General features: G+C 42.5%; 1 protein-coding gene across 4 annotated transcripts; it reads right to left on the bottom strand.

Moving 5' to 3' along the window:
- Positions 1 to 18,695: 18,695 nt before the first annotated feature.
- ap2a1 (adaptor related protein complex 2 subunit alpha 1) lies at positions 18,696 to 131,039 on the bottom strand. 4 transcript variants are annotated; one of them, XM_033644780.2, is made up of 22 exons: positions 130,213 to 131,039; positions 104,665 to 104,876; positions 89,248 to 89,441; positions 88,948 to 89,077; positions 88,704 to 88,805; positions 87,895 to 88,154; positions 74,116 to 74,284; positions 73,692 to 73,829; positions 72,089 to 72,271; positions 67,810 to 67,907; positions 67,498 to 67,729; positions 67,059 to 67,247; positions 46,085 to 46,239; positions 42,988 to 43,050; positions 39,950 to 40,012; positions 39,229 to 39,311; positions 33,400 to 33,489; positions 29,101 to 29,224; positions 23,983 to 24,099; positions 23,824 to 23,893; positions 23,170 to 23,304; positions 18,696 to 20,121 (listed from the first exon to the last, which is right to left on the bottom strand). In XM_033644780.2, exons 1-22 carry the CDS (start codon positions 130,277 to 130,279, stop codon positions 20,044 to 20,046), a joined length of 2,952 nt encoding a protein of 983 aa, XP_033500671.1. In that variant the 5' UTR covers positions 130,280 to 131,039; the 3' UTR covers positions 18,696 to 20,043. The 4 variants fall into 4 exon arrangements, with proteins under 4 accessions (XP_033500671.1, XP_078017543.1, XP_078017541.1 ...); XM_078161417.1 differs by lacking the exons at positions 39,950 to 40,012; positions 42,988 to 43,050 and having other exon boundaries at positions 29,101 to 29,222; positions 33,389 to 33,489; XM_078161415.1 differs by lacking the exons at positions 18,696 to 20,121; positions 23,170 to 23,304; positions 23,824 to 23,893; ... (1 more) ...; positions 29,101 to 29,224; positions 42,988 to 43,050 and having other exon boundaries at positions 33,245 to 33,489.
- Positions 131,040 to 135,846: the final 4,807 nt, after the last annotated feature.

Below are 135,846 nucleotides of genomic sequence, written 5' to 3'. Positions count from 1 at the left end.
GAGAGAAAGAGAGAAGAGAAAGATAAAGGCCGGTGTGGTGATCAAAGAGCCCTTTGGTCTACAAAACAAAATGGCTAATAACAGGGAACTACAAGATGGCTGAATCAAAGCTGGCTTCAGGTCGGGGGAGGTATTTGTCTGACCGTGTGGTCAGGACAAAGACAAAGGAAAAGAATCAGGAACTTTGAGATGCCTGTTTGGGTGTAGCTCTGTTGAAAGCCTATTTGTTAATGAGTCTATGTCAATGTGCTTTGTGCTGCAAACGGTCTGGAATAGTGCAGAGATTGTTTAGTTGTGTGCAAGAATCTGTTTGTGAAGAGTATTAGCAAACTAAACACTTAGCTTTGGCAAAGCCAACTAACCAATGACCTAACTGCAAACAATCACAACAATAACTCAATGACAGCATTAAATCACATACAACAAGTTAGACAGTCTTGCTTAGCTTGTAAAGCTGTGATAAAGCTATGCCCAGTTGTTACATTACTGATCCTTGAGTGGATGGGAGAAAGAGTCACTTGGTGGTGTACTGCTTTGTTAGCCGGCAAAAGAAGGCTGGGAAGGTGGTTCCAGCTACAGTCTTTGTTGTGTCCTTTGTTCCAAAGTTGAAACTCAGAGGAAGCTGGTCGCTCAGGGTTTAGCAGAGTTAGACGCTGGGTGCTAACTCACTTGGTTCTCTTTGTTGCTGAAAAGCTAGTTGCAAACATTGTGCTTGCAAGAGAGTCTATGATCAATTGCCCTCCCTTTAGTGGTTTGGGGCTATGGAGCAAGGGTCTGGGCCTCTGGGCTGTTCCAGGCCCAGCCGGAAAGAAGTGTGGACTGCTCCGCAGTTCCTGAGTAAGAGTGGGATCTGTTGGAAGGGAGGGGACTTTCTACAGATGCCTGTGACATCAGAGTCACATGTCACTGTAAAGGTCCTGTCCTATCAAGTTTTGGGACTTGAGTCTCACTGAGGTGTGAGGTGAGACCTCCTGTGGAGATGGGTGTCACATAGCTCTCTTTGTTTGAAGACAAAGAGCATGCAGAGAAAGAAGCCTTTAAATGTCCAGTGTAGATTTTACCAAATGACAAAACATCTGTGGTCCTGTGAATCCCAACACTTTCCATCAGACAGCTCGTTCCTACGAGGAACCCATTAACAGCTTCAGTTCCACATCTAAGCTCTCATCAAAGCCAACACACTTCATTGACAAAAATAGTTAATTTTAGCTCACTAGACACAGGAGCTGCTGGTCTATTGCTGCTTCAGTCAGTTAGTTAATTAGTGTTATTGTGTGACTTTGGGTGAATCTGAACTAGAGCTTATAAACACCAAAGTCACACAATAACACAAACTAACTGCTGGGGGCAGTGGTAGACCAGCAGCTCCTATGTTCAGCAATGTTAAACCACTGTTTTTCTCAGTAAAGTCTGGCTTTGAAGAGAGCAATATAATTTATTCTTTTTCCATAAAGACTTTTTTGCCTTTCATGGATAGGATGGTATTGGCATGACCGGGGGAGGGAGGAGGCATGGCATGCAGCAAGGGGCTATGGGATGGAATTGAACTCCTAGCCACTGTGGCAAGGACAAAGCCTTTGTACATGGGGTTCGGGTTCTACCAGGTGAGCTACTGAGCGCCCTGTGTATTTATTTTCCAGTTGGAAATCACATTTGCATTTACGTACACGACAGTAGAGAAAATCAATTAATGGTATTAGTCTGACTAAAACAGAACTTTTAAAGTACACGTGAACATGTTAGTCCTAGTTAATGTGATTGGGAGTTGAATTCCTTCTGCATGTACATAGTCAATCGGATCCATACTGGCCTAGGTGCTCTGCGCATGCTTCACAGTTTCCACCCTGGACTTTGACCTGGAAGTCAAATAGCATTAAATGCGTAACAGAAGAAGAAGCTGGTAACAACATGGAGAAATCTACACCCCCCGTACATTTTTGGACAAACAAGAAGACACAGTTCATGCTGTGTCAGCTGAGTTAAATATTTCAAAATACACAGATGGCATGCAGCTAGCTAACCGTAGCTAATTTGTTTGTTGATTGTTTGGTCTGTGACGTAATAGGTCAACTGGGAAAAGGTCCAATACTAACAAGCTGAAAGGAGGCTCACCACCTATCATATTGGAGTTAGACATACTTCGGTCAATAAATTGATTCCCCTCCCATGCTTGTATACTGGGACAAGGACAGTAGTCCAATAAAATGACCTGGTCGAGCTGTAACCGTACTTAACTGTGCATGTAAACATGCTGACTGTCTGACATTAAGGTAAAGCAGTGAGAACTTTTCAATACAGTGTACACTTAAACTGATATTGATTTCATAAGGTGGTACTTTTTTTAGGTTGCTAAAATACATTTTGTTGCTGACCCCTCCACATAACAGCAACACATTGCTTAGCTTCTATGTCCAACTCCAACCAGTGGGGGCGTACTGACTGACATCTACTGTAGGTAATATACAGGGGTTAAATACCCCATACAACCCCACTTCCAAAAATGTGAACTATCCCTTTAAGTACTAATCGCAAATGAAGTTTTAATATCAGAATGACAATTTACATCAACCAGTCTGTGATAACTGCCATTAGATTTGCTCTGAGCAGCAGCATACAGACTGATCTGAAGGAACATTATCAAACACATTTGCCAGGGGGCCATAAGATGGCATCACACCTTGCTCACTTCTTTTTAATAAGATAAGATAAGATAAGATACACCTTTATTGATCCCATAATTGAGAAATTCCAGTGTTACAGCAGTCAAGAAGAAAGAGTCAGATTAAAGATTTCAAATTTAAACTTAAAAACTTAAATAACTAGGCATGCAAATAAGTACAAAAATACAAGACAAGACGGCGATAAATAATAATAACAATAACAATAAAAATAATAATGGGAAGTGGATAATAAGGAGCAGCAGTGAATGAAAATGGCCAGTGGATAAGGTGCAAGTGATTGTATGTGCAAAAACAGCAGACTGCTGTGGTGTCCATAAAGTGTCCATAGTGTCAATAAAGTGTCCATGGTGCAGTCTACTGTGAGCAGTCCTGGTTATGTAGCCTGACAACAGCATTCCTTAGCGTTAGCGTTCCTTCACACACTTTGGGTGAATCAGTCTATCGCTGAAGGAGCTCTCCAGAGCTTTTATCTCCTCCTGCAGAGGATGGGAGTCATTAGTCCTCAGAGATGACAGCTTGGCTGTCATCCTCCTGGCTGTCATCCTCCTTTCTCCCACCACCTGCACAGAGTCCAGAGAGCATCCCAGGACAGAGCTGGCCTTCTTGATCAGCTTGTCCAGTCTCTTCCTATCTGCAGCCGAGACGCTGCTGCCCCAGCAGACTATTCCGTAGAAGATGGCTGATGCCACCACAGTGTCAAAGAAGGTCTTCAGGAGCGCCCCCTGCACTCCAAAAGACCTGAGCCGCCTCAGCAGGTAAAGTCTGCTTTGGCCCTTCCTGTATAGTGCTGTTACGTGATTAGTCCAGTCCAGTTTATTGTTAAGATGAACACCCAGGTACTTATAAGATGTCACCATCTCAATGTCCTTTCCCTGGATGTTCACCGGTGTTGGGGGGAGGAGTCTGCACCTGCGGAAATCCACCATCAGCTCTTTGGTTTTTCCCGCGTTGATCTGAAGGTGGTTCCTCAGGCACCAGTCCATAAAGTCCTGGTTCAGTTCTCTGTACTTCCTGTCGTCCCCATCTGTGATGAGGCCGACTATGGCAGAGTCGTCAGAGAACTTCTGCAGATGACAGGTGGGGGTGTGGTATGAAAAGTCTGCAGTGTAGAGGGTGAAGAGGAACGGTGCCAGCACCGTCCCCTGCGGGGCCCCCGTACTGCAGACAACCAAGTCCGATACACAATCCTGGGTCCTGACATACTGCGGCCGGTCCTTGAGGTAGTCCAGGATCCAGGATGTGAGGTGATAAGCCACCCCTATGTGCTCCAGTTTGTCCCTCAGAAGTGCAGGCTGTACGGTGTTGAAAGCGCTGGAGAAATCAAAGAACATGATTCTCACAGAGCTTCCAGGCTTCTCCAGGTGGGAAAGAGCTCTATGCAGGAGGAAGATGACGGCGTCATCCACCCCAATGCCAATCATAAATGTAATTCAGGGTTGCTTACCTTCTTTAGTATTAAGTTCAAGAACTTTTCACAGACTTTCCAGGCCCAGTTCAAGGACCCAACATGGCATAGTTTAAGACAGATAAAGGTTAATTACTGTTATATCACTGAGAATTTTTTAATGAGCAGTAGCAGCTTTACAAAAGCTCACAGACAACAGATCAACAGAGAGAGAGGCCTGAGCGTGTGTACATTTCTCAGCTGTGCTGTTACAGTTATGGTATACACAATATCAGAACCTCAGTTTCTATTGTTGTAAAAAGAACATAAATCCAAGCACCTTCAATGACTTGGCTAAGCCTAGTAAGTCTAGAAGCATCTTGATACGTAGAGGGAAGTTAAGTGATAGAAAGTTTGTCATAGATGATGAGGAAATCCCAACAATTAGGGAAAAGTCAGTAAAGAGCTTAGGTAGGTGGTACAATGTAGAGTTGAATGATGAGGAACAGGTAGTGAAATTTAGAAAAGATGTGGTGGAAGGATGGGATAAATAAATCAGAACTTCCAGGAAAGTTGAAGTTGTGGTGTTTGCAATTTGGGCTATATCCTAGGTTAATGTGGACACTGTCAATTTATGAAATTCCAATATCTCTTGTGGAGAGAATTGAAAGGTCGGTTAGCTCCTATATTAGGAAGTGGTTGGGGGCTCCTAGGTACCTAAGTAGTGTTGCATTGTATGGAAAAGGGATACTTCAGCTGCCAGTATCTAGTTTAACAGAGGAATTTAAATGTACCAAGGTCAGGACAGAGCTCTTGTTATCTGGGAGTAAGGATGTGGTAGTTAGGAGTGTGATTCCAAATCCAACCAAGGGGAGGAAGTGGAACCCAAGGCAGGCAGTTCAGGAGGCAGAGACAGCTCTTAGGCATGCAGAGATTGTAGGTAATGTTCAGTTTGGCTGGGGAGGCCCGGGGCTTGGCTCAGGCAAACCGGTATGGAATAAAGCAGGTCTCAAAGATAAAAGAAAGCTGGTCGTGGAACAGATACGTAGACAGGAGGAGATATTAAGGGGTGCAAAGTAGAGCTGGGTTGAAAAAAATCGATTTAATCGATTTGAATTGATTTTCCTTTAATCTTTTACTGATCTTTTACTATAACTATTTTCCTCCGTGGACGTGTTGTACAGCCAGTAGCAGACTGCAGCAGCCTGCAGTACTATCAACCCAGGTAGTCTCACGAGATCAGCATTTAGCACCTGAGGTCATGGCGAGAGATCTCACGAGATGGCTGGACACTGAATGAAGACAGAGCAGCAAACAATGGTGGGAGTGCGTCCACTGAAGGCATGGGTCTACGGTGCGAGTATTTTCACTCGCATTTTCCCCTAAAAATATAACACTAATAATGTACGAATGTTTATTAAATGCACATTAGTTTCACAGAAAAGATTAAGAAATACCACTAAGCATCAGCACACTGCTAACTGTAGCCTCAGTTTGCATAGACATATATATATATACGCTGCATCGACTGCCTGAGCGCGTCCTCGCCGGTCGCCATCTTGGATGGGTCTCGCTTCGCCTCCACAGTGCATTCACTTCTATTGAGGAAGGAGCTATATGCACAAGTAAAATAGGATAACTCACTGAATTTTCAACTGATTTTCACGAGGTTTGGTTTGTTACAAACGGCACACATGTAGTTATGATACAGGATGCGTTCGTACATTAAAAATGCGGGATTTCATGCTTTAATACTTTCTGCAGATAGCAACAGCATGTATATATATATATATATATATATATATATATATATATATTAGCTAGATAGATAGATAGATAGATAGATATAGATATACACACATATACTGTGCTGCTGCCGTGGTCCTGCCAGATGCCTCCTGCTGCTGCTGCCATCATTAGTCATTAGTCATACTTCTGTTATTACGCACATATGATTATTGTCACACATGTATACTGCCAGATATTAATATATACTTTAAACATATTGTACCACAGTAGCCAGAACCATAATATTATTACTTTCATCAATGTTGTTGTAAGCTACTGTCATTACCATCTGTCCTGCATCTCTCTCTCTCTCTCTCTCTCTCTCTGTCTCATTGTGTCATACGGATTACTGTTAATTTATTATGCTGATCTGTTCTGTACGACATCTATTGCACATCTGTCCGTCCTGGAAGAGGGATCCTTCCTCAGTTGCTCTTCCTGAGGTTTCTACCGTTTTTTTCCCATTAAAGGGGTGTTTTTTGGGGAGTTTTTCCTTATCTGCTGTGAGGGTCCAAAGGACAGAGGGATGATGTATGCTGTAAAGCCCTGTGAGGCAAACTGTGATTTGTGATATTGGGCTTTATAAATAAAATTGATTGAATTGATTGATATACACACACACACACACACACACACACACATATATATATATATATATATATATATATATATATATATATATATAGTATAAACACAATATACACAATACAAAACACAGTATAAATGTATTAATATATTTTAATAAAGAAAACGCTTGATTGTTGATTGAGTTTATTTCTCACACACACTCTCTTTTATACCCACAGCCATCAGACTTAATAATTCTTTGTTAAATAGATGATCTTACAGACTTCTTTTCAGGGATTAATAAAGTTCTTCTTATTCTTATTACACTGACTGCTGTGATCCCTCAAAAGTAGTAAAAAACATTTTCAGTATTTACATTAACACTGAAATTAATTTTGGTATTGGTATTATAACTATGAAAATGGGACTGTGGTCAAGATAATTTGAAAAAAAGATACAGAAGGAGTGAATATGTGCACAAAGGTGTGCTATACATAATATGCTATACTGTGTTTTGTATTGTGTATTTATACAGTATATAAATACTGTATATATATATATATATATATATATATATATATATATATATATATCCCACTCTGAGGTTGAGGTGAATAAAATAACTGTGTTGTGACCTAAATAACATGCTGTTGCTATCTGCAGAAAGTATTAAAGCATGAAATCCCGCATTTTTAATGTACGAAAGCATCCTGTATCATAACTACATACGTGCCGTTTGTAACAAACCAAACTGCGTGAAAATCAGTTGAAAATTCAGTGAGTTATGCTATTTTACTTGTGCATACAGCTCCTTCCTCAATAGAAGTAAATGTGGAGGCGAAGCGAGACCCATCCAAGATGGCGACCGGCGAGGACGTCGGCTCTGATAGGCAGCGGCAGTCAATGCGGCGTCTATGTATATATGTCTATGCTCAGTTTGTACCTCATACAGATCTGCGGGTAAAGTTAACGTAGCGTTAGCAAGCGTGATAAAAGACGGCAGAGAGGCGACGTTGTGCAAATAAATCAAAAATTTATTATTTTTCTGTAGCAGTAAACACATGGGCCGATAACAAATGTGTTAACTAACTATGCTAAAGCTTTACAAGCTATTAAGGGCTGCCGACGATAACGTTTACATGACAAACAGCAAGGCTAACGTTACGGCTAACAAGCTAACGTACTGACTCTCCTCAGACACTCAGACACACACACACACATATACCGGACAGCCTCTCAGTCCTTACCCGCTAACGTTAGCTTATGTACAACACAGGTACCACACAGAAACTTTTACAGAGGGTCATAATGTGCTTCTAGTGACTGTAAAATTGCCAGCGAACGTTGTTTGCACAGACACGGAGAACAGCGTGCCTGCTCATGGGACAAAGATCCTCTGAGAAGAAAGACGCTTCACTCTGCTCTGCCGCCAGGAACAAACTGGGAGGCAAAGATCCTCTCTGAGGAAGAGGGTTCACTTTGCTGCAGGGTTCACCTACATATATTGTTTCTCTTCTGATACAGTCAATGTGTGCATCACAACCACTGTAGTGTATTGCACAAAAGCTTTATAAGACAGTTACAGGCAGCAAACTTGTGGATGTCCTTTGTTTACATTTTTTGTAGCCACTTCATTTAAATTGTCTGCCTTGTGATTAGATTTAATTTAAAATATTTATTTTGTATGTGTTGGTTAGGTAATGTTAAATAAAAGTACATGATGACTAATGTACTGCTTTGGGGTCAATTCTTAATGTAAACAGTATTTTTAATAGTAATGCATCAGGTCAGAGGGTTTCTTGTTAAATATACCTCGTTAGTTCTCAGAAAATATCTTAATATCCAAGCAAATTTTGTATCATAATTGAAATATACTTGACTGAATCGATATTGAACTGAATTGAATTGAATCTAATCGAATCATGAATCGGATTGAACTGAGTCCTTGAAAATCGAATTGAATCGATCTGGAAAATCTGAATCGATACCCAGCCCTAGTGCAAAGGTAGTGGCCCAGGCTAAACAGGGACAGTGGTTGAATTGGGAAAGTGTAGAGAAGAGGAAGCTTAGTTGGAGGGACCTGTGGAGTATGGAGGAGAATCGTATTGGATTCCTGGTAGGGGCTACATACGATGTGTTACCAACCCCCCAGAACATAAACAGTAGCTTACAACAACACTATTGAAAGTAATAATATTATAGTTATAGTTCTGGCTACTGTGGTACAATATGTTGAAAGTATGTATTAATATCTGGCAGTATACATGTATGACAATAGCCATATGTGTATAATAACAGTAGAAGTATGACTAATGACTAATGATGGCAGCAGCAGCAGGAGGCCTCTGGCAGGACCATGGCAGCAGCACAACCACACATGTCACGCTGTCCAGGCACCGCTGCGATATGAGTTAATCTGAGAGACAGTGGAGCACAAAGGCTCCGGAGAAGAAGCCGAGTTAGTGACATCCAGAATGGCTGAGTTAGCAAGATGCAGTAATAGAATACGAGAGCGAGAGAGAGAGAGAGAAAGAGAGAAAGAGAGAGAGAGAGAGAGAGAGAGAGAGAGAGAGAAGGTGCCCGGTGTATTATAGGGGGGTCCTCCGGCAGACTAGGCCTAAGTCAGCCTAACTAGGGGCTGGTACAGGGCAAGCCTGAGCCAGCCCTAACTATAAGCTTTATCAAAGAGGAAAGTCTTAAGTCTAGTCTTAAATGTGGAGACGGTGTCTGCCTCCCGGACCATAACAAGAAGATGATTCCACAGGAGAGGAGCCTGATAGCTGAAGGCTCTGGCTCCTGATCTACTTTTGGAGACTTTAGGGACCACGAGTAACCGTGCGTTCTCAGAGCGCAGTGTTCTGGTGGGATAATATGGCACTATGAGCTCTCTAAGATATGACGGAGCTTGACCATTTAGAGCTTTATAAGTTAACAGTAGGATTTTAAATTCAATTCTGGATTTTACAGGGAGCCAGTGCAGCGAAGCTAAAATAGCAGAAATATGATCTCAATATACATGGCGACATAACCAGGTGTTGAAATGTTTAGTTGCTGGCATCGAAGGGAAACGAAGACAGGTGAATTCAAAAGGTTTTAAGAATAGGAGTTTAGCAATTCAGTTTGTCCGTGAGGGGGAGAAATACAGAAGGGATAAGTTAGTAAGGAGGCAAGGGTATGGCTGCCTAGAAGGTGCTTGTGATTGGGAAATGCAAGTAGATTTAGGGGGAAAGCTTGTTGTTCCCCAGGAAATAGTTTGTACCAGGCAGAGGCCTGACATAGTGTTGTGGTCAGTGAGTCAATGGACAGTTTATTTCATTGAGCAGACAGTTCCTTGGGAAGATTCAGTGGAAGAAGCCTATGAAAGAAAAAAGCTTAGATAGGCAGACTTAGGAGCAGAAGCTGAGCAGCAAGGATGGAAAACTAGGATTTGTCCAGTGGAAGTGGGGTGTAGGGGATTCATAGCAAGCTCAGCTGTCTCGCTCCTGGGGGAACTTGGAGTGCAGGGACAGAATTTGAGGAAGACAGTGAAGAAATTGTCAGATGAAGCAGGTAGAGCAAGCCAATGGATCTGGGTGAGAAGAAATAATGTCAGTTGGGGGCCAGCAGGGGGAACTACTAAGCAGAATACATAACTCCTTGAGATCAGGTGGAGAGATCCACTTCCTCTCAGGTGGAAAGCCAGGAAGAGGAAGGTTATTTAAGTGTGGGAGTGGCCTATTTGAATCCCTTTTGTTTGAGACCATGCTGCAAGGTGAGTGTGTTTGGTGATCCTGTGAGTTATCTCCTTTAACTTTAGCTTATATTGGAGTTATGCTATGTAGCGTGTGAAACAGAGTATGGTGAATGTGCTAGGAAAAGTAGTATCAGCACTGTTTCTACCTGGAGCTCGCATATACGGAGCCTGGGTTTGGTTGAAGGTGGCAGTGCTGTTTGGGCTGAGAAAGCCATGCGTAAGTAAGGTAAAGGAGGTTATTGGGTTGGTGTGGGGAGCAGTGAGACCTGGCATTAGGGGAGTGTCTCTGGGACGCCAGAGATCACTGTCTAGCCTCCTGGAGGTGTCGTGGGACCAACTAGACGAAACACTGGTGAAAGGAGGTTCCCACCCGATGACCCCAAAGACATGTTAGTTATCACTGCTCACTGGTCTGTATAGTTAAGCCTTGCCATAATAGCTAATCATAGGGCTTAGGAGGTTTTTCACTGAGTGCTGATCCTTTCTCTAGAGCACAAACTTCTTATGTTTATTTAAATTAAATGTCTATTTTAAAAAAACTTTCAAGGCATTTGTTTTTTCCTTAAATTTCTTTCTTTCAAGGATTTCTGGGACCCATAGTAACCCTGTAAATTTATTTTTACTGATTTAGAGCACTTACTGCTGTTTTCTGTACAGTAGGTAACATTTTTCTAAAAGGATTTGTACGGAAGCGCATTATATGGAAGCGCATTGCATTCACTGGATAAAAAAAAATTAGACACCTTATCTCGTAATTATGAGATCCTGATCTCATAATTATGAGAAAAGATCTCATAATTACGAGATCAGGATCTCATAATTACGAGATAAGGATCTTGTAATGATGAGATCAGGAAAGGTGTCACACATTAGCCACTGCTTCGCTCAGAACCACATACTGTACATCCACAAAGGGGGGTCAGAACTACTGCAACTGGCTGCCACTCGGTGCCATCTTGACTATATCCCATATCTTTATTATAATGTGTATATATTGGAAATTACGATGGGTATTACACTAAGCAAGGACAACAGTGCGCACCGTATATATTTTGATCTATTTTATACTTCAGATTTATATTGTTTGGTGTTAATTGGTGACAGAAAAGAACGAATTTCATTCTGCAGGGAAATTAAGTAGGCTGTGTGTGAATTATGCGCTGATGAAGTTGTGGGTGATCAATGTGCCTGACATTGATTGATTTAGTTTAAGCACCACGGTAGTGGCCAGCTCCTGTTAAGATATAAACAGAATGAAAGCGGACAAGGTAATTACAGAACTTGAGAAATAGCTTTCAATTCAGGGCTCAACAATAACGATTGCCCGATTGCCTGGGGCAAGTAAAACTCAAGGTCGGGCATGTAAACTAACAACTCACTTGCCCGATCGGGCAAGTTGCTAAAAATAGTAAAAGTTAATAACTAATTGATAAAATAAATGTATTTTAAAATGTGCTCCTTCGGCTCTGATGTAGCGGCCTCTCTGCCTGAAGTCACAGGCACACGCTGTGTAACAATGTCCTGCCCACAGCCCCCATTGATATTATTTTGCGCGATGGACGCTTCATATAATAACAGAACAATATACTATTTATGGTGTTATGTCATCGTGTCATTTCTGTCTCTACATGGTCACACGTTAACAATTCTCCTCTGCTCTCTGTATCGCACACAGCGGAGTTCCGCCACACACAGGTGAGCACGCTAGAGTGTGGCTTGGGCTGCATTTTCCTGACCAAACCTGACCCTGAACCCGGTGCAGTTTGTCAGCTGACAAAGTTATTGAAATGGACAGTATGTAAATAACCATCAACAGACTGCTGTTACACACAGACAAACACAGCACTCATGCTGAGCTTGTGTTGCTTTCAGGCGTTGTCACGTAAATAACAACTTCTAGCACTTAAATAGGTCATAAAACAGCAGCATGTCAAGTGACTTTTTACTTTTATTATATTCAGTACAATTGTATGTTCCTAAATCTTGAGATACCTCATATGTAAGCTAGACAGACATTTCACCTGCTCATACTGTGCACACATGTACTGTATGTACTTAGTCCTAAAGAGCCCTTCTGGTACCAGTAGATACATAGAAACATCCCAGCAGGCTGTGCTTTCCAAGCATACAAAAAAGTTTCACGCATGTGAAAATTATTTTTCATGCGTGTGCTTCACCTCCACTGCTACAACTCCATCCTAGGGGAAACACTGTTGTGTGCATTTTGTGCAACAGGTGGATGTGGTAGTCTACTGGCAGAGTAGAAAGAGAGCTAAGTAGCGTTGAAGTAGAGTAGAGCAGGGCAGAGAGATGGAAGCAAAATATATTAAACCCAGTGTTAATACAGCAGAACCGGAGAGAGGGGTGAAAAATAAATAGAGGTGGGCATGGGCACAAAATTATAGACGGAGAATGATTGACAAATTTTTCACTTTAAGCCCTGACACTGTCATATTTGTGTAGGAATTAAGCTACATTACATGACGTATGTTGTTTTAATTAATAAATACAGTGTGAATAAAGATTAGGCTACATAACATAAAAATAACTGCAGTATTTGTTAATTGATAGCTGCTTAAATTAAACAATTTTTATAGGGCAAGTAAAAACTGACTTCGGGCAAGTAGATCTCTGACCAACTTGCTCGACCGGGCAAGTGAAAAAAAAACCTTAGCATTGAACCCTGAAATTGAATCAGAGATTAAATGCATTTTCAACAGAGGCAACTTTTTAAATTAGGCTATTGCTTTCTTTTCACTGTCTGCATCCATTTAAGATTTTACTTGAGATTGCTCTTTAAGAAACTCTTAACAGGAGCTGGCCACTACCGCGGTGCTGAACTAAATCGATCGATGTCAGGCACATCGATCACTCACCACTTCATCAGCGCATAGGCTAGTCACACTCAGCCTACTTATTTTTCGTCTTATTATTATTTTTCTTCCGCCAGATTTCAGCGCATAACTTGTGCCACAGCTCTGAGCGCACACAGGGTCTTCATAAAACATAGATTCAAGATTCAATATACACAGTAAGGACACACGTTTCCCTGCAGAATGAAATTCGTTCTTTTCTGTCACCAATTAATGCCAAACAATTTAAATCTGAAGTATAAAATAGATCAAAATATATACGGAGCACACTGTTTTAATATCTCCTTGCTCAGTGTAATATTAATGTGCCTGCCGTGGCTGGATCTGTGAACGTTTGGTCGCTAAGAAGACTGTTAAGAGTGGGTCAGCTCAATCTTACAACTCCTTCTTAGTGAAAGATCTTCTTAAGCTAAGAGCGATCTGGGAAATGCGGCCATTATCATGCCAACATATAGGGAAAATTTGTCCAGAGTTTTTGACATTTACCGGGAGAGCTAGAGCCATTTGACTAAAGCTGACGTTATCACTGCTGTAGCATGATGTTATTAAGCTAAATAATACATTTCTAACAGTGTCTGAGCTGATTTATTGACACAGTGTGCTTGTAGGCTGCTGTAACGTTAAGTTTACAGAGGAAATAACGGGATGTGACTTAATCGTGTGAAAATATCGTTAGTGAATCAGAAACAAGCGTTAGTTAGGGGACAAGAGTCAAGAGTCACAAAGACTCACGTAGGCTATGTTAAAAGTTACTTACAACCGGTGTATTTACTGTAGGTTATGTGTCCGGGGTCCTTCGCCTGTGGAACAAGTAACGTGACCACTAACTTGTCCCCAGACGAACGCATGTTTCTGTTAGGCCTATGTGTTTCACTAACATTCTTTATGTATTATGAAGAATGTCAGACTGGCCAATCAGTGGCAGAGCTGGGCCCGGAGTCACAAACAGCGCATTTCGACTGACACAGAACCAAATCGTCAGAACACCGGCACGGTGCCGGTTCCCAAACCTAATTAAGTAGGCTACTTACAATGGCATGAAAGACAATCTGACATTCTGTTTGTTGTTGGTTATTTCCTTAAAAAACTACGACTTTATTCTCGTAATATTATGACTTCAATCTCATTAAATAACGACTTTAATCTCATAATTCGACTTTATTCTTGTAGCCTAATATTATGACTTTTTCTCAGTTATGACTTTATTCTCGAAATCTCCGATTTTTTCTTCAATGTGGCCCTAATACTCCGTCGTACCTTAATACTCTGTCGTAATTTCCAAATACACATTATAATTAAAGCTGCAAGCAGCATTGGGCGGGACTTCGCACTCACGCACGTTTCGGCTCCCAGCTTATGTCGTCATTGTGAATTATTTAGAAATATCAAACATATTGCCACAAACATCAGAAAATCCTTACAGAGCTGAACGTTTTGATGTCTGAATGCTTTCTGTAGCTGCAGGTATGTATAAGTGATGTCACAATATGCAGATTAGATGAGTCAATTTATTCCCATCAGATTCCTCTTCCTTTATTTTGAGTAAGAGACAAAAACAGCACAAAACAAAATAAATCTACTTTTTAAATATGTTCAAAATGCTGTTTCACTGATATTTATGAAATCCAATATGGCTGCCGCCTAGTGATGCCACAATATGCAAATTAGATGAGTTAATTTACTCCCATCAGATTCCCCTCCCTTTTTTTGAGGATGAGATGACAAAAACAACACAAAACAAAATAAATCTGTAAATATGTTCAAAATGTTGTTTTACTGAGATTTATGAAATCCAATATGGCCGCCGCCTAATGATGCCACAATATGCAAATTAAATGAGTTAATTTACTCCCATGACAAACTTTGGGTCATGATGAATAGTTTTCTCATTTACAGTATGCCTTTATCTCTCACCACTTTCAAGCCACAGTCTTTTGAAATGTTGAAATAAAAATGGAATATTTTCCTCAATTAACTCTGGCACCTAAAGGGTTAAAATGGAGATTCTGCCCCTGTCATGTCTGCACGTAAGATGTAGACACGCACACACATCATGTTTCTGTGAGTTTGTGTGTGACAGCGGTTGCCATGGTGAGAGAGACAGACAGAACACAGAGAGACCTGTTTTAGTGGAGATTTAACTCCTTGAACAAGTTCTTCCCATTCCCAAAGTGTTGGTCCAATCATCAAAATAATGTGATGATGAGAGAGATAAAGTTATACAGAAGATCTGTTTAGCAGCAGTTGAGGTGGCATGTGTGCGTCTTTAAAGCAAATAAAATAAACGGTGTAGGAGGAGATGTGTTTTTTTAAGAGCATGTTTGAGGCAAAATCTTACTTTGAAAGGTCAAATAGCTCACTTCCTTTTGGAATTAGGTCATGGGTGTCAGCGCGTGATTTGTAAGTCAAACACACCAGTTTTGGTTTGATATTTCTACGACATTCCTACAGGCTGCAGTGGCCAGTTTAGTGCACCTAGGGGGCGCTAGAGGGCCCATTTTGGCACTTTAGGGGTTAATAATGTGTATTTGCTGTTTCAAATGAAGATTCTGCTGCTGTAATCTGTCCTTTAAAGATTGTGAGACACACAGACAAAGAGAGCCCTGTGTGTCTGTGTGTGCAGCCGTTGTCATGGCGATTAATGACTTGCCTGCACTTGAGGGGCACACAGAGAGCTCATGAGAGAGCAGATCAGCAAAGGCTGTTTATAATGGGTGTGAACTCCTCGAACAAGTTCTTCCCATACCCAAACCGTTGGTCCAATGAAGAAAATAAAGTGATGGTGAGAGAGAGCCACTTCTCGTGAACGCACGTGTCGTGTTTTATATTTCTAGAGTCAAAAATGTGATCAGAGGAGCGAGTTTAAAATGTGTTGCACCTCAGCTGTTTGCAGAAATTTCTCCTCTCCTTCGGCCAAGGTCCCTAATAAACCTTACAGGAACAAGTGGGACTTCGTCCTTTGGCCAAGGTCCCTAAAAAACGCAGCAAAAACAATTGGGTCCTCACCTTCGGCCTGCCTTCGGGCTCGGTCCCTAATAATAAACACAGCAAAAACAGGGGCGAGGACTGCTCTCTGATCAGTCCTCTGCCTTCGGGCTCAGTCCCTAATAAAGATGTGGGATATAGTCAAGATGGCACCACCCGAGTGGCAGCTGGTTACAGTAGTTCTGACCCCCCTTCGTGGATGTGCAGTATGTGGTTCTGAGCGAAGCAGTGTGTGGCACCTTTCCTGATCTCATAATTATGAGATCCTTATCTCGTAATTAGCCTATGAGATCCTTATCTCGTAATTACGAGATAAGGATCTCATAGGCTAATTACGAGATAAGGTGTCTTAATTTTTTTTATCCAGTGAATGCAATGCGCTTCCATAGATTTGATATGCAGTCAGTCCATATTGTTGTTTTCACTTTCCTCTCTATTCTGGCTGCATTGTTAAGTTCCTACAGTGTTTTCTGTTTAAAACCCCTTGACTGTGGTTTGGCTTGGCCGTCTTGGTAGACTTGTTAAATCAATCTTTGAAATTCTGTTTTAAAACACTTTATCAGCCGAGCAGTTAAAGGCCTTGTTTGTCCTGCCGATGAGGATGTAAACCTCCTGAAAGCCATTGGATCTCAATAACCCTCTACTGATGTGTCCCACAAGCTGTGTGCATCTCTCACACACTTTTAAAAACTCTTAAAATAAATCTCTTTCCCGACTGTGTTTCAGACATTGAAGAGTTGTTTCATATTTCCATCTATCCTGTTAAATCCCACTGATCACTTACTGTACATGTGCTGTATAGTCATCATCTATCAGTGTGATACAGTGAGACACAGAAAGACAGGAGGCGTCAAGTCGGATATATGGCATAGTTTTACTTTCACATTTCTTCATTACAGAGTAAATCTTAATTCTAACACAGGTATTGGACAGGTTCTTAACACCGATACATGAGGCTGCATTAGCTAGTGGATACTGCATACACACACACACACTCACAGAATGACAAAATGACTACATTTTCCACTACAAAGTTCAATGTCCTGTGATTGCCGTGCAGCCACAGAATGTAATGTGACGATGTATAAGAAATGCCTTTAAGCTTTTTTTTTTAACCTGCTTACAGCCACACTCACATTCACACACACATATACACTGAGTCCCCTGTAGTTGTAATGGACATCTGGGTGTCTTACATCCTGTCCTCTCCCACAATATCATTGCTTGTGCGTGAGAGGAAACCCGGAAAGCATGAGAGGAAACCCGGAAAGCATGAGAAAGCTGTGGATGCACAAATCCAAACATTTTGAGGTTACTGAACATCTCTGTGTTCTCTAAATATTTACTGTAGTGGTTGTGTACACATTTGATTTGTTGGCATTGATCTACTCTTTAAATGCTTGGCTGTAGAAGCAGGAACAAGACCGTATACATACATATATTAGACTGATGTGTGTCCAGACTGGGATGGAACTAGCTCTGATATATGTTGGTTCTGGATTTAGCTGCTGCAGCACCATCTGTTCAGAGCATAACTGCCTGACTACAAAACAGTTATATCCTTCAAGTGATTATGGTGCATCTATCAGTGCTATGTTCTAATCATAGATCAGGCAGTGCGCTTCTTCATCAAGAAAATCAATTTGACACATACAGACAGCAAAGCAGCAGCCCAAACCAGTCCCAGGGTCCTGTGGAGCCATGATGGCTCTGAGATACAGTCATCCACAGTCAAAGCAGCTGAACATTGCTCTTTATCAGAGGTGGGCAACTTAAAGGGATAGTTTGGATTTCTTAAAAGTGGGGATGCATGAGTCAGTCACTAACCCATATATTACATACAGCAGATGTCTGTCAGTATGCCCCCAGTTTGGAAAAGCAGGCTGGAGTCTGACATGGAAGCTCAGCAATGTACAGCTGTGGAGGGGCCAGCAACAAAACATATTTTAGCCACATAGAAAAATCGATATCAGATTTAGCGACACTATATTTAGAATTTTCACCTATTTACCTTTCCATCAGACAGGCTGTTCTGATAGGTAAGCCATTAACAGCTTCAGTTCCTCATCTATACTCTTGTGAAAGCTACCAGACTCCACTGAGAAAACAGTAATTTACTGTTTTAAGTGTTACTGTGTGACTTTGGTGAATCTGAAGTAACTCTTTAAAACACCAAATGCACACAGTATCACAAAGAAAATAACAGTCTGAGGCAGTGGTAGACCAGCAGCTCCTGTGTTCAGCAATGTTAATCCCTCTTTTTTTATCCAATGGAGTCTGGCTTTGAAGAGAGCAATATATTCTCTTCATTTTCCCGTGGGAAATCCCTCCCTGACATAGAGGAAAAACAGTAAAATTATTCTAGATAAAGCATACACTCAAACTGATATTGCTTGTGATTCACCAAAGTCACACAGTAACACTTAAAACAGTTACTGTTACTGTTTTCTCAGTGGAGTCTGGTAGCTTTCACAAGAGTATAGATGAGGAACTGAAACTGTTAATGGCTTCCCTATCAGAACAGCCTGTCTGATGGAAAGGTAAATAGGTGAAAATTCTAAATATAGTGTCGCTAAATCTGATATTGATTTTTCTATGTGGCTAAAATATGTTTTGTTGCTGAACCCTCCGCAGCAGTACACTGCTTAGCTTTGGTGTTGGACTTCAGCCTTCTTCTCCAAACTGGGGGCAAAATCTGAACTATCCCTTTGACCCTTTGGCCAAATAACCAGTGAGTCATCAGCAGTGAATTCTTCTCTCTTGTCAAACTAAAGCATGCTGCTTGAAAACATTTACAATAAAAAAACAGATTCCACCGTTGAACATGATGAACTTGTAAACTTCCTCAGATGGGCCGCACAAAGATTAGATTTATGTTTTATCAGATGTGTTTTCAAAAAGAGTTTTACATGAGAAGACCACAGTGATGAAGAACTATGCGGTTGGCTTGCAAAGAGTACATCTGATAAACTTCCTCACCTCCAATAAAGAGCATCTAACAGACACTGCCTTAAGCTTTTCAATGACAAGCACCTGGAAACGTCTCCCAGGCACTGGATGAGACCGACTCCAAGATCTAAAAGACTGTTTTAACACTGTAAGTCTCATCCCTGTACCCATCACCTACATAGTGTCCATTCTGTGCTATCCCTCTACTTGAATGGCTTGGGTTAGTCATGGGCGCTCTACACAAGCATGATGGGAATGTCTCAGAAAGCAATAAAGAATACACTGGCACATGTTTACATACACATCAAAATATAAACGAGTGGACTAGCTGTTTGAGATGAAAGGCTACTCCTTACAGGGCTTCAGGAGAGGAATCAGGTCATTCAGGGGGGAACGTAAGGTGGCTCATGCTGGAGGGTCTCAAAGAAGATCCAAGGGCCTTAAGTGCATTTTGACTGGGAATGGTAGACGGAAATGAGCAGGCAGAAGAGGCAGAGATCAGAGTTCTGGACCCTCAGGTCTCACTTCATTTGTGGATCCCACCAGAACCACAAAAAATCACAGAGGCCTTATACCAATGTATGTATGTGTGTGTATCAGGGTATGTCTGTAATAAACAGTGTCACCCATTGCTATTCCAATCCAAAATAAGCCTCTCTCTCCCTCCCTCTCTATCTCTCTCACACACACACCAACAGTACTATGGAACAGTCAGGATGGAGCAGAATGGGACCCCAGCACAACCATGGGACTGGGACACACACACACACACACACACACACACACACACACACACCAGGCCATGCAGGCACCAGCTACACAGGTAAACACCAACAAAAACAAGAATGTAGCATCATGTTAATAAACACGTAGAAGATGAATTGGAATCTGAATCTGGGACAATAAGAATGACAAGAATATCACCGCTGCTGTTCGCAGTGGCTGCTTTTTCCCTTATGTAGATTACACCTTTTTTTACTCAAAGATTCTCTGTTGGAGGGAGGAGAGGTGTGGCAGAAGGGCTTGAGGGAGAGGTCGCTGGTGGGGATGGTGGGAGTTCTGGTTATGGTAGAGGTCTGGACTCTAGAACTGTTGGGCCAGCAACTCGCAGAGACGCCTGGACACAGAGTCCTTGCTGCAGCGGAGAGTCAGCCGGTACATCTGCACGCACGTACACACACACACACACACACACACACGCGCACACACACACACACACACACACACACACACACATACACACACACACACACACACACACACACACAAAGTTACAAGTGCCATTATTTACTCAAGGACAAAAAAAAAACAAAAAACTTTTTTTAAGCCTTGAGTTGTGCACATTCCCTGCTAATAAAACAATAAACTGAACTATTTAAATAGGCCTGTCATGATAACTGCTTTTGTTGTAGGATATACAGTCAAAGACATAACTGCGATAAATAATATTCTTGTCATTTTGGGATTATTTTATGACACTGGTTAGGGCTGCACAATATATGAAAAATTTACCTTCACTGCGATATCAACATGTGTGATAAAGTTATGCAAAAGATGGCTTGAGCTGTGAGAAATAGTATATTAACATGTGCCATGCATTCGCTGCGTGTCAATATACTGGGCCAATCAAATGGAGCCTACTGTCCTAAATGCCCAGATGTAGATGCTAGGGAGTGATGAGTGTTGCAACAGTAGCTTGGGTGACTGTACTAGTTTTGAAAGTATATCTCACGTCACAGAAACCACTGAGGGTTAAACTTGTGTTTTGAACGTTATCATAGTGTCCGTGATGTGTCGTGTTTTTGTTCTGTTGTTCTGCACAAATCTGACAACTCTCCTAGCAGCCACCTGATCTCATCTCCACAACTCTGAAGCTGCCGGCGTTTCCTGGAAGATGGTGGGGCGGCACGGAGGTCCCTGTGGACCACGGGTAGACAATAACCTTATATTTCTAAGTGTGTAGAATTTAGGGGAATATATTGGCAGAAATTGAAAATAATAATAATGATTTTTTTAGTGTATAATCACCTGAAAATAAGAACTGTTGTGTTTTTGTTACCTTAGAATGATATAGGGAGCAGGTCTTTGTTTATGAAGATCACCATGTTGCACCGCCATGTTTCCACAGTAGCCCAGAACAGACAAACCAAACACTGTCTCCAGATAGGGACATTCACATGTTCATGTTTCTACGTTTTTGTGTCAGCCACCATAGTCAGAAGCCCAACTGCAATATGCAGCACCGGAGTTACATTAAGATGCAATGTGAAACTGCTTTATTGAGTGTTTCTAGGGGTTTAAATCATCCAGTTTGTTTGTTTGAGAGAGGAAGGGACCTCTGTGGATAATTCAGCTTCTGGTGAAAACCTTCTGAATGTCTGGATCTTATGTTCTCGGAGAAATACGGTGAGCACACATTAGCACGTATTGGACTAGTTGCCCGCAGCGCTACGCAGAATTGCATTAGAAAAACATGGATTTGTAACATGAAACTGCAATTTTCAATGTTTTACCGGTTTAATTCACCAGGTCTACTTGTTTTGGAGAGGAAGTGACCTCAATGCACCAATTTGTAACATGAAACTGTTCTTTTCAGTGTTACTAATCATCTGAATCATGAACACTGAAGGAATTCTGACTGCAGGAGTTTTTAGCTGGTTGCAATCTGCAATTCAACACCAGAAGCCACCACATCCCCCTAAATCTTGCACACTTCACTTTTAAGATTCATAAAATACATCCGAAAACCTGATGAGAATAAACATAATTTGGACCTAGTCTTACTCTGGTCCTGGGTCAGGTCTCAGTTTAACAGCCGTGTTGTTTAGGTTTGTTTAAAGACCAAAACTGGTCTACTTGATTTCAAAATTGGAGCATGTGTAAAAATAGTACTGAACCAACCAAGGGTTTTTGTTCATAGCTGATATACATACAGTGATAGGATCAGAAAACTGTTCACACATCAGCTAAGCTATACAGCAGAATTATACAATTTCCTCCGAATCTACATTCTCACATGTAGTGATGAACATGGAAAACACTTGGTCAGGGCTTGATGCTAACTTTTTTCCCAAGGAGCACATGTGCTCCCAAGTTGAAAAAGTAAGGAGCGCACAAAGAACTTTAGGGGCACAATGTAAATTGATCAAATAATGTGTTTTCCGTAATAAACTTGATGCAAATAGACATTTACAAGCAAAATTATTTAATGAATTTGTATACAAAATGTACAGACAGGTAAAATCATCAAGTTTTGAAAAAATGTTGCAATTTAATTTTTTCTTTAATATTATTATCTTATACATATTATCTTTGCAATATGATTATCTCATATGATGTTATTACTATCCTAAAACATTCTCCAGGTCCTCTGAAACTCTGCAGGACTTAATTCCACCCTGCCCAGCAGTGGTACCGTGGCAAACGGTCCCTAACTGCGGGGAGAACGGAGCAGGCTTCCCCGGAATTCCGCCGCTTTTCCCGGTCCCTCTTCTCCGCCACACTTTGACTAATTCCCACCCAGCCGACAGCCTGGCTGGGACAACGGAGCAGGCTTCCTCGGAGTTCCGTCGCTTTTCCCGGTCCCTCTTCTCCGCCACACTTTGACTTATTCCCACCCAGCCGACAGCCTGGCCGTGGAGAACGGTCCCTAACTGCGGGGAGAACGGAGCAGGCTTCCCCGGAGGTCCGCTGCTTTTCCTGGTCCCTCGTCTCCACCACACTTTGTCTTATTTCCACCCAGCTGACGGCCTGGCCGTGGAGAACGGTCCCTAACTGCGGGGAGAACGGAGCAGGCTTCCCCAGAGTTCCGCCGCTTAACCTGGTCTATCTCCTCCACACTTTGACTTATTTCCACACTGCCGACAGCGGGACTTATATTCATTGTGCCGACAGTGGCTTGGAAAACCGCCCATAACCGTGTCACACGGGGAAGAGGGAAGGCGGCTGGAGTTCCTCCAACATTTGCGGTTAGATTATCATATTTTTTTATTGACAAAAAATATAGACTGCTTCGGCTGATTTTTTTATGCGCACATGTGCCCGTAAATATTTTTTACAGTTATATTTTTAGTCGCAAATACGAGTGAAACGCTCGCACTGTCGAGCGCTGTTGGTTCTGGTTGCCTGGCAGCTGTTTGATTAAGAAGAATATTTAGTTAAAACTCTGAAGTCGCGCAAAGAAAAGTTAGAGTATTTGCTGTGTTGTACCTGTGCCTGGGCATTTGGCTCCAGTCTTAGCAGACAGCCGACCTGCTGGCCTTTAGTCTGGATCACTCCAGCACACACGTAGTTCTCTGGGTTTGGATCGACGTTGTCCAGCAGGGCCGTTCCTAGTCCCAGTAGCTGCGCACAAACATATCAGCACACATGCATCAGAAAGGATGAAGGAGACCGTAGAAAGATAATAATATCATCATATAGGACATTACTGACAAAACGGCAGTATTCCTTATGAAAAAAGTTGTTTAGACTTATAAATATGGATTTTCATACACTTTGAACACCAATTAAACTTAGGTATCTACTACAACATGAGAGCCCAGATAAGTTTTTTGTTACTTTACTTTGAACTGTAAATGAAAATGAAGCATAATCAGCACAATTTATATAATTTAACACCCTTTCTCTTTGGCTGATTGGTAAAGATGCGGTATGTACAAACAATGTATGTAAAATTGTCAATTACAAACAAATCCTTGGTTGTAAGCAAGAATACTGAAGTGTTGGGTGGTGTACATTCAGAAGCACACAGCCAGGTCCCCACACAGCCTTTCTTATGGAGACAGATGTGGCTGGTAAGCTCTGTGATGATAAAAAGCAGGAGAAGCAAACAAAAGAATGAGTAGTTTAATGTGTGTGTACCTTAGCCTTAAGTACTTCAGTGTCCATGCTGTGGTTAGCCTTGAATATCTTTTGTGCTTCTTGCTGAGGCCTGAGGAGAGTTGACACAGGAAAGGTCAGCAGCTTTACCAGGGAAATTCTATGCCCCCCCCCAACACACACACACACACACACACTTACTGGCTAAGCTGTTTCCAGCGCTGGAAGAAGTCATGTGAGGACATCTCAGTTGGCTGGAAGAACTTGTTGATAGTGACAGGCAGCTTCAGGGTCAGATTCTGCAGCGCTCCACCGTATCTGATCATAACACATACACACTGCAGGTCTACATATCCATCTGTATGTTTCTGCCTAAAGTTCCATGTAGACAGGATTGATTTATCTTGTCCAGAGCACATAACTTTAGTTTTTTTCCTCTCCCTATACTCCAGTGATAGCTGTTACTAGTTAGTCTTAATCATTTCAAGTGTATCAGCAGAAAAGAATGTGCTTTCAAAGTGTGTTTCTGAGTTAAGGACTTTGAACACCAAGTCCATATTTTCAGATGCATTTTTTAAATCTGTCATCTGCCAAAAAATCTTAACGCACAGAAACCTTGCACCGTGGGACCCAATGCATTGTACTGCTCAATTAGTTGTGAAACTTTGTAATACACTGAACAAATATATAAACGCAACACTTTTGTTTTTGCTCCCATTTTTCATGAGCTGAACTCAAAGATCTAAAACATTTTCTATATACACAAAAGACCATTTCCCTCAAATATTGTTCACAAATCTGTCTAAGTCTGTCTCTGTGTTAGTGAGCACTTCACCTTTGCCGAGATAATCCATCCCACCTCACAGGTGTGGCATATCAAGATGTTGATAGACAGCATGAATATTGCACAGGTGTGCCTTAGGCTGGCCACAATAAAAGGCCACTCTGAAATGTGCAGTTTTGCTTTATTGGGGGGGTCTGGGGGGGTCAGAAAACCAGTCAGTATCTGGTGTGACCACCATTTGCCTCACGCAGTGCAACACATCTCCTTCACATAGAGTTGATCAGGTTGTTGATTGTGGCCTGTGGAATGTTGGTCCACTCCTCTTCAATGGGTGTGCGAAGTTGCTGGATATTGGCAGGAACTGGAACACGCTGTCGTATACGCTGATCCAGAGCATCCCAAACATGCTCAATGGGTGACATGTCTGGTGAGTATGCTGTCCATGCAAGAACTGAGATGTTTTCAGCTTCTAGGAATTGTGTACAGATCCTTGCAACATGGGGCCGTGCATTATCATGCTGCAACATGAGGTGATGGTTGTCCTCGTGCTCCCCGGGCCTGGGGCGGCGTGGCCGGTCCCCCCTGGGGGGCTGTTTCCGCCCCTGGTGGTGCGGGGTGGGTGGGCTCCCCCCTCGCTCCACTCCTGCCCTTCCCCCTCCCTCCTCCCTCCCCCCTCTCCCCGTCTCTCCCTGCTCCTCTCTCCTGGCCTCGGGCGGGCCCGGGGTCCTCCCCCGGGTTGGGGGGCCTGGTGTGGGGGCTGGGTGCTGCCTGCGGGGGGTGTTCTGGTGCTGCGCAGTGTGGGCCTGCCCGTTGGTGTGCGGCCGGCGGTAGGGGGCAGGTCGGATGGGCTGGGAGTCCGACTTTGGGTCTGTGGCGGTCTGGGGGGGTACTGGCGGGGTTGCAGGTTGGCCTGTGCTCCTGCGCGTCGGGGTTCGGGGGGGCTGGGTGGGGCCTGTCGTCCGTGCACCCTGGTGGCGCGCCTCGTCCTTCTGCTGGGGGTCGATTTGCTGCAGACGGTGTGGCCCAGGTCGGGACCATTGCGGGGGCCTGACGCTGCAGTTGCTTGGGGGGCGGGGTTGGGTGGGGGCCCGTTGGGTTTCCTTGGGGCCCGCCTGGCCCGCTGTCCATGGGCGCTGGGGGCCTCGCGGCGCCGGGGTCTGGTTGGCGCCACCTTCTAGCCCCTCCCATCCATCCCTCCAGCCCTCGGGCCGGGCCTACACTGGCCTGGCCTCCTAAACCACATTTAGTTCACTCACCCCACATTCCACAGTTTCAATGCACCACATACACTCACTCTTCGAGGTGCAGACCACTGATGGATTGGGGGGCTTCATGATGGGGCAGGCTATGGGACAGTGGTGTCCGGTAGCCCTCTATGCTGTCCCCCGGCCCATCCTTATCTGTTCTCCAATTTTAAAAGCACCACATACACCTACATCTTGTGGGACAGTTGGGAACAGGTTCCAGGTGCCTATGGCTGCACGGGCTGCAGGACAGCAGTGTGCTGTAGCCATCAGCCTTGCCCCCACCTGTCTCCTACTTCCCTCAATTTTAATGCACCACATCACACTTATGGGCACTCACATTCACATTCACGGTGTAGGGTTAATGTTTCTCCGTCAGGGATCGGAGAATCATAGTAAGAGGGTGGGTGGTGGGTTTACACACACTGTAGATACGCATGGCGTGGCTCGTGGGGCCCGGCCCTCCTGGGCTGAGGGTTGGAGCCAGGGAGCCCATTTACATCATGGTGGTGTGGCTGGGTTCCCGGTGTCTGGGGGGGTCCGCGTCGGGCGGTGGGTGGGCGGGCCCTCCTGCCCCGCCTGTCTGGGGTGTGTCTCTGGCTCTCTGGGGGTGCCGGCCATTGCCGCCCTGGGTCCTTGGGCCTGCGTGGTGTCCTGCAGCCTCTGCGGCTCCCTGGTCTTGGGGTCTGGGCGCTCCTGCGGTCTTGGGGTGCCATACCGCCCCCCTTCCCCCGCAGGGCTGGCCCTGGACCCTGGTGATGGTTTTCATAAACACATTGGGAGGGTTCAAATACACGCATGCATGTTCGATACTTCAGCTCCGTGACGCATCGCAAAGAACCGATGGGATCACTCCAAAGGGGCCCACTTGCTTCTCAAACCTACCACACCACGCTGGCAACTCTTCTCTGCAATCGGGCTTTCCCCCTCCACCAAACTCTCACATTTTTGGTGTTCAGTATAGACTTCTCTTTTGTTTTTGTTTTTCAGTACAGTATAGTAGACATGTTTATGTTTATTTTTGATAATCTGCATGGAGCACAACCACCTCAAGGCCACAATACATCAGCTACACTGCCTGTTTCTCCCCTGTTTTTTTTTGTTTGTTTGTTTGTTTATTTGTTTGTTTGTTTTTCCTCCTTCTTCTCCGCATGCACTGTCACTATATAACTCAGGACTTAAGCACCTGCCCCCTCCCCCTTGCTTGTTTCCTTACTTTCCCCTTGACACACTTTGGTGTATCACGGCCCTCTCTGACTCATATTAGGAAGTTTTTCCAATAAAGGCTGTTAGGCTAGTCTCCAGGGAGGGTGGGTGACGGTCACAACCACGCATTATGGGTATAAAATACTTGACTGCAAGATTAACAGTGCATCAATCTTCACAAGAAGCTTACACCCTTTAGTGGCGCTAAGCTATGAAGACCAATGCAGACAAGTAGGAAAAAAAAAAAAATATAAAAAAAATGAGGTGATGGTTGTGGATGAATGGCACAACAATGGGCCTCAGGATCTCGTCACGGTATCTCTATGCATTCAAAATGCCATCAATAAAATGCACCTGTGTTCGTTGTCCCTAACATACGCCTGCCCATACCATAACCCCACCGCCACCATGGGTTTCTGACAGTTTGTGCAGAAATTCTTTGGTTATGCAAACCGATTGTTGCAGCAGCTGTCCGGGTGGCTGGTCTCAGACGATCTTGGAGGTGAACATGCTGGATGTGGAGGTCCTGGGCTGGTGTGGTTACACGTGGTCTGCGGTTGTGAGGCCGGTTGGATGTACTGCCAAATTGTCTGAAAAGCCTTTGGAGACGGCTTATGGTAGAGAAATGAACATTCAATTCACAGGCAACAGCTCTGGTGGACATTCCTGCAGTCAGCATGCCAATTGCACGCTCCCTCAAAACTTGCGTCATCTGTGGCATTGTGCTGTGTGATAAAACTGAACATTTTAGAGTGGCCTTTTATTGTGGCCAGCCTAAGGCACACCTGTGCAATAATCATGCTGTCTAATCAGCATCTTGATATGCCACACCTGTGAGGTGGGATGGATTATCTTGGCAAAGGAGAAGTGCTCACTAACACAGATTTAGGCAGATTTGTGAACAATATTTGAGGGAAATGGTCTTTTGTGTGTGTGGAAAATGTTTCAGATCTTTCAGCTCATGAAAAATGGGAGCAAAAACAAAAGTGTTGCGTTTATATTTTTGCTCAGTGTATGAGACAAAATTAAAAAACACATTTGCTCCCTTTCTTCTCTTCACTGGAGATATCTCCCTGGCACCATCCCTCTCAGTCTGTCTGTGTGCTCTCTTCGTCCTGTATTAAATCCTCCTCATCATCATTCTCCACCTGAATATTACGATCTGACCTGCTGAAAGTGAGCTATCTGAGTAAGGAAATTATACTGTGGTCCCCGTTCCTCTCTCTTGCTGCACATGTATGCCTCCTGTAAGTTATGCCACAGACAGATGCAAAACACCCAGAAAAACGAACCTTTTAAACGTGCGACGATTTCAAAAAGCAGAGCTGCTATCTACTGTCCACCTAATATCATCTCATCACACGCTAAACAGTGCAGGTTACAACATTAAGTGAGGAAAAGGTTCGTAATGTGACATGATTTATAACTAATATCACAAATGTTTGTCTCAGAGCACATTATCAGACTTTAAAACTGATGTTGCTCAGGGCCTGTTTCTCTTCACTGATCTGTCTGTTTTCTGCTGGTAAAGAGGAGCATCATCACCACTATCACACTAAAATCAGCTCCTGTTTCAGTGACTACCATGATCACACGACAAGCCACTGCAGCAAACTAAAGAAGATTAACCATCACAAACTTTGACAAAGAACTGCTTATCCAATTTCAACATCTTACTGGCCCCGACCTTAATGTCGGCAGCGCTGCAAATCAAAATCTCCAAAGTCCTGAAAGTTGGCATGAAATAGATGAGAGATTTTGCTTTTTGTTAGTTCTTGATTGTAATCACAATTTGGCCAAATATACTGCATCTGGACAAGCTGCTTGTATTTGGACACTGTTTAACAACTTGAGTTTTTGTGGTTTATGAACCTCAAAGTAAAGCATATAATGAAAAAGTGTTGAAACCCATAGAAAGAATTGAAAATGTTCCGTAGCTGCCTTCCTTAGCAGTCCTGTTTGATAATTCATACAGTGAAGGAAAAGGGCTAATTTTTCAGGTCCATCAAACCCATTCTGACCAACTTTCAATGTGTAGTTTTTCATTGCTTAACATCATGACTGGGGTTGGTTTTATGTGCTTACCTGAATTTGATGTTAAGCAGCGGGGCATCAGAGAAGTCAGTCAGACACTCTATGTTGAGGACCTGTTGGATTTGGGCTCCACCCTCTACCAGTGGTTCCACTGGTTTGGTCTGAACGTTGAGCTGTGGCGGGTTGTCAAGGAGCATCAAGACATCACACAGACTAACTTTTTCACACCTCAGACTGTGGACAGTGTTCACACTGCCTCATAAAGTCAGTGAAAGTTTTGTCAATCAGGCAGCATTATGAAGTCTCCATTATTATATTAATTTTTCACTTACATAGCAACAACTGTAATGCCTCCTAGAGACTGTGAGATTTTAGCAATCTTGTAAGTTTAGTGCAGCTACACTGTGTGGCATGGGTCTAATAAACTTGGGTACGATATCAAGTTTGATGTATAGGGATGCACCGAAATGAAAATTTGTGGCCGAAGCCGAATATTATTAAACGCTTGGCCAAATACAGAGTACCGAATACCATTGTTTAGTTTTTCATTAGTTTTTGCAGATGAACTCCTTCCAGATTAGTGTTGTCACGGTACCAAAATTGGGACCCACTGTGTGATACCAGTGAAAGTATCATGGTTCTGAGTAGTATCACAATACCACAGCGAAAATGAGGCAGATGTGCCTTTTGTCATTTATAAAAAGATAAATCACTTTTCTATAATACATCAATGATATTTTAATGGAATAAATTACTTATTGACCTTTTCATACTTCAAAAACAGCATCAATAAGTGATTAACATAGGGGGGATCAAAATAAAATAAATAAATAAAATAAAAATCAACCAGCCACCCTCCTCCCCTGACAAGTCCCTTCATAAGTAATGAACAGTCCCTTAAGTGCGGTGAGGTTTGTGGGCCGTTACTGACACAAAGACAGAAATGTGAAAGGCTCGTTTCTCCTCTGACACGTCACATACCTGTGTTCGGCTGGCTCGGCTGTTCAGGTACTTTTGGGCAGTCATGACACCAAGAAGAGGATATTATTGGAACTGACTTCTCCGTCGCGGTAAGCCGATGGCCGCCGTATTTGACAGGAATACATTTACGTCTGTGTCTGTGACCCCCGTTCAACCCACAATCGGTGGGATTCGCCTTTCGTTTCTGCTGGTGGTTGAAATCTGTACTCACACAGCGTGCTGAATGATTTAAGCCTATTTTGCTCGCTCAAAACTATTTTTAGTTGCAAATGCGAGTGCCGTGACGGGCGAATCGCCACACTGCCAACATTTTATTCCACCCGTCACGGCACGCTGTTTGATTGTGTTATCAAAACACGCCGCTATTATTCGGCCTTGCTTTTAACTTATTCCACCGAATACCGAATGTGTGTTTTTTTGCAATATTCGGCCGAATATATTCGGTTACCGAATATTCGGTGCATCCCTATTGATGTATGCAGACTGTGCGATGTACGCCTACTGAATCGCAGGCTGCAACATACAATGCAATAGCTTCCCATACTGAGTGCACAAGGATGCTGCATGGGTTATTACCTCTCCAACTGTAAAGCGCAACATAGAGGGTCACATTAAAAAACCTTAAAAAAGTTTAGTGGGCACTATATACTGCAGTGTGTTTGTGTGTGTTTGCTAGCTGCTAGGTTGCTCACTTGGCAGCTGCAACTCCGCTACTGTTCCCTTCTTCCCTTTCTGTTGGTTGGTTGGTAGTCATAAGTCGTAACAGCAGTCGCACAGTAAGATGGTCATCCCACAACGGCCAACCTTGAACCTCTCTCACTGTATGACGTAAGTCCACCCTTTTATGCCTGGTACACACTACATGACATTTCTGTCCATTCTGACAGTCACTATGTAACATTACGCGAGGAGACATAAAATCGTGCCATGACTTGGCCAACAGACATGACGCACTACACGATGGTCCACACCAATCATACCTGGTATTCTTTCAAAACTTGTATGATGTCATCGGATTATTCTTGTCCTATTTTTTGTTACTTTTACTATTATTTTAGTCACTGTGTCTGTTTATGTGCCAGCTGAAATGTTGTTGTAGTAATGTAAAAAAGCGTCATCAGATGGCAGGAGCTACATATGAAGTACCATATGCAAACATGCAAGTCACTGATAGGGCTGTCAAAATTGCTCAAAAATGACGTTCGAATATTCCTTCTAAAAATAACTCATAGGTTCGAACCATTCGAATATTTTTTTTCCCCGCATTATGTCCACAAGAGGGCAAACTAATACAAGGAAACATACATGTATATGTATTAATACAAGGAAACGTAACTAGTTGTAGCTATTTTTATTTCAACATAAACGTCTTTGAAAACATTTACATACCTACACATTAAAACACATAAAACAATTATCTATAACATTACGTTATAAATGACCGCGGACCTCTCGCTCGCCCCCCCTCTCTGACCCGTGGCCAAACCGCGCGCGGAAGCGCTGCGTATAGCCTCGAAGCACCGGACCGTGACCGGCTCGTGCCCTGCAGTGATCGTTTCGGCGTCTGATCTATTTTCTGCGCGAGCCGTGAGCGAATGTGTCAAGCCGAGTGACGGAGACAACAGCTGGGAGCAGAACCGCTTGTCGACCAGGCTGGAGAAATGCGCGTCTGATGCCAACGCCTACTCGCAAAGAGGACAGCTGCAGTGGTGTTTTTTTTTTTCTCTCCACAATCGAATATCAATTTTCACATTCGAAGGTCCATTTTTTTTTCAAATTCGAATTTAAATTCGAATTTAGAATATTCGTTGACAGCCCTAGTCACTGAATCCTCCACAACAACTTCCTGCAAATGTTTCACAATAAAAGCTTCTTTAGAAAATGAATGGATTCTCTCAACCGAAGTTACCAGGGGCTCTTAATTTGAAACACATACAGGAAGTGTTGAGTTTGAAATTATGGCGCAATGCATTAACTTTATCAAGGCAAACGGGAGCGGATATAAAGTAAAAATATAAAAATACAGAGGGAATAATAAATAACAGCCCGTTTATAATGTAGTCTGTTTCAAATGAAGCTGGCAGCCTTTGCAGTTGTGTTAAGTAAAAGCCCCACCACTATTTTTTAATTTTCTTACTCTATGTCCGTCTCGATTATAAAGAAATAACATTCTTTGCTAGCTTGATGCTAATTGCAGTACTCACCAGGTTGATAAAGTGCCTCTGCTGTTTCACACCGGCATCCCTAGAGAAAATATCAAAAAGGCTGGGGTGTTGTTGTCATACAGTTGTCCACAGCAGCAGATTGCTCTGTGTTTCTATTGGTCAAAGTGATGGGAGCAGTTGTGAACGACACAAAGAAAATCAAACATGCTAGACTTTCTGTCGGAACGTCGTGAGGTGTCAGTTGTCATTAACTATGACACACTACACAAGATGAAATGATGGATTATTGTGTATGACACTCATTGTCGTTCACGATCCATGACAAACACATACGTACGTCGCTGCATCGGGCTATAATCGGTATATCGCCACATTTCTTTCATGTTGGTCACCTTTTTTCTGGGACAACCCAAAATTGCACAGTGTATACCAGGCTTAAGGCACAGAGTTACAATCATCAGTATTAGATACGCAGCATGTTCTTTCTATTGTTTTCTGTCACTGATGATTTATATCATAGATTTCTCTATTTCAATTTAATGAAATAAATTTAAGTCAAAGCACAAAGTGTCAATTAAGCAAGACTTTACTGTTAAGATTTACTTTTCTCACGCAGCTGTCAGAAGAAAGAACTGGACATAAAACTTCTGGGTCTGTAGCGCTCATTTCATTTCCGTAAAGTTTTTCAGAATAAAAATAACAAGACAGACACACAGCACACACAAATACAAATGCTTCTTTGTCCCCCTGTAGACTGTTGGCAAGAGATGGTTTGTTTACAATGTTGCGCTGGTTCATTTTTTTATGGAGATGGTAAACTTTTGTTTCTGACATCAAGTTTGTATCTCGTCAATGGAAACAACCTACCATTTAGCAGCATGAATCCTAAAACTAGTTTCGCCATTTCCCTCAGTGTGTATTTCAGTTTAGGAAGACTAAAGTTCAGCTTTACATGTACTGTTTTCATGCAGTGGTGGCTGGACCAGAAGTCTAAGTGGAACAACAGTGTCGTTTCCTAGCAGCCGAAGGACACCTTGAAAACGGTCTGTACCTGCAGTGAGCTATTATCGACTGAGGTGGGCTGGGCTTTTCTTTGAATCCAGAGATTGCTTTGAAGTGGCTGAAAACCACGCTGAGTCCCAGTTATCCCATTGAAGCTTTTGTGGTTTGTTCACATACTGAAACATGTATACAGAAAGGATATGAGTCTGCAGCTCTCCAGGACAGCTGACTGTGGTGGTGAAGCTGGCAAACTGCACTGACGTCTTGTTACCGTAAAATAAGTACATTCTCCCTGAAAGAGACATGATTGTTACAAGGTCATTCTGCTTATTTATATGGCTGATAGTTTATGGAGTACTGAGTACAAAGTAGTAAAAGTATCAAATACAGTAGGCACAGTCAAAACACCAGGGGCCTCATGTACAAAGACTTGCGTGGATTTCCTACTGAAACATGGCGTACGCTTAAATCCAGAAAACGTCGTAAACACAAAAACATCCAGATGTATGAATCTGTGCATATGCATGAATCCAAGCACATTTCCTTGAGAATTGAGTGCACATATTGGAGTACACGACCCCTCCCTGTCCACTCCCCCATTTAAATATGCAAATCATATTTAAATGGGCCCTGCACCTGAGATTCTCCTCTCTGAACGATCAGAAAACTAAAACAAAAGAATGAGTAAGACAGGAAAAACTTCACAGAATGCGAATTGGAGATGCTACTCACTGAAGTGGAGGTGCGCAAAAATGTACGTACTGGCACGCTGTCCTCTGGCATCAATACTAAGCGCAAGAAGAGTGAGTGGGAGAGGGTGTATGAGGCTGTCAATGCTGTGGGGTCAGAAAAGCGTACACACGCAGAATTAAAAAAAGAAATGGTCCGATATTAAGGTGGACGTGAAGCCGAGGATGACTGTCCACTGGCAAAGTGTGGCCAAACAGGCAGGGGACAGGAGAGGAGGAGCTCACCCCGTTTGAACAGAGAGTCGCCACAATTGTGATTGACACTGCTCTCTCAGGGGTGGTGGGAGCACATGTGGGCGACTCGGATTACCCCCAAGGTAAATACCTATAAATTTGTGAAACTTACAACAAATGTGTTCATACGGGTCATACAATAGCCCGCTAACAGCCCTATACGATTCATGCGTAAATGTTCATAAATGAATGCAGAAGTACACTGGGGGAAAAGGTTAAGCTGATTAAGAAATTTCACACTTTACGCACGGGTTTATTGACATGAGTACTTTACACACAGAGACAATCAGGGACTTGTTAGAAAGCTCTGAAGCTGTAGTTTAACCAGCAAAAAACAGCAAGTCACTAACTTTAACCACTGACTAGTACTGATGCTGTGAAGACAGGATAATATTTGGGGGCGCACATGCTCAATGTGCATCAGGGGGATTAATATTAGGACAATTAAACAAATAAATTATTTACTCACCAAGAAGCTACCCATCACGAACAGTGCCAGCTAGTAGTCTGTTCCCAACCATGCTGTTACTCAGAATGTATGAATAATGCGTTCAGGGTTCCTACACATTTGGAATTTCAAAATTCCATACTTTTCCATACCATAATTTCCAGACTTCTCTGCGACAAACAAATTCATCCTGTGATGGCTGGGGACTAATTGTTTTCACATTTATTTATTATAACAGTTTCCCAGCATCACCTCTAAGTGTCGCCAAAGGATCAACAGCTGTAGAATACGCCAGCCATATTTCTAGAACATGCGCTTCAACTAGTAGCAGCAAAGTCCGGTAGCTCTGCAATTTACTTAGTTTTACTGAATGTTTATTATATTTTTCTCAACTACTAATGGATACTTCTGTGAAGAGAAGAGTTTATTCAAGAGAGGAGCTTTTTTCATTGAAACGGAGCAAGTCTGGAGGACACCATCCTATTCCAGCCGAGATGAAGAGGTGTTTTTGTGGCTGCCGTGCTGGTGCAAAGGTGAAGGCTTGGAAATGGAGATATAAGCCCTTTCTGCCATCAGTCATCATGGGAAATGTCAACTCTCTGCCCAACAAGAGTGATGAACTGGAGATATTGGTGAAAACTCAGAAAGTATACGGTGAGTGCAGTCTCATGTGTTTTACGGAAACGTGGTTGAATCAAAACATCTCAGACTCCAACATGGATCTACCTGGCTTCACTCTCATACGATTGGACAGAGACTCTAAAGCTAGTGGCAAGAAAAAAAGGTGGGGGTCTGGCTATATTACTGTCAAGGAGAAGATGTGTTGTCCAGATATTGAACTTTTAGCAGTTGGTATGAGGCCATATTATGTACCAAGAGAATTCAGTCATATCATAACAATACTTGTGTACATTATTTTTTAGTTCTGGGTTTGGTAATGCCTTTTTTGATAATGAAAAACTTGATATTAATTTGTTTAGAGAATCTTTGTTCACTGAGGAAAAAGTACAGTGGACAGAGGATATATAGACTAAACCAAAACTGCGTACTTTTACAAGTATAAAAACTGAATATGGTACAGAGAATTATGTTGTATATAATTTGTCAAAAAAGCAGAGATCTTTATGTGCCCAGCTGAGATCTGGCATTTTACCTCTGGCTGTGGAAACTGGACGGTATGTTAATTTAGAAGAAGAAAGACGGATTTGTCCAATATGTTCTTTAAATGATATAGAAAATGAGTTTCATTTTGTTTTCTACTGTCCTTTATATTGTGAACTGCGTGAAGTGTTGTTTAGTAAGACAAGAATGGATGCTGATTTTGTAAATATGAAGGACGCACAAAGACTGAGTTGGCTGTTTACACATGAAACATAAATTAGCCAGGTATCTGGAGAAAGCTTGAGAGAAGAGGAAAAAAGCTCTTTATACATTCATAGATATATAACAGTTCTTTTATATTTATTTATATTGTTTGTGTTTCTTTTCTTTTCCCACATGTTTTGTATATGTAAGACCGGAAGATGTATATTTTGTAAATAATGTGTCTTGTAATCCCATGTGGGATGGGCCAAATATATGGCATGACACGGAAATAAAATATAATGAATGAATGAATGAATGTGTACATCCCACCCAAGGCAACTGCTGAAGTTCCATGTGAAGTTCTCCATGAACTCGTTGCTAAGATACAGACTAAACATCCTGAGGCACTATTGATTATATCAGGAGACTTCAACCATGTTTCCCTCTCCTCTCACCTGACTGGATTTACACAGTTTGTTAACTGTCCAACCAGAGAAAATAAAACCCTTGATCTGCTGTATGCCAATGTCAAAGAAGCTTATAGAGCCATTGCCTTACCACCACTGGGCAGGTCCGATCACAGCTTGGTTCTTCTGCAGACAATAACAAACCTTGGATTACCAGTGACATAAAGGCAATCTTCAATGAGAAGAAGGCAGCTTTTAGAGATGGTGACAAAGCACGGCTCAAACAAGTGCAACATGAGTTGAAGAAGAGACTTAAGATGGCAAGGGTGGAATACAAAAAGAAACAAGAGAGGAATCTACAACACAGCAACATCTGTGAAATGTGGAGAGGAGTCAACACCATCTCTGGTTACAACAACAAGAAAAGACAGCCAGTGGTGGGTGATGCAGAAAGAGCTGATGAACTCAATCAGTTCTTCAATAGATTCAATATGGCAGCCACTCCCACTTCCAATGCTGCTTCTCCTCCTCCTCCTCCTCCTCCTCCTCCTCCTCCACCTCCATCACCTCCACCTCCACAACTTGTGTACAACTCCAGTGTGGCAGCCACCCCCTCTCTTACGCCTGTGCCTCCACCCTTGTCTGTCACAGAGATGGGGATGAGGTTGGAGCTGGGAAGACTGCTCTGGGAAGGCTGCTGGCCCAGATGGTGTGTGTCCAAGGCTCCTTAAAGACTGTGCTGCCCAACTGTGTCAACCTCTCCACAAGATCTTCAACCTCAGTCTACAGTTGGGGCGGATGCCGGCACTGTGGAAGACTTCCTGTGTCGTGCTGGTACCAAAAATTAAATGTCCAGCTTAACTTAATGACGTCAGACCAGCATCCCTCACTTTGCACATCATGAAGACCTTGGAGCGGCTGATTCTACGCCTACTGAGACTCGAGATCAAAGACAAACTCGACCCCCTGTAGTTTGCATACAAACAACACATTGGAGTGAACGATGCTGTCCTCTACATGCTTCACTGCCTAGCTCATCTGGAGGAACCTGGCGCTTATGTGAGAATCATGTTCTTTGATTTTTCAAGCACATTCAACACCATCCAACCCAACATACTCAAAGACAAGCTCACAGAGATGGCAGTGGATCCTTCCTTTATCTCCAGGATCACAGATTACTTCACAGGAAGGCCACAGTATGTCAGGTTGGGGAACTGTGTGTCTGGGACATTAATGAGCAGCACTGCGGCTCCACAAGGGACTGGCCTGGCTCCATTCCTGTTCACACTGTACACGGCGGACTTCAAATACAACTCTGTGTCCTGCCACATCCAGAAATACTCGGACGACACTGCTATTGTGGCGTGTATCAGGAATGGACAGGAGTCTGAATATAGGGACCTGATAAAAGCCTTCAGTGACTGGAGTCACAAGAACTGTCTCCTCCTGAACACCTCAAAGACCAAGGAAATGAGCCAAGCCCCCTCTTCAGCCACTGAATACCTGTGGGGAGGACATTGAGGTGGTGCCAAGCTATAAGTAATCTAGGTGTACACCAGGATAATAAGTTGGACTGGTCCCTAAACACAGACGCTCTCTACAAAAAGGGGCAGAGTCACCTCTTTTTCTTGAGGAAGCTCAGATCTCTCGACATCTGTAGTAAGATGCTGCAGATGTTTTATCAGTCTGTGGTGGCAAGTGTGTTGTTTTATGCTGCAGTCTCTGCTGGGGAGGAAGCATCAGACACAAAGATGCAAGGTGGCTGGACAAACTAGTCAAAAGAGTTGGCTCTGTGATTGGAGTCAGGTTGGACACAATGGAGTAGGTGGTGGAGAGATACACACTGAAGATGTTCGAGGCCATCATGAACAACCCAGATCATCCACTCCACAACACCCTGATGGACCAAAAAACTGTGGTGGACGGCTCCTCTCTCTTCGATGCAGGACAGAGAGATACAGAAGATCCTATATACCAACAGCCACCAGGCTTTATAATTATTTGACATATAATAGATGAGCTGACAGATAATTGAATTTCCCCTTGGGAATGAATAAAGTTATTCTTATTCTTATTATGAAGTTGGCGTGAGGCACCGCACATTTCCACGGTCATTTCACTCTTGATACATCTGAACTTTGCCATGGAAAAAGACATATGCCACGTTTTTGTGCATATGCACCCTTTGTACATGAGGCCCCAGGTCACATCCACTTAGTAACAAACTGAAACAAACCACGCCCACTTATGAATGGCTGCACTCCATTTGATCCTGGCAGCATGCTGCTTGTTATATAGAGGCGAGGGTGGGGCAATCTGGTTAACTGGATTTTCTCAAAGCACAGCCATTAGTCCACTTAAACTCAGGTCACACCCACTTAGTACAGTCATCTGTATCATCTGTGTGATGTAAATGCTGTCATCCACCCATCTCTGCAAGAGTCCACACGGACGCTTGTGCCTATGTCTGTGTGCAGCACATTTTTTGTAACAGCACAGACTGTAGGCACAGCAATTGCACCGACTGTGCATACTCAATCTTTTGCTCCACACTCCTGTCCAGTCCAAAACACTGCAGTCAACACAGCTGCAGCCGCCTCACCATAGTGAAGGTAGTTTAGGTTGGATATTTGACAGACATTCACTCCAGACCTATTAGCCTTGTTTAGTGTCAGTTTTATCTGATCTCGGCAGCCCATCTCCAGCTGGGGACTGACACAGAACATCAACTGTACTGTGAATAGAACAGCTTCGCGTGACCGCAGCTATTCACGGACGTTCAATGCAGAAATAATGTCCGAGCCTTAACAAAATGCATTAGGCTACGGCCACTTACCAAACTAACAAAAAAAAAAAAAAGGTCTGACCTGCTTTCTGTGACAACTCACCCAGATTCTGACGATACTCTGACTTGATGCCAATCTGCAGCAGCTGATTCTCAAACAGAACCCCGTTGTTCTTGCACACAAACCTGTAGCATGAAGGCATTTAAAGGTTTAGTCAGCACTAAAATATAGCTTTGACAAAAAGAATAACTAAAGTCAAGAATATAACATTTGATATCAATAATTCACCAGTGCAAAATAAACAGTGTTTGTTGTTGTCTGTACAGGTCTTTGTTGCTCCTGGTGGAACTGGTGTCAGATTGTCTGTAACTTTTAGAAAGTGACTTCTTGTATTCAAGACTCACTTTGTTTTCCAGTGTGAACAATAATTAGGCATAAATAGGTAAGTAGCCCCAGTCAAACAGTACAAATGTATTTTCTGGTAAAAAAAAACAGAGTGAACCACAGAGTGTATAGAAAAACATTTCATTATTTCAGAGTATTAAGTCCAACTTGAAAAACAGCATGGCAAACAGATTAGGCAAAGTGGTGGATCTTGCACTGGCTTTCTTTAAAACAGGAACCTATTAGCAATCAGTACTGATCATCACCCAATTCATCACAGCACTATGTTGGTCAGATGGCTGCACTATAACAAAACTCAAAGCAGTAAATGTAATGGCTTATCCAAGTGCTTATCAAGTCAAACCCTTCCTACAGAAATCAAGCAGGGCTGCAGCTAAGCAAACACATGACAAAGCTTACACACAGAGAAAGACCTTACTTGTTAAGAAGTTCGTCTGCCTCAGACAGGGGAGGAGCAGGATCCTCAGAGGGAGGAGCAGAGCTAGGAGACCACAGGACAGCCCAGAGGACAGGGGAGGGATGGATACAGATAGACAACAGGACAGATGGGGAATGAATGGATAGAGCAGAAATGAGAGGTGAAAAAAGCCATCCATTCACCACAGCGTACAGTGACAGTGTGATCAACATTAGTCCAGAGAAACATGACAGAAGAAGAAAGAAGGATAAAATGCAGAGACGGTTAGTAAAAGCAGTTTGTACAAAGATGATACAATTACAAAATGAAAGGTTTCTGTTGGGTAGTTACACTGTGTAACTAATACTCATCTGGTGCAGTCAGTATGAATCTGGACAGTTTCTGTTGTTTTGGTGCTACACTCAAGTACACTGTATCACAAATTAAAAACAACAGCTATTGAGTGTGAAGTGCAGACTTTCATCTGACAGTGTTTATATCCAGACTTCCAAAACTGGGGGACCAACATCCAAAATGGGCCACGATTCATACCGTTTACATGCAGCAAGGTTTCTATCAACCTTATAGACACTTTCATTTGAAATCCTATGTTCTTTGAGCCAAAAAAATGATTCAGAGTCCAAATGTGTTCAGACTGTACTCTATATCAAACACTGTTGACATGTTTAAAAACACATCCATAATCTACACATAAAGCTTGATGCCAGGAACATTTTTTTGTGAGAAAAAGTTTGGGGATTTAAGTTTGCAACTTGGTTTTCCATTTGTGGAGTGGTTACCATGTACTTGCGTGATGCCTAGGCCTGTCGCGATACGCGATAAGTCAGTTAATTGCACGGTAAATGAAAAGGGAGACGGTAACTTTCCGGCCGCGATTAATTGCCATATTCATGCGTATTTGTTTTCCTCGTCTCTCTCCACCAAAGAGACTGGACAACCAGAGCGTTCACTGCCATGCATCATCTGGCAGCCAGGTGAGTTGGTTCATTAGCGTAATGAACGGAGGGAAAGCTCTTGTCATCGAGTGTCTTTGTCTCTGTGGGGGAGGCGGGGCTATGGGCTACACACGCACACACACACAATGCGATCTTCATGAGGGGGAGACGAGGCGGAGAAAAAAAAAAGAGAGTTGAGCGTAAGAGAAAGACATGGAACTTGTTCCCAAACCAAATACCACAACCCCTGTGTGGGAGTGTTTTGGATTTAAACCAAATGACAGAGGGGAGCCCAGTAATCTGGACAAGATGGTAAGCCGGGTTTGTTCTGAAACCATCTCAACAAAAAGAGTGAATATGACCAACTTAACTGCACACCTGAGAGTGAGAGACTGAGAGTCTATTTTTTTGTATGTATTTATTTATTTATTTTGATATTTTTTCTTGTTATTTCGGATATTTAAATTTTCTTTTTTGCATTCCTAAATACTCTTGTTAAATAAATGTTTATTTCTCTTTACAAGGGTGTACTTGCATCATTATGCATTTATTATCATTATATAAGCTTAAAAAATGGTCTAAAAACATCAAAATTACAACAATATCAAAAATGGTCTTAAAAGCACAATATTACGCAATATTATCGCTTATCGCAACAATTTCTGACGCAATTAATCGGCCAGCAAAATTTGTTATCGTGACAGGCCTAGTGATGCCCATGTGTAATGTCCTTTCATAAGTCCATAGTAGTCTAGTTCATAAGTCCTTTCTAGTAAGCACCATTTTTATGTGCATCTTTAATTTCTGAATAAAAAAAAAAGCTGAGTAGAAATGCTACAATTCTCAAAACTTAAAATATCGCAAAAAAAACAAAAACAAAAACATTTTTAAGCTTGGCTGAGGTGGTGAAAAATGGTAAAAAGTTAGGAGACACTTAAACAGTGTCAGAGGGATGAGGAGACTGTTACCTCTCTAAATGAATACATGAGACTAACAAAAATGTCACATTTCCATCTGTATTCTACATTGTACTTTATTATTTAAGGTTTGACTGGTGCTCTTTTAACTGTGCTATCTCATTCACTGTTTTCTTCTGCAATGGTTAACTGGTACTGACTGGAAAATAAGCACCACCAGCTGTTTATGTCAATGGACTCAACTTTTTATATTTGCATAACAGCAGTGGATAGAAATGCACATTATTCTGCATTTTCTTTTGCTGGTTTTTTCAAAATTCTGTTCAAATTTGCACTTATGGAAGCCTGGCTTGTGACCCAGGAAATTAAGTTTGCATGGTAGTTTTTCTTTTTGTATAATTTGCCTAAACCCTCTAGTGGCAGCAGAGCCTGAGTGCATTCTCCTACGTTTTCTGATCATTAGGTCATACCTCTCAAGTGCTGTCTGTCTGCTTTTTATTCAAATGTGCATTGTTTTAGAGCAAAAAAAAAAGAGCATATACTCAGTGGTCAGCATACGTTAAGTTGTGAGTCGTTGAGCTTTTCTTCTCCCCATTCATCTGTATCTTCTGTTATCCCACAACAAGCCTCTGTTTCACACAGGTAACTATGCACTGGTGCTTAGCTATCATGACAGACTGTGTTGCTAGTACACACAAACTATCCTACAATACAACTGAAATCAATCTTAGACCATCAGGTCTCAGGTTTAGTTTCCTGGTCAGCAAAGGGGTTCTCACAAAACCAAATACATCCATTTTTTTATTTGAATACAACTGCAAAGCGCCCTTTATGAACATGGCCAACTTTTTTTTTTTTTTAACAGAGAACAGCTGCCTGCTTTAACTCAAAATGGGGCTGGTGACAGCAAGAGTTGTAAGCAATACAACCTACATGACAGAGCTGCTGAGTTTGGTGATAGTTTTATTTATCTGATGATAAGCTTATCAGTTCTAAAAATGTTGAAAGGCATCAACATAAATGTAGAGCAAGTCAGGTGCTTTTATGTAAATCGAAATGGCTCGTGCACTAAGCTATCCATTCAGTGTAGAATTAACACGTTCATTTCAACATTAATAGCCTGTCCTTGGATGTGCCATATTTGTATTGTTGTAGTTAATTCTGTAGGGTACTACTGGGCTCTTACTCCGAGTCACCAGAACCCTCCACCAATAGGGAGTCAGAGGTCTCGGTGGGCTGTTCCAGCTCTCTGTCAATGTCCAATCACGGTAGAGGACAGGAGACAGACAGTCAGACACACGCGCATGCGCGCGAGCACACACACACACACACACACACACACACACACACACACACACACACACACACAGAGGGAAATGGAGAGAAGGGAAGGAGAGAAAAAGACGAAAGACAGTCACATACACAGCAAGATAAAAAAACAGACAAGTGTAGCAGACCTGCCAACCATGAAGATAAGTCTACACTTTTTCCTGCATGTTTCACATACATCTTCTCCCTGGCAGCACAGAAGATCTATACAATCAACATAGTTTCAAGGTGGACACCTAAGATGAGTGTCGCCAATTCAGTATCTGACCAAATGTCTCCTCATCTGTTCCTGAGTTATGATGTCAAGTAATGGCCAGAAAAGTGTTTTTGAAAAATATTACGATGTCACAGTGAAGCTGACCTTTGACTTTTTGGATATAAAATGTCATCACTTCATCATTTTATTCTATTAATTATTTGTGTCAAATTTTGTCTTAATTAGTATATGAGTTATGGCAAAAAACAAGTTTTGTGAGGTCATGGTGACCTTGACCTTCCACCACCAAATTCTAAGCAGTTCATTCTTGAGGGCAAGTGGATGTTTGTGCCAAATTTAAGAAAATTCCCTTAAGGCCTTTTTGAGATATTACATTCATAAAATGAGACAGAGACAAGGTCATATGGATCTTGAGTACTGACCACCAAAATCTAAACAGTTTATCCTTAAGTCCAAAGGCCTGTTTCCACCGCAGGAACTTCGGGGTAATTTTACGGGGCTGGGGCCGTTGGTGTGTGTCTCCACCGCAGGAACCACCCCCGAAGGACAGAGTTCCGTAACTTTTACGGGGGCTAAACAAGTCCCTGCCTCGCGGTAGGTACTCAGAACGGCCCCGAAAGACTCCTGGCTGGGGCTTGGGGATTACTTGGTGCTGATTGGATATACTCAAGGAGGGATGTGACGTCAACAGAAAGCAACAAAATACCCGGCATTTTTAAAACTCAGCAGACGAGGGTTAGCTCGTTCATATAGCTTTTGCCGCCATGTAAAAAAAAACTCACTAAATGGCCCATGAAAAAAATATTCTTTCCAGCAGATATCTTAGTTACAACATGTTTGAGCTAGCAAAGCAGTTTTGTGTTGATATGTGTGGTATTTATTCAGTTTTGGGAAATCACGATGTCTAGAAAGCATCAGCTAACAGCAGCAGCAAAGCTAACATCAGGATGTCATCTGTTAAGCCTCCCGTTGTCGGATATGACATGAAACTACTCTAGTTATTACAGACACCGCTATCGGCTAACGGCGTCCCTACGTCCCCCCGGTCAAAATGGTCGCGCAACGATTACGTCACATCCAGAGGCAGCCCGTAACTTTACAAGAACCTTCCTCGTACTCCACTCTGTGGAGACACGGCGGTTGAGAGGGCTGAACGAGAGGACGTTCCTGTAGTAGTTCCTGCCACCCAAATAGTACCAGGAACTTCTTCAGTGGAAACGGGCCTCAAGTAGATGTTTGTGCCAAATTTGAAGAAATTCATTTAAGGTGTTCATAAGATACCACATTCACAAGAATACAACAGAAGAGGTTACAGTGACCATGACTTTTGACCTTTGACCACCAAATTCTGATCAGTTCATCCTTGACCTAAAGTGGATGTTTGTGCTAAATTTGAAGAAATTCCCTCAAGGTGCTCTTTTGATAATACATCCACAAAAATGGGATGGATGGACAACCTGAAAACATAATGTCTCTGGCCAAGACTATCACTGGTGAAGAGACATAACAATGATTACTGAGTTTCCACAGCTGTGAAATCAAAGAAAAGGCAAAGTCAAAGGTCAAATCCCATTTCATGGCTTTTACTTGCATGTTTTTCTTGTTTTCTTTCTTTGCTTTCAAACCACTCTAGTTAGCTTCGGCCCAGCATTGTCTGATAAAGACAAAACGGCCGACAGCAAAGAGAGGAGGGAGGGCAGGGCAAGGGACAGATTTAACTAGGAGCACTGATTGAAGTCTTCGTTATCTTCTATCATATTTATAAAAAAATAACATCAGCATCTGAATACAAATATCTCTAGGTTGACAGGTCCATATTAGACAAAGGTAGAGCAAAGAAAGATAGAGCCAACAGAATGACAACCAGCATGGACACAATAAAACTAGTTGCATAGTAGTCTAACAGCACAAACACACCACAAACATCACAGCTACTTAGGCTACATTAACAGATTAAAACAGGAAACAACAGTATATGACAGATTCGTATAGTCATCCCCATTAGGGTCCAAGACCTGTTTAGCCTGTCCACTTTTTTAACAGTCAATGTGTTAACATGCACTTAATTAACCAGGTTACAGTTGTTTTTTTCCCCCCAGGAAGGTGATTTCTTGAACATCAGGTAACTGGCCAATGTGAACTGTGATCTGGGTTTCTCGTCAGTTTTCAACAAGTATGCATTTACATGACGAAAGACTGCAGATCAGGAAATTAACAGTGGAATTAGTGGAAAAAAGGAGAGATGATTAGATTTGCAGTGACTGCGCTACTACATGTAACCTGGTTTCTCTAAGTAACCTGGTTACTTACGTGGATAAAAACACATTGAGTAAAGGCAGCAGTACAGTAGAAGGCAGAGATGTCCCAAACAGATCTTAAGGATCAGTATCAGCTAAAATAAAGCCAATCAAAATAATTTACTGAACTCTCCTGTTTAATTCTCCTCAGCCTGGTGTTGGACTGCAGCAGTCATTTACTACAGTAAAAGTGCAGCATTAAAGTGCAGCATTCTGCAGAATCAGATACAAGTTAAATCAACAGGTAGATAACAGTACAGGATCTGACTCAGTACCAGCAGATCACTGATGATAAAAGACTCGGATCGGGATCATTTCTACAGTACTACTGTCTCTTTGGCAGCTAGTTAGCATTATAAGCAAGCTGTATTGTAGCCAGCCATACTACACTTTGGCTAATGGTAGATTCTACATCTGCACATCAAGTGATGACCTTTTACCTTAGGAAGCCGTCGTCGTTCACAGCAGCAGAAGGAGCGGCAGGACCTGCCTCAGAGAACACATCCACCAATAGGCTGCCAGCACTGGTTGGGGCGGCACTGGCGGGAGCAGCAGAACGAATCCCGAGAAGGTCTGCTGATGGTGATGGGGTGGACTGAAAAAACAAACAAAAGGAAACTTGACTAAGGCAATAAAATGTAGTATATTGTTACAGCTGCTGGTATGCATACAGGCAACTGAAAGCAACCAAGAAACGAAAGTTACGAATTTAACTACTGTTCTATGAATACCAAATGAGCTTTAAGCTTTAAGCACTGAATATTCCCCTTTGCGCATGTGCAGTTCGAGTACGTATACCAATAATGTCACCTGTGACCCTGGATGACCCGAAAGAGACTATATCTTCCGGTGACATCAGAGGATAATTTCCTACAGAATCTTGTCGCAAGAACACCAGGATTCTGAGTGACAGAGTGCTCTGGCGGTCATTCGGGATTCATAGAACCGTAGTTACATCTGCAACTTTCATTCTATTTCATGCCTGCTGACCGCCAGAGGCGGTGTTTTAAGCACTGAATGACTTATACCAGCAAAGTCACAAGGAATCCAGATTACAAACCTCAATGAGTAGAATCAGAGGATTCTGGTAAGAGGACCACACCAAGTGGATGGGGAGTGGCAACATTAACCCTGTAGAACGTCGTCCACAGACCACTGTCCTGCTCTGCCACACTGCACCCCATCCCAAGGGGCAGGCATCTGTAGTGACAGTCTCCCTGCGAAATGGAATGGAGCCCACAGGGGTACCCCTTGTCATGTAGGCCCTGTCCCTCAATGGGCCCTGAGCTTCCTGTGCCTGTGCCACCTGGCATCCAAGTGGAAGCTGTTCCACCACCTCTGCAGGGGTGCAGCGATAGCAAGCCCAGTGGAACAACAGCTGAAACCGATGTTAGTTTGCCCAAAAGAGGAAAAAACATGACCATGGGCAACAGACGTCCCCTTTGGAATAGGGGAAGAAGGTGCAGGATGTCGGCCACACGGTGGGGGGACGGACAAGCTGTCATAGTTACAGTGTTCAATTCTACACCAATGAAAATTGTAGTCTGAGATGTTTCCAGACACCTCTCCATATTTACCTCGAGTCCTAGGTGGGCCACGTGGGACAGGAGACGGTCTGTATCTTGGGACACCTGAGTCTGGGATGGTGCACAGATCAACCAATTGTCTAGGTACGGGAGAACCTTCATGCCCTGAGACTGCAGAGGCGCAAGGACCGTTGCAACACATCTTGTGAACACCCTTGGGGAGAGGGAGAGCCCAAATGGTAGCACCCTGAACTGCCAGTGGCAGCCTCGATAGGCAAAATGCAGAAACTGCTGGTGTTGATGGGCAATGGGAACATGAAAATAAGCGTCCTTCAGGTCTATGGACGTAAACCATTCTCCCTGGGCAACGGTTCGCAGAACATCTGCCGTGGTCAACATGTGGAATGGCATGACCTTCATAAACCCTTTTCAGTCCCCTCAGAACTAAGACTGGACGAAATCCGCTGGTCTATTTTGACACGAGGAAGTAGTAGAACCCCCTGGGGTGTGACAGGGGGTCTACAGCCTCGATGGCGCCCTTGGCCAGGAGGGCGGATAACTCCTGGTCCAATGCTAGGGCTTTTGCCAGGTCGCTGATAATGGTCATTCTGACCCGGCTGGATGTAGGGGGCCGGCGTCGGAATTGAAGCTTGTACCCGTGGGTTAAGGTGGCAACCACCCACGGGTCTGAAGTGTGAGTAGCCCAGTAATTGAGCTGCTGATAGGAGAAATACCCGACAGCCGGCCCCGAGGCCTCAGTTCCTGGCACCTGGGGGTCCCTTGTGAGATGGTCGTCCCTGATCCGACACTGCGGTCGAGGGCACCTAGCATCCCGTCGCAGAGCCTCATCAGGGAAAACAATGAGGGATGCAATGGTAGGCTCGATAGCTGGCAGGCGATCAGGCCCACTCTTGCGTCGTACATAGCTGCCAGGGTTCGACCATCAGCAGAGAGATGGGCGCAAGCTCTAGTGTCTCTCCAACAGGCCTGTAATTCCTTCAGGTAGTCCTCAGAGTGGGGAACAGCAAAGGCAGTGGAGGCTGGCCTGCGCCTGAAGAAGGCACTTGCAGGAGCTGAGTCCGCCTGCTGTGGTACGTCCGTATGTAGGTGATTTAGGGCCATGCGCATGATATCATGCATGGAGCTGTCTTCCTTCTTGGCCAATGAACGCTGCGCTGAGGAGTGGGAGCCCTGGCTCTGAGGCCTGGGAGACCCCATCCCCTGTATCTTCCTCATAATCATGGAAGTGAGTAGCCAAAGCTGCCAGGGAGAGCGCATCATCCTCTGGAACCAGTTCTGGCATTGGAGGAATGAGCACCTCATCCTCCTCCGAAGGGACAGCAGGCTTGCGGGCCCTGAGCATGGACCTCATCTGAACCAAATCAGCAGACAGCTGATCCACCTTTGCTGAAAGTCTGCCGTGGCCAGACTTTGTCTTTTTTCTGGAGGGCGCAGCTGCAGTGGCCTCAGCCCGGAACTTAGTGTGTCGATGTTGGGGTAGAGACAATTGGCCTGATGGGGGAGGTCACATTCATCCTCTGGGTGTTCCAGCTCTGCCAGTCTGGCAGCCCTCACTGCCCGGGGCATATAGCTGCAGTTCATACAAGGATTTTCAGAGAGTGCCTCCTTCAGGTGCTCCGGTCTAAGGCAGAAGAGCCCCACAGGAAGTGCAGTAATGGGAGCTATCCATCATGGTGACACTGGAGGAACACTGCCACACTGGTTAATGCGCACCTATCCAAGCTGCAGATAACCTGAGCACGAATGCTGCGGTTAGCTGGAGCACAGAAACTGTATGCTGGAGGGAGGGAGCGTGTACGCTGCCTATACCAGCAGAGGCGAAATCCCAAGAGAGTGTAAAGAAAAAACACTGCAGATAATCTGAGCGCAAACGCTGCAGTTAGCTAGTAATCTTAAGTACAGAGACCGTATGCTGGAGGGAGGAACACAACCACAGAAAATCGGCTGCTGTAAATGGTTATATATATACAGTACAGGCCAAAAGTTTGGACACACCTTCTCATTCAATGCGTTTTCTTTATTTTCATGACTATTTACATTGTAGATTCTCACTGAAGGCATCAAAACTATGAATGAACACATGTGGAGTTATGTACTTAACAAAAAAAGGTGAAATAACTGAAAACATGTTTTATATTCTAGTTTCTTCAAAATGGCCACCCTTTGCTCTGATTACTGCTTTGCACACTCTTGGCATTCTCTCGATGAGCTTCAAGAGGTACTATATATATATAAAGATATGGATATAGGTATATAGATATATAAATATATTCACGTTCACCCATTCACACACACATTCATACACTGGTGGCCGAGGCTACCATACAAGGTGCCACCTGCTACTCAGTTTTAACACTCACACACCGATGGAACAGCCATCTGGAGCAATTTGGGGTTCAGTATCTTGCTCAAGGATACAGGACATGCAGCCTGGAGGAGGCCGGGATCGAACCGCTGATCTTTCGATTGGTGGACGTCCCACTCTACCTCTGAGCCACAGCCACCGGGAACAAGGACCACTAACTTTAACTTTCACCAGCAAAGACTTGTCAAATGCAAAAGCACTACTTGCAAGAAACAATACAGTTAACCCAAGCACAGACACTAGTGTTAACCAAAAAACAAAAAAAAATGCTTCCGGGGGTGCTAGAGAGCCAGCGATGTAGTAGGTTCTGTTTTTTATCAGCTCCTCCACCCTAACTTGATATAAATATTTAACACTCATTTTTTGCACTTTTTGATGGTGAAACTCGTTTATAAAACTCCAAACGATGGTCAAGCCTAAGAAACTGACCCAGAAAGCCCACAAGTCTCCTTCTAAGATCAAAGATAACCCGCTGACCGAGTCAGCTAACGCTAGCTCACCTGGCTCGACTAGCCCTGGGCATGCCCAAACAGACACACCGGAGGAGGATGCCTGCCTGCGCCCATCCTGGAGGCCATTAGACGGATGGGGAAACTCCATGAACGCGAGGTTTGACAACTTGGAGACAACTCTCGCTGGGGTTAAAAATGCTGTCGCCGCCAATACCTCCCGCATTATCAACCTGGAAGAATGGCACGGAGAGTTTGATAGACGCCTGGTTGAGCTGGAAAAAAGTTACGGTGAGCTGTGTGCATAAAATAAACTCTTGAAAGCCAAAGTGAACGATTTGGAGGGCTGCTCGAGGAGACAAAATATTAAAATTGTGGGTCTCCCTGAGAAAACTGAAAGAAGCTCTCCAACTGCATTTGTGTCTGACTTGCTACCCAAACTCCTGGGAGTTGAGCATTTCCCCCGGGGAATTAAAGTCGACTGCGCACACCGCATCCGCCCACCAAGCAACAGGCCACGAACCATGATTGCCAGGATACACCACAACACCGTGAAAGAGGAGATAATCCGGGTAGCTTGCAACAAGGGCCCGCTAAACTATGATAGGCAGCGCATCAGCATCTTTCCGGACATCACAGCAGAGGTGATGAAGGACCGCAAGAAGTTTGACGCCGTTCGACTGAAACTTCGGTCGGTATCCGGCATGGGATTCTGTTTCCTGCGCGTTTGATTTTCACTAATGCTGGACATACCAAAACATTTGAATCACCAAAGGAGGCAGCCACCTATGTTGATGAACACATGCAGCCTGCAGCAGCTGGAAGCACCAAGTGACCCAGACACCACCAACACTACGGATGTGGTACTATGACTTATGTATGCACTTAGGCTGCACAGGCCTGCCTGCATCGGTGTGTACATTTTTTTCTACTTTATGGACAAATGGACTAAATGAACGGTGAGGCAAAATCGACATGCTTCTGCAATAATTATAATGTTCAGAGTTTATTTGCAGTTATGTTGCCATAACATTATGACGTATTGTCACTTAGGATTACTGTCACTGTGATTGGCTCATATGTTACAAAGACATTACCTGCTCTTTAAAAAAACCCTGCATGAGCCGCAAGCAGACTTTAGCACACGTTTTGCTGCTTTACTTTTCATGTTCCTTTATTGATCCCTTTGGAGGTTTAAAATTAGGTTCTGAAATGCTTATTATGTGATTCAAAAGGAGTGTTAACAATTTGCCCACAGGAGGGTGGTAAGGGGCTGAGACAGAGGATAAGGTAATTGCTTTGTTAGATGTTTCTTTACTGCATGTATAGGGTCCTTTCTCAGCAGCTCCGCTGCCATGGGGGGTTTACATTCCCCCTTTTCTTTAGGGAGGGCAAAGCAGGGAGTTTGGGGGGTACTTTCTTTCATTTTGGTTTAGGCTGTACTCATCATACTTTGTGTAATGGCATCTTGCATTTCTATGTTGTAGGGGTGTCATGAGTGGTCCCAAGAATGATCATAATATGAATAACATTATCAACCTAACTTCTTGGAATGTCAGAGGTTTAAACAACCCATCCAAAAGAGCCAAGACATTCTCTCACTTGCATGACTTGCATGCTGATATCTTGTTTTTACGAGACGCATATTAAACACACGGAGGCCTTAAAATTTAGGTGTAGCTGGATAGGACTTAATTTTTCAGTCAACTTTTGCAACTAAAGCACGTGGTGTGGCAATTTTAATTAAAAAGAATATTCCCCTTAGTGGTAGAGCAGGCGCCCCATATACAAGGCTGTTGCCGCAGCGGACCAGGTTCAAATCCAGCCTGTGGCCCTTTGCTGCATGTCATCCCCCCTCTCTCTCTCCCCCTTCACGCTTACCTGTCCTGTCCATTAAAGGCAAAATATCTTAAAAAAAAAAAAAAAAAGAATATCCCCTTGCAACATATTTCAACTAAAACGGACCCAAATGGTTGTTTTATAATTGTGACTGGCACTATTTTGACTGTTCACGTTACCTTCCTTAATTTATATGCACCAAATTTTGACAATCCTGGTTTCTTCCGGGGGGTCTTGCGTTTAATACCCGACCAAACAACCAACTTGATTGCAGGCGGTGATTTTAATTGTGTTTTAATTACTTTTTTGGACAGGTCTTCATCACGCCCAGTTAGTCCTTGAGACTCCACAAACGTACTAAATAATCTGATGAAGTCACTCAATTTGACTGATACCTGGAGGATTCACAATCCTACAGAGAAAGAATATTCTTTCTTCTCACAAGTTCACAATACATACACAAGGACTGACTATTTTCTAATTGATTCTAAGCCAACAGCAATTACCAAATCATCTAAATATCACAACATCCTAATCTCAGACCACAGCCCTGTTACTATAGGTATGGACTATGGATGGAAAAAAACCCACTTTAATTGCCCATTTAACCCAAGTCTTCTCAATGACAAAATATTTTTGGAGAAATGCTCACTCTCGATAAAGGACTATTTAGCTTTTAACGATACAGGCGATGTCTCAGACTCAACTTTATGGGAAGCTTTCAAGGTTGTAATAAGAGGTTTTGTTTTATCCTATGAAGCAGCACAAAAAAAAACAGAGGAGACAAGGGTTATCAGTTATAGATCCCCAACTTTCTCTACTTGAAAAACAGTATCGAGAGGCTCCATCTTCATTGTTATTGAAGGGGATTGTTAATTTAAAACATGAATACAACAGTATTCTCTCTCAACAAATTAATACTTTACTGTTGAAAATAAGGCATAAACAATTTGAATTGGGGGATAAACCTGGCCCTCTGCTCTCACGGCAGCTACGAGGTGTGCAGGCTAGCAGAGCTATCCATGAAATTAAAAATCATATGAGCTCTCTTGTTACAGACCCTGCTGAAATTAAAGAAGAGCTTCAGGAATTATTATGAAAATTTATATAAATCCATAAGTTCTGCGGCAGAAGAGGATATTCTTCAATTTTTGCATTCTCTCCCGCTTCCTAAAATAGATTGCAATGCGCAAAATGAACTTAACGCTGAAATTACATTACAGGAGGTTATTACGACCATAAAGAAATTTCCAAGTGGAAAGTCACCTGGCCCTGACGGCTTTGGCATTGATTTTTACAAAGCATTTATTGACGATGTGGCCCCTCTATTGCTGAGAATGTTTTAAGAATCAATAAAAAATAAAAAAAATACCAGATTTATTATATGCTGCAAACATTTCTTTAATTTTGAAAAAGTTAAAGATCAGACTGACCCATCATCTTATCGGCCTATCACCCTTCTCAGTAGTGATCTCAAAGTGTTTACCAAAATTTTAGCAAAGAGATTGAATAAACATATAGCAACTGTAATACACCCAGACCAGGTGGGGTTTATTCCCAGGAGATTTTCCTTTTTTAATGTCCGTAGATTATTAAATATTGTATACAGTAAACAAAATAAGTCAAAATCTGCAATACTTAGGCTTGATGTGCACAAGGCATTTGATCAAGTTGATTGGAAATACATGCTGTTAACCATCAGAGAATTTGGCCTGGGCGAAAATTTTGGTTCATGGGTAGAAATGCTTTATGCGCACCCGACTGCATCAGTCCTCTCTAATTCAGACAGATCTCACCCTTTCAATCTGTTCCGTGGTGTTCGGCAAGGCTGCCCTTTGAGCCCTCTGTTGTTTGCTTTGTGTATTGAGCCCTTTGCAGTAAGCATCAATTCAATCAATCAATCAATCAATTTTATTTATAAAGCCCAATATCACAAATCACAATTTGCCTCACAGGGCTTTACAGCATACGACATCCCTCTGTCCTTAGGACCCTCGCAGCGGATAAGGAAAAACTCCCCCAAAAAAAACCTTTAACAGGGCTAAAAAAACGGTAGAAACCTCAGGAAGAGCAACTGAGGAGGGATCCCTCTTCCAGGACGGACAGATGTGCAATAGATGTCGTACAGAACAGATCAACATAATAAATTAACAGTAATCTGTATGACACAATGAGACAGAAAGAGAGACAGAGACGGAGAGAGAGAGAGAGAGAGAGAGAGAGAGAGAGACAGAGACAGAGAGAGATGCAGGACAGACGGTAATGACAGTAGCCTACAACAACATTAATGAAACTAATGATATAATATTATAATTATAATTCTGGCTATTGTGGTAATATGTTGAAAGTATATGTCTGATAGTATACATATGTGACAATAATCATATGTGTATAATAACAGTATAAGTATGACTAATGATAACAGCAGCAGCAGGAGGCATCTGGCAGGACCACAGCAGCAGCACAACCACACACGTCACACTATCCAGGCACCGCTGCGATATACACTTAACAAAAATATAAACGCAACACTTTTGTTTTTGCTCCCATTTTTCATGAGCTGAACTCAAAGATCTAAAACATTTTCTATACACACAAAAGACCATTTCCCTCAAATATTGTTCACAAATCTGTCTAAATCTGTGTTAGTGAGCACTTCTCCTTTGCCGAGATAATCCATCCCACCTCACAGGTGTGGCATATCAAGATGCTGATTAGACAGCATGAATATTGCACAGGTGTGCCTTAGGCTGGCCACAATAAAAGGCCACTCTGAAATGTGCAGTTTTGCTTTATTGGGGGGGTCAGAAAACCAGTCAGTATCTGGTGTGACCACCATTTGCCTCACGCAGTGCAACACATCTCCTTTGCACAGAGTTGATCAGGTTGTTGATTGTGGCCTGTGGAATGTTGGTCAACTCCTCTTCAATGGCTGTGCAAAGTTGCTGGATATTGGCAGTAACTGGAACACGCTGTCATATACGCCGATCCAGAGCATCCCAAACATGCTCAATGGGTGACATGTCCGGTGAGTATGCTGTCCATGCAAGAACTGGGATGTTTTCAGCTTCCAGGAATTGTATACAGGTCCTTGCAACATGGGGCCGTGCATTATCATGCTGCAACATGAGGTGATGGTCGTGGATGAATGGCACAACAATGGGCCTCAGGATCTCGTCACGGTATCTCTGTGCATTCAAAATGCCATCAATAAAATGCACCTGTGTTCGTTGTCCGTACCACATGCCTGCCCATACCATAACCCCACCGCCACCATGGGCCACTCGATCCACAGCGTTGACATCAGCAAACCGCTCACCCACAGGACGCCACACACGCTGTCTGCCATCTGCCCTGAACAGTGAAAACCGGGATTCATCCGTGAAGAGAACACCTCTCCAACGTGCCAGACGCCATCGAATGTGAGCATTTGCCCACTCAAGTCGGTTACGACGACGAACTGCAGTCAGGTCGAGACCCCGATGAGGATGACGAGCATGCAGATGAGCTTCCCTGAGACGGTTTCTGACAGTTTGTGCAGAAATTCTTTGGTTATGCAAACCGATTGTTGCAGCAGCTGTCCAGGTGGCTGTTCTCAGACGATCTTGGAGGTGAACATGCTGGATGTGGAGGTCCTGGGCTGGTGTGGTTACACGTGGTCTGCGGTTGTGAGGCCGGTTGGATGTACTGCCAAACTGTGTGAAACGCCTTTGGAGACGGCTTATGGTAGAGAAATGAACATTCAATTCACGGGCAACAGCTCTGGTGGACATTTCTGCAGTCAGCATGCCAAATGCACGCTCCCTCAAAACCTGCGACATCTGTGACATTGTGCTGTGTGATAAAACTGAATATTTTAGAGTGGCCTTTTATTGTGGCCAGCCTATGGCACACCTGTGTAATAATCATGCTGTCTAATCAGCATCTTGATATGCCACACCTGTGAGGTGGGATGGATTATCTCGGCAAAGGAGAAGTGCTCACTAACACAGATTTAGACAGATTTGTGAACAATATTTGAGGGAAATGGTCTTTTGTGTATATAGAAAATGTTTTAGATCTTTGAGTTCAGCTCATGAAAAATGGGGGCAAAAACAAAAGTGTTGCGTTTATATTTTTGTTCAGTGTAAGTTAACCTGCGAGACAGTGAAGCACAAAGGCTCCGGAGAAGAAGCTGAGTTAGTGACATGCAGTTCGGCCGAGTTAGCAAGATGTAGTAACAGGACATATATGGGGGAGAGAGAGAGAGAGAGAGAGAGAGAGAGAGAGAGAGAGAGAGAAGGAGAGAAGGTGCCCGGTGTATTATGGGGGGTCCTCCGGCAGACTAGGCCTAAGTCAGCCTAACTAGGGGCTGGTACAGGGCAAGCCTGAGCCAGCCCTAACTATAAGCTTTATCAAAGAGGAAAGTCTTAAGTCTAGTCTTAAATGTGGAGACAGTGTCTGCCTCCTGGACCGTAACAGGAAGATGATTCCACAGGAGAGGAGCCTGATAGCTGAAGGCTCTGGCTCCTAATCTACTTTTGGAGACTTTAGGGACCACGAGTAACCCTGCATTCTCAGAGCGCAGTGTTCTGGTGGGATAATATGGCACTATGAGCTCTCTAAGATATGACGGAGCTTGACCATTTAGAGCTTTATAAGTTAACAGTAGGATTTTAAATTCAATTCTGGATTTTACAGGGAGCCAGTGCAGAGAAGCCAAAACAGGAGAAATATGATCTTGTTTCTTAGTTCCTGTTAGTACACGTGCTGCTGCATTATGAATTAGCTAGAGAGTTTTTAAGGACTTACTAAAGCTACCTGATAATAGAGAGTTACAGTAATCCAGCCTCTATAGTTGGCTAACACCTCTGGATCCAGGGTGGGCTTCTTTAGGAGAAGTTTAATTACAGCTACCTTAAAAGACTGTGGTACATAGCCTGTTATTAAAGATATATTGATCATGTCTAATAAGTGAGTGTTAAAGGGATAGTTCGACATTTTGGCAATTTCGCCTATTGCCGTAATCCCTATAGTCATATGGGTAGGTACATTACCTTTAATTATCAGTGCCTGTTGTTCTGAGATCGGTGGGGCAGAGCTGCCTGCTGCTCAGCGCACAAAATGGAGGTGAACGGTACAGCCCCCTCTCTCCCTCAAAACTAATCAAATACACCATCAAATGACTCCAAAACGCTCTTGTGGACAATTTGTAGCTTACACATTCATCACGCTATGAAATAATAATGTAATGTTACGAGACAGAGTTGTTTTGAAGCCAAATGCACAGCCGGAACTACATTCCAGACATACAGTACTTGCTGGGCGGAGTGATTTCAAACAGCGTATGTTTAGTGCAGTTACTCCTGTCATCACAACAAGTTTGTTGAGAAGAAGCCAACTGCTGACCATGGCGGACTTTCTGGTGGATGACTATGATGATTTCTTTTATATTAACCAAGACCCAGAACCTTATTTATTTGAGCCAGAATATACAGAGGAAGAGTTACAGATTTTGGAAGGGCCACTTTATTAGGTACACCTGTGCAATCTAATACAATCCAATACAACAGCTCTGCCACACATTCTACGTTTACAAAGCTTTTACATTTTCAGTTTTTGTTGACATTGTCAGAAAGGTGATTATTCTACTTTATTATTGAGGTCGTAGTGGGTGGTGCTGGTGTACTGGAGTGCAATATATTGTAAAGTGTTCCTAATATTTTGTCCCCCTCAATTAGACAAAATTAGGAGGCCACCCCAGTACACCACCACCATTCACTATGACCTCAATAATAAATAAAGCAGAATAATCACTTTCTAGACAATGTCAACAATAACCGAAAATTTATAAGCTTCGGGGAAAAAAAATCATGGTATTGCTGTTCTACTGGATTGCATTAGATTACACAGATGTACCTAACAAAGTGGCCAGTGACTGTATGTTACATACATATGTTGATGGTGGGATGGGACGAGAGTACGCCTCAAAATAATCACTGGAACACGGGGAGAACATGCTAACTCCACACTCATAAATCACCTCAACTCCTGAGGGAACAACAACATAAAATGTTCCCTAGCAGTCTGTTTATTCCCAACAATGAGAAGTAATGCCAGTCACTTCACTATATGCTCTGGGCAAGCACTTATTCATAACATAACCACAACAACATTTGCATTTTAGCCTTATTTACTATGCTTGGGTTGTAGGCTAATGTTACTCAACATGGAGGTAACGTTACAGCAGAGAGATTGCTGAGCAAAATACACAACGATCACTTACTACTAGGGGTGTAAATCACCAGCTTCATCACGATACAATACTATATCGATTTGTTTGGATGACAATACGATGTTTGCCGATATCACAAAGTCTGTCACGATACGATTTTGATTCGATTCGATTCAGGAGCCTGCGATCGATATGACGTGATATCATATGCCCATCTAACACAATCATTTACATCAACTCACAAAAACAACTAGAATACGATTTGACCATTTTATTTCTGAGCTCTGGAGGCACAGGCAAATGGTGACACAGACGCGCTATGCGAATTTCAAAATAAATGTGTATCTTTAAGATGACAATATGGATGAATGTTTTCATTTTGCATCGATAAAATCAGATCATTAATCAACGAATCGATGTGAATCGATGTATCGATGTGGATCGATGTATCGTTACACCCCTACTTACCACGTCTGCTTGTTTTGTGATGGCGACAGATGGTATGGCAGTATCTTTCAAGAAAAGCATTTGAACCATTCCTGAGCTTCTGCGCTCCATCCTTTCACTGTAGTCCTCCGGTAAAAAATGGCTGGAGCAAACAAACATTTTCCGGACCATTTCCACAGGCGTATTGGGGTTCATGTCCAGCACAAATAGCCATTGTTTCATGCTGTCCGTATTTTTGGTTGGAACTGCGTGAAACTTCACTCTGCTCCATGTCTTCGGCTTGTTAATGCAACCTTTAACAATACATGTGTAAACCATGATTTACAACAACACTCTCAAACTTGCTGGCGCGTCCAGCTGACGATACTGCAAATGCCAGCCAGGCTGGCTGGTAAGTGAAATTTTTTATCAGCCCGGCAGATATTTTACCAGCCAACCAAATAAAAATTGCTTTTAAGTATTGTAATTTGCTATCAGTATTATTTAGCATGTCATTTGGGTCTTGTATGCGATTCTCAATTAATATTTTAATAGTGTGCACTAATATTAGTAATAATGTAGGCGGCAGTAGCTTAGTCCATAGGGACTTGGGTTGGGAACCGGAGGGTCGCCTGTTCAAGTCCCCGTCCGGACCAAAAATATGGAGTGTGGACTGGTAGCTGGAGAGGTGCCAGTTCACCTCCTGGGCACTGCTGAGGTGCCCCTGAGCAAGGCACTGAACCCCCCAACCGCTCAGAGCGCCTGTCATGGGCAGCCCACTCTGACATCTCTCCACTTAGTGCATGTATAGGTCCAGTTTGTGCATGTGTGTGTTCGGACCTGTGTGTAATTGACAACAGAGTGAAAAATTGAATTTCCCCTCGGGGATTAATAAAGTATATAAAATTAAAAAAAAAAAAAAAAAAATTAAAATACGAATAACTTTCAACAGTTAAGTGTAATATTTGGGTTAATAAATTCTGTAGTATTCTTACTACAGTGCAAAAAGAATCTTTCATTAAGGAATTTTACATGAATCACTGACTTCAGTCCCCTTTGGACAGTTGAGACATAAGATTTTAGCTCGACCAGACTGCAAGAGCAGGGCCTGCCCTATAAACATGAATGTCTGACCAGTGGTGGACAAAGTATTCAACGACATGACTTGAGTGAAAGTACAGATACTCTTGGTCAAATATTACTCCAATACAAGTGAAAGTTGTTCAGTCATTTTTTTACTTAAGTGAAACTGCACCAACTGATTAACATACAAGTAAAGAACTATTCTCTTCTCTCTTTCTCTCTCTCTCTCTCTCTCGTATTCTATTACTGCATCTTGCTAACTCGGCCATTCTGGATGTCACTAACTCAGCTTCTTCTCCGGAGCCTTTGTGCTCCACTGTCTCTCAGATAACTCATATCGCTGCGGTGCCTGGATAGCATGACGTGTGTGGTTGTGCTGCTGCCATGGTCCTGCCAGATGCCTCCTGCTGCTGCTGCCATCATTAGTCATACTTCTACTGTTATTATACACATATGACTATTGTCACACATGTATACTGCCAGATATTAATACATACTTTCAACATATTGTACCACAGTAGCCAGAACTATAACTATAATATTATTACTTTCAATAATGTTGTTGCAAGCTACTGTCATTACCTGCATATCTCTCTCTCTCTCTCTCTCTCTCTGTCTCATTGTGTCATGCGGATTACTGTTAATTTATTATGCTGATCTGTTCTGTACGACATCTATTGCACGTCTGTCCGTCCTGGAAGAGGGATCCCTCCTCAGTTGCTCTTCCTGAGGTTTCTACCGTTTTTTTTCCCGTTAAAGGTTTTTTTTTTGGGGGGGAGTTTTTCCTTATCCGCTGCGAGGGTCCAAAGGACAGAGGGATGTCGTATGCTGTAAAGCCCTGTGAGGCAAACTGTGATTTGTGATATTGGGCTTTATAAATAAAATTGATTGATTGATTGATTGATTGATTGAACTAGTCTCGCCACCAGACAATCAGAGATCTCCGCCTTCTGATAGTCTGGGGACACTCCTTTCTAAAGTGTGTTTAACACACCGGCAAAAACGTCCGGCAACAAAGCAATGCCTCTTGCATTTTTGAAAAGGACACGCCTTCTCAGAAATGGGCGCTCCCCCTTTTCTCGTCTGCAAGGAAGCAAACACACAGCTTGAAAATGGATGCCGAGAGATTATACTCCGTTTTATCAAACGTGTGCTCATCCGTGAAGAAAATATTTTTTCCAGCGGATGTCTTAGTTACAACATGATTGAGCTAACTGGAGTAGTTTCATGTCGTATCCGACAGTGGGAGGCTTTTAACAGATGACGTCCTGATGTTAGCTGTCCCTGTCAGCTGCAGCCACTGATGCTTTCTAGACATTGTGATTTCCCAAAACTGAATAAATACCACACACAGCAACACAAAACTGCTTTGCTAGCTCAATCATGTTGTAACTAAGATATCTGCTGGATAAGATATTTTTTTCACGGACCGTTTAATGAGTTATTACCTATTACAAACACCACTAACGGCTAACAGGGCTAACAGCTAACGGTTAGCCCAGCTAAAGTAAACATGCACACAGAAATAGTAATGTTTGTTCAATCATTGTGTTTATAGACTTTACAAACATCGGATTAGTCTAAACGGTGATACAGTGATGTGAAAAAAAATGTGATATATATACACATATGTACACATATATATATGTATATATATATATATATATATATATATATATATATATATAGCTAAAAGCTCTGCTGGTTTTCTACCCGGAAGTATTTGTAAACAACAAGGCGATTCCCTCTATAGTCCGGCCGGATGAGTCATGGCCTTGTAAAGGATTATGTTTGTTTCTTTTAGTTGGCGAGAATGTGTCGCCGCAAACGCGACAAACATCCACTAACTTTGATGGCGTTTTCTGCGAGCACGGCTGAGCTATTTTGTACCGCTACACGTGTTTCTAGTGGGACTATGTTTACAAGCACAAGAGTTCAGCGAGCCACCGAAGGACCACCCTGCGGATTTACTATTGGTTCTGCAACGTAGGGAGTTTTTTTAAACTCTGAAATTGTATCTGCCCATCTAAACACAAAATCAGGGAGAAAGTCATCAGTCTTTAGTTAAGCAAAGTGTCTGAAGACTGACTTGTGAGTCTAGTAAAGAACAGTCCCTTCATAAGTAAAGAACAGTCCCTAAAGTGCGGTGAGGTTTGTGGATGGTTACCTGCCACAAAGAGAGAAATGTGAATGGCTCGTTTCTCCCCTGACACAACACATACCTGTGTGCTCGGCTGTTCAGGTACATTTGGACAGCGATTGCAGTGCACCGAGCCGGAGCACTTCCGTTCACATCAGACACGCATTTCTCCACGCCTGTCGACAAGCGGTTCCGCTCCCAGCTTTTGTCTCCGTCACATTTGGGGCTGTTTTTACATCATGGGTAACTGCCCGGCTTGACACACTCGCTCCCAGCTCGCGCAGAAAATAGACCAGATGCCGAAACGATCACTGCAGGGCAGCTCCGCGGCCGGTGTGGATGACACAATCGGTTAAAATGGGCGCCGAAAGGAAACTGGCTTCGCTTCGAGGCTATTCACAGCGCTTCCGCGGGCGGTGTGGCCCTGGCGTTACGTGACAAAAGATCGTCTCTGCCTGAAATACATATTACTCTGCCAGGAAACCAGCCGATACCAGCGCCGTTCTACAGTAACAAAAAATGCATTTTTCGCAGTGCTGGTTCGGGGCCAGTGCTTAACTTGGAACCGGTTTTCCTGTTTCGACAGACAAAAGAACTGGCTCTGGGCCAGAAAAAATGGTTCCAGAGTGTCACCAGTTAGCTGGCCTAGAAGAACGAACCACATACATCATGGGGATGGGGGAGGGGTTATTGAGCCACTCAGCCACTGCAATGCTGGAGGCGATGGTGGACGAAAGCGTAACGCTGCCGCAAACGGAACCTGGTAAGTTTCTTTTTCGCCTTGCACATAGTTGTTTAATGTTACCAGTTTCTTCAGATAACAGCGGTGTCCCAGTTTAGGGCCCGCGTCCCTCGGAGGATGCGGCCCTAAATTGGGACACAGCTATTGTTTGTGACGTCTGCTTGGCTTAATGTTAACTGATCAACAGGTTAGCCTTGCTAACATTAGCTAACATTAGCAAGTTACTTAGCCATGGGCTCAACTAACAGCCCCACTTTCAGTTGGCTAAACATTGTATAATGTGTAGTGGACAAGTCACTGTTTAAAGCGCTGTTTTTCATGTGGTCTACAGAGTTATCTGCCATCGAACAAGACGATGCTAACTTGGAGCTAATGTCGCCACTCCACTGCAGCTCACCAACACCATCCAGCAGCTCAGGTCAAAGCCACCACACCAGGTAAGAGATGCTGTGTTGTTTATCCAGTAGTTTGTCTCACCAGACACTATGCAGACATGGAGATATACCTAAAAGTATGACTTGATAATATAAATATGTGCTGTGATAAATGAACAATCATTCATACACAATCCCCTACCACTCATGACTGCTGCCATTGAACCAGGGCAGCTACATAGTCCAATCAGCAATACTATGCACAATTGCCACTGTTACTTTTATACCCACATCCTCATTTCCATATGGTGTGAGGTCTATATACTGTGTCGTAAGACTAGTGCTGATTGCTGAGCTGACATGTTTGTTACACTGTACTGCTGAACCTGTGTTTATCTACTTATGACTTTAAAAAAAAACTTTCAAACTGATTCTTCTATTCTTGTACACCCGGGAAGAGGAAGAGAGACAGCAACACAGGGCTGCTGGAATACCTGGAGAGGGCAGACGAGAGGTTCTTGCAACACAGCAAGAACCTGAATGATGCCCTGCTGCAGAAGCTGGAGACTGACACCAGTGTGTTTCTTGGACTGATGGGGCACATGGTATCTGTGATGGAGACCCAAGCCCAGAAATGAGCAGTTCTGTTTCATGGGAAGTTTTAGTTTTGCACATTCAATGCAAACTTGTCACTTTTATCATTAGCTCGTTTTTTGTATTTAAATAAATTCCTTTCTAAAGAGACATGTCTGCTTCAGTATGTTTTCACTTAATGATGTACAATTTAACTGTGTAATAAGTCCAAGTAAAGCTAGTAAAAACAAGTCAAGAACTCAACAGGTTACCCATTTATGAAGATGCTTTTCACGGATGTCTTCAGTCACTGTGTTTATAAAGAAATGAGAACATGACAGCCATAATCATTTCTATGAATTTATTGAACTGAAGGATGAAACAATATTGGTGACATGAAGTAGTCCAGCAAACACAGGTAAAAGTAGTCAGGTAAGCAGCAACAAAACAGCAAAAACAATGGAGAGTAGCAGCCAAAACATGTGTATCATACACAGCCAGAACTAAATAAAACAAACATTTGAATGGCAGGTTTTTAGGAGGCACCTCCACCGTCTTTTCAATCTCCCAAAAGCCATTTCCACAAGTGACTGTGCACTGCTTAATCTGTAGTTATATGTGTGTTGCTCAGGGCTCAATCTGCCAGTGTTCGCAAAGGGCTTCATGATCCAGCTCTGCATGGGGTAGGACAAAAATGTAGAGGTAAATAAGCATGTTGAGTGGAGAGTGATCAATACTAAAATGAATATCCATCATGCTATTTAACCCTTATGCCTCAAATAAATGTGTATGCACATGAGTGTCTGTATATAAATGTGTGTATGTGCAGATACATACAGGGTCTTGCAGATCTGCATTCAAAGCATGCGAATGTGCTGTACATTTAACGTATGAGGAAATGTACAGCACATTTGAAGTGTAATATATCATTCTATTGAGTTTATTACGTTCTATTGATGCCATATATGAACACAACCAAAATTATCAAGAAAATTAAGTGACAAACCAAGAATGTTCTTAGTGAGGCACATGGGTTAAGAAAATGAGGTTAAACATAAATCACTGACTTGTATTTTCATAGTTTGTTTACATGCATTTCAAATAGTAGAGTTCATTTCACAGAGCTAAGCATCCTCTTTTGTCCAGCTGAAACGACAATAAGCCCTCAGTTGTCTAAATAAGTACACATACACATTTGCGTTGTGAATTAGCTGTGCTCTGCCAGCTAACGTTAGCTTACAACAAAGGCTAACATAACAATCTCACATTCAGTGTTAGTGAGAGACAAACCGTGTTAGGTTATTACCTGTCTTCGGGAGCATAATTGCCGTCCATACGAATCTTGTCAAGCAGCACAAATACGATGTATCTGCCGTGTTTGGAACGCCGATGAAGCCTCGTAGAGCCAGGAGTAACAGCTGCACAAGTACGTGGTCCGCCGTCGTTGTTGTTGTTGTTCGACGTATCTGACGTATACAGTGACACAATGACGTGGCACCCTAACCACCTCAAGCCGTGGAAAAGCAAATTGGTTCTCAGCTGGTGCGCAAGTTGAACCAACTGAGAACCAGCACCAGCTTTGGTGGAAAAGGGGTAACAGAGAAGCCCTGGACCATTTAAAGGGATTGGATTTATAGTAGAAAACTCATTAAGGGTGTGGTGCCAAATTAAAAAAAATATTTAAACTAACAAACACTTCTATTTTTGTCCCCATTTGTCACAATCATACATTTCATCCTTCTTAATTGGATCCTGTTTTCTCTGTCTGGAAAGGGAAAGGCCTGGTCACTGTGAAAGACTTGTATATTGACAATGCTTTTTCCTCATTTGATCAACTTTAAGACAAATTTGAGTCAGGAACTATGCTAGAGTAAGCATTTCAAAGTTTGAAATTTATAATTCCCCTGACGAAGTCTATTCTCTTCTAACAAAAGAACCTGAGTCCAAAAGGCTAGTGTCTATGTTTGTAAATGTGTTTGTGGCTCAAACTGCTCCAAGTACACAACACCTGAGAGAGTGCTGGGAGAGGGAAATAGGCACCGTCATCTCAGAAGATGCATGGTGTGAATGTCTTCGTAGCATACACACATGTTCAATTAATTCAAGACACCAGCTAATTCAATATAAGGTTATACATAGACGCCATTATTCACGTGTTAAACTGCATTCATTTTTTTCATCCTCTTCACCACTATGAGTAAAATGCAAACAGTCCAAGGGCACACTGGCACATATGTTTTGGTTCTGCACTAAACTCCACAGATTTTAATGTGAGGTTTTCCATTTTTACTCTGAGGTTTAATGATATGATCTTCCTCCAGACTCAGAGACAGGAATTCTTGGCTGGTCTCAACAGCTCGAGACTCTTAGAGACTGGAAGGTTTTGTCAATCCAGTATGGGATGGTCATTGCTAAGAAAATTATTCTTAAAGTCTGGAACAAAGAGATACCTCCAAGTTTTGAAGCCTGGCTCACGGAGCTCTCAAGCACCTTGTATATGGAGAAAATTCGATTTAAGATATCAGGGAAATCTAATAGATTTCATCAGATATGGCAACCATTTCTTGATCACATCACACAGCGGCGAGGACCCTCATGACACCTCAATGTTCTGACTGTTTATTTCTTTGTAATTTCTTAAGTATATTGTGATTACAGTTGCAGATGGCCACAAGATTTTTCGTTATAGAGTTAAGACTTTCCTTTTTTTTCCCCTTCTTTTCCTAGCCTGCTTTGGGGGAGAGGGGTGGGAAGAAAAGGGTAATAGTATGGGTTGTTATTTACCTTGATGTTCTGTTTTGCACATCTGAAAATGAATAAATAAAGTATTAAAAAAAAAAAAAATGCTTTCCTCCAACAGAGTCAGCTTATCCACTAAAAAGAAAAACAGATAACTAATCGGAGCCCTGATGCTGTAGGTAACAAAATGAGACCATATGCTAGGGGGGAGGCAGTGCACACGCAGCCTTCACCAACAGAGGTTGATTACAAACTCAAATCCAGTTGTAACTCGAAATAAACTTTAGTTCAGATGCTACCTCTAAAAAAACATCAGGCTATACACGCTGGCAACTGGGAAGCGCTAACGCAACCCTCCAGCAGAAAAAACTCCAGAAACAAAGAACATTATCTCAAGTGAACATCAAGTGCCAGCAAGACTTTCACCGACAAGTCTTTAACAAAGTAAGTAATATAATATTAGTTTGCAAACAACTTAGGAGTTACATACCTTGTCCATAGAGTGAAGTGACACACCGGCAAAAAGATGCACCGCTTCCACACTGAATCAAACGTAGTTAAACAACTCCTCTCAAGAGGGAAAGAATGCCGTCGCAGCTCCTGGAGGGCGAACGTCCGCTACTCCAACCGACAATGGCCACGGAAGTACTAGCGACAGAATATAAGCTTGAAATGCAGTTCAGTGCTTCCAAAAGCAACCTGCGCGCGAGAAGATGAAAAGGAAATTATCCTCTGATATCACCGGAAGATATAGTCTCTTATGGATCATCCAGGGGTCACAGGTGACATTGTTGGTATACATACTCGAACTGCGCATGCGCGAAGGGGAATATTCAGTGCTTAAAGCACCACCTCTGGCGGTCAGCAGGGATGAAACAGAACTCTGCTTATTTGGGAATAAGCCCCTCCTAGAGTCTACTTACAGCATTGGAGGCAGCCATTGCTGCTGTGTCTGGCCCCCGGTCGCCCCCTCCATTTAACTCCCCGCCCTCCCTTTTGCTGTCTTCTAGCTCTGTCACAGACACAGCACCGGGCCCCTTCTTCTTCTTCAACTTAGCCAGGATTGACGACTCCCTCTCTGGGAAGGGAGGCATCTCCTCCAGGACAGTGGCCTGAGGGAACAGAGAAGGCAATCATGCTGGGGGTGTGGACTGAAATAGCTGCCAAAATTTGACTAAAAATACACATCACTGTAGACGGATAACATGTTCAGCAAAAACATGACGGCAGAGCTCTAGACTGTATCCATTTTTGATGACAAAGTAACAAACGTTTATTAACAATATCCACCAGTGCTCCTTGCAAATGTTGTTTTATTATTTCTGGACCTGAGCTAAGTTGAGTTAAGTCATCTGAACTAACCAGAACATCGGTACTAGCGATGGACGAGAGCTTGAGATACTCTACAGCACGCTGCTGCAACTCCACATCCGAATTGCGGATCTGGCTGTCGCAGCGCAGCACCTCTTGGATGGTAGCCTTGGTCTCTGGGAACAGGTTGATAAACTTGATGTATGCTGACAGCAGCAGGGCGCGAGTCGGCACAGAGCACAGATGGAACTTGGAGTGGAGAAGGTTGAACTGGACCAGGGGACTGGACAACAGGACAGGGCAGTTACTATTTATCATTTCAACAATTAACTTAAAGCCTCAGCAGCCAAAAAAACAACATACCTGGAGCGCGGGTCACCAGCAATGAGGTTACCAAACTCTCCCAGAATGTAGCCTCCAACCTTCACCATGTTCTCATGGCAGGCAGGGGCCTGCAGGGCCTGGAAGAGACAATGATTCAACTTACTGGTTTCTAATTACAAACTAGAATTACCTCCCTGTGGTTGTATGCCTCTACCAACCAGTCAAGTATCTCTTACAATTTACATCAATGTCTGTGAAAACATGGAAGCTTCACACACAGAAGATCTATACAATCATTACAGTTTTAAGGTGGACACCCAAGATGAGTGTCACCAATTCAGTATCTGACCAAATGTCTCCCCATCTGTTCCTGAGTTATGGTGTTGAAGAATGGCCAGAAAAGTTTTTTTTTGCAGCACATTATGATGTCACAGTTATGCTGACCTTTGAGCTTTTGGATATAAAATGTCATCACTTCACTATTTTATCCCCTTAGACATTTTTGTGAAATGTTGTCATAATTAGCATATGAATTCTTGAGTTATTCTTGAGTCTTGAGTTAAATTATGTTGACCTTAACCTTTGACCACCAAATTCTAATCAATGTATTCCTAAGTCCAAGAGGACATTAATTTTGTCAAAAATAATGTTTGATTTATCTATATCACTCAGCCCTAACTGGAATTGTACCTCATATAATTTCATGGGACAAATGAATCTGATTGAATTGCTTGATGCTCATGATAAAAATGCCCAAAGCCAAACAATCCTTTTTTCCGTAACGCATTGTGTAAAATATTAAAGGTGTTTTCTGCAAAGCCTTTTTTATTAAATAAAAAAAACATCACAAGTTCTCAAACATTGAACCAATCAGCTATAAAAGAACTTGTCTAAATTAAATTTTGATTTAAATAAGGAACAACTTAATCAAAGACATTCCCTGTCCAGGATTTCTACAGTGTAAGGCAGGTTAGCGTTTAGACTTTTTTTTAAGACTGTAATATACACTGCCTGGCCAAAAAAAAAAGTCACCACCAAAAAAAAAGGTCATACACTCTAATATTTCGTTGGACCACCTTTAGCTTTGATTACGGCACGCATTCACTGTGGCATTGTTTCGATAAGCTTCTGCAATGTCACAAGATTTATTTCCATCCAGTGTTGCATTAATTTTTCACCAAGATCTTGCATTGATGATGGTAGAGTCTGACCGCTGCGCAAAGCCTTCTCCAGCACATCCCAAAGATTCTCAATGGGGTTAAGGTCTGGACTCTGTGGTGGCCAATCCATGTGTGAAAATGATGTCTCATGCTCCCTGAACCAGTCTTTTACAATTTGAGCCCGATGAATCCTGGCATTGTCATCTTGGAATATGCCCGTGCCATCAGGGAAGAAAAAATCCATTGATGGAATAACCTGGTCATTCAGTATATTCAGGTAGTCAGCTGACCTCATTCTTTGAGCACATACTGTTGCTGAACCTAGACCTGACCAACTGCAGCAACCCCAGATCATAACACTGCCCCCACAGGCTTGTACAGTAGGCACTAGGCATGATGGGTGCATCACTTCATCTGCCTCTCTTCTTACCCTGATGCGCCCATCACTCTGGAACAGGGTAAATCTGGACTCATCAGACCACATAACCTTCTTCCATTGCTCCAGAGTCCAATCTTTATGCTCCCTAGCAAATTGAAGCCTTTTTTTCCGGTTAGCCTCACTGATTAGTGGTTTTCTTAAGGCTACACAGCTGTTCAGTCCCAATCCCTTGAGTTCCCTTCGCATTGTGCGTGTGGAAATGCTCTTACTTTCACTATTAAACATAGCCCTGAGTTCTACTGTTGTTTTTCTTTGATTTGATCTCACCAAACGTTTAAGTGATCGCTGATCACGATCATTGAGGATTTTTTTCCGGCCACATTTCTTCCTCGAAGACGATGGGTCCCCACTATCCTTCCAGTTTTTAATAATGCGTTGGACAGTTCTTAACCCAACATCTTTTCCACGACCACGGGATGTGTCTTTCGACATGGTTGTTTAGGAAATGAGAAGCAACTCATTGCACCAGTTGGGGTTAAATAACTTGTTGCCAGCTGAAAGATAATCGCCCATGCAGTAATTATCCAATAGGAGGCTCGTACCTATTTGCTTAGTTAAATCCAGGTGGCGACTTTTTTTTTGGCCAGGCAGTGTATATATCTATATCTATATATATATATATCTATATATATATATATCTATATATATACCTATATATATATATATATCTATATATATATATATATTTATATATATATATATATATATACACAGTACAGGCCAAAAGTTTGGACACACCTTCTCATTCAATGCGTTTTCTGTATTTTCATGACTATTTACATTGTAGATTCTCACTGAAGGCATCAAAACTATGAATGAACACATGTGGAGTTATGTACTTAACAAAAAAAGGTGAAATAACTGAAAACATGTTTTATATTCTAGTTTCTTCAAAATGGCCACCCTTTGCTCTGATTACTGCTTTGCACACTCTTGGCATTCTCTCCATGAGCTTCAAGAGGTAGTCACCTCAAATGGTTTTCCAACAGTCTTGAAGGAGTTCCCAGAGGTGTTTAGCACTTGTTGGCCCCTTTGCCTTCACTCTGCGGTCCAGCTCACCCCAAACCATCTGGATTGGGTTCAGGTCCGGTGACTGTGGAGGCCAGGTCATCTGCCGCAGCACTCCATCACTCTCCTTCTTGGTCAAATAGCCCTTACACAGCCTGGAGGTGTGTTTGGGGTCATTGTCCTGTTGAAAAATAAATGATCGTCCAACTAAACGCAAACCGGATGGGATGGCATGTCGCTGCAGGATGCTGTGGTAGCCATGCTGGTTCAGTGTGCCTTCAATTTTGAATAAATCCCCAACAGTGTCACCAGCAAAACACCCCCACACCATCACACCTCCTCCTCCATGCTTCACAGTGGGAACCAGGCATGTGGAATCCATCCGTTCACCTTTTCTGCGTCTCACAAAGACACGGCGGTTGGAACCAAAGATCTCAAATTTGGACTCATCAGACCAAAGCACAGATTTCCACTGGTCTAATGTCCATTCCTTGTGTTTCTTGGCCCAAACAAATCTCTTCTGCTTGTTACCTCTCCTTAGCAGTGGTTTCCTAGCAGCTATTTGACCATGAAGGCCTGATTTGCGCAGTCTCCTCTTAACAGTTGTTCTAGAGATGGGTCTGCTGCTAGAACTCTGTGTGGCATTCATCTGGTCTCTGATCTGAGCTGCTGTTAACTTGCGATTTCTGAGGCTGGTGACTGGGATGAACTTATCCTCAGAAGCAGAGGTGACTCTTGGTCTTCCTTTCCTGGGTCGGTCCTCATGTGTGCCAGTTTCGTTGTAGCGCTTGATGGTTTTTGCGACTCCACTTGGGGACACATTTAAAGTTTTTGCAATTTTCCGGACTGACTGACCTTCATTTCTTAAAGTAATGATGGCCACTCGTTTTTCTTTAGTTAGCTGATTGGTTCTTGCCATAATATGAATTTTAACAGTTGTCCAATAGGGCTGTCGGCTGTGTATTAACCTGACTTCTGCACAACACAACTGATGGTCCCAACCCCATTGATAAAGCAAGAAATTCCACTAATTAACCCTGATAAGGCACACCTGTGAAGTGGAAACCATTTCAGGTGACTACCTCTTGAAGCTCATGGAGAGAATGCCAAGAGTGTGCAAAGCAGTAATCAGAGCAAAGGGTGGCTATTTTGAAGAAACTAGAATATAAAACATGTTTTCAGTTATTTCACCTTTTTTTGTTAAGTACATAACTCCACGTGTGTTCATTCATAGTTTTGATGCCTTCAGTGAGAATCTACAATGTAAATAGTCATGAAAATAAAGAAAATGCATTGAATGAGAAGGTGTGTCCAAACTTTTGGCCTGTACTGTATATATATATATATATATATATATATATATATGTATATGTATATGTATATATACACATACAGCATGAAATTTAAGATCAATTTTACAATAACTAAAAAACAAGAACTGACATTAAATACTTGGGAGAGAGACAATTTTAAATTAATGCAAGAGGCATTTCCTAAATTATTTTAAAAAACAAATAGATGTTACCAATTGATTAGATTAAGGATCCCTGGGAACCCTGTCGACAATTTTGATACTTAGACATTTTAGTCGGTACTAAAAAGGTGTTTTGATAATCAGTCTCAATCAATGTGTGTCCCTCTCAGCTTAAGAACAGCATCTTAATCTGTTACTGCTGTCAAAAGCTAAACTGTATGATTTTTGTAGTGGTACCTCAAAGACTGTCTTGGCGGCGTAGCCCTGCACATCATCTCGGTTGATGACTATCTGAATGACGCGATACCACACCTCTTCGCTGACATAGTCTCCAGCAATGCGGATGAGGTTAAGAATGGTGTCCACGTACCAGGAATAATCCACAGCATACTTCTCTGCAAGTATGGCCACTTTCAGCACCTGAATGAGGGAGGCACAACAAACCACAGCTCAATCAGTCTGTCTGTCACTTTGTGCCAAATCAATCACGTTATTTATTTTGAAAACCGCTCATTATTAGACTTAAAGTTAGGTAAACTGGTTTGTCAGTGCTGGACTGATTTTTGATGGTGATGAATGCAATATGCAGCTAGTGCAGAAAAACCACCTACACCAATTGATCTATGGCTAAGCCCTGCCCTCAAACGCAATGAGCCAATCACAGTGCGTATAGCCATTCCCATACACTCGGACATTCTCTGCCTGGACGTCCATTGAAATGCATTACAGAAAGTCAGTTTCGTTCGGTTTAATGAGCTTTTTCTGAGATTCGAAGTTTAAAAATGGTCAAACGGTGTGCATGGGGTACATACAACTCCGACACAAGGTATCCTGAGAGGCTGGGTGACAGGGTGTATTTTTTACCCTTTCCTAAACCACATCTCAACCGAGAAAAGTGTCGCCTTTGGATAAAATTGTGCAGTAGACCACAACATCAACTCAACGTGAATAAGATTAACAAGGATGTCTACATCTGTTCTAAGGTAAGTCAACATCATGTTTGAGGCAACATATTGTCACTTTGCTGGAAAGAAATATAAAGTTATCTTTAACATCTCTAGCTAACGTTAGCTAAAGTTAGCCCAACGTTAGAGCCTAGCTGCGTTGTTCATCATGTCACCTTGTTTGCTGGGAGTTCATTAGCCTATTTTGTTCTAGTTTTTGTACTTTGGTGATCGTATGTCATTGTTAGCTGTTATCCAAAGGGCTCTAGTTAAACTAATGTTAACTTCTGGAGCTTAGCTTCATTAACTTATCTGTAATCACAGAGATAACAAAGGTTGGCAAACGTTATGCTGAATAATTCAATGTAAATACTGTAGCACCAATTAATTAACGGAGAGACACTCTTGGTAAAGATGGTAAAATGGCCGTTATCCTTTTCTCATATTCTGAGCCAGTGCAGTGCATGAACAATGCTGATCCTCTATCTTGTTGTCTTTGATTGTGACGGCAATGAGATGCGGTTTATCACGCTTACACTGGGACCTGTAAATTTTGGCTTGTAATTTAAGGTCTTCATCGACCTTCTCAACAATAAAATGATTAAAATATCCCTCCAATGTGTAGTTTAGGCCCTTTTGGTTACTTCTCAATGACATCTGATCGTTATATCTCCAAAAATCATTGACTGCCTCCTGCGAAATGCCGTGTACTGTGGCACCTGCCATAGCGCCGGTCGATGAATGTTGATATTTTGTCCGAGTGAGTGGAAGGGGGCATGGCTTAGCCATAGGTCAATTCTTACTTGACATCTGGAGAGGAATAAAGCCAGTCACACAGTGAGAGAAAAGAACATAGCATCCACAAAATCTTTCTTGTCCCGCACTCTCACACCCACCATCTCCTCTCTGATGGAGTAGTCTGCCGTCTCAAGGTAGCTGAGCATCTCGGCTACAATCTGCTTGGCGTTGCTCCGATCACACATGGCATACAGCAGATCAGCTGCCCTCTGTCGAACACTTACATCCCTCTCCGTCTGTAGAGACACAGAGAGACATACGGTGACAAAATGGATGACAAAATATGACATAGGTATAGACAGACCGACAGACAACTGTTAACTATGTGTAATTTGTCCTGTGCTACTGAGCAGTATACCTCAGTTCTACTGTATCCTTTTTTAGAGCCATGGTGTGTGGATGTGAAGTGAAATGAATGTACATGGGGTGACTGGTTAATGGAGACTGGTAGGACTGTTTTCACTGGCAAGGGTCCACCACACTGCTAAGTGACTGTCTTTAGTGTACAGTGTGAAGGAGCACCTTGAGGGCATTGATGACGGTCTCGATGTGTGTCTTGACGGCTTCATGGGAAAACTCAGAGCTGGCCAGAGTACACATGCTCTCCAGAGCCAGGTAGCGCAGGTTGGTCTCTCTGTGCTGCAGGAACTGGCCCAGCTGATTACAGGCCCGTACCAGCAGGTTTGGCTCACTGTAGAACAGAAACCAACACTTCACTGGTAGCCTTTTAAACTCTCAAAGTGTCATCAGATTGTAACAAAGCATACAGCAGGCCACAGTTAGCACTAAGCAAGACTAGCTGAAGTTTGATTTCATACTAATCACTTAAGAATATTTCATGGTTGAAAAGATGTTATTTTATAAAACTGGGCTGTCTGTAGGGTTGGGTACCGAAAGTTGGTGCTTATATGGAACCGATACCTATACAACCGATACCTACCGGACCGAAACAAAATGCACATTACGGTGCCTCCTTTCTGTGCTTTTTTTTTTTAAAAAAAAAAAAATGCTATGTCTCCCTCTATTGGACGTTACACGTAACAGAATCATTTATTCATTTGTTCATTTGTTGAGTGTATATTATCATTTAAAGGCACGCTAAGCACCGTTGTCACTTCTGTTTACATTCAACAATGTTATCAAACACAACAGAGCTAGCTCGCCCCTCCCCCCTTGTCCTCCGTGACTCTGTCATGAACGAGCAATAGCTGCTAGTTACCCTGGATTTACACACCTGTTCAAGGGTAGTGCACCCAACGTGAAAATTCTATTATCTACTCACCCTCATGCCAATGGAGGAACAGGTCAAGTTTTAGAGTCCTCACAACACTTGCAGAGATCCAAGGGGGGAGGAGGTAACTTAGCAACAAAACTCCACCTAATGGAGGCTTACGGCGCCCCAGATTCAAACGTCCAAAACAACATAATTGAAACCACAAAATTTCTCCATACTGCTTGTCCGTAGTGATCCGAGTGTCCTGAAGCCCCGATAAAAAGTTGTTTGGAAAAGGGACACGCGTTCACGTGTGCGCGCTTGCGCAAGACCATTAGACATGGGCACCACGCTCATGTGTGTGTGCTTGCTCTCGCTGGTCTCGCCCTTGCTGATTGGTACAGCCTGGACCCAAATGTTTTTGTTGCCATTTGCGGAGTCTGGGCTGCCTACAGAGACAAGACTTAATAATAGAGTTAATATTATTGTAATGTTAATTTGTTAAGTGTTTTATATTATATTTTAAATTTTTTTTTTTTTTTTTTTTAGATAATTTTTTTGGGGCATTTTAGCCTTTAATCGATAGGAAACCTAAGTATGAAAGGGAGAGAGAGAGAGAGAGAGAGAGAGAGGGAATGACATGCAGCAAAGGGCCACAGGCTGGAGTCGAACCCGGGCCACTGTGGCAACAGCCTTGTACATGGGGCGCCTGCTCTATCCACTAAGCCACCGACGCCCCATTATATTTTAAAACTTGTTAATAAGAGTTCATAAACCTATGTATTTCTAGGTATTTATAATTTGCCTCAGCAAATAAATAAATAAAAACACTGTTTTTATTATAATTTCAAACTGTTATACAAAATACTCACACACTTCTGAAAGGTGGCCCATTTGTGTCACTTTTGAACCTCCATAAAAAACTCATATTTTGAGGTATCGGTTCAGGCATCGTTTAACCACTGGTACCGTAGTCTCGCCACCAGACAATCAGAGATCTCCGCCTTCTGATAGTCTGGGAACACTCCTTTGTAAAGTGTGTTTAACACACTTTAGAAAGAAAGCAACGCAAAGCAACAGCTCTTGCATTTTTTAAAAGGACACGCCCTCCCGGAAATGTGTGCTCCCCCTTTTCTTGTCCACAAGGAAACAAACACACAGAGAGCTTGAAAATGGATGCTGAGAGATTTAACTCCGTTTTATCAAACATGTGCTCAGTCCACAAGATTGTGGAAATGAAGGACTTACAGCGACTTTGTTTAAAACTTTTAACACAGTCAGACTATGTTTACGAGCACAAGAGTTCAGCTAGCCACCGAAGGACCGCCCTGCGGATTTACTATTGGTTCTGCAACGTAGGGAGTTTTTTTAAACTCTGAAATTGTATCCGCCCATTTAAACACAAAATCAGGGAGAAAGACATCAGTCTTTAGTTAAGCAAAGTGTCTAAAGACTGACTTGTGAGTCTACCGGTACCGTTTTAAAAGTATCGGTTCTGCACCGATATCGGAAAAAACCCAAACGCTACCCAACCCTAGCTGTCTGTGCAGTAGAAAGACGCAAATACTTTTGAAATTGGTGCTAGACGTCCAGACAAAACAGAGGAAAAGAAGTTGTGGCATTTACTTCTGCTCAAGAGCTAGAACTCCTACAACTACCAGAATGCACTGTGCCGCACAACACAGATAAAAATTCCCACTGGTGAGTAACGTAATGCGAGCTGCTCGTCTGATAACAATATGGTGGCTGGTAGGGCTGTATCCAAATATTCGAATATTCGTTTCTATGGGTAGGTATTCGTTATGAAAATTTGGTATTCGATATTCGTTTTTTTATTTATTTATTTTTTATTTTTTTATTTTTTTTAACATTTTTTTGGTGCTAAATGTAGTCTTTTTGTTGTTGGTAAATGTAGGTTATCAATAAAAATCAAAACTTTTAAATTGCATCGTTAAAAATTTGAAAATATAGTATAGCCTACCAACTGAGCTTGTGCGCACGGCACACTTGAGCGCATCCGTCTGAGGCTGTGGATCAATGCCAAGTTTTACCACTTTATCACTATTCCCTCTAACTTGTAGCTGTTTTTTCGTTATCTTTTGAATTTAATATGAATTATGGAACTGTTTTTGTCAACGTTTGTTTCCCCCGTTTTGTACAATAAATTATTGTTTAAAGTTTCAACAAGTTTCTTTTGGAGTGCGTGACACAAGTGTGTTTTGAAAACGACCGCGGACTGTCACCTGCTCAACGCATCAGTACCTTCGGATGCCATGACAGCAATAGCCAATAATGTCAAAATATCATTTACAGACCGATTTAACAGACGATCACTGCTGCCCGACCCGCAGGTCCATTTGCGGGTCCCGCAGGTTACGGGTCGACCCGCGCATCACTACTCAGCTCAGTCTATAAGGCTGTACACAACAGTAAGGCTTTAGACATTATATTCTATTCAGGCCGGCAGAACCAGCAGCGCATCGGCTCTACAGTTCACGGCACTGCTGATTAACCATTTTATTGCAGCACAGAGTGTCTGCCAGCAACCAATTACATGCAGAGGCTTCCTACAACTTGTTTCAATTGGTTCCGATTTAATCAGAAGACAGAATGACTAGCCAATGTGAAAATCAAAAGAAAGCATAAAATAATGTACTGAAGGAGACTGTTGTGCCATCACATTTTTTTGTGGTTTGAGAGCAAAGATCCGGTTGCCGCTGTGCAAAACTCCGCAACAGAAATCAGTCCGAAAACCCCCCGGAGTGATACAGCTAAAAGAACTGCCAGAGAAATGTCCTTGATTTTAAAAATTTTATATGTATGAAAGCTGACATAATTTTTTGCTTGCTTTTACTTTTTTGTACAAAGCAGAAAATACTTTGAACTGTGTAGTACTAAACTGTGGAGTTAGACCTTTAAACAATTTTTTTTATCATTTGTGTCCAGGATTTTTTAAGTGGGGTGAAAAGCCTGCTCGATGATGCACTGGAACCATCCTTAACATAACCCCTTCCCTGCCTATAAAAATAAAAATTTTATAAAAATTTAAACTTTTAATGTTACGTACCAGGGTCCGACGTTAAGGTTTTTTCCTACTTGCCCTGCCGGGCAAGTACTTCTCAAATCTACTTGCCCCATCTAAATTCTTACTTGCCCTGCCTAAGAGGTTCTTTTTCTGGCTGTGTGGTGCATATTTTCGCTCATGACTTATATTTTACGTCAGCAAAGACGCTCAGCCAATGGAGGCAGCAGCACATAAAAAGCAGCACACAGCAACTGGCCCCTCCAAGGACAGAAACAGGAGAGGAAATACACGATTACAGGCCTGGAATTAAGTCATTTTTAAGGCAAGGCCACTTTGGCCTTTGATAAATACAAATTTATTGGGGCATCATGGCCAAAATGTGGGGCACCAAGGCCAAAACCAATGGCGCAATAACAATATGTGCTAAATACACTGAATGAAGACAAAACAATATATGTGTTGAAAAACAGTACTGAGTTTATTAAAACTGGGTGTGCATGACTGGGGATATATCTCGTTTCTTGTTGTTTTGATTCATGTCCCTTATTTTTTAAGTCTTTGAAATCTCTGTTCTGTTGTTATCTCCTAGTTATTAAGAAATTATTATTAGAAGAAGATTCTTTATTGTCCTTTCTCAGCACAGCACTGAAACGAAATTTGACCTCTGCATTTGACCCATCCTACTGTATACACTGGGAGCAGTGGGCAGCCACAGTGCAGCGTCCGGGGACCAACTCCAGTTCTTTTGCCAATGCCAGTGGTCAGGATCACTGACAGGAGTATTCACCTAACATAGCTCACATATCTTTAATTATATAATTATTTATATGTCTCTATGTATATTTTTACATAAATCCCCAATATTTAATTTGCCTTTAAAAAAATCCTCTTCCTTCATTTAATTTGACAATGTTTATTGTATTGTATGTATTAATTCTCTACAGGATCTTGTATGTTCTTTAATGTGTGTTCAATTTATTAAAAGAAAAAAACAAAAAAAAAATTTGGTGAAACCTGCAGCAAAGTGAACCCTCTTCCTCAGAGAGGATCTCTGCCTCCCAGTTTGTTCCTGGCGACAGAGCAGAGTGAACCATCTTTCTTCTCAGAGGATCTTTGTCCCACGAGAGCAGACAGCATGCTGTTCTTATCTATCGCTCTGCTCTCTGTGTCCGCATTTAAAACATCTTTCGCTGGCGATTTGACAGTCACTAGAAGCACATTATGACCCTTTGTAAAAGTTTCTGTGTGGTATCTGTGTTCTACATGAGCTAACATTAGCGGGTAAAGACTTAGAGGCTGTCCAGTATGTGTGTGTGTCCGAGTCGGTGCTGCTTGCCCGATCGGGCATGTCTGCGCAGGGTCTGCTGGCCTGCCGGCTATTTTTACTTGCCCCGGGCATTCGGGCAACCGTTAATGTCGGACCCTGCGTACGTTACGTAAAATTTGTATTTTTATAGGCAGGGAAGGGGTTATGTTAAGGATGGTTCCAGTGCATCATCGAGCAGGCATTATGCCACATAGTATCAGTGCCAATTCTTTCGCCCACCACTGTGTATCAACAATGAGTTAATAATAATAAAAACAATGTTTTTATTTATTTATTGCTGAGGCAAATTAGAAATATCTAGAAATAAACAGGTATATAAACTCTATTAACAAGTTTTAAAATATAATAAAAAACACTTAACAAATTAACATTACAATAATATTAACTCTATTATTAAAGTCTGGTCTCTGTAGGCAGCCCAGGCTCCGCAAATGGCAACAAAAACATTTGGGTCCAGGCTGTACCAAGGGGGGGGGGGGCAAGCTAGCTCTGTTGTTGTGTTTGATAACATTGTTGAATATAAACAGAAGTGACAACGGTGCTTAGCGTGCCTTTAAATAATAATATACACTCAACAAATGAATGAATGAATGAATGAATGATTCTGTTACGTGTAAGATAAGATAAGATACACCTTTATTGATCCCATAATTGAGAAATTCCAGTGTTACAGCAGTCAAGGAAAAAGAGTCAGATTAAAGATTTCATAATTAGACTTAAAAAACTTAAATAACTAGGCATGCAAATAAGTAAAAAAATCCAAGAGTCGGCGATAAATAACAATAACAATAATAATAATAATGAAAATAATAGGAAGTGGATAATAATGAGCAGCAGTGAATGAAAATGAGCAGTGGATAAAGGGAGCACATCTAGCGCAAGTGATTGTATGTACAAAAAGCAGACAGCTGTGGTGTCCATAAAGTGTCCATAGTGTCAATAAAGTGTCAATAAAGTGTCCATGGTGCAGTCTACTGTGAGCAGTGCTGGTTATGTAGCCTGACAGCAGCAGGCAGGAAGGACCTGCGATAGCGTTCCTTCACGCACTTTGGGTGAATCAGTCTATCGCTGAAGGAGCTCTCCAGAGCTTTTATCTCCTCCTGCAGAGGATGGGAGTCATTAGTCCTCAGAGATGACAGCTCGGCTGTCATCCTCCTGTCTCCCACCACCTGCACAGAGTCCAGAGAGCATCCCACGACAGAGCTGGCCTTCTTGATCAGCTTGTCCAGTCTCTTCCTATCTGCAGCCGAGACACTGCTGCCCCAGCAGACTACTCCGTAAAAGATGGCTGATGCCACCACAGTGTCAAAGAAGGTCTTCAGGAGCGCCCCCTGCACTCCAAAAGACCTGAGCCGCCTCAGCAGGTAGAGTCTGTTTTGGCCTTTCCTGTACAGTGCTGTTATGTGATTAGTCCAGTCCAGTTTATTGTTAAGATGAACACCCAGGTACTTGTAAGATGTCACCATCTCAATGTCCTTTCCCTGGATGTTCACTGGTGTCGGGGGGAGGAGGCTGCGCCTGCGGAAATCCACCACCAGCTCTTTGGTTTTCCCCGCGTTGATCTGAAGGTGGTTCCTCAGGCACCAGTCCACAAAGTCCTGGTTCAGTTCTCTGTACTCCCTGTCGTCCCCATCTGTGATGAGGCCGACTATGGCAGAGTCATCAGAGAACTTCTGCAGATGACAGGTGGGGGTGTCGTATGAAAAGTCTGCAGTGTAGAGGGTGAAGAGGAACGGTGCCAGCACTGTCCCCTGCGGGGCCCCTGTACTGCAGACAACCAAGTCCGATACACAATCCTGGGTCCTGACATACTGCGGCCAGTCCGTGAGGTAGTCCAGGATCCAGGATGTGAGGTGATTAGCCAACCCTATGTGCTCCAGTTTGTCCCTCAGAAGCGCAGGCTGTATGGTATTGAAAGCACTGGAGAAATCAAAGAACATGATTCTAACAGAGCTTCCAGGCTTCTCCAGGTGAGAAAGAGCTCTATGCAGGAGGAAGATGACGGCATCGTCCACCCCAATGCCAGGCTGGTAGGCAAACTGCAGCGGGTCCATTGAAGGGCCTACTGCGTGGCGAAGACGAGACAGGACCAGGCGCTCCAGAGTCTTCATGAGGTGCGATGTTAATGCCACCGGTCTGAAGCTGCTGAAGTCCTTGGGGTGCGGAGTCTTGGGCACAGGTACCACGCAGGATGTCTTCCACAGCTGTGGTACTCTCCCCAGCCTCAGGCTCAGGTTGAAGATGGTTTCAACTATCCTGCACAGTTGGTCTGCGCAGGACTTCAGGAGCCTGGAGCTGATGCCGTCTGGACCCACAGCCTTCCTCGTTTTTATCCTCCTCAGCTGATCTCTCACCTGACAGGCAGTGAAGGACAAGCTGGAGCAGGGGGGGCTGTGTACTGGGGGGTGGGGGCGATGAGGTGGGGGGAGGAGTGGGGGTTGGCGAGATGTCCGGGGGAGCGGGAGTGGGGGAGGTGTCGAAGCAGTGTGCCAGGAGTGTAGGTGGGGGGGAAGGTGAAGGTGAGGATGAGGGGGGTTGCAGCCGTGATGTCTGGGCCAGGGGAGGGGCAGACTGATCAAATCTATTGAAGAACAGATTCAGATCATTCACCCACTTCTGGTCACCTCTGGCCTGGGAGTCTGGTTGTTTGTGTCCTGAGATGGTTTTCAGACCTCTCCAGACTCTGCTGACGTCACTTTGCTGCAGCTGTACCTCCATCTTCTTTTTATATCCTTCCTTTCCCCGCCTGATGTTTCTCCGCAGCTCCTCCTTGTTTCCAGAGTTAAAAGCTCTCCGCTTCTCCTTCAGGAGAGCTTTTAACTCTGGAGTAATCCAGGGTTTGCTGTTTGAGAAGCAGCGTACAGACCTGGTGGGTACGGTGTTTTCCACACAGAAGTTTATGTAGTCCGTAATGCATGATGTCATACTGTCAATGTCCTCTCCATGGGAATCGCTGAGTACCTCCCACACAGTGGCCTCGAAGCAGTCTTTCAGGGCCTCCTCGACCTCCTCAGACCATCTTTTCACAGTGCGGGTGGTTGCTGGTTGCCTCTGCACCAGAGGTTCGTAGACAGGCAGAAGACGAACCAGGTTGTGATCAACTCTTCCCAGGGGGGGCAGGGGGGATGAGTGGTATGCCTCCTTGGTGTTGGCATAAAATAAATCCAGTGTTTTATTATCTCTGGTGTGGCAGGAAACATACTGGGTGAAGGTGGGCAGGGTGGTGGATGGACAGGCATGGTTGAAGTCCCCAGAGATCAGCAGGAGGGCCTGAGGGTGCTGTGTTTGCAGCCTACTTGTAACAGAGTGGAGAATGTCACAAGCAGACTCAGCTTTAGCAGATGGGGGGACATACACTGCTACCATAATGACATGAGAAAACTCCCTGGGTAGATAATATGGTCTCATGCCGACAGCCAGCAGCTCAATGTCCCTGCAGCAATGCTGTTCCTTGATAGTGATGTGCCCAGAGTTACACCATCTATCATTCACAAACACAGTCAGCCCTCCTCCTTTCCTCTTACCGCTGTCCGCTGTCCTGTCGTGTCTGCTTAGCTGGAATCCATCCAACGCGGCGATCGTGTCCGGTACTTCCGTGTTCAGCCATGTCTCGGTAAACACCAGCACGCTGCTCTGACGGTACTCCCTCTGATGGCGAGTCAGCGCCAACAGCTCGTCCATTTTGTTGGGGAGTGATCTTACGTTCCCCATGTCGGCGCTGCACTCTGGCACGACATCCCCATTTCCTTCTCCGCAGCTCGCCAGGAATGTCGTGCCTCTCCTCGGGCCACACCGCGGTGTGACGCCGCGCTAACAGCTGGTCCCGGGTGTAAACAATGGAGGCACGGCTGGGCGCCGGGTCCCCGCACACGATCGTATCCATAGCAAAATGGGAGAAAGACCGCTATAAAGAGAGCGGTCTTCGTCTCCATAACAAAACAGAACATAAGTGCTAGCTAGCTAACTGAAAGAAAACTCAAAATAAGAAAGTTAAATGAAAAGAAATTGAAAAAAACTCAGCGGTGAGCAGGAGCTGCTGTAACAGGTGTCCGCACTGGGGGCGCCATCTTGTCCAATAGAAGGAGACATAGCATAAAAAAAAAGGCACTGAAAGGAGGCACCGTAATGTGCATTTTGTTTCGGTCCGGTAGGCAATGGTTGTATAGGTACCGGTTCCATATAAGCACCGACTTTCGGTACCCAACCCTAGTCACCACTCATCGCGATTTTGGACTGCGTGTGTTTAGGCTGCTCTTGTGCAAAATACGTAAGAAATAAAAGAAAAACGACGTTATTTTTGAAAAGTCGAGAGCTTCCTGAATCCGGCAATACCAAATATCACAAGGTTTGGTGACGTAATGCGCCTGGGAGATACCATTTAACAGAGGAGGAGGGGAGCGAGGACATCGGCGTCCTTGCAGAGTGAGTGAGGTTAAATGCCACAGTCATATAAACACAAGCTAAGGTCTAGTCCACACGGACCCGTGTACTTCTGAAACCGTGTATTATTCTATGCGATTTGGCTGTTTGGCCACACGCAACCACATTTTTGGGCCCCCAAAACCGCGTTTCTTTGAAACCGGAGTCCAGGGTGAAGTTTATGGAAGACTCCGGTGTCAGTAGTTGCGTGTAGATAGGATAACCACAGTATTTTATTACCCGTCTCCATTGTTTGATGCCAGAGCGATGGTAAATAGCTCTTTTCTTAAAGTTTACTAACTACTAAAATCCCACATCCTGTGTTAAATACAATGTATCTTAACTATATTTACAATGAAGCTTGATTCTGCACTCTGCACTTAGCCCGTATGTGAATGTTTACCATTGCTATGGTAACAAGTGACAGCTGACATTAGCGTTAGTTAGCTTAGCTCAATCGTCCGACAAACAATAATCCATAAAATTATAATTCAACATATTTACACAAAATCAACAACAGGTACCAACAGTTACAGTCCTTAAAACCTTAGCTAATGTGTTGTCACAGGTTAGATTGTCAAAATTAAAGTAATAACAGCTGAAATCCCTGAGGAACTATGCTAGCATTAGTGATGGTTGCATCCACTCGTATGCAGTTACCTTACGTTACAGTTCCCTCAAACAATATCACGAAGCACAATACAAACTATATAAACAAATTATCTATTAAGGGTACACTACTAAAATCTGAAGGTGCTTAGGAGACATTTACCCACCTGAAAGAATAAATGAAAACAAACGGTGATTCTGCTCGTCTTCAGTAGCTTTACTCTAGGTGTAACTGCCAACTGAAGAACCAACCGTTTACATACCCAGATTTGCTCTCATGTCTTTACTCAAATCAGTTATGCTTTAAATTGAATGGGGGGTATTCTGTATGGTATTTGTAAAGATATATACCCAGATTTGCTCTCATGCCTTTACTCAAATCAGTTATGCTTTAAATTGAATGGGGGGTATTCTGTATGGTATTTGTAAAGATACAAAATCAATATCATATGCATAAAATAATGTCACAATTGAGTGGGCAGATACACATAAATACCCTACATGTCACACTAACTTTATCTGTGAGCATGCTATCTGCTCTCTTTGGATGGCATATCCAGCTGCTCAACCCAACGACCAACGAAGGAAGCTGCTCCTGTTGCTAGCTACCCCAACTACACTACCACGAAAGCAGCGACGGGCCTGCCAACGGAGGCTCTGGATCCGGCCGGGTCGGACCTCCGTTGGCAGGCCGGTCGCTGTTTTCGTGGTAGTGTAGTTGGTCGTTCAGGCGCCTCTGCTCTTGAATTAGGTCAAACTATTTTTGTGGATCGGGTTGTTTTTATTTTTTCACTTCCCTATTCCGGTATTGACTCTGACTTCTGATTGGTTAAAATGGCCTTTCTGTTAGAAGTTACATCGCCACCTACTGCTTTGGCATGTGTATTACATCACTTGTTAGCAGGTTTTGCGGTTTCGTGTGGGTATCATTATTTTTTTAATCACACCACTTGTGTGGATAAATTTTTTCTGGAAACCGGAGCCCGAAAAACTTCGGTTTCAGAAGTACACGGGTCCGTAAGGACTAGGCCTAAACAGCCGTCACTTATGGACCTTTCGGTCTTTCAGCCTGAGTCAGCTACCCGGCCACCAGCAGCTACTGTTCACTGTTGTCCCTGGTTCAGCGGGTGTGTGTCCTGTGACTGTGTGTGCTGCTGGGTTTGCTGCTACAGAGAGTCTGTGGCTGTGCAGCGGCTCGTTCTTCAACTCGGTAGTTGTGCATGTTACTGTGTTTCTGGAGTAACAGCTAAGGAGAGTCTGTAGCCCGTTCTTTGGCTCTGTGTGTTTTTATCCACCTCTCTCTCTCTCATCACCCTCAGTATTCACAGTGAAACTGAAATGGCTCCAAACACCAGACCTGTAGGTTATTGAAGGATCTTCTATTTCTGGTCTGTTAATGGTGTTACTAACCATGTTGCAGTAAGCTATTTTAGCGTAGCTGCCTCCCAGTGTGTCTCACTGGAGTAGAATGTTCTGGTTTTTATTATTATTATTATTTTATTATTTATTATGCTGATCTGTTCTGTACGACATCTATTGCACGTCTGTCCGTCCTGGAAGAGGGATCCCTCCTCAGTTGCTCTTCCTGAGGTTTCTACCGTTTTTTTTTTTCCCCGTTAAAGGGGTTTTTTTTGGGGAGTTTTTCCTTATCCGCTGTGAGGGTCTTAAGGACAGAGGGATGTCGTATGCTGTAAAGCCCTGTGAGGCAAATTGTGATTTGTGATATTGGGCTTTATAAATAAAATTGAAATTGAATTGAATTGGTTTGGGGGTGGGAGAGGCAGGCATGTTGCTCTGTCCTGTGGGCTGCCTTGTTGAGCGCAGTGGCACTGAGAACATTATATTAAACACAGCTTAAGCTGTATATCTTATTTTCCAAATATAATAGAATAGTACAATGTATCGTTCAGTTCTTTTTGTATACTGCATGCAAAGCCTTGTACCGAACAGTTCAATACGAATACATGTATTGTGACACCCCTGGTATGGGGCCCACCTTCTGTTTTCAAACTCTCATAGTAAAGCTAAACAGTACACTAAATTTTGTTTCTGAAATATTTCAGGCAAGAAATACACAATACAGTAGCAGAATCTAGGATTGAATTTGATCAGCACTGCCTAGTTTTACAGTTTGGTGGGGGGGTGGGGGGGTCCACATAAAACAGCAACACTAGGTCTTGTGGCATGTGTTGGTTAAAAGTACACCCATTTAACTGAACTGTAACCATGCACTGTAATAAGCAGCAAAGTACACAGTTCATAACTTATACACACGTTCTGCAAGTGTTTGCCATAAAGTGTATTGATGTAGCCATCGTGATGTCACTGATTGGTTTAAGGACTCCTGTTTAGAATCCTTGAGTTTGTTATTTCAGCCTTCGCCATCTTATTTTTTGGAGTAGTGACCATGTTTGGACAAGAGGTTGGAGCTGTGGAGGAGGGAGGGATGGATCTGCAGTGTTTCCCCTATATGCATGAAATATGACTGCTGCTCCTGATATTTTTTTTTTGTCTTATTTTCTATATAGCATCAGATCACAACAGAAGACATTTAAAGCTATAGTTGGTAATCCTTTTCAGAAACACTTCTTGTTATACTGGGTGAAATGGTCCTTCCATCCTGGGAGTAGTCAATACATAATGTGTTCAGAAAAAGGAACGAAAAAAATCTGACCTCTGTGGCAGCTGCAGGCCTGTACAAACTCTGACCAATCCCTGCCATTCAGTGCGAATGGAAAGAACCAATCAGATGCCTTCATGTCTCGTCCTGCCCGAGCCCCTCTCTGTCCCTCCCTCCCTCCTCCCTGCATGTACTCATCACGTGTCACCGTTGCCGGAAATATTCAGCACACTCCTCAGCAGAAATACAGAGTTAGCAGGAGTTTGCTGAACAATGGCAGAGAAAATGCAGCCAAAAGTACCACTTCCAGCGTTACTTGTAACAGCTCACCCCACTAAACAGGCTGAGAAAAGAAAGTCAGAGGCAGAAAAGGCTGCGACGAAAAAGGCTTTGGATAAAGTGAGAGGACAAACCAGACATCAACATCGGTGCAGCTTTTGAATGGTGGAGACAACTGAGGGAGCTGAAGGGCCTGAAAAGTGATGCAGAGGTTGCTGTCTTTCGTTGGGCATTTTAACATGGGGGTCTTTGGCCTGAAGTGGCCATTTGAGGAACTCCAGCTTGTGGCACTTCTGCACTGGCTTCATTTTTTCAGGCCCAGAGGTTATTGTTTGGTTTTTGCTAGGTAACTGTTACCATGTAGCTTGACTGAACATGTTAACTGAGGAGATTTAATCAATCAATTTCCATTAGTTCTTTACAGCAAAACATTTTTTTTGATAAATGAGTTGTTCACTTTAAATCTTAGGTTTGCACACAGCCCATGCTGTCGGCTCAAAGTGCATGTCCCCATTAGTTAGTTTGCTAGCCCACATGGCACATTTCACACTGTATATTTGACAAATGAATGGATTTTTGTCTTCAAAGAACATCACTCAGAAAAGAGGTTTTTGAATTCTTATTTCCTCTGACATTAGTCACACACAAGTAGCTCATCATGATATTCAAGGTCTTTTTAAATTATTTTAATTTTCTGTAATCTTCAGTCATCTCAGGTTCCAGAGGATACAGTGAAGGTGTTACACTGCTAAGTTACTGGATGAAATACTATAACTTTTCACTGTGTGTCACCTGCTCAGAGTACTCACCTGTCGTAGTGGATTATCAGTGAGATAGCCTCAAACAAGATAGCATTCTTGGCATTGGAATGCTGCACCTTCTTGGACTTCGGTGGCTCCTGGGCCTTATTAAGGATGGTTTCCAGACACTCTACCAAACGGCCCTTGACGGCACCATCTTCTGGTGGAGGATAGCACTGCAACAGGCGCAGCAGCTTGCAGGAGAGCCACGGTGCAGGGACAAAATAGTAGGTGTAATCCTGTAAGTCAGTGGAGGCCGACGACACAATCTGGAGCACCAACAGAATTTTTTTAGGACATATTATGGTCAGTCAAAACTATAACCACGCAAGACACTGCTTAATGGTTTCAGCAAAGTGAAGCTCACTGAAATCCCTCCAAACACACCTATTCAAAACTGCTTACAACCCCTAAAAAACTGTGCTCCTCTTCTCCCTCCCTGCATTGTTTTCCTTCTTATTTCATCTTTGCATTGTTTTTTTCCCCTTTATTTTGTTGTTCTTTGTAAAGCATCTCTGGGTATCAAGATAAAGAACATATAAATCCAAAGTGTTGTTCATTCATTATTTTTAAAGGTTATACCTCTTTTGAAACATTTTAAATTGACAGGGATGCATGCTGCAAACATCTCAGAAAATCTGTATTGTGAGACTATGAAAACAATTTAGAGTGATTATTTCAGAATTTGGTCACAAATAACACAGACGACACACACAAAAAAGGAAAAAACAATAATAAGTCTGATCAATAACTATTTAAAATTCTTTTTGCGCCTGATTGTTCATGAGACACACACACACACACACTCTCACACTCACCCTACTAAGTCGGGAAACGGCCAGGGAAACACAGGTCTTGAACTCATCTGGATTCTTCTGACTCAGACAGGTGATGAGAGAGATGGCTGCTGTAACCACACCCTAAACCCCAGACCAGACCCAAACACATGCATGCACAAGAGAGAAAGTAATAACCCCACTGATATATCACAGCTCAGTGGATACCAGTGATGCAACTGGTTTCATAAATTCAATATCAATTTCAGAATCGGACTGTGCTCACCATGTGTTGGTCGTTAAGCAGGTGTACCACGCGGGATGTCCACTCACCCATCAGCACCAAGTCAGGAGAGGTCTTATAGAGCCGCAGCAGACACAGAGCAGCTGACTGTTTCACACTGTCCATGGTATCACTGTGGTGCAACACACTTACATTATCAGTAGCTCAGTCATGTCACAGCTATGTCAGGTGACATGACGGATAACCACTCACAGCAAAACATGAGAAACAAAAACAAAGACAACTGAGGATGACAATCATTCATTTTACCTCCCCACCTTCCAAAGAAGAAGTCACACTCACCCAGCAACCAGGATCCGAGGGATCTCACTAGCAAAGGCTTCAGCCATCTCGCGGCTTCCCACATTCGCGATACAGTGCAGCGCCAGGCACATGAAGGTGGGGTTGCGGCTGGACAGGTCATTCTTGATGGCATTGTTAATCAGACGTATAAGCTCACTGTTGCTGTTCACCAGTACTGAGATGAATAGGTAGCCCTGGAGTAACAGAGATGAGAGAGCAATGACATCAAACAGTAAAGGCATTAAAACAGCATAGAAGGAAAACATAAATAGTGTTCAGTGTGTGTGCCATGATATTCTTCTAGCTTCAGTTTTGCTGCCGTTGAACTGCATTGCCTTATACTGAGAGGTGTTTCCAATATAAGGTTTACCTTAATTGATATTAATGGGTAGACTGCATTGGTAGTTTTGTTGATGAAATCTATGATGAAAATTCTTCACCCCCTTTTTTCCATGACAAAAACGAGATGGCTAAAAATAGATTTTGATGAATAAAACTACTACTAAATCTATGTTTCATTTTCGTTGACAAGACGTGACGAAAATGTTAGTGGTGGACTATGGGCATTAAAGACCGAAAACAGCCGTGCTTGTAATTACCTTCAAATGCAACATGAGTGACACGCTGGTAAACTCCAGTAAACAGTAGGCACAAGGATGTTTCGCTAGCCAGCGAAAACACTCGGCAGAGTAGTGTCAGCTGTTGGTGCGAGTTGTGAGCTGTAATTCAGGAGTAAATAATTAGCCATCTGTGCCTCCTGGTGGAGCTGTTGAATGGATTTGTGGAGTTTGTTAGTTGCAGCAGTGGCTGTTAGCAGTTAGTTCTGGAGAGCAGCCACCGACCATTGGACTTCACAGCTGATCCCTGCAGGACTCCACTCAGACCAGATTAGAGAGGGTTTATGGTTTGATGCTGTTTGACAGGCAGTTAGGAGCCTCAGTTATCTGTGAGTGTAGCTGTGCTGGAAGTAAACAGTCTGAACTCAGATCAGTTTTCTCTGACAGAGATGAAAGTTTAGTTTTAATCACCAACTCTGTGAGAGGACACAAGTCTAAACCTCCAGACTAATATCTTGCAGATGAAGATAGAATTCAGGCTTTGATTAAGTTATTTCTCTGCTTCTTAACAGTGAGATCGATAAGTCAGAGTTTGCAATGAACCTATGTTCTAATCCTGGTCATCTCAGATTAGTTGTTTGTGGTGTCAAAGTTTTTGAGAGCTCTTTTTTAAGAACATGCAAACTTTTGTTTTGCTTCAGAAAAGCAGCTCTGATGCTCCGCTGCGCTCGCCTCTCTCTCTCTCTCTCTCTCTCTCTCTCTCTCTCTCACAACAGCAGCCCCTCCCCCTCTCATGCATACGCTGCAGTCACACACTGAAAATGAGCTACATGCAAGAGGGAGAAACGGTAAAGGAGGATTTATGCCTGGTACACACTACACAACATTTCTGCCGGCTCTGAAAGTCACTATGTCACATTACATGATTGTGGAGTCATAAAACCGTGCCGTGACTTTGCCGACAGACATGACACACTACAAGATGGTACACACCAATTATCCCCGGTTGTCTTTCACGACGTGTGTGATGTCATCGGGTTATTCTTGTCCTATTTTTATTATTATTATTTGAGTCACTGTGTCTGTTCATGTGCCAGCCGAAATGTTGTTGTAGTCACCTAAAAAGTGCCAGCAGATGGCAGGAGCTACATGTGAAGTACCGTACGTAAACATAAAAGTCACTGATTTCTCCACAACAAATTCCTGCAAATGTTTCACAATAAAAGCCTATTTAGAAAATGGAGGGATTCTCTCAGCCAAGATTATAAGGGGCTTTTAATTTAAAACAAGTTCAGGAAGTGCTGAGTTTGAAATGATGGCGCCATGCATTAACTTTATCAAGGCAACAGGAGCGGATAAAAAGTAAAAATATAAAGATACAGAAGGATTAATAAATAACGGACCGTCTATAATGTAGTCGGTTTCAAATGAAGCTGGTAGCCTCTGCAGTTGAGGTGAGTAAAAGCCCCGCCACTATTTTTTAATTTTCTTACTTTGAGTCATCTGGTGAAAATTCTTGTATTTTTTTAATATTGCAACATATATATTGCAAAAAAAAAATAAATAAAAAAATATCGCAATGTCAGTTTTTTCCAATATTGCGCAGCCCTACATTCTACTGTAGCCTTTAAAATGTCTTTTTTACCAAATTGTGTGGCTGCACTTTCACCTCTCTCTTGATCTGTGTCGACACTGGATAACAAAAAAAAAGTTTTATGGCATTCATTCTACTATTATGTATTTATTTCTTAATATTTTACATAGAGTTTTAGGAGTTGAGACATACAACAATTCATATGTCATCTATTTTTATTTTACGTGCTGGTATCGGATCAGTTCTCAGTATCAGCAGATACCTAAGGTTCAGGGATCGGAATCAGTATCATGAAGGAAAAAGTGGTATTGGTACATCTCTAATAAATAGAGAATTGTTGAACTTTTCAAATGATGATCAGTAAGTGTGTGCTCGTACACCACCCCTTAAACCTGTCAAACACTAAACAAAAATGACTAAAATGTGACTACAACTAATTCCCATTTTCATCTCAAGACTGAGACTAAATCTAAAATATCTGTAAAAATGAGCTAGCAACTAGCATATACAACATCAATCCATGACTACAGTCCCCACATCATGATCCTATGCTATTTGGGTGTGTGGAGAGTAAAAATAATCCCACATTAACCAGTGGGTGGTGCCAAAACATTACTACTTCCACATTGCAGAGTCATGAGGTATTAACATCTGGTGCTTAGATTAGGTCTGTGAAGTCACAGTTTTGGCATAACGGTATAATTGTTCAACAAACAAGAATTCAGTTATTGCATGTTTCCTACAAAGTGGCTTGCATTTTGTTATACTGACAATGTCATTTTAGTGTACCCTATAAATTAATTGCATGGACAAAACATTAGAAACACCTTTGAGTAGGGCTGGGCGGTATGACCTAAAATTCATATCACGGTATAAATCGAATCCCTTCACGGTAACGGTATATATCGCGGTATAAATTTAAGTGTAAAAGTTATAATAGAAGTGTTTCTGAATGGGTTTTGTAGTCCCTTAGCAAAGCTAAATTGATAATAAAAAAAACAACAACAACAAAAGCAAAGATATAATGTATTTTTTAGAGCATTTATTGTGCAGAATGCAGATCTCAAAACTCAAAATTAAAACCCAGTACTCTATGGTGCAAAATGTCCCCTGGGATCTATATCAAAAGGTAATTTCTTTCTTTTAGCAAAATCCTAAATGACTGAGTTGTGTGTTTTCCACCTGGACTTTTATGCTCTGCCATTTCTCCTCTAATCATCACGCTGTAACCTGTGACAGGCTGCTATGATACCACAACTATCACACATTCACATATGGAGTTTTTTGTGGAGCCCCTAGCGTCACATAGGTTTATATTACCAAAGGTTTATGACAAACTCTCTTGCCGAAAACCAACTCCTGTGTGCGCACGGCGAGAGAGGAGAGGGAGAGACGCTGTGCTGCTGCCAGAGGAGTCGCTGAATGAGTTCCCTCTGAGCGGTAAGTCGCTAAAAGAGTCTGAGAAGTCCGGGCCTGTTCATAAAACATTAACTCACTCACTCACAAGTTCTCCAGCAACACATGTTACACGTGCTACGCTAAATCACGGACGTGAACCAGCTCCTCTTGCTCCGCTGTCTCTGTGCTCGCAGCCATTTTCACACTGAGGTAGGTGCGATGACGTCATCGACGATAGGACGGTAGAGCGCAAATCTCTACCGTGGGCCAAATTTATATCATTTCTACCGTCTACCGCATATACTGTGCAGCCCTACCTTTGAGTATAACACAATACAGTTAAACAACAGCACATACTGAAGCCTCCACAATGACCATTAAGTTGAATCAACTCTTAAAACAGATTCAGCAAAAACTGAAAATTAGAACATTCCTGGAGAAGATTTGTTACAGGACTAGATTTGACTGCATTGTTTTTTTTCCCCATCCTTCACTGCCAGACATTAAATAGATGATAGGAAATATGACAAAGATGCAACAAGGGACCCCAGCTGGACATGAACCAGAGATCTTGCAATTCACGGTCGCCATGTGGGTGCCACAATTGCTTTGATTTTTTTTAAAAGATATTTTTGGGGGCATTTTTTGCCTTTAATTGATACAACAGTTCAGCATGAAAGGGGGAGACATAGGAGTGACATGCAGCAAAGGGTCACAGGCTGGAGTCAAACCTGGGCCACTGCGGCAACAGCCTTGTACATGGGGCACCTGCTCTATCCACTAAGCCACCCACACCCCACAATTGCTTTGATTTAACTATATTGACTTAAAAAGTGGTGCTGTGGAGTTTTCTTGTAAACAAACCAAAGTTCTGTTTACATTTACTATTAGTCAGGGGTGTCCCGATCTGATCTCAAGGATCAGTATTGGGGCCAATTAAGGCATTTTTTTAACTGACCGGGATTGGCTTCATTGAGCTAGATAGAACCTGATCCAATACTTTGTTTTACCTTAGCTGTCACACAGGTGTTTTTACTCACAGTGCTTTAATTTACAGCAATGCAGAATGCAGCCATCGTCAACCGCCTTGGGCACCAAATGTGCTAGGAGTCACTGGGGACATCTTATTAGTCACCAAAACTCACTGTGTGTATAACAAACATGAAAAATACCTTTCCTTCTTCATTAAATGTATGCTGATCTGATTTTTCCTAAATTTGTTTAGCCTGTGTTGTTTGCAACCATGTTCAGTAGCAAGCAGTCTTCTTCTGTACTGCCTTAGCTGTTGCACTGCTCAATTTGAATCACTTTTTGCAGTTGCACATAAATTATAATGGAGATCACCAACAGACACAGTGGTTCATTATTATTGAGCTCTGTAGAGTAGGTAAAGCGACAGATTCTACTGGACCTTGGCATCTGCCAGTGCAGCTCTGCTTACTTTCTTATGAAATGCATGTCTTCAAATGAAACAGGTAAAGGCCAATCTTGAGTCAAACATTGTTATTGTGTGTGTTAAACAACCCTGGGATCAAACGTTTAAGGACCTCTCATTGTCATCAGAACATTTAGTTTATGGTTGCGATCCCAAATCTCAATTACATATTAACTCCTATACAATGTGAATGTGTCCACATTCCAAGACACAGGCACTGAAAGAATTCGTCTGAGTTCTGTTGTCTTTGGTGGTACAGCAGTCAACTACGCTAACAAGGATCTCAACTCAACATTATTCTGCTTACTTAGCATTTCCTGTTCCTGAAAAAAAAACGGTCCATCCCACAAAATCAGGGTTGAGTCACAGTGACTGAGGTATTTTGTTCTGCTTTCACATTTTGAGCATTTAACTATGTATACACATTTCAAATGGCATTCCAAGGAATTCATTTGGGTATCATATTAATCTCCAAAGTCCATCCAATTAAGGCACTGTAAGTCAAACAAGTGTTTTTCCGCTGAGGAGAAATGTAGATTATCTGTACATTCTTCGTACGTGAAGTCTAGCCCACAAGAAAAATCAGTTAAAAATGAGAGAAAATGCTATGTAAGAGAAAACTGGTGAATGTTACAAAACTCTCTTAAATCACTTGTATATACCACTTAGGAGCAAATTTGTTTGTATGCAAGAGGCCCACTGTCCTGCTGAATCCATACATCCAAAAAGGTATAGATAAAAATCCCCTGCAGCATACTTGAAGCTCATTGTTTTATTTCAAATCTTTCAAACGTATTGCAGTCAAAACTCATGTCACTGTCCACATTATTGTGGACTATATCTTCAATTCTCAGTCATTTACTTACTAGGGATGGGCAACACAAGCAAAAACACTATTCGAAAATCGTGCCAAGTATTCAACAATTTTTCGAAAATCACAGTTTGCCTCAAAGGGCTTTACAGCATACGACATCCCTCTGTCCTTAGGACCCTCGCTTGATTTATGGATACTGAAACTGGAGGACGAAGTGCTTGCACTTACACAGACCCAAAACTCATGGCCAGTAAGTCGGATCTGACCAGGAGCCAATGGTTTGGACCTGAAAGTAAGTCTAGGTTAGGTAGGGCTCTGAAGTATTGTAGGTATTAAAACAACACTGTCTACTAGCTGATAATACTTTGAGGGCGACTCAGGCCAGTATGTAGGTGATGACACACAGGTCATTGATCTCTATTCTGTCAAAATTGATGTGTGCAGTGTGTTCCAACAGAGCAGGAGTAAAGCGTTTGATATGTTGTTCTAAAATGGATTTCAATATGATCACATAAATTAGCTCTCCATAAGCTTTAGGGCCTCATAAGGTCAATGCCTTGAGTACCAGCTGAACCAAAACCTTTCAAGTACCAACATTTGACAATGAATACATGGTTAGATTTTTAGTATAATGCAGTGGGTACGGAAAGTATTCAGACCCCTTTAAATTTTTCACTCTTTGTTTCATTGCAGCCATTTGCTAAAATCAAAAAAGTTCATTTTATTCCTCATGAATGTACACTCAGCACCCCATCTTGACAGAAAAAAACAGAAATGTAGAAATTTTTGCAAATTTATTACAAAAGAAAAACTGAAATATCACATGGTCATAAGTATTCAGACCCTTTGTTCAGTATTGAGTAGAAGCACCCTTTTGAGCTAGTACAGCCATGAGTCTTCTTGGGAATGATGCAACAAGTTTTTCACACCTGGATTTGGGGATCCTCTGCCATTCTTCCTTGCAGATCCTCTCCAGTTCTGTCAGGTTGGATGGTGAACGTTGGTGGACAGCCATTTTCAGGTCTCTCCAGAGATGCTCAATTGGGTTTAGGTCAGGGCTCTGGCTGGGCCAGTCAAGAATGGTCACAGAGTTGTTCCGAAGCCACTCCTTTGTCATTTTAGCTGTGTGCTTAGGGTCACTGTCTTGTTGGAAGGTGAACCTTCGGCCCAGTCTGAGGTCCTGAGCACTCTGGAAGAGGTTTTCTTCCAGGATATCTCTGTACTTGGCCGCATTCATCTTTCCTTCAATTGCAACCAGTCGTCCTGTCCCTGCAGCTGAAAAACACCCCCATAGCATGATGCTGCCACCACCATGTTTCACTGTTGGGACTGTATTGGGCAGGTGATGAGCAGTGCCTGGTTTTCTCCACACATACCGCTTAGAATTAACGCCAAAAAGTTCAATCTTGGTCTCATCAGACCAGAGAATCTTATTTCTCATAGTCTGGGAGTCCTTCATGTGTTTTTTGGCAAACTCTATGCAGGCTTTCATATGTCTTGCACTGAGGAGAGGCTTCCGTCGGGCCACTCTGCCATAAAGCCCCGACTGGTGGAGGGCTGCAGTGATAGTTGACTTTGTGGAACTTTCTCCCATCTCCCTACTGCATCTCTGGAGTTCAGCCACAGTGATCTTTGGGTTCTTCTTTACCTCTCTCACCAAGACTCTTCTCCCACGATTGCTCAGTTTGGCTGGACGGCCAGGTCTAGGAAGAGTTCTGGTCATCCCAAACTTCTTCCATTTAAGGATTATGGAGGCCACTGTGCTCTTAGGAACCTTGAGTGCTGCAGAAATTCTTTTGTAACCTTGGCCAGATCTGTGCCTTGCCACAATTCTGTCTCTGAGCTCCTTGGGCAGTTCCTTCGACCTCATGATTCTCATTTGCTCTGACATGCACTGTGAGCTGTAAGGTCTTATATAGACAGGTGTGTGCCTTTCCTAATCAAGTCCAATCAGTTTAATTAAACACAGCTGGGCTCCAATGAAGGAGCAGAACCATCTCAAGGAGGATCAGAAGAAATGGACAGCATGTGAGTTAAATATGGGTGTCACAGCAAAGGGTCTGAATACTTATGACCATGTGATATTTCAGTTTTTCTTTTTTAATAAATTTGCAAAAATTTCTACATTTCTGTTTTTTTTCTGTCAAGATGGGGTGCTGAGTGTACATTCATGAGGAATAAAATGAACTTTTTTGATTTTAGCAAATGGCTTCAATGAAACAAAGAGTGAAAAATTTAAAGGGGTCTGAATACTTTCCGTACCCACTGTATATTTGCAGAAATTAAATATACACCGATCAGCCAAAACATTAAAGCCTCTGGAAACCCAAATCCACAATAGCCTTCTAACTATGTAATTTAGGGTCTTATGTACATAATATTAAACATGTAAAACAATTAGAAATCTGTTTCCATCCAATTCGAAATATCTGTCTTTTAAGTTTTTGTACATTCTTGAAATTGGGTTTGCCCGTGTCGACTCGTGGGGAGGGGACGTAATGTGCACCCTTCCTCACCCCTAACCCCAACTCCAAGCAGTTAGCTTTGCTACGCATAAACATATCCCCAATCGCGGAGGTGATGCTGCGGGAAAGAACACAATTTTAGCCGGAGGGGAACATTATTTGAGGCGGGCCAATACTTCAATAAAACGCCAGAGAGACGGCCGGCCGGCACCGGTCTCTCCCGCTTTGACGGTTGGTGTGTGTGTCAGAGTAAAGACATATTTAATCTATTAAGACTGGATGTGTTTGAATGAAAAAGGCTATTATCAGAAAAAGCAGCTCGCCCCCGTTAATCAATTACAGCGGCTCCACCGGCAACGAGAGCGGCGCGACAACTCTGTTTAAGCGGCTCTTCTATTGTTTATCCGTAACTCAAATATATGTAATAAGTTAGGTGGAAAATGCTTTAACATTTCATGCAGCCTACATGCAGCCTCTCGGCTCAGCAAACGGTAAACAACCCCGCTGGCTTCTCTACGTGTCGCTTCCGTACGCAGTCAGCGGAGCCCAAATGAATACGCCGCGACGCTACGCTGTACGTTTGCAGCCGGTGGAGCCTGGCTGTAACATTGCATGTAAAAGTTATGCTAACTATTCTACGAAGTAACATTAATATGAATCACAAAACATTTTGAAACTTACCATTCAGTGACCACCTGAAAGGAATCATTTTCAGCTTCTGCTTCGTCCTCTGAATCATCAGAGGGCTCAAACATGTACGGCTGGATTAAATTTGTGGCAGCCATTGCTGAGCCAGGGAGATGTCAATCAAAACGAGGGAGCTGTCAATCAGAGCGTTATCTGCCATGCCCACTCTGTCCTGGCAAGTGGTCTAAACAGCAAAATGAGCTGTTTTTAAACCAGGTTTTCTAATAGCTATTAATGGTTATTTTCACTCAGACTTTGTGGATGATTAATGAGACACTCGACTTTGATATAATATATGCATTTTACTATTTCAAGTTGTGTTTCCAAAGGCTTTAAAACCACTGACAGGTGAAGTGAATAACTTTGATTATTTTGTTCCAATGCATTGTTGTGCTGGGAAACCTTTGGTTCTGGCATTCATGTGGATACCACCTGACACGTTCCACCCACTAAAACACTGTTGCAGACCAAGTACCCCCCCTCAAGATAGCGCCATGCTAGGTGGCAGCCTGTTGCAGCAGCTCCTGCCATATGATTTAACTTTTGTCTTTTTTCGTCAACTTTTTGTCTTGTTCGCGTGTTTCCTGTCATATACAAGGAGCAGTAACTAAGGGCCAATGGCTTTGCATAGTTTTGTAACTTTTCTCTCAGCTATTTTGTTACTTTTGCTACTCTTTGTAACGGAGAGCCATGCTGAGAGAAGCGAAAGCATTGTTTACACGCGAGAACAGCTGATCACGCTGTGTAAACCTGTGCTGTTGCCGGGGGCGAGGCCTGATATCCTGGGGGAGTTGCTGCCACCGGGGTTGCAGAGCTTGAGCCAAACTAAGAGAGAAAAGGAGGAAATATAGACCTGCCATCCCAGCGATCATCTTGGGGAATGTGAGGTCTTTGGGAGATAAGATGGACGAACTTGCCACACTGATTAAAGACCCAGAGGACATACCGTAAGTGCAGCATTTTGTGTTTTACGGAGACATGGCTGCACTCGCATATCCCGGACCACAGCGTGGCGGTACCCGGCTTCAGGACTGTACGGGCGGACAGAGATGTTTCCCGGAGCGGTAAGAAGAAGGGAGGGGGGATTGCACTATATGTGAGTGGGAGGTGGTGTAACCCAGGACATTTTCACATGAAAGAATGTTTCTGTAGCATTGAACTGCTAGCTATGGGAATGTGTCCATACTATCTGCCGAGGGAGTTCATGTCCACCATTGTTACTGCCGTTTACATTCCTTCTTCAACTGATACAGCAGCAGCGAGTGATGTCATTCACTCAACAGTCTCATGGCTCCAAACTCAGCACCCAAATGCTTTTGTGGTTATTACTGGGGATTTCAATCATGCCACCCTGGACAAAACACTTCCAACATTTTATCAGTATGCTGACTGCCCCACTAGAGACAATAGCACACTGGACCTCCTGTATCCTGTATGCAAATGCTAAGGACGCGTACAGTGCCACAGCCCTCTCTGTGAGCCACATGGGGAGGACATCAACAGCATGACTGACTGCACAGAGTACATCAAATTCTGTGAAAACACCACCCTGCCCTGCCAACCCAGACTGTGCGCTGCTATCCCAACAACAAGCCATGGATCACCAGCCACCTGAACAATAAGAACAAAGTCTTCAGGTCTTGGGACAGGGAAGAACTGAGGAGGGCACAGCGTGATCTGAGAGGGAAGCTGAGAAAGAGCAAGGACTCCTACAGGAGGAAGCTAGTGGCCAAGCTCCAACAGAAAGGTGAGGGATTTATTAACCCCCCCCCCCCGGTGAGCTCTCTGGACACAGACACACCATCTCTGCAGCACCCTTCCCCCTCCCACACACCGGAGGAAACATCATGCACCCTCCTCCACATGACTGTGACTACAGGCCAGGTTAGGAGACAGCTGGAGAGACTTAAGTAAGGCTGCAGGCCCTGATGGCATCAGCCCAAGGGTTCTGAGGACCTGTGCAAGCCAGCTGTCTCCTGTTCTGCAACAGCTCCTCAACCTGAGCCTGAGCTTCCAGCCACTGCTACTGACGGAGAAACTGCATGCGATGAGGGTCGACACATCCACAATTTCCTGGATTACCGACTACCTGACACACAGACCACAGTTTGTCTGACTGGGCAGTGTCCTGTCTGACATGGTGGTTAGTAGCACAGGAGCTCCACAGGGGACTGTTCTGTCTCCTTTTCTTTTCACTTTGTACACCACATACTTTCAGTGGGGTCATGCCACCTGCAGAAGCTCTCTGATGAAACTGCAGTGGTTGGGTGTACAAGTGATGGATGAGAGGAGGAGTACAGAGCACTGGTGGATGATTTTGTGGAGTGGGCTGGAAGAAATCACCTGTTGCTGATCATGGCCAAGACCAGGGAGATGGTGATTGACTTCAGGAGGAAGAGGACGGCTTATCAACCCCTGTGCATAAGGGGAGAGGACATCATCAGAGTCGAGGACTACAAGTACCTCGACATCCACTTAGACAACAGACTGAACTGAAAGGCCAACACCGATGCTGTGTACAAGAAGGGGATGAGCAGACTATTTCCTGAGGAAGCTGAGATCTTTCAATGTGTGCAGCAAGATGTTGGAGATCTTCTACCAGTCTGTTGTAGCCAGTGCACTTTACTTTTCTGTAGTCTGTTGGGGGAGCAGTATCAGAGCCAGTGAGACCAACAGACTTGAGAAACTCATTAAGAAGGCTGGCTCTGTGATTGGCCACAAACTGGATTCATTTGAAGCAGTGGTGGAAAGGAGGACATTGAACAAACTGTTATCCATCATGGATAATCCTGACCACCCTCTTCACCACATACTGGACAGACAGCGGAGCTCTTTCTCCAACAGACTGTAATAGCTTCGCTGTCACAAGGACAGACACAGGAAATCATTCCTCCCCCAAGCCATAGCGCTATTTAACACCTAACCTCTGTCTGACAGAGAGGACTCACAGCTCTCTACAGCCTCTCCTCTACAGCTTAATAGTTAAGTTACAACCATTTGTTTGAACTGCTGGTCATAACCAATTGCACACTTGTAGCTATTTTGCACATTTTTTTTACAACCTCTACCTCACTTCTGACTGTGTGTATATAGTTTGATCTTTTTACTCCTGCAATTTGATATTTATTCATTTTATCTTATTCCTATATATTTCTTGTATATTTCAAATTTTAGTAATACTCATTTTTGTATATATTCTATATTTCTATATTCTAATGTCCACATACTGTTTGATTACTTGCTGCTGTAACACACTAATTTCCCAATTTGGGATCAATAAAGTAATATCTATCTATCTATCTATCTATCTATCTATCTATCTATCTACCTACCTACCTACCTATCATGGCAACAGTACTCCCCAGTGGCAGGGGCCCCCCAGCAGGATAATGCCACACTGCAAACATTGCTCAGGAATGGCCCAAGGAATGTGACAAAGACCTTGAAGTGTCAACCTGGCCTCCAAATTCCCCAGGTCCCAATCTGAATGAGCATCTGTGGCACGTGCCCTTGTCCCACCTCACAACCCACTGGACTAAATGGATCTGCCGCCAACGCAATGGTGCCAGTCACTGCAGGACACTCCCAGTGATCGTGTGTCCATGCCTCAACAGGTCAGAGCCAAGGGTACGAGAGGGGGTACTTGGCCTGCAACAGTGTTTGAGTGGGTGGAACGTGCAGCAGAACAATACATTGGAACAAAAAAATCAAAGTTATTCAATTCACCTGTCAGTGGTTTTAATGTTTTCCCTGATTGGTGTAAATTACTAATAAGGATTTTTTTTTTAAGTGTCTAGCCTACTGAAAAGAAGAATTATTTTTTTGTTACCTTAGGATGAGCCATTTACAGTGCTGTGGAAAAGTATTTGCCCCCTTCGTGATTTCTTATATTTTTGCATATTTGTCACACTTAAATGTTTCAGATCATCAAACAAATTCTAATATTAGACAAAGATAACCCGAGTAAATACAAAATGCAGTTTTTAAATGATGATTGCATTCATTAAGGGAAAAAAGCTATCCAAACCTACCTAGCCCGATGTGAAAAAGTAATTGCCCCCAGAACCTAATAACTGGTTGTGCCACCCTTGGCAGTAACATCTGCAGTCAAGCGTTGACAATAACTGGCAATGAGTCTTTTACATCGCTGTGGAGGAATTTTGGCCCACTCCTCTTTACAGAATTGTTTTAATTCAGCAACACTGGAGGGTTTTGGGCATGAACGGCCTGTTTAAGGTCATGCAACAGCATCTCATTCAGGGTTGAGTCCGGACTTTGACTAGGCCACTCCAAAACCTTCATTTTGTTTTTTTTTAAGCCATTCAGAGGTGGACTTACGGGTGTGTTTCGGATCATTGTTCTGCTGCATAACCCGAGTGCGCTTGAGCTTGAGGTTACAAACTGCAGGCCAGACATTCTCCTTCAGCATGAATTCAGAGCAGAATTCATGGTACCATCAATCAGGGCAAGTCGTCCAGGTCCTGAAGCAGCAAAGCAGCCCCAGACCAATTACTTTATCACATAGGGGCAGGTAGGTTTGGATAGCTTTTTTTCCCTTAATAAATGAAATCGCCATTTAAAAACTGCATTCTGTATTTACTCCGGTTATCTTTGTCTAATATTATAATCGGTTTGATGAACTGAAACATTTAAGTGTGACAAATATGCAAAAATATAAGAAAAATCAGGAGTTCTACATCAACTCCACTGGCTTCCCATCAAACACCTTATTAACTATAAAATCCTCCTCCATACATATAAGACCATCCATAACCTCGCTCCCTCATACCTCTCTGCCCTCCTACACATCAATATCCCCACCCGGTCTCTCAGGGCTGCCTCTTCCATCAGCCTGACTGTCCCCCCAGCCCGTCTGTCCACCATGGGGTCCAGAGCCTTCAGCCACTCTGCCCCTCGTCTCTGGAACTCCCTCCCCCATGACATCAGGAACATTGACTCCATTTTAGTTTTCAAGTCCCACCTCAAAACCTATCTGTTTAGGCAGGCGTATGAGTGTTAATGTTTCCTCTGTCTTTTAATGTTCTGCTGCAAACTCTGCACTGTTTTTCTGTTGTATTTTAGATGTGTTTTAATTGTATTACCTGTATTTTTTGATTGGTGTACAGCGACCTTGAGTGCCATGAAAGGAGCCTTATAAATAAAATTTATTATTATTATTATTATTATTATCAATTAGGTTTTAAGAGAAACATGATGTGTGTTGTTTTTGGAAATATGTTCTTTGATAAACACTCTCTAGAAGTGCACATTTTAACTTTTTTGCCATGGTCTAGTGTTAAACAAGTGTTATCGCCCGGTGAACCACTGAAGTTTCTCTTACAGTTTACATCCATGTCTGTGAATACATGGATGCTTCAAACGCACAGAAGATCTATACAAACGGCAGTTTCAAGGTGGATACCCAAGATGAGTGTCACCAATTAAGTATCTGACCAAATGTCTCCCCTTCTGTTCCTGAGATACGATGTTCAGTAATGGCTACACAAGTGTTTTTGCATAACATTATGATGTCACAGTGAAGCTGACCTTTTGGATATATAATGTCATCACATCATAATTTTGATGTCTTGACACTTTTGTGAAATTCTGTCATACTTAAAATATAGATTCCTGAATTATGGTCAAACACATGTTTTGTGAGGTCACAGTGACCTTGACCTTTGACCACCAAATTCTAATCAGTCCAAGTGGACATTTGTGTCAAATTTGAGGGAATTCCCTCCAGGTGCTCTTAAGATATCACATTCACAAGAATGCAACAAACGATGTCACAGTGACCCTGACCGTTGACCACCAAATTAAAATCAATTCATCCTTGAGCCTGGGGGAACGTTTGTGCCCGTTTGTCCCCCTCCCCCCCAAAGGCATTCTTGAGATAATGTATTCATGAGAATTAGATGGACTTATGCCCATACCTCCAGAAAACCTGAAAACATAATGCGGCCACGGCAATTGCCAGCGTGGAAGCATAAAAAGCAAATGAAAATCGGAATAAATTGAAATATCAAATTGCAATACATACAGAATCTCAACACTTAAGAATCACAATATAGAATTGGCACCCTAAGTATGGTGATAGTATCGAATCAGGAGATAAGCATATTGTCCCAGCCCTAATTATTCATCAGGGCCAAGATTTAGTTCAGAATAAATATGATACAAACACAACACTTTTTGAAGGGAGTCCTGTCATTTTTTTTCTATTTTAGTTAGTTTTGCTTAAATACAATATTGATTCAGTTAGCTTTAAGTTTATTTTCAAAAGTTTTTATTCTTTTTATGTCAGTTAACTAATGTTTTTCATACCTAGTTTTAGTTTTCAGTTCAGTTTTAGTTGACTATAATAACCTTTGAGTTAACATAGAAAATTCTTTTCTTGTTAAAGCCCATACAAAACTCCACCAATCAGCGCTAAACACACAAATCACAACCAGTAGCAGACTTACAATCTGTTTCTCTGTGTACTTATTGGAGCTCAGCAGGTTGACTGCCTCCATGTGTCCAAAGTCAATGTCATGGCCGAGCAGGAAGATGAAGAGCAGCTTACAGACGTATTTCTTCTTGCTGTAGCCATCAAGAGCCTTGTCCCCTTTAAACTTGGAGCGAATGTTGGCCAGCTCTTTATTAATCCGCTTGATCTCAGCTTCCTTGCTCTTACCTGACAGGGGCAGAGGTAAAACAATGTCAACATTTGAATCATGACCATGATCAACCAGGCTATAAAAAGACTGTTTTATTCCTTTTTTTAAAAAAATATTATTATTGTAGTACACTTTGAGTTCAAGAATCAACACATCTGGAAAACAAGTTTTCAGGGTAGGGCTCCCCGGTATACCGGTTCATACCGAAAACCAGTCTTTATTTTCGATATGATGAATTTTTCATATACTTCAATACCAGTGAATAGCCCAAACAACGTCCAGAATGTGCACGGCAGTAAAGTGTTTCAGCTGGGACCCATTTCCACGCTGCAAACCACAGGCATGCTAGAGCCATAGAGAAAAGTTTAGAGGCTAGAATGCCTGCCGGAGAGAGTTCTGAAAGCAAATGCCCCCAGCTGCTGGATTTAAAAAGAAAAAAAAAAAAACGTTTCCATCTTAGCTGTTTAGAAACTACCGTTAAAAAATATTTGACACTACGGATGCTTCATATCCAGGCCTATAGAACAGGTCTATACCTTGTCCTTTTATTAAACAAACTAAACAGCCTTATGTTATTTATGTTATTTACATGACATCATGCCACTTCTGTCTCTACATGGTCGCGCCTTTACAATTCTCTGCTCTCTGTATCGCACATGGCGGAGTTCTGCCCCGATGCGCACACAGACACGTCAGCCTGTGTTGCTTTCAGGTGCTGTCACGTAAATAACAACCTCCATATTATATAGCCTACTCCCTGCATTATATATGTTATGTAATTTTACTGTGCATGGGTTGGTTGTTAATATATTCGGAAAATTAAACGGTCCTGAAACTGCGATCCTGCAACTGCAGCCTCCGGTACTGCAGCTTCACCTTACTCCCACATGCGCCTACCAGGTACCTTTAATGACGTTATATAACACCCCTCGTAGGGAGGCACTCGTGATTGGCTGTAAAGGAGTGAGACATCTGATTGGCTGCAGACAATCCCCTCTTAGAAAAAATGCATTTGTAAATCCGAGTCACGTCAGGGGAGTCTCAAAACTCGCACACACAAATGTAGGGAAGTTTACAAATTAAAAGCACTTTGTAAATGCAGGTTCGACAGTTCATATATCAATGTAACAACCTCCAAATATGTATTTGATGAAAATTGCAAATACCTTTACATGCGTACATTTGTGAATTTCAATTGTACATATTTAAAACAAGAAATATTTGTGTGTGCATCACAAATATGTTTATAAATTTTATTTTTATATGTGGATTTTCTTTTACTTATGGAATGAAACATTTTTGTGTGCACTGAAAATGTGTGTGTTTTGAGTCCTATATATAAATCCCCAAATACATTTGTGAATCCCTTTTTGTGCATTTAGTGTGCATTTATTCATTTTGAGACTGTTCTAGCTCCATAACAACCTCTTTGATCATCTTCAGGGGGACAACATCTAGTGTCCAACTGATTTCATTACATCTTCACAGTGCCACCAGAATGTAGTGCCTCTTCACAGCTTTAATTTCATTTAAAGCTGCAAGCAGCTATGAACAGACCCTTACACCTTCCCACACATCAGGGGTACCAGTGGGACGGCAGTTCAGGTGGCCATGCATTTACAGGACTGTTGGACACAGTGCGCAAGAGTAAGAATTTATTGCCTGTATGGAATGCGTGGTGTTGGAAGTGACGTTATGCAAACTTTGCACCACCTCCTCATCCACCATGTTGTGCTAGAGAGTACACACTAAACATGTATTATGTTGCTGTATGCCAAGTATGGGCCACACAACATCAAGTTTGCGTAGACTAAATGGTGTTTGTCACACAAGGCCTAGGCTACTTCCTGTTGCCAGTAGGTGGCACAGTTACTTTGACTCAATACTGACATGTAGATGTCCTCAAGCCAGCCCTGCGTTCCAAATCGCATACTTCTACTATATACTTTAAGTATGTACTGCAGCTGCCCTTAAAAAGTATGTAGTGTAGTATGCAGTATGCATGCAGTATGCATACTATTGGGACACACTACATCCGCCATCACATCGCTCCCTGAACTCCGACCCTCTTGCTCACTTCCGTCCATAGCGCCACATTTGAATATTTTATGTTGTTGTACTTCGGAGATGCAGCAAATCTCCTCTCGTCGAGCTCGCCAGAGTCGTGCATACTGTCGGAGGTGCCGGAGAGCTCTGTTGCTGTTATGTCGTAATGTATGTTGTTGTTTCTAATAAACAGTCCCAAGCCTATTATTAGTGACCTGTCTATTGAACTAGTCACTAGTAGGCATATTAACCCCTTCACACACAGCTCTCTGTTGCTGGCAGATGTTTGTTGTTAAATATATTTACCGCTATGCAGCTGCTGGCACTATATTCTGTCTGCACGTGAAGCAGCCTTACATTCACATTACTTTTATTTGTAGTGTAACATACCTGCACATTCTTACTACATTACTTAATATGTGTTTGACTTTTACTATTCATATATTTACTAGTCTATACTGCTCATACCTGGCCCATAGTGTATTCATATTTAGTCATATTCATTCATTATTTATACCACACTTACACCACTGCCTGAACAGGTAGAATCTTCTATATTGTAGTCATAGTTGAACCCTAACATTGATTATACTATAATCACAGTAAAGTTGAATGTTGTAACCGTGTTCTTGCAAAACTGTATGATATGTGACAGTATATAATCAGATCATTGCAGTCCCAATATGTAGTGTCTTAGTATCTCAAATTAAATAAGCCATGTATGAAAGGAAGTGTGGGCGTTGGTTGTACACGCAGCTCAGTGTGACGTAACTTCCGCTGCGCAAAGGATTGTGGGTCAGAATGGCCAAAGAAGCATGCTGACATGCATACTGCGAAATGTGACCGGATGTAGTAGAACATCCTGGTACTTTTGGCATACTGCATCTGACATACTATGTATTGGGACACACTAATTCTTTTTCTGGCATACTAAATAGTATGGTAGTATGGGTATTGGATCGCAGGGCAGGACTCTTACCAAGCATGAGAAATTTGGGACAGATTGGACGATGTACACTCAAGTCACAACTTACTGTCCTAGGATTGTATCAGGGCAGGAATTTCACGAGGGCCACGCAGGCCATGGCTCTCGTGCCCTCCTCATTTGGCCCTGTGCCCTTGAAAAAAAATATCTGCCCTAAGGCCACAGTGGCCTTGATGCCCCGCCCGCACTGCCCCAAGTGATTTTGCGGTTTTCTCCTCTGCCTCTTTCCTGTCAACACGTCAATATTGATACCCAGGAAAATATTCAATACTCGATACCATTTTCGATACAGCAGCAAAAAATTAAGAGGCATGTCATTTTTTAAATAAAGATCAGAACAGTAACATCAATGATAACAACAAAAAATCCCCCCAAAATAAATAACAACCAGAAACAAGATCTGTCCATACAAATGTATTTATCTACAGCCCTGTTTATTTTCTGTGCTTCTGGTGAATTGGCACCATATTTCCGTTGCTGATCAAATAGAGTTGGTAGTTTAGGAAACCAAACGTTTTTTCAGCTTCAATCTGTGACTTTACGGTTAATATAACTTTTCAGACACACATAATTGCATTGTCCTGTTAAACTAACATTGTCTATTAATGTTAAAGACGGGCATGACTGATAAAGTTTTCTGCTTAGCTCCCACATTAACGTTAGAAGTTATATTTTAGTTTGATGCTGGCGACACCAGCTGCTCAGCTGCTAGTGACGGGAGGGGCTGTACCTGCCGTCTGCAGCATGCTGTGTTCACTTCACTAATTATTTCCAAAGAGCGCTTTTTCCTTTATCATTTTTGACCAAAAATGGCTGCTCTGATGCTCCTGCAGCTGCGCTGGCCATATTACAGCAACAGAAATGTGTGCATGCATGGACAGCGACGACAACAAGCCGGGTTGCAGCGAGGGCTCTGTGCCTGCCAGAAGCTGCCTGCACAGCGCGTGTCCGTCGGACCCGTTGCGCGCACCCGACAGGCGCTGAGGTGGCGTGCACTGTTAGTATCGATACTTTTAGTATTTAGTATTGTATCCGGATACAGCCTTTGAGTATCGATGCTTTTCAGAGTATCGATACTTTTGACAACCCTAACCAAGACTAGGGATGGGCAGCACAAGCAAAAACACTATTCGAAAATCGTGGCAACTATTCAACAATTTTTCGAATAATGGTATATACAGCAGTCCTCGCAGAAGCTGATGTATGATGTCACAGCCTCTGTATACTCATCCACTTCTTAGATGACCTCACAACAGGTTTACAGAGCTTTAACTTCTGCCTGTATGAGGGAATCAGGTGGACGGTGTTGTGGTCAGAGTGGCCCAGTGCAGCGCGGGGGACGGCGTGATAGGCGTTGTTAACAGTTGTGTAACAGTGATCCAGGATATTCTTCTCTCTGGTCAGACATTTTATAAACTGTTTGTATTTGGGGAGTTCATGGGTGAGGTTACCTTTGTTAAAGTCGCCAAGGACAATAACTAAGGGGTCTGCGTAAGTCCGCTCCACACACAGTAGCTATCTGGTCGGCGAGCATGCGCTGTAGCCTACCTCCTGCACGTTGGCCTGCGGTGGGATGTAAACACTGACCAGAATGAATGAAGCAAACTCACGGGGGGAGTAAAAAGGTTTGCAGTTGATGAAAAAAAGATTCCAGATCAGGAGAGCAGTGCTGTTGGATCACTGTCACGTCATTACACCAGCCACTGTTAGTGTAAAAACAGATACCTCCATCTTTAGTTTTGCCGGAGAGTTCCGTGTTACGATCCACTGAAGAGTTGGAAGCCTGCCAGCTGCAGCGCAGAGTCTGGTATCGATCCACACAGCCATGTCTCCATGAAGCACAAAACTGCAGATGTAGAAAAGTATCCGTTTTTCACCATCAGTAGCTGAAGTTCATCCAGTTTACTGGCCAGCGAACACACGTTGGAGAGAAATATACCTGCATGGCAGCAGTGTGCAATGTCCGTGTTGGCGGAGACGCACAAGCGCACCGGCGCGTTTCCCCCTCCTCCGGTGTTACACTGCATGAGCAAAGGTGAGGGCACCTTTGGCCAAAAAGCCCAATAAATCCACTGAAGGCTCGAGAAAAATGGGATAAAAATCCACTGGAGTTGTTCCTCTGACAAAAAAAGCCTTACAGCGTCACTGGCCCGAGCGGGCCTGTGACCTGTCAGTCAACTTGCCCGACATAGTTTTTGATTGGCCCCGGGCCACCGGGCCATTGCTTATGTCGAACCCTGGACAGTTTCCTTGATTATGTACAGCATACCATACCATGACTTAATCATACCAAAAATTAGAAAAAAAACAACATTCGGCTACAGAGGAGCCACAGCGATCGGTCGCATTTTAGCCATTTTTAAGCATTTTTCTGTTGTTATAGCGCCACCCAGTTGCCAATTAGAGTTAAATTTCTCCAGTCACCTTGAGGCGACCTGTTCTACATACCAAGTTTAGTAAAAAATCAATATGGCGGTTAAGCCTAGATAAGAAATTAGCTCTCTAGCACCCCCATTTTGTTTGATTGGGTCAATAATGGCGGGGTCCCCTCAGATTATGTGTGGTCATATGCCTACAAAGTTGCGTGGTGATCGGTGAAACCCTTGAGATGTTATACACCTTTATGTGATGAGCCACGCCCTCCGCAATATTCATTGCCTTATAGAGTGTGCCAGGGCTGACGCCAAAACCCGGAAGTTTAGCATCGCGCTGGTTCCCGGAAGAGAAAGTGAATGTGATTTTTGCATTGCGTTTTGGATTATGTCAGAAAATAAGCTCCGTGGCTAACACACGTTTATGATACTTACAGGTTTTGTTCAGCGAGATAATCTTCACATATGAACACCTTTCATACCGCATTTGAAGCTTAAATGCGATCGGCAGAAGTAAAAAGCTAACGTTAGGCTTTAACGGACTACATGACTACTCCGCAGTCACATGCCTCTTGATGTCACCACCACTAAGCGTTCAACTGATTTCGGCCGCTTTATTTTAAAAACATTGTATAATGGGCAAATCGGACTGTTTAAGCTAAATAAGAAGCTGTAATGGCGGAGTGCCAGCACTTTCGCCTGTTCGGGGGTGATGACGTTTAATGTCCCTGACAGTGTTTGCAGTCGTATTGAGCAACTTGTTAGCATCCACCTTTTTTACGACACGTTAAAGCTTCAAAATTCACAAGTAGGGTATTTACTGACGTGTTTTATGTCGTAGAACAAAACCTGAAACTCGCTTAAGCTTTTGTTAACCACAGACCTTATTTGAGGCATTTTACCAAAATCCCATTCAAAAAACATATTGACTTTTAGAAGAGAGAACCGGAAGTGCTAAAAGCGCTAACGGAGTTCCGGGTTTACTGGCACACTCTATAGCTCAGTTTTAGTAAGTTTTCCAAGAGGGAACTTTAGATATTGGTTCCTAGATTATGTTCACGTTTCAAGTTTCATGCAGATCGGTAAAACTTCCTAGGAAGAGATCGATTTTAAGTGTTTTTCAAAAAATTCAAAATGGTGGAAATTCTATATAACCGAAAGTTATGGATTCTTGACACAAATTTGTTCCTCATGAGGAGAGGCATCTCTGTGCAAAGTTTCATGTCTCTACGACATAGGGGGCATGAAAAATGCCTATTGAGCCAATTTGCAACACCCGAGCATGAGACCCATATCAGATGTCTATTTTCACCACTTCCAATGTGTGTTAGGTTTTGTGAGTTTTTGAGCATGTAAAGGCCTTCTGAAATGTGTTTGAGTGTGGAATATAAAAATGACAGATAATCTTAGCTATTTCAGTGGTGCCTTGCACTGCCTTCCATGCTCAGGCCCTGTGTACCAAAAAGAAAATTGAGTTTGCTGCCCCAGTGTGAGTGACTAAAGTCCCGTTTCCACCGAGCGGTACGGTACGGTATAGTTTAGTTCAGTGCGCTTTTTTTCCGTTTCCACTGCGAAAAGTTGTGAATAGTACCAATGGAACCGTTCCTAACCCTTACCATTTTTGGTCCCCCCTTCTGTTGGGGTACCTAGCGCACAGATCCGGTACTAAAAGGTGGAGCTGTGAACACTTCAGTCCATTGATTGGTCAACAGTGGACCGTCACTCTGCTCAGGTCTAAGTTGTGGCTGGTTTCGAGGCAGAAGCCACTGTTCATGTCGTGGGGAGTTTAATTAGTAAACTGTAAATATGCAGTTAAAGGATGTTTTGCTGCCTCTTGCAGCAGCTGATGTCGGAGAAAAAATAACTTCATTCACTGGGCCAAGTGCCGGGATTTTTAAGGTGGAGCATTAACTCGTAATGTTACTCAAAGCACAAGCTGACGACGTGACTCAATCAACACACCTTAAATATTCCATATGATAACTTTGACCATTACTTTAGTTTTTAAATGACATACACTTTTAGTAATGAGTGGATCTTCAAGCATATGTATTAATTTCTGCCAGGTTATATGAACAGCATATATTCTAATCCTCACTCGGAGAAAAGAAATGGGTCGCATAGAGTCGAGCCAACACAACACTAAACCCCTGAGCTTGACTGAGAAGGACTAAATGCACAAACCCACCATTTTTAAATATCCCACTGAGAGAGACTCTTACTGCAGCCTGTTTTGTTTTGAGCTATTTTGTTATGAAAATGTTGCCGTGCAATCTTGTTCTGTGGACAATAAACGGGGTGCAGACTTCCCTCTGTGTCACCGATAATGAGGAAATACAGGAGTGCTGGACGGAGCAGTGAGTGACAACAACCCCATCCACATTTAAAGGTACGGTTTGAAGTGGAAACGCTAGGGTCTAGGTACCATGTCTGAAGGGTACTTTCGGTTCCAAAGGTACCATACCGAAAATGTTTGGTGAAAACGGGGCTTCAGTCACTCCATCTTAAAGCTACTTGAAAGCAGCAGGAATAAGGAGACAGGCGAAGGCTTGTTTTGTCCTCAACCCAGCAACGGGCAAATGGGATGATGTGGTTGAATATGCTTTAGCATGTTGGATGTGTTTACATTATCATATCCTACAATGGTGGAGCAACGGCAACACACCATCCTTGTCTTCTATACATCTCTCTCTCTGTTGCTGTTGTAGCTGAGCCAGAACCCACAGGCAGGTCTTGCAGCGCCACCATTTCCTTTGCACCCACCATAGTGTCACTGACTCATACTCCAATCCACTTCTTGTGGTAACCTTAGCACCTGCTGCTAAAGGCATATGGATGAAGGTTTGCGAGCAGAACTTGCGCCTGCTCCACAATACATGCATCAAGCTATATACATCCCTTTCAGCTGTGGCACCAGGACAGCATCCAATCCATGTGGCCCGATTTCACGGAGGGGTCAGGAGAAGTAACATTGTCCGAATCTTATCTTCTTTTTCCTCCTTCTTTTTCTTTGGGGTTTTACAACAGTTGACATATTTTATGTTGCATTACTGCCTCCTTCTGGCTCTACTCCTCCAAGGCAAGGCAAGGCAAGGCAATTTTATTTATATAGCACCATTCATACACAAGGCAATTCAATGTGCTTTACAAGAGAAATATGTTAAAATAAAACATTAAAGGAACAATAGATCATTAAAAACAAAAGCAAGAAAAACAGTGCAGAAAATGCATTTAAAAAGCAAATAAAAAGCAACAGCAGACAAATATAAAAACAATAGCTCCAGATTATCCTAACAATAAGTTACCTATCTAGTTCACTGGTAAGCTGCAGTAAATAGTAATGTTTTAAGCCCTGATTTAAATGAGTTGACAGTTTCAGCTGACCTCAGATATTCTGGAAGTTTGTTCCACAGGCGAGGAGCATAGAAACTAAAGGCTGCTTCACCTTGTTTGGTTTTGATCCTGGGAACACTGAGTAAACCTGTTCCAGATGATCTGAGGGGTCTGGATGCTTCAAAACGTACAAGTATATCAGAGATGTATTTAGGCCCGAGACCATTTAGTGCTTTATAGACAAGTAACAAGATTTTAAAGTCTATCCTTTGACACACAGGAAGCCAGTGCAGTGATTTAAGCACTGGTGTGATGTGCTCCACTCTCTTGGTGTTGGTGAGGACTCTGGCAGCAGCGTTCTGGACAAGCTGCAGTTGTCTGATTGATTTTTTACTCAGGCCTATAAAGACACCATTACAATAGTCCAGCCTGCTGAAAATGAAAGCATGAACAAGTTTTTCTGTATCTTGTTTAGACAGAAATTCTTTCATTCTTTCTATGTTTTTAAGGTGGTAGTAGGCTGATTTAGTAATTGTCTTAATGTGACTATTGAAATGTAGGTCTGAGTCCAGAACTACTACTACTATTTGTAGGTTTTAGTGTCATGGCGTCAAGGTGAGCACTATTGATCTTTGTTCTTTGGGGCCAAAAACAACTATCTCAGTTTTTTCTGTGTATTATCCTATTTTATTTCTGGTGTGTGTGTGTGTGTGTGTGTGTGTGTGGAAGAGATAACAAAAGTTAGCCAAAAGTTAGCCACACAAAAAGTGCAATTACAGAATGGTGGCTGGTAAAAAAAAATATGTGTGGCAGAAAAAAAAGGTAGAATTTATAATCCACTTCGAAGCCACTTTGGCTGGTGGAAGAAAAAGATGATTTCTAACACTGCTTTAAATATGATAAAATGCTGTCAAACTTAGGGGTGGGCGATATAATGACTATGTATGATATAATGATACATTTTCAAGCAAGATATAAATTAAGACAAAACTATTTTCATCAATATAAGGTCAAGTTGCGTTACATGACGCATACCTGTGCGAAACACCATACAGTCTCACTGAGGGATTCTTAATTTTTTTTAAATTTAATTTTAATTTTATATACTGTATTAATCCCCCTGAGGGGAAATTCAATTTTTCACTGTTGTCATTAACACCCAGGTCCGAAATACACACACACATGCACAAACAGGTCCTATACATGCAAAAAGTGGAGAGATGTCAGAGTGACTGGCACCTCTCCAGCTACCAGTCCACGCTCCGTATTTGGTCCAAACGGAGACTTGAACCGGTGACCCTCCGGTTCCCAACCCAGGTCCCTATGGACTGAGCTACTGCCGCCCTTTTTTTTTTTTTTCTTTCAGTCTCTATATGTCGAGGGGAACCTAACTGTTATTAAATGAGGTGCTACAGGCAAGGAGAACTCTACAACCACCAGATGAGTGAGCACTATATGCTAACAACAGTCCGTTCTGCTTCTAACCTGCTTCAACACAGTGAGGCAGTCTGTCAGACCAGGACAGATAGCTGATGACCTTCTGCTTCACAGCAGACAGCAAGAGCTACTTCCCATGTGTTTCCACGTGAAGAGACCAGCTCACTGGTGCAACAGCATTTTGCTGAGGAAAATGCACAAATATCAGGCATTCATGCTACACCTCTGCAGGTGTCTATTTTGCTTCATGGCCTGATGGATCATTCATTCACTCCAGATGTTAAATCAGATCCTTCCTAACTTTGTTTGTCAAATACTTCTCTGTGAAGAGAACAAATAGTTCCAGGTGATTCCTACACAGATTTGGATTTCAAGACAGACAATGCCCCATACTGCTGAACACATGCACATCTGAAAAACCCTGACAGCAAGTATAAAGACTATAGTTAAGTTCTTAAGGAATTCTGTATCTGATCTAACTAGCCTGCCAAAACCTGCAGGGCCCAGATGCACAGAGTGCTGTGTGAAAAGCTGAAATTGGATGTAAAGGAATGCTTGGCCCTGTGGAACAACTGCAAATACATACAAGCCCCCTGAGATGTTGCATCCCACTGTGACATGCTTCACTTTTGGGTACTGATTCTACTATACTGACTAAGTTTTATACTCTGGAAATGCAAATTTGCCAGCAAGTGCAGTGTTTCCCCTACCATTATATTAGGGGGGCGCCCCGCCCCCCCAACGCCATGATGTGGTTGAATATTATTTCTGGGCTGCACAATTCAAGTAACATTTTAATAGGCCTAACTATTTCTAACAGTTAATATCAGTTTACAGCTGCAGAGCAGATCTTTCGCCTCGACTACTGCTAAATAAATTGTGTCTGACTATAAGGTTAATATTTTCAGAGGAAAAAAAAACAAAACAAGACAACTGCTTTAATCAAAGATCAGTCAGATATAGCCAAGCCTTCACATCTGTACAGATTTTATTTTAAGACTCCTCACATCCAACTGACCACCAGTATCTGTATTGTTAAATACTTCAATAATTAAAACAGTCCAATGTTAATATACAGTAGACTATGTATGGTTTATGATATAGTTACAATGGCCAAAAATGTAAGTAATTGCGTTGTAGGATGATTTAAGGTGTGCTCCTAAAATTTTCACTTAGGGGCTACAGTGCTCCGACTAAAAAAAGGTTCACCTGGAGCCCTGAAAGTCATTTAAGGTTACCTTTCCTATAGAACAGGTCTATACCTTGTCCTTTTATTAAACAAACTAAATAGCCTTATATTATTTATCTGATTTACACAATGGCATGTCATTTCTGTCTCTACATGGCCGCGTATTTACAATTCTCCTCTGCTCTCTTTATCGCACACGGTGGAGTTCCCCCCTGATGTGCATGCGCGCACACACACACACACACACACACACACACACAGGTGAGCATACTCCCACCAGTGGACAGATTCCTCCCCCCCAAAGCAGCACTGTCAGGGAATTTTATAAGTCACTATTGGAGCAGGGCAGGAATTTCACGTGGCCCTCATGAAATTCCTGCCCTGCTCCAATAGTAGGCCTTGTGCCCTTGAAAAAAATATCTGCCCTAAGGCCAGTGGCCTTGATGCCCCGCCCGCACTGCCCCAGGTGATTTTGCGGTTTTCTCCTCTGCCTCTTTCCCGTCAACACGGCTTTGACACCTGCGTCTATTGAGAAAAAAAAATGCAATGACATTCTGGATTCTTATTGGGCAACATCAAATGAGACGATGCGTACATCACCAGTGGTGGGTTTGATTCGAGCCTGGCATGAACCACTCAGACGGGCTATAACGACAGTTTGACACCAATCTATCACCGGCCAACCAGGAGACTTCATCAAACGCCCGGGCAGGGATCGGTACCGAAACCCAGTATTAAACAACCCAAGGCAAATTTAATCAAGACCGTAATAATAGTAAGCTCCGCCATTATCTGCGTTATTTTTAAAGTTTCGGTGTGAAGTCAGACATCAGCAGAGAGGCGGCGGTGCAGATGAAGGGAATATAACTTCAAGATCACTGTTAACGACAACTACGCTTGTTACTGTAAGTAAGTGCAATAAAACCTCTGCCAGCCAAGCCAACACTTTATCAATACATGTGATCAGCTTGTAGAAAGCCATATTTCAACCCGCTCTGTCGTTGAAATATGATTCTCTCATTCACCGCTATTATGATTTATGATCACGGTCGACACAAGCACATCTCATTCACAAGGCTAACAGCAAAGTGTTAAAGACAAACTAAAATGAAAGCTGTCTGTATGTAGGCTAATACTTTATCTGAAGATGTACCTGAGGCAGCCGACCTGCAGACAGTGAGTGTCCTCAGTAGAGGAGGGACAGAGAGCAGGATGAATGACTGAAACTGATGTTTGTCTTCATGCTGAAATAACGTGACTTTCTTCACTCAGTATTGTGATGTCAGGAGGAATATTTATATTCCAGTGAGATATTATTGGGTTTTAAATAGTGGCTTTGTTGTTGTAAACATGACTGTTGCTGCCATGGACTGTATGAATCTACATCCTGTGTAACTGACCTATAAGGAAAGCATCAGGAGGTGAGGCTTGTGCATGTGCATATGTGTGTGTGTGTGTGTGTGTGTGTGTGTGTGTGTGTGTGTGTTGAGGAGAGGGGAGAGGGAGATGCTGGTAGAGAGATTGTGTCTTATTAGATACCGTCATTTATTATGCTTCTGTGCATTGATAGCTCTTTGTTAGTCTGTTTCTGCATTATGTTGAGGAGGGCCCAGTTGAAATAGTAATTGAATAGCCCTGCTGTAGTTTGTTTGTTTGTTAACTATCTAACAACACATCAAAAATAATTGTAAGCCAGTCTTGTTCAGTGAATCAGTTTTTCATGTACACTCAAAAACATTTAGGCTTAATATTTAAGATTGTTTGCTTATAAATACATAAACCTGGTTGTTCTATATTTAAAACACATTGGGTTCATTAATAATAGACTTAAAATCGTTGTTTTATTTTATGACCTTCCTGCCCTGGCTTTTGACCTTTGTGCCCTCAAAAAATTGACAACACGAAAGGCCAAGCATCAGCACTTGAGACAGCACAGAGAAAAGTAGGAAGAATGCATGCCAGAGAAAGCCAAGCCGAGTAACGTTAAACACAAAGAGACAACTGAAAGCCGCCAGAGCCTCACAAAACAACAACAAAGCACAATTACAACACTAAAGGCCAAGTGGCCTTGCCCATAAAATGGTGAAATTCCAGGCCTGTATTGGAGGATACACAAGTCTAAATTAGGGTTGTCACGATACTTAAATTTCAAACTCGATATCGATACCCAGGAAAACATTCAATACTCGATACCATTTTCGATACAGCAGCAAGATCAGAACAGTAACATCAATGATAGATAGTTAAATAAATAAATAAATAAATAAATAACAACCGGAAACAAGATCTGTCCATACAAATGTATTTATCTACAGCCCTGTTTATTTTCTGTGCTTCTGGTGAATTGGCACCATATTTTCGTTGCTGATAAATAGAGTTGGTAGTTTAGGCTCAGGATGCTCTTGTTTCTACCTCACTATGTGATCAGAGAACCAGGGGTTACGGGAGAAACCAAACGTTTTTTTAGCTTCAATCTGTAACTTTACAGTTAACATAACTTTTCAGACATACATAATTGTGTTGTCCTGTTAAACTAACATTGTCTATTAATGTTACAGACGGGCATGACTGATAAAGTTTTCTGCTTAGCTCCCACATTAACGTTAGAAGTTATATTTTAGTTTGATGCTGGCAACACCAGCTGCTCAGCTGCTAGTGAGGGAAGGGGCTGTAGGCTATCTGCCGTCTGCATCGTGCTGTGTTCACTTCACTAAATGGAGCGCTTTTTCCTTTATTATTTTTGACCAAAACTGGCTGCTCTGATCCTCCTGCAGCTGCGCTGGCCATATTACAGCAACAGAAATGTGTGCATGCATGGACAGCGATGACAACAAGCCGGGTTGCAGCGAGGGCTCTGTGTCTGCCAGACGCTGCCTGCACAGCGCGTGTCCGTCAGACCCGTCGCACGCACCCGACAGGCACTGAGGTGGCGTGCACTGTTAGTATCGATACTTTTGTAAATTAGTATTGTATCCGGATACAGCGTTTGAGTATCGATACTTTTCAGAGTATCGATACTTTTGACAACCCTAGTCTAAATACATGATTTTGTGCTCATATTGTCATTCACCTAACGCATTTGTCTTTGGACTGTGGGAGGAAGCTGGGGAACCTGGGGCCTGTATCACGAAGCGAGATCAACCTTTCCTGGGTTACCCAGACCTATCCTGGGTTGACTAACCCTAACAATGGCAATCAGGATAATCGGTATCACGATGCTGGATATCAACTCGGTAACTCAACCCAGGGTTACTTTATCAAGAACCGTTAACGCGCACGCAGCGGACCAATCACAATCATGAGAGAAGCGCAGCGTCACTGAGCGTCACTGAGCGTCCTCACAGAGCGCCATATGTGAGGGAAAAAAAGTATTTCTCGTGAGGATCAGAGATTAATTCTACTAAAATATGAGGAGGAGAAAAGCAACATTACAGAAAAGGCCAACACCGTGGCAGCTGCAGGAGGAGGAAACATGCGTGGCAACGCATAACGGGATGAATAATGTTAATTTAGTTTAGATTAGTTTATTTGCACATAATGTTAAAAACAGAAAGTATAAAATTTACAAGATTAAAAAAAAGAAAAGTGCCGGAGAGGTTAGAAGCCACTAAAAGCTTATCAAAGAAATTCCCCTGTCAAAACATCAATGAAATCACATAATAGAGAAGGAAAAAATGGGTCAGGAAAGAAGAAATAGAGGACGAGAGAGGGAAAAATCAAGACAAAACAAGGTAGCAAATAAAATGTGTAGGTTAAATTACTCATCACTGGTTCAAGTAGCTACAGTACCTGTACCTGTATCTGACACTGATCACACCCTTGAATCCCATGAAATCAATGCTGCGCAGATGAATTGCGTGTATTACAATTATTGTCTAACATCATTTTATCTGATAAATTGATCTTCTTTGTCATAACGTTATATATGCTACAATAAAGCTTAAAGCTGACACCACAATTAAATCATATCAACACCAAATTGATAGTCTGAATAAAATCATCCTGATATTGAGCTGTGTTAGAAATTAACAGCTGCGCAAAAATATACCTAGTCTCTCTCTTTAAAAAACAAAAAAGAAAATCCCTCAAACACCATGAAGTGTAGACATGATAGGCTACTTTCCACATTTACAGCAGCAAAGCTGTCAATTAGGCCCATTATCTTTAACAGGGATCATTTCCTCCAACAAAACAAAATGTTGGCACTAATTAATGGTGCTATTGAGTGTATGCAAATGATCAGTTTCTTTCTTATGAAGGGGTGGGATGAAATTTCAACTTCTTTCCACTCCTTTTTGAACAATCTTTTCATTGTCTGTTGTTGTTGCTTTCTTTTCTTTTTTAATGTTCAAAATAAACTTTCAAATCAAAATCAATCAAATTAATTAAACTTCCCGTCATGACTGGGCTGCATTTCTGCCAGCGGAGTCATTTTTTTCTGAACAGCTGATTGGCCAGTGGGTAGTGCTTTTTATAGGATTAGATTCAACCCTGAACTTACCCTGCTCCGGAGCAGGATAGCTGTTCAAAGTAAGTTACCATGGTGATCTACCCCAATAAGAACTGAACCAGCTTCGTGAGACCGAAAACCCAGGGTTAACCCTGAAGTTACCTCGCTAAGACATTAATCCTGCTTCGTGATACAGGCCCCTGGAGAAAACCCACGCAAACTCCACACAGAAGAGCCCCGGTCAGCCGGTTGCTGTGAGGGGATGGTGCTAACAACTGCACCACCATGCCACCTGTTAATACTGTCACAATACTGAAATTATTAACTTAAAACAGTACTTTGAAAACAGGGCTGCAACTAAACATTATTTTTTATTTTTCTTCAATCTGTTTTTGTTCTAGTGTTTTCCAAAGCCCTGACAATGTCCTTCAATGTCATAGAAGAAGACAAACCAAAATATTTACATTCAAGAAGCTGGAACCAGAGAATTTTAACTTTTTTTCTACAAAAGATTACTCAAACCAATTAAGTATCAAATTAGTTTGCAGGGCTCGACAGTGCGAGCATTTCACTCGCATTTGCAACTAAAAATAGGTTTGTGCGAACTGTAAAAAATATTTAGGGGCACATGTGCGCATAAAAAAAAAAAATCAGCCGAAGCAGCCTATATTTTTGTCAATAAAAAAATATGATAATCAACTGCAACTGTTGGAGGAACTCCAGCCGCTTTCCCTCTTCCCTCTTCCCTCTTCCCTGTGTGACACGGTTATGGGCGGTTTTCCAAGCCACTGTCAGCACAATGAATGATGCGCGACGCCAAGGGTAGCGGTGCCGCTTTGTCAGGCGTTGCTGCCCTCTCCATAGACAAACAATGGAACAGCCAGCGCAAAGCGGTTTTACAGCTGATCATGTGTAGAGGCCTTTAGGGACTGTTCGCCATGGTACCGCTGCTGGTCAGGGTGGAAATGAAGCCCTTTTCACACAGAGCGCGCAAAGCGCAGACCTCCGCCGACGAACCCATTCATTGTGTATGTGCTACTGCGGTGCAAGAGTGCACTGCTCTGCCACCGAGCTGAGCGGCGCGCGCCGCTAGCCTGCGCTCGAATTGAAATTTTTTTTATTTCACCACAATGTGCTGTGACGACACCTCGGAGAAGAGCCTGAAGTAGACCCGGAAGTGGTCACCATGGAGCTGTAGCTCCTGAACGAGCCTGTACTCCCCCAAATCCTGTCCTCTGCGCCCTACCCCGCGGTGGGCGCCACGAAAGCTCTGTGTGAAAGAGGCTTAAGCTTAAGTCCTGCAGAGTTTCAGAGGACCAGGAGAATGTTTTAGGATAGTAATAACATTATATAAGATAATCATTTTACAAAGATAATATATATAACATTAAAGACAAAATTAAATTGCAATACTTTTTTAAAACTTGATGATTTTACCTTTCTGTACATTTTGTATACAAATTCATTAAATAATTTTGCTTGTAAATGTCTATTTGTATCACGTTTATTATGGAAAACACATTATTTGATCAATTTACATTGTGCCCCTAAAGTTCTTTGTGCACTCCTTACTTTTTCAACTTAGGAGCACATTTGCTCCATGGGAAAAAAGTTAGCGTCAAGCCCTGGTTTGTGATTAATGTAATAGTTGACAACTACTCAATTAATCGTTGCAACTTTATATGAAAAGCAGTGATATCCGATACCAATTTCAGTACAGGGAGATGGACGCACAATTTGGTGCTAGTCATTAGAGCTATGTTTTAAAACTGAAAACTTAAATACTAGCTTATACACTGATACTTTTATGGTACATGATGATACATTTCTCAGGCTTGACTGCTTTAAGGGATCACTGTAAATCTTCAAATAGAGGTCAGATCTCCAGTAATAGCCAGTCTGACTCGAACAGGAAAAAGAAACAAAGAACATATCTTGTTTACATAACGACACCAAGTCCAAATCAAATACAACTGTTTGAAATACTGCAACAGCCAAAAAGCAACCAGTCTTGGAAGGCAAAGGTACCAGGTTGTATTTCCATTACTACTTAACAACACACAACTATCTGAGTCAACATCTTTAGCTAAGCCAATTTTCTAATGCTGTGATGAATAATTACTGGGTGCACTATTGTACAACAGCTGTTGTCATTGTTGGAAGTATTATGGTAGGCAGCAATGGCAAAAACTGTTCTTGGCCAGCAGATGTAGGAGGGATGGGTTCAGATTAGTGCTGCATGATTTGATAAAAATGTGCAAATGCGATTTTGGTGGACAATATCCCGATTTGCCATTGCGATTACAATACAATAAATAAATGGTATGAGTCTTCTTGCTTGATTCAGTGTTTCCCCTACATTATATTAGGGGGGCACTGACCTGACCTGACACAGTTATTGTTATGGACAGTGTGTAAATGACCATCAACAGACTGCTGTTACACACAGTCAAACACGGCTCTCGCACAGCAGCGCAGCACGGCACTGTACACACAGTGGAGCGGAGCGTGTGTTGCGTTCAGGCGTTGTCACGTAAATGACATGTAAATAGGCCATTGCACAACACAGCAGCATGTCATGTGGGCCAAAACCGAGCAAAATTGCTCAATTTTTCATTTGTTATTACATAGTTTGTTATGGACTTCGTGATTTCCCTGTGTCTCTTTGAGGTCTTGTCGTATGGCGTGACACTTACGAATGTATGCGTAACTGTGCTTTGTTGTTGTTTAATGAGGCTCTGGCAGCTTTCAGTTGTTTCTTTGTCTTTAACGTTACTCGGCTTGGCTTTCTCTCGCATGCATTCTTCCTACTTTTCTCTGTGCTGTCTCAAGTGCTGATATAGATTGGTCGTGTTGCCGCGAGATGTGGCGACTTTAACTTTTAAAGTTTTACACAGCACGTCTTGCTGGTCAACGTCGCCATACCTGAATCCAAAGTATCGCCATATAATAGGCGTGGGGTTATTTTTTGCCACCAACTCAGCCTGTTCATGGTCGTGCTCATGCTCTTCTTCAGCATCCATGTTGGTCACTGCTGCACGCCAAGTGGTCACCTGATCATACGTGCTCTACACACCAGGATAGCCTGTGGGCGTAATGTCAACAAACTCCACACACTACAGGAGAGGTAGTCATGTCCACAGGCACACACGCTAACATTCATTTACATTTAATTGCAAATCGCAGCCTTCTATGCTGTTATGTAATCGCACAGCCTGACATCACGATTGCAACTGCGATTAGATTAGTAATCGTGCAGCACTAGTTCAAATAGCCAGTTGTGTATGGGATCTGAGTGGTCAAAACTGGATTTGTCTAATGATCACTTAAAGAATCTTTAATTTATCCACCGTTTAGTATACTGTTTGGGTGATATGACGATATATACTGAGACTAAATACATTTGTCAACCCTCAGAGATTGTACCATACCACTTCCACTGCAGCATCTCACCATTTCTCTGAGTCTGTACTGTCATTATGCGCACTGTTGCTCATCAAAGTACTTTGATTTTTCAGGTGTTTAATTAGCCATTCACAGGCTTTCCTTTCTGCCTTTATTAGTGACCAGCCTTTATCTGAACACTAGCTTATAGGAATTCCTGGTGTACAGTATCCCACTGTAAATTTACACATACCATGATGGAGGATTTTATGTACATCATACAGAGCAGAGAGTTTTCTCTAGAAAAAAGATCAACGGATTGAATCATCACTTTCAGTAAGTGGAATATCTTATCAATGCTCTAAACCGAGCTGTTCTAAAAAATAGTGTTGTCAAAAAATATCGAAATATTGATATTATATACAGTACAGGCCAAAAGTTTGGACACACCTTCTCATTCAATGAGTTTTCTTTATTTTCATGACTATTTACATTGTAGATTCTCACTGAAGGCATCAAAACTATGAATGAACACATGTGGAGTTATGTACTTAACGAAAAAAGGTGAAATAACTGAAAACATGTTTTATATTCTAGTTTCTTCCAAATAGCCACCCTTTGCTCTGATTACTGCTTTGCACACTCTTGGCATTCTCTTGATGAGCTTCAAGAGGTAGTCACCTGAAATGGTTTCCACTTCACAGGTGTGCCTTATCAGGGTTAATTAGTGGAATTTCTTGCTTTATCAATGGGGTTGGGACCATCAGTTGTGTTGTGCAGAAGTCAGGTTAATACACAGCCGACAGCCCTATTGGACAACTGTTAAAATTCATATTATGGCAAGAACCAATCAGCTAACTAAAGAAAAACCAGTGGCCATCATTACTTTAAGAAATGAAGGTCAGTCAGTCCGGAAAATTGCAAAAACTTTAAATGTGTCCCCAAGTGGAGTTGCAAAAACCATCAAGCGCTACAACGAAACTGGCACACATGAGGACCGACCCAGGAAAGGAAGACCAAGAGTCACCTCTGCTTCTGAGGATAAGTTCATCCCAGTCACCAGCCTCAGAAATCGCAAGTTAACAGCAGCTCAGATCAGAGACCAGATGAATGCCACACAGAGTTCTAGCAGCAGACCCATCTCTAGAACAACTGTTAAGAGGAGACTGCGCGAATCAGGCCTTCATGGTCAAATAGCTGCTAGGAAACCACTGCTAAGGAGAGGCAACAAGCAGAAGAGATTTGTTTGGGCCAAGAAACACAAGGAATGGACATTAGACCAGTGGAAATCTGTGCTTTGGTCTGATGAGTCCAAATTTGAGATCTTTGGTTCCAACCGCCGTGTCTTTGTGAGACGCAGAAAAGGTGAACGGATGGATTCCACATGCCTGGTTCCCACTGTGAAGCATGGAGGAGGAGGTGTGATGGTGTGGGGGTGTTTTGCTGGTGACACTGTTGGGGATTTATTCAAAATTGAAGACACACTGAACCAGCATGGCTACCACAGCATCCTGCAGCGACATGCCATCCCATCCGGTTTGCGTTTAGTTGGACGATCATTTATTTTTCAACAGGACAATGACCCCAAACACACCTCCAGGCTGTGTAAGGGCTATTTGACCAAGAAGGAGAGTGATGGAGTGCTGCGGCAGATGACCTGGCCTCCACAGTCACCGGACCTGAACCCAATCCAGATGGTTTGGGGTGAGCTGGACCGCAGAGTGAAGGCAAAGGGGCCAACAAGTGCTAAACACCTCTGGGAACTCCTTCAAGACTGTTGGAAAACCATTTCAGGTGACTACCTCTTGAAGCTCATCGAGAGAATGCCAAGAGTGTGCAAAGCAGTAATCAGAGCAAAGGGTGGCTATTTTGAAGAAACTAGAATATAAAACATGTTTTCAGTTATTTCACCTTTTTTTGTTAAGTACATAACTCCACATGTGTTCATTCATAGTTTTGATGCCTTCAGTGAGAATCTACAATGTAAATAGTCATGAAAATAAAGAAAACGCATTGAATGAGAAGGTGTGTCCAAACTTTTGGCCTGTACTGTGTATATATATATATATATATATATATATATATATATATATATATATATATATTCTAGATATTTGATGTAGTTTCAATACTCATTTTCAGCAGTTTCGATACACCCCTACCGGCTGCTCTTTCTCACTCTCTTACTGTTAAAGGTCCCGTATTGTGAAGTCATATTTCATGTCTTTTTAAAAATAAAGCAAGCATAGGTGCTACGCTCAGTCCAGAGAGAAATGCACACACTTCATGATCAGAAACTGAACCTTAAAATGAGCCGTCAGGATTTCTGTGAATTTATGTCATAAGTATACTATGTACACCATACAAAACAAACATTTCAAGCAGGTCCTTTTGTTTTTCTTGTTGGTATGTTTCGCGAATGTGAATGAAATCAGCTGACAGGACGTAAACATGGACCTAAGCCATTGCCTAGCAATGCTATTCCAGTGAAATGGCATATGGAGATGGACTGACAGAGCATTTCAGACACCGGGGGATTACAGGTAGAGTTGTACCAATACCAGTATCGGAAATGCCTCCGATACTGCCTAAAATGCGGCATCGGCGAGTACAGCCTTTGACCAAGCCGATACCAAGTAATGCCTCAGGTCATTACGCATACGCACGCTATCGTTTGAACATAGCCATCTCGATGTGCGCTTTTGCGTTAGTCACATCGCAGGACTTGCGATGTTTTCTCTGTTTTTAGAACTTGTTAACTTATGTTTTGCTTCAGAAAAGCAGCTCTGATGCTCCGCTCGTTGCTCCGCTGCGCTCGCCCCTCTCTCTCTCTCTCTCTCTCTCTCTCTCTCTCTCTCCCTCTCTGACAACAGCAGCCCCTCCCCCTCTCATGCACACGCTGCAGTCACACACTGAAAATGAGTGACATGCAAGAGGGAGAAACGGTAAAGGAGGATTTATGCCTGGTACACACTACACGACATTTCTGCCTGTTCTGAAAGTCACTATGTCACATTACATGACTGTGGAGTCATAAAATCGTTCGGTGACTTGGCCGACAGACCTGACACACTACATGATGGTACACACCAATTATCCCCGGTCATCTTTCACGATGTGTGTGATGTCATCGGGTTATTCTTGTCCTATTTTTATTACTTTTACCATTATTTGAGTCACTGTGTCTGTTCATGTGCCAGCCGAAATGTTGTTGTAGTCACTTAAAAAGCACCAGCAGATGGCAAGAGCTACATCTGAAGTACCATATGTAAACACCAATGTCACTGATTTCTCCACAACAAGTTCCTGCAAATGTTTCACAATAAAAGCCTATTTAGAAAATGGAGGGATTCTCTCAGCTGAGGTTATAAGGGGCTTTTAATTTCAAATAAGTTCAGCTGATGTTGAGTTCGAAATGACGGCGTCATGCATTATATCAAGGCAACGGGAGTGGATAAAAAGTAAAAATATAAACATACAGAGGGAATGATAAATAACTGCCCTTTTATAGTCTGTTTCAAATGAAGCTGGTAGCCTCTGCAGTTGTGGTGAGTAAAAGCCCCGCCACTATTTTTTAATTTTCTTACTTTAAGTCATCTGGTGAAAATTCTTGTATTTTTTAATATTGCAATATATATTGAATTTTTTTTTTTTAAAAAAAATCGCAATGTCAGTTTTTTACAATATCGTGCAGCCCTACATTCTACTGTAGCCTTTAAAATGTTTTTTTTTACCAAATTGTGTGGCTGCACTTTAACCTGTGTCTTGATTTGTGTCAACACAAAAAGTTTTATGGCATTCATTCTACTATTATGTATTTATTTCTTAATATTTTACAGAGTTTTAGGAGTTGAGACATACAACAATTCATATCCCATCCATATTTATTTTACGTGCTGGTATTGGATCGGTACTCTGTATCTGCAGACAGGGTCCAAAACTAACACTCGCCACTCGCCAATTACGGGTAGATTTTGTCTCTGGCTGGTAAATTTTTAAGACCACTCGCCACTCTGGCGAGTTATTTTTTTACCAGCGAAAAATGCATTTTTGTTACTGTAGAACGGTGCTGGTATCGGCTGGTTTCCTGGCAGAGTAATGTGTATTTCAGGCAGAGACGATCTTTGGTCACGTAACGCCAGGGCCGCCCGCAGAAGCGCTGTGAATAGCCTCGAAGCACCGAGAAGTGAAGCCAGTTTCCTTTCGGCGCCCACGTTATCCAATTGTGTCATCCACACCGGCTGCGGAGCTGCCCTGCAGTGATCGTTTCGGCGTCTGGTCTATTTTCTGCGCGAGCGAATGTGTCAAGCTGTGCAGTTACCCATGATGGAAAAACAGCCCCAAATGTGACAGAGACAACAGTTGGGAGCAGAACCGCTTGTCGACCGGCGTGGAGAAATGCGCATCTGATGTGAACGGGCTTACGCGAGAATTTCGGTGCGCTGCGATCGCTGCCAAAACGTACCTGAACAGCCGAGCACACAGGTATGTGTTGTGTCAGAGGAGAAACAAACCGTTCACATTTCTCTCTTTGTGGCAGGTAACCATCCACAAACCTCACCGCACTTTAGGGACTGTTCTTTACTTATGAAGGGACTGTTCTTTACTTGTATGTTAATCAGTTGGTGCTGTTTCACTTAAGTAAAAAAAAAATGACTGAACAACTTTCACTTGTATTGGAGTAATATTTGACCAGGAGTATCTTTACTTTCACTCAAGTCATGTCGTTGAATACTTTGTCCACCACTGGTCAGACATTCATGTTTATATAGGGCAGGCCCTGCTGTTGCAGTCTGGTCGAGCTAAAATGTTATGTCTCAACTGTCCAAAGGAGACTGAAGTCAATGATTCATGTAAAATTCCCTAATGAAAGATTATTTTTGCACTGTAGTAAGAATACTACAGAATTTATTAACCCAAATATTACACTTAACTGTTGAAACAGTTATTCATATTTTAGCATACATTATTACTAATATTAGTGCACACTATTAAAATATTGATTGAGAATCGCATACAAGACCCAAATGACATGCTAAATAATACTGATAGCAAATTACAACACTTAAAAGCAATTTTCATTTGGTTGGCTGGTAAAATATCTGCCTGGCTGGTAAAAAATTTCACTTACCAGCCAGCCTGGCTGGTAAGTGAAATTTGCAGGGATCGGAATCGGTATCTGGAAAGAAAAAGTGGTATCGGTACATCTCTAATTACAGGTATATTCTGGCAGACAGTATGACAAAAATAATGTGTTTTTTGTTCTAGTAGCAACCCAAAACATGAGTATGAACCTGAACATGAGTATAATGTGGGCCCTTTAATGCTTATTACCTTCATTTTGCTCTCTGCTACTAACAAAGAAAAGTTGTCATTGCCATGTTATATCCTTGATATATTTATCTTTTAATCAAACTTTCAACGTCAAATTTTCCCATGGTATCAAAAATGGTTTTGAATATTGATATTTTACATTGTGTTGTATCAATGCTAGATATTCCAGTATCATGAAACTACTGGCAAATAAAGCTGAAATCAACTTTTTAATATTTATTTATTATTATTTATTTATTTCATGATGTCTTATTCCATGTGACTGATTGTGAATTATGGAAGAGGCTTCAGTCTGAAGAGGGGTCAGGTTGAGGTTCTCTTGCCGTCATTCTCTTGTTGAGCAGACAGAGCAGTGTCCTGCTCTACGTTTTCTCTATATGGACTGTCATGCTGTCAGCTTAAAAGAATGACATATACACTGCATCTTAACTGTGGAATTAAGCTTACTGCAGTTTAGGTTAGACAGCTGGATTTCAATTATGGTACAGATGTTAATGGTCTCAGATTGACCAGAGCGACAGCCCAATCTCAGACATAAAAGACCTCTTCTGTATGGAAGCATCAGACCCTTGGTTATGTTACAGCAATTGGTGGTCCAACTGTCATCTTACAAGCAACACAAGTATTAATTGTTAAAATATTGAGAAGTTGGCCGTTGGTTGAAAAATAAAAAAAGGGCTCCTACTGGCAAATGCCGTTCTTTGCTTGCCCCCACGTCATCCACTACAGCATGTAAAAGGAAGCAACACGAGTAAAATTAACTGATACTATTAGCGTTAAAAGACGCCAATCAGTTACTAGAATAAAAGAAAATGTTACTTACAGTTTCTAATGTCCGAAATGAAAACGGCTAATCCGCGCATTCCATCTCCTTTCGACACAGCCGGCATTTTTGCAGGTTTCTGTCCTCACTCCGGCCTTATCCGTAAAAATGAACTGACGTCGGTCAGCTTTTAACACTGGGCTGGAGTGGAAGATGGCCAACTTGACGTTCAGTGGTAGCTAGCTACTTCGCAGTTCCTGCCGTTCACTACAACTTTAAGATTGACTGTTGCCTACCAAGGTAACTGTAAGCTTGTGGGTGGCTAGCTCGGATCGCATTTGCTAGATTAGCTGGATGGCGGTGGATCAACCAGCAGCAGGATAAGTTAACGTTATCCCTGTTAACTGGCTCGTTTCCGCTGGCTATGGCAAGCTAACGTTATTTCATTCAATCCCTATTTAGCTAGGATTAGAAGCAACGCGCACAACACCTAGAGTAACAATACACTGAGGTTAAGACCACCAGCTGTTCGGATGTCTCTCAGGTAAATGCAGTCAGATGTGTTAATGAAAACAACGCCCGAGAATATAACGTTAAGTTACTTCGAGTCAAGCACCGCAAAGCTAGCTTAACAGCTAGCTAGCTAGCTGGCTAGCAATATCATTCAAATACTGGAATACATCACCAGTTGACCGGAATAGCACAGTAGACGGTCCTAATAGCCAACCAGCGATATGAAATGATAGCCCGGCTCTCTTTATCACGCACTAAAGTTGGTTGATAAAATATGCTGTATAATTTATGTCCGTTCTAATGCTCTAGCCTCCACTCCGCGGCTTGGATAAGGCTCGTGACAGCAGATCCAACAGCGTGACCGCGCGACGCACCCATGTACGCGCACGCTCCTTTCCTGACTGAGTGCAGCACAGCGCTGATTGGCCCAGCTCGCAGCGGTACTGACATTCGTGACATCAGCCCAAATCTCCTGTGCCCAAAACTGCCTGCTCAGACACGAAAACCTGGCTTGTCAAATAATTTTTGAAGCAAGGGACTTCTGTTTTTTATTTTGGCTTTGGCATACTAACGATTGTATTTTGTATTTATTTTACAGCTGATTTTTTAAAGAAAACATGCCTTGCGGGTTTGGAAGGCATACATTCTTTAAAACTCGCTAAAATTATTTCATTTATCATAGAAACTGTAAAAACAGAAATTGTTATGTTTTCAAATTTCCAGTGGTCCTGAGACACATCATGTGTGAAGAAAAAGTAAACAAACAAACAAATCTGACCTTAAGGAGGAACAATACATTTACATGAATATTTGTTTTGTTCTCTTAAGAACAGCTCCTATGACAGTTATATGTTGTATATGTTGCTGGTATCTTTAATTCCTTCCAACTAAAATTCTGAATATTACTTGCAACCTCCTAGGCTTTAAAATGAAGCCAAAGCAGAAGGGCCAAAAACTGCAGTTCTTTGAATGTCCACTTGAGGCTGGCTCCAGAAGCCGGTCAGTCCTCATAAATGGATGTTTTATAAACATGTTTACAGCCTAGTAAAAATGGTAATGGGTCCTGTAGCTAATTTCCCCGTTCCTTACAACTGAATTGGGAATGATTTTTTTTATATAACTCACCTGTTTACATTTTATTAAGGCTTAGAGTTCTGCATAATTGATGGCAGACTGCTTTGAGTGACAGGCTGTCTGCTGATAGTGACCTTCTCTGTCAGTTCCACCCCTCAATCCCCCACAGCTCCACCCTCTTGCCCAAATATGGTCACTTCTGGCTCCAAAAAACAAGATGGCAATGGCTGAAATACAGAAGTTGAGCCTTCAAAATGGGAGTCCTCAAACCAATAGGTGTCATCACAGTAGCTACGTCCATTATTTATACAGTCTATGGTCACTTTTCCGAATACAAACAATTTAAACAAATAATTTAAAAAGTTCACCCACCTCCAACCCATCCGTTAATCAGAATGTTATTTTTTTATAGCCCAACCTGTCTGACGCCTGTCTTAATTGTTGTGCCTGCAGATATACCTGCAATCCATGCATCACTACATGCAAAAATGATCAGATACTGTTTGTAAACTGTATTACCAACAAATGTGAAAATGAATATTAACTCCAGATTCACTCTTGTTTTGAAATGAGCTCTGTCCGCTTGGTGTTTCACCTCACTATATTTGCCTATTGTTGTTGTTGTTGTTGTTGTTTTCTCTGCTATGTCTGTGATTTTCACAGCTGCCTCTTGGATGCATGCTGCATACAGTCTGACTCCTGGCACCTATACCTTTTCTATCCAGTCCCAACCTCATGTGCACTGTGCCCATAAATATCCTGACCACAGCAAAATAAGAAGAAAATAATCAAATCCAGGCTGAGGGCAGAGTCTCTGCAGATAAATATACCCCCATACTTTGAGTGGGTCAATAATGATGATTGAGAGGGATCACTTTAGTAGAAGTCTATATGTTGTTTTTAAGGAAATTCCCGCATAGTATACATTTGAGTAGGTTATTGTGTGTAGAAAAACGACAAAATTAAGTATACTTGCACCAGACAGAATGCAAACTAAAAACAGTTCATTTTGAAGTGTGCTGTTGATGCACACTATTCTGCCAGCATACAAATACAGGTAGTCCAGTTATCAGTGAAAGCTGGTAAGTTGGTTGGAGCAGACGGAAGATTTTGTGAATAGTCATCCGGTTGGAGAGTGAGGCGAGCAAAGGCGGGTTGCATGCAAACTTTACTGTACGTAACGCAATTGGTGATCATTCTGAGTGAGGCGAGTGGCTGTCAAAGATGGAGTTTGGCCAAACAAAACTTGCAAGGAAACATTCATGGTCTGAATAAAGAAGTGGAGGAGAGTACAGACTAAGGCCTACCCCCCAAACAATAGACCTAATTACAAAGGTGGCACTGATTATTTTGACAAACAGGAGGAATGGAAAGTCATTATTACACTCAAAAATTATAGGCCACTTCCATGCAGTCCAGGTGACTAAAGCAAAAGAGAAGAGAATAGGAAAAAATGATATATGCTGAGTAATAGAAGAATTCTAACCTCAGCAACAAAGAAGAAGCAGCAATAACAGGAATAACATCAAAGCTGCGAGGTGTGATTTCAAGTGTACCACTGGAAATGTCCATGGAAGAGGTGAAGAGGATGAGATCCCAGGTGGAAAGGTGATAGAGGCCGAATAACTCCAAGCTAATAAATATAGTGTCTACTCTTGCAGCTTGTCAGTCTTGGTTGTACTTTAAAAAGATAATATCCTGTGAGCTAAAAATCTTGATTACTTACAAAGTGACAAAATTAATTTAACAGCCATTAAGGTGCTTGAAGTGTCAAAGATTGGAACATACAGCACAACAAAGTAAAGGGAAGCAAACATGTACAAAATGTGGAGGTCAGCATGATTATGGCAAATGTAATTAGGATGCTAGACTGAACTGTGTCAATTTTGGAGGTGAGCATAGCGCTGCCAGTGATGGATTTTGAGTTTGCCACGTAACTTAAGGGTTAACTCTGGGTTTTCATAATACAAAGCTGGTTCTCTTTTTACCAGGATAAATCACTGTGGTAACTTATGCTGAACAGCTAACCTGCTCCAGAGCAGCCTGTCAACACTCAGACCTCTGACCAATTAGATCACTGAAGACAAAAAGTATCCATGGACAAAAGTCCTGAGTGACAGGTAAAAAGAGTAGCATATATATTGTTATAGGCCAGTAGAATCATTTCGTTGTTGCAAGGCTCTATTTCCACTGGTTTTAAAACAGAACTTTTCACAAAAGGAGAGATTGTAAACACATGATTTTAGCAGGATTTTATGCAAAGTTTATTTTAATCTGCAGTGATAATGTTGCTATTTTACACTCTAAATCCATCACTGCAGCTCCAAATAACACAAGACACCTGAGCAATGAGAACTAGGAAAAAGGATAATATTTAATTAGAAAACTAATCCAGACACTGTAAATTGGCTCCTGTTAGTGTAAATGCAACATTTTGGTCAGATAAACCTCATCAGTCATTAACTAGGCTACTTTTCCACCCTTTACTTCTGCAACATAAATAGTCGTGCATTACTTTAGAGTGTTTTATGTCCAACTAAATAGTAAAAATAGCCTATAATACTGTCACATATAGCTCAGTGATCCTTACACATAATGTAAGTCTCTGCTGATGGTGAATTTTCAGTGTTTCTACATTTTCCGTTATAAAATTACAGATTGTTGTTTACATCCTACACCACTGACATTTTACTGTCTCACCGTCCCAGACACTTTCTGTACCATTTCATCTCATATGATATGAAGTAGCCTACTTCATTTATGGTTCTGATGATGTCGCTAATAATTAACACCCCCACCCCTTTCACATGAACACACTCATGGCTGGATAGGAAAATCCAGAGCTGACTGAACTACTTGATAACCGGCTTTGTAGTACCGGTTACCTAGACAGCCAATGTTAGGGTCAAGCCAGATAATCAAAGGACATCCTGGTTAAGCTGAACTGGTTTTATAGTACAGGCACCTGGTATTAACATGCTTCTGTGATCCAAACACAAGTGGACTGCCATGACACATTGCATTCACACCTGGGTCTGTCATATGTCTCCAGCCACTTGTTTAGATTTTGCTACTGCCTAGGTCACTCATGCTAGAAGGTCAAAGGGCCCCGTGCACAGTTATTACACCCTCACTCTCTTGATCTACTCACTAGCATGTTCACTCATGTTAGCGGTTGTGTTGGCACAGCTGGAGATATTGCTGTAAGCAGAATTTCATGTCTTCTTCCACAGTGCAAAATGATGGAAGGTCATTAGCATCACCAAAATAACCCCCACGCCCGGCATTGATGACATAGTCCTTGTCAGGGACGCATTAGGACACATTAATGTTTACACTACAGAATATATGTGGTCAAATGTGTCCCAGACCACCTCAGCAAGTGGTTAGAGTGATCAGATCACAATGCCTCTTGGTGGCTGTTGACACTTGTATTTAGAGCTGTCCACTTGTGATTGGATCACCAAGACAGATCAAGAAATACATGTAATGTTGATGAGAAATAATGATGTTCTCAGTATGCTATTTAAATTCATAATGTCATTCTATCTTTGTAATGGAATGCTAGAGGTCTTGTTGCAAATGGCCAAGAATTTCAAAGGTTTATAACAGATTCAGAAGTGGTCCTCTACTTGATTTTACCTGGGTATGAGTCCTTAAGATGTGATAGAGGGGAGAACCAAGGTGAAGGGTGTGCAACATTTATAAAACAGGGAGGAGCATTCAGAAGAGGAGCAACCTCAACAGAAATGGAATGTGTAGTTACTGAAAAATGTAAAACAGACAAGAACTGTATAACAGTGAACTAATAAAACCCTTGACATCAGTGGTGTAGTGACAGTTGATAATGTGGGTATACGACTAGGGAGACAGGTAGGTTACCACAGACCATGTGTAACCACACCAGCTCAGGACCTCCACATCCAGCATCTTCACCTGCAAGATCATCTGAGACCAGCCACCCGTGCAGCTGATGTAACAAACGGTTTGCGCAACCAAAGAATTTCTGCACAAACTGTCAAAAAACAATCTCAGGGAAGCTCATCTGCATGCTCATCATTCTCACCGGGGTCTTGACCTGACTTTGTTACTGACATGTGCGGCTGT

The sequence above is a fragment of the Epinephelus lanceolatus genome, chromosome 18, assembly GCF_041903045.1.
Source record: "Epinephelus lanceolatus isolate andai-2023 chromosome 18, ASM4190304v1, whole genome shotgun sequence".
In the NCBI taxonomy this organism is placed as follows: domain Eukaryota; kingdom Metazoa; phylum Chordata; class Actinopteri; order Perciformes; family Serranidae; genus Epinephelus; species Epinephelus lanceolatus.
The sequence above is the reverse complement of the archived record's forward strand: the minus strand, read 5'-3'. Positions and strand labels throughout refer to the sequence as shown.

Bases quoted from the DNA above. Each gene is read 5' to 3' on its own strand.
- ap2a1 (XM_033644780.2), bottom strand. From the start codon at position 130,279: ATGCCGGCTGTGTCGAAAGGAGATGGAATGCGCGGATTAGCCGTTTTC. The intron at 89,078-89,247 runs GTGAGTGTGACT...GTTGCACCACAG, and splicing joins CCTCGGATCCTGGTTGCTGG to TGATACCATGGACAGTGTGA. The intron at 88,806-88,947 runs GTGAGCACAGTC...TCTGGGGTTTAG, and splicing joins TGCTTAACGACCAACACATG to GGTGTGGTTACAGCAGCCAT.